We start from the raw sequence: 138,716 nt of genomic DNA, 5'->3' as shown, positions 1-138,716 counted from the left end.
TTGGAAGAACATTAATGAGCAGCCACAGGACAGGGGACAGAGTCCAACCTCAAAGGAAGAGGAAAGGAGGCAAGCAAGAGCTGGACAAGGAAAAAGTTGAGATACGCAGATTGGATCAACCCCTCCGAGGACAGGTATGTGGTCTCTTCTGATTCCAAAGGGCACCGCACCCCAGGCCACAAAAATGCCAGACCTGTCCATCATGGGTATCCAGCTCCTGCTCACCGAGTGCCCTCCGCGTGCCAGTGCCGTGGCCGACAGCAGCTTGGTGGGCTCAGCACTGCCCAGGAGATACGTACTTCAGCAGCCTCATTCTGTAGATGCGGACACAGCCTCAGGGCAGTGGCGGAGTTTGCTGGGGACCCAAAGCTGGGAAGTCAGGGAATCAGGAAGGGACCTCAGGTGTGTCTCCTTCCAGAATCCTCACCCCTCCCACCATAGCGTCTCACCTGGAGTCCCTGACACCTGTAACCCATTTTGGACACTCCAGGTGGGAAGCTCTGCCCCCCCAGACACCTACATGGGGCTACTTGTGGCTTTACCAATATCACAGCTTCATTTTGGTTCCCTTTTTCTGAGTCTTGTTGGGGACAGAATCCCAGAATGACCCGGCTTTATACTCTGACAGTTCCACTCTGTCAACTGGACAGTTAGAAACAGTGTCTGCCTCCTCCCCTCCCCCATGCCCATCCTCCCCTTTGAATCAGACCCTTTGATGCTTTATTGATGTAAAATATCTAGCATGTGTCTGGCACATGGTAGGCATTCAAAACATGTTAGCGGGGGAGGGTGTAGCTCAGTGGTAGAGCACGTGGTTAGCATGCATGAGGTCCTGGGTTCAATTCCCAGTACCTCCATTAAATAAATAAATAAATAAATAAATAAATAAATAAATAAATAAACAAACCTAATTACCCGCACCCCTAAAAAAAAAATTAAAAAAAACATGTTAGCTTAGTCCCCTCTGTCCCATCCTAGTGTACGTAGCAGGAAGATAACTTGATCACATGGCAGCAATATATCCTGGATTTTCCAGGTCAGTCCCAAATTTAAATCATTTTATCCTTTTCAGAGAGGTAACATTTTAAATTTGTAATTACATGAAATTTAAGTTTTAGAGAAGGGTTTATTCAGGTTTTACGCCGCACAGAATTCTGTGATGGCCCCCAGGAACCCCTCCTCCCGCCCCTACTGCTTTTTATATGCCCTTGGGAATTCCCGGGACTGTATCTAAGAAGTTCCAGTCTCTTAATCAGTCATGGTTGATCTTAAAAGAAGGAGATTATCCAGGTGGGCTTGTCCTTTTCAAATGAGCCTTTTAAAAGTGGAGAGTTTTCTCTGGCTGGTGACAGAAGAGAAAGTCGGAGATTCGACTCACCTCTGCTGGCTTGAAGATGGAGAGGTCATGTGGCAGGAAGAAGAGGTGGCCTCTAGGAATGGCGAGATGACCCGTCTGACAGCCAGCAAGAAGACGGGGACCTCATTCCTACAGCCACAAGAAATGAAATGACAAGAATGAATTTTGAACAGATTTTTCTCCAGAGCATCCAGGGAAGAACTCAGCTGGCTGACTGAGTTGTGATACCCTGGACTGGGAACTCAGCCAGAGAGCACTGGACTTCTGCCACACAGAGCTGTCAGCTCGACAGGTGAGTTTGCGGTGATTTGCTCCAGCAATAGAAAACTAATACATATAACTTGTGTAAAATTAATTCACTTTTAAGTGATCAGCTCAGTGAGTTCTGATAAATTTATGAAGTCATGCAGCCGCCGTCTCAATCAACATAGAGAACATTCCAATCACTCCAAAACCTCCCTCTGTATTCAGTTCTCGTCCTCCGTCTCCAGTCCTGAACTACATGTTTTTTGTTCCTATTGTTTTTTGCCTTTTCTGGAATGTCATATAAATAGAACATTAAATAGATAGCTTTTTGTGTTTGATTTATTTCACTTAGCACAATGCTTTTGAGATTCCTCTGCATTGTTGCATGTATCAGTTCATTCTTTTATTGCTGAGTAATACTCTACTGTATGTATGTATCGTAATGTATCACTTCACCTACTGATGTAGGTTTGGACTGTTTTCGATTGTTGGCAGTGATGAATAAAGCTGCTATGAATATTTTTTAAGTACAGTCAGTTACAATGTGTCAGTTGCTGATGTACAGCACAATGTCCCAGTCATGCATATACATACATACATTCATTTTCATAAGGCTGCTCTGAATGTTTGCATGAAAGTCTTTGGGTAGACATTTATTTTTATTTCTCTTGGTAAATATCCAAGTATGGACTGTGTCACATATTTGTGTTTCACTTTTGAGAAACTGCCAAACTGTTTTCCAAAGTGGCTGTTCCATTTTGCATTCTTATCAGAAAAGGATGATCATCAACACTTCATACTGCCAGACATTTAAATTTTAACCATTCATGTGAGTATGCAGTAATCTCTCATGAGATTTTATCTTGTATTTCCCTGATGACTAACGTGAAGTTTCTTTTCATGTGCTTATTTGCCATCTGTGTATCTTCCTTGGTAAAGCGTACATGCAGGTCACTTGCTCATTTTTTGTTTTTTGTTTTTTGTTATTTTTTTGGAATGTTCTAGGTACATGTCCTCTATCAGCTATGCATTTTGCAAATATTTTCTTTCAGTCTGTGGCTTGTCTTTTCATTTCCTTAACAGTGTCATTTGAAGGGCAGACATTTTTAATTTTCATGAAGCCCAATTTATCAACTTCTTTTATGGTTTCTGGTTTCTCTGTCATATCTAAAAAAAAAATCTTTGCCTTAATAAAGGTCACAAAACTTTTCTTCTAAAGGTTTTACCACAGTAGCTCTTTATATCTAAGTTCATGTTCAATTTAAAATTAATGTATTGTAAATGATGCAAGGTAATGGCAAGGGTTTGTTTTTTGCAAATGAATATCTAGTGTTCCAGGACCACTTAGTAAAGGAGTATCCTTTCGTCATTGAATTGCCTTTGTATCTTTGTAAAAAAAATCAACTGAGTGTGTATGTGTGAATCTATTCTGTTCTATTTACCTTTATGTCTATTTTTAAGCCATACTTATTGTATTAATTATTGTAATATTATAGTAAGTCTTGAAATTAAGTACTGTGAGTCTTTCAACTACTTTTTTTTTTAAATCATTTTGGCTACTCTAGATCCTTGCATTTCCATATAAATTTTAGAGTCAGCTTGTCAACTTCTATGAAAAGAACCTTCAGAGATTTTGATTGGGATTGCACTGAACCTAGGGATTAATTTGGAAAGAAATGATGCCCTAACATTATTGAGTTTTCCAATCCATGAACACAGTATATCTCTCTGTTTAAGTCTGCTTTAACTTCTGTCCACAGTGTAAAAATCTTAATTTTATGGTTCTACAGTTTTCAGTGTTCTGCATATATTTTGCATACATATTTATACCTTTCATCTTTCATCTTTCATCAGACATTCAACTATAAATATATGTTTATGGTTTAGTTTCAAACTTGCATCTTTTGATTTGCACCACCAAGTACATTCTACCACCCTATTGATTTCCTATCTGAGCAGATAGTAAGTGGAGAGAGATAATGACATCATGGAGCCATGGCTCCTGCTGTTGTTAGGGAGAGGTAGCAGAGGGCCCCCCAATAGTGAGGCAATGGCCCATTAGCATGGTGGTTTGGGTGAGAGCAAAGGGGAAGCTGAAGCTTAGCAGCCTGAAGAGGTCAAGCCATGGGTAGAAATCAGCATCCAGGAATGAAAGGAGCAAAACCAAAGAACAGCCAAGGCGAGAACCCAACAGAAATGAGAGCAGAAGTGTCCACTTACACAAAGTCATTACCTCCATTATTTGAATAGGCACATGGGTCAACCCAATCTTATCTTTCTGAGCTCTTGTCTGAACTCCTATCTCTTCTGAAAAGAAAATATCACAATATCATCAGGGTAGAGGGGTGTTTTGTGGAACCCAAGGGCAGGAGTATAGCTGGGTCTCAGAAAACACGCAAGCTTGTGGGACCCTCAGAAGGCCCTCTCCTTTTGCTGTCTCTGCATTCTGCTTCATCCTTCACTCCATTTCTACTGCTTTTTCTAGGACCACAACATCTCCTTAACTTGGGTGTTGGAGGCCCATCCAGATTCTTTGTCTGGATTTCAATTCTACATTTCGGGAAGAAAAGGTTCTGACTGGCCTCATCCGGTCAGGTGCTGCCCTTGGACTAAATTGTGCCTAGGTTTGGGGTCAAGTTGTATTAGCACAGCTGGTGAGAACCTACCATGTGGGCTGGGGTCCATCCTTCAGTTTTACCAACTCCTAGGCCAGTCTGTGTTGTTGTAAGGCTCAGAGTAGATGATACATATGAAAATGTGATGTGAAAATGGAAGGTACTATTACAATGTTCACAGCTGACATTTGTAACCATAGAGAAGTAGTTGAAGTCTAAATTGCTTTTGTGGTAATAATATGATTTTCCACGCATTATAAAGATACCGTGGGTATATAGAGTCCTGTAAACTGGAAACAATTTGCTTCATCTGAGATTTTATTTTAAACCCTTTTGCTTACAAAGGATGCAGTTACAGAAGGACAGGCTTCCCAAGACCAGGTCTCCTGATCTGCAGAGAAGAAGAGTCTCAGAATTAGTGGGGGACAGGGGCAGTCATTATTTGGCATTCCAAAAATTAAAGCAGAAAGCCGTTAAACACCAGTCAAGGAGGTTTGAAGGGGAAAGTGGCTGGATTTAAGTTTCCTCTATAGAATCTGTCTTCCAGAAAAGAAGCTGCCAATTGTTCACCCTGGAGAGGATGCTTTGTGTTGCTGGTGATAATTGTTCCTCATTAACGTTGCCATAAAGAAGCTTTGGTGTGCTGTGCACAGAGGTCGATGTGGCTGCTTTCTTCCAGTCACATGCAAATTATTTTAGACCATATGATTCCTGGGCTGCAGCTTTTTATTAAATTTCCTGAATCCTCCTACATTGTAAACAAACAAACAAACAAGCAAGAAAATGTAATTTAAAAAATACCATAAGCTTTCATTTAAAAATTTGTTTCAAGGATTCTCATGCTTGAGATTACAGCATCTATTTTTTTAGCTGATAAAGTTTTAAATTCCATTCTACTTTATACTTCAAAGTCAAAAGGCAAAGCAGATTAATTTGACTTGTAACTTGCTGCATTACCTAGAGTCAATTATTTAACTTCTTTGTGCTTTTAGGGGAGGAGAGGTAACAGCCTATGTCTTGAGTGTTTCTGGGACTTCAAGCATAAAAACCACGCTAGAGCACAAAGTCATTCACAGTAGAGTGTTTTTCTCCACCACAATGACAGTGCATTGTGGAGTTTTAATTATTAATGTGCTGTTCAGATGTGTCCAAATGCTTCTCCTTTAAAAGGAAAGTGGCCTTGGAAAACGGAGTAACTGGGATGACACTAGAGGGCCTTATGTTCATGGCCAGAAATTAAACATGGTGCCATCTTTCTGAGATCTATAAGAACAGAGATGGAGATGACCAAGGAAGAAAGAACCAAGTAGGAATAATCAGGTTAAACACTAAGAAGATCAAGAGTAAGTAAAAGATGTTAAGAGGAGACACACACACACACACACAAACACACACACACACACACACACAAAACAAAGAAAAAGAAAATGAGTAACCTATTTGGACCTCAGAATTAAAAGGAGAAAATTTCCCTGTGGATCTGTTGGTATATTCTACAGAAAAAAAGAATTAATCTCCACCAAAGGTATGCTTTTCTGGGAAAGTTATGGTGATGGATATTCTTGAAATGACAGCCAGTCCATTGGTCCACAAAAGATGATTTACTTAGTGGGAGCCAGGCAATGGCAGAGGAAACACACCTGGGGAACAAGATATACACCATCCTAATCCTTGAGGAGCTTCTTGTCTAGAGGAGAGAGAGATGTAAACAAAAATGACGGTGATGTTAAGGCTATAGAGAAATAATACAGGGTTCTTCCAAGAGCATATTAGAGGTGTACCTGCCTGCAGGGTGGAGTAGCTTGAGAAGGCACGTTCAGTGGCCCTGGATGAGGAAAGGTACATCTGCATTCCTGAGCGCCCCTTGACTATCCACCAGTAAGTCCAAGTTGCAAGGGAAGTCCTCATTGGCAATTGTGGTTTAAAAGAAAAGGCTTTGAACTTGAAGTCAGACCAGCTCAGGTCCACCGTTAAAAGTTGCGGCTCTTGGTGGGAAGGGAATAGCTCAGTGGTAGAGCGTGTGCCTAGCAAGCATGAGGTCCTGGGTTTAATCCCCAGTACCTCCATGTGTTTGACTAAGACATTATGCTGTACACCAGAAATTGACACATGGTAACTAACTGTACTTCAATAAATAAATAAATAAATACCCAAATACCTCTCCCCCAAAATAAAATAAATAAGTATTTTTTAAAGTTGTGGGCTCTTGCATTTCCTCATCTCAATTTCCTTTCCCATAAAATGGAAATCATAAAACATTTCCATGATTCTAAGTGATTGGAAGATGCACCATCGATTTAATAAGAAATTTGCAAGGTAAGTGTGGAGAGAGAAGTATGTGTCGATTGCAGTCTACCTCCTGATTTCAGCAACATTAAAATGTAAAAATATAGACATTGTAAAGTTGTTGAGGAAATGTGATTGTCCAAAGCTGTTGTGAAGATGAAATTAGATTGTATACAAGAATATAACTTCACACTGTGCTGTGGACTGAAGGTCTGTATCCCCCCAAAATCACTTATTGAAATCCTAATCATCAGTGTTATATATTAGGAGAGGGGCCTTTGGGAGGTAATTAGGCCATGAGGGTGGTGCCCTTGTGAGTGGGATTAGTGCCCTTGTAAGGAGAGACATGAGAGCTTGCTCTGCCCTCCCCCTCTCCATGTAAGGATACAAGAAGAAGACAGCTGTCTGTCATCAAGGAAGGGTGTTCTCACCAGATATCAGATCTGCCACTGCCTTGATCACAGACCTCCCAGCCCCTAGAACTGTGAGAAGGAAATTCTGTTGCTCACACCACCCAGTCTATGACACTTTTGTTATAGCAGCCTCAACAGACCAGGACACACTGTCAAGTGCAACAGTGCAAATATTGTTACTTGCCTCACTCTCTGCATGAGGCCCAGCCTTTAATAAAATACTAATGACTTAAAAAATTGGATGCGCCATTCAATCTTGGCATCAAATTTCTTCTTGAGAGTCATTTTTTATTAAGTAGTATTAATTCCTAACAACTAATTTTCAGAGACTTTTAGAACCAAAAGGAAATTTCAAGTTCAATGAATTCTGTCCTCAAATTTTATAACAGAATAAGACTGGGAATCAGAGAAATAAAATTACTTTTCTATCTACATGTGGTACATGACTCAGTTGGGACCGAAAGAGGACTTTTTATAGATGGTGTTGACAACTGTTAGTAATTATGGTTATATACAGTGAAATATTGGAACGAGCTGTGTAACCTCAGTTTCTACAAAGCAGCTGGGAGGCCAGTCCCCCAAGTGAGCAATGCCTTAGCAACAGCTCAGTAGCTGATTCAGGTCATGGAGCTGGCATGGTGGGGATGGGGGCACATGGGAAATGCATAGGTGTAGAATTCTAAAATACTAGATGAGCTTCCTCTCCCTGGGAAACAAAATCATACTCAGCCTGAGTGTCAGAGTTGCTGGAACTGTAGGTCCTTTTTACAGACATATTTACATACCCCTCCAGGAGCCCTCCTGCGCTCCCCCAAGCAGTTTACCTTGAGCTGAAAATGACAAAGCAGAGGAGGTCTCAGGTACAGGACCGCTCGTTGGGGTTGAGGGGTGGGAGGCAGACCTGTTCACAGTGGAACCATAAGAGGTTATGACTTTCTTTGTAGTCACCAGGAGGCTGGGCTAGGCTACCAATCTGCATGCATGCCTACCCCCACATCTCTGACCCAGCGCTATGGCAATACTACAGCACCTTTCCTGAAGGATTATCAAAGCATAGCAGGCAGGATTCAGCTCATTATGGCTTTATCTTTAGAAAGCACATTAGGACAGCATTGTCACCATCCCCCATCTGGGGATACTGATGCCAGCTTAAATCATTGTTCTAAGCTCTCTGTAGCTGAGGGGAAGTCAGGTCACGTCTTTTAACTCTGTGTTGCTCTGTCTGGCACGAGGTTGGCCCAGTCTTCAACTTTAAGACAAACTGGAAACTGGCTGCTCAGCTCTGGGCAAAACTGAACTGACGAGTGGCAGAATTTTAGAGCAGAAAGTAGGATACGCAATCTGTATTTACGGTGGCTTCATTTAGTTCTCACACAGAAGTATTATTATAATACTGGTTGGCAGATGCAGGATCGGAGACTGGGAAAGCATCAGCCAACTGTTAGGGTGGGGCTGGGGGGTGACTGGTCAGTAAAGGAGCCGAGATTCCCACTTGGGATCCTGACTCTCAGTGTACTGTCAGGAGCGCATCACCACGCCGCTTCCCCAGGGGTCTACCTGCGGCTGCCCGTTTCTGAGGCGCCAGGCACCGCCAGGGCTGCAACTCTCACCTGCGGGGCACCGCCAGCCAGCGCCGCTCCATCACCCAGTGACTGGCAGACGCCCAGGCTCCCCGCCTGGCGCTGCGGCGCCTCTCCTGTCTTTGTCTGGAGAGCGCTGGAGAACCCGAGAACCGGGCGGAGGGGAGCGGGGCCGGGGGCGGGGCTTCAATATTCATGTCATTTTTAAACAAACGATTTCCTAATTTGTGTCTGTTTCGTGCCAGCGTGAAACGTCCGTAGGCCGAGCCGGCTGCGCTGCGAGCGCTTCCTTCTGCCAATCCCCACCCACGGCGCCCGCGGCCTCCCCACCCATCCTTCTCGGAGCGGAGAGAGCAGCCGCGCAGACGGAGCAGCCAGGGCCGCGGGCGGGAGGCTTTTCCCGCAGCTCCGGGCTGGCCTGGCAGAATGTGGAGATTTTTTCATTCATGAAACTAGCATCCCTGCTCGCTGCTTTCCCGCTCGCCCCACACAGCCCCACCCGCGGCAGGGTAGGCCTGGGTCCCAGGGATCGGTTCCGAGGGCCAGCGGACCTAAAGCGGCTCGTTTTCGCGTTTCGCCAGGAAGTCCCATTTTATAAATCCCGTGCCGCGTCCTCTCTCTGTATAGACGACAGACGTCGATCGCTAAGGAGCACTGTTGATTGAAAGGAAGAGACAAAATGGCTTGCGGTTCAATCCATAAATAAAACCTCACCCTTTGACTTCAGGCTGTCCGACATTTTGTGACTTGCATTTTTTGTCCCATCAGAGATTTAGGAAGTGACTGTCAACCGTGTTACCTACCCATGTGTAAACAACTGGCTTTTTCGGTCCCTGTTTTTACCCTTATATGGTGGTGGGTGGGAGCACCGGAGTGGGCAGGGGAGATGATGGCAGGGGCGGGGCTGGGCAGGGCGTTGCACTAATAAAAGATGCAATCTGCATCCAAATAATAGATTGTTATTAACAATGATCCTCTCTGTGAAACCCTTCAAATTGCCCCTTGACTCCCCTAGCAGCAAGAGGCGAGCCCTCATTCGCCGAGCTGACTGCTCCTTGCTCCTCCTTCCCTCCTCCCCACCACTACTCTCTGCTCTGGAAATTACAACTCCTCGGCGCGCGGCGCCGGGAGGAGGCGGCGACGGGAGGGAGGCGGGAGGGGATTCCCGAGCCAGCCGGGCGCTCGCCCTCCGCCCGCCGGCTGCAGCGTCGCGCGGCCAAGGTCAGAGGCTCCGCAGGAGCAGCAGCTGAGAATCAGAACAGCGGGTCAACCCTGGCCGCGAGGAGAAAGCCCCAGGGCGCATTGGGCCCGCGTTAGCAGCCGAGGGAGAGGGAGCCGAGCGAAGGTCTCTGGGCCGGCGGGGCCCGCCGAGTAGTCGCAGTGACCGGGCAGGTGGCGCCCCTCTGTCCGCGCGCGAGGAGCTGGGGCTCCACCTTCGGCTCCTGGGCGCTGTCCGTCTCCTCGTGGTGCTGAACCCAGCCCCACGGCCAAGCGGCCTGCTCACCCGCCTTCTCACCTACAGATCGCCCCAACTGGGGGCGGGGCAAGGGCAAAAGAGGCCCGTGGGCAGCTGCCCACTGGAGCCGAGGGGCTGAAAGAGGAGAGCTAGCGAACCGCAGCCCGGCAGCTGGTCCTGATGTGGAGAGGAGACGCGCGCGGCCGCCGCCGGCGGCGCTAGTGCTGATTCATCACCTAGAGCGTCTCGCAGGCCACCGCGAGGGCAGGATTCCGGCCCCGGACTCTGGTAGCAGGTTGAAGCCGCTGGTGCAGGAGCCTCGCGGGAAGGAGGTGAGGATCCCCTCTCTTCTCTTGCCCCCAGTCGTCTTAGGGCGGTGGCCCCAGGACAGAGAAAGGGGCGTGCCCCCGGGCTGTAAAGTAGTCATGCTCCTGTGATGCCCCCGCCTCCCATCTTACTGGTGCTAACCACACTTGTTCTCCTCTGCCTGTCTCCGGAGCTTGGGCCATTCCACCCTCCGCCCTGAGCAGCTGGCCCTGCCCGCGCAGCGATGGAGGAGGAGCTGAAGTGCCCCGTGTGCGGTTCCCTGTTTCGGGAGCCCATCATCTTGCCCTGTTCCCACAACGTCTGCCTGCCTTGCGCTCGTACCATCGCGGTGCAGACCCCGGACAGTGAGCAGCACCTTCCTCAGCCGCTCCTGCACTCCCGGGGCTCGGGGCTGGCCGCAGGCGCCGCCGCCGCGCCCCCTCTGGACCACGAGGCGGCCGCTGGCCCGGCCTGCGGCGGCGGGGCTGGAAGCGCAGCTGGCGGCCTGGGCGGCGGTGCTGGAGGTGGCGGGGACCACGCGGACAAGCTGAGCTTGTACAGTGAGACAGACAGTGGTTATGGCTCCTACACCCCGAGCCTCAAGTCCCCCAACGGGGTTCGCGTGCTGCCCATGGTGCCCGCGCCGCCCGGCTCCTCCGCCGCGGCGGCCCGGGGTGCCGCCTGCTCCTCGCTGTCCTCGTCCTCCTCAAGCTCCATCACGTGCCCGCAGTGCCACCGCAGCGCCTCCCTGGACCACCGCGGCCTGCGCGGCTTCCAGCGTAACCGGCTGCTGGAGGCCATCGTGCAGCGGTACCAGCAGGGTCGCGGGGCCGTGCAGGGGGCGTCTGCAGCCGCTGCCGTGGCCATCTGCCAGCTGTGCGACCGCACCCCACCGGAGCCTGCCGCCACGCTCTGCGAGCAGTGCGACGTGCTCTACTGCGCTGCCTGCCAGCTCAAGTGCCATCCATCCCGGGGACCCTTTGCCAAGCATCGCCTGGTGCAGCCGCCGCCGCCACCGGCGCCGGCGGAGGCCGCCTCCGCATCCCCAGGCGCCGCCCAGGGCGCCCCCAGCGGAGGTGGCGGCTGCAAGAGTCCGGGCGGCACCGGGGCGGGAGCGGCTGCGAGCAGCGCCGCCCGCAAGTACCCTACGTGCCCTGAGCACGAAATGGAGAACTACAGCATGTACTGTGTGAGCTGCAGGACCCCGGTGTGCTACCTGTGCCTGGAGGAAGGCCGGCACTGCAAGCACGAGGTGAAGCCGCTGGGGGCCATGTGGAAACAGCACAAGGTGAGCGCCCCCTGGGCAGGGCACGGGGCGCGGGTGCAAAGCAGAAGGTGCGAGGAGCAGGGCTTTGTCCTCTTCCCTGGAGAGCTGGCAGAGGGTTGGCCAGAGGGTCAAGAAGGAATTGCCTCATTCATTCGTTCATTCGTGCATTCTCTCATTAGTCTTGTGATAGACACTTAAATGAACTCTAGGTGCTCCGAGCTGGGTGATGGAGATGGGAAGGGCGTGGAAAGATAACATGCTAGGTCCCTACCTAACAGAGATTTTATGATTCTTCACAAAAGTCACCCAGAATGCAGAAGCAGGCCTCTTTCACTCCCAAAGTTGACTAATATTAGTTACCTTCATGGTCCCTCTGGATTTATGGCACCCATTGCCTGTTTCTTTCCCTAAAAAGTTTTTTTTTTAAGTGCAAGTGTTGCCACCTGCCTGCAGGAAAATGTCCAATAGCCATCTGTGCTTGGTTAATCTGTTCTGAAGGCAGGAAGGATTCTATCCCAGGCCTCGGTGGACAGATACACTGTTTATTCTTCAGAGCAGAACTCCCACCAGCTTCTAGAGCAGAAAATTTCCTACTCTCTGGACTGGTCTTCAGCACTTTCTATCCCCAGAATACCTCTCAGCTTAGAGGGGAGATAGGATTCCTCATGGGCCTTATTTGAGAATTTAGGTTGTACCCTTTTAAGAAGGGAGCATCATTCTCCCCCAGAGACCGTCTCTCTTACTGGAACTCTGCCACTTGTGGTGGGAATGTGATGGAGGACAGGTTAAGCTCTTAGTGAGACAGCCAGGCACCCTCATCGTGGGCTGCTGCAAGCCATCTTCCCCAGGAACTTGCCTGGGGATGCCCCCTCCCGAGTTAGAATAGAACAGCCTCTGCAGGCAACTTGCACACCCTCCCGTCTGACAGGGAAGGAGAGAAACCTTCAAAATCAGGTCAGATCCTTGATCAGGCCCCAAGGCAAGAGTGGGGTCAGCTTTTCTAACAAACATTCACCTTAATTTCCTAACCAAAGGCCAGGCTGAGCAACTAACTGGACTCCGGGAGCCAGGACCTCAACTGCATTTGCAAATTTGGGTGCCTGTCATCCGGTGTCCTTTTCCCAGTAAACTCTCACCCAATAAAGAGACAGGAGGTCTCCAAATCATGCAATAGGAATATGTATTCTTATTGAGGAGGAAAATCACAGGAAAATAAGGCAACTTGTCATTGTTCTGTTGTATCAACCAACTGGTAATAAACAAAAAGGGGGAGCATAGATGGGAGAAGAAGACACTAACCATTCGTGCTATAGATTTATTAAATACAGCTACTATATAATTTCATCTGCTACAATGTACATGTTAGTACTGTAACTTAATGTTTTCCAATAAAAAAATCAGAAAAGAGAACAAACAAGGAACACTTTAGAGATCCACCTTGGAGGGGGAAATGTGCGCAGTAGTTCAGAAAATGGCAACTGAGAATCAAATCCCTAGTTCTAGAGCTGTGGTTCTCATTTAGTGACAATTTCACTTCCCCTCCAGGACATTGCCAATGTCTGGAAACCATTCTGGTTGGCACACTTTGGAGGTACTACTGGTATCTAGGGGATGGAGTTCAAGGTGGCTGCTAAACAGCCTACAGTGCCCAGGAAACCTCCCCCAAAACAATGATCCAGAAAAATGTCAATAGTGCCTCTGCAGAGAAATCCTGCTGTAAGTTACACAGACCTGGATCCGGATCTCAGGGATGGTAATTCACTTGCCGTAGACTGTAAGCATTTAGGCACAGTTTTAAACCCACTGAATAATAATATGTAACTCAAATAATTGTCATAAGGAGGAATAGAGTGCTGTATGTTTAGCCTCTGGCACAGTGCCTGACTCACAGTAACCAATCTATATTTTTAAAATTATTTTTGTAGTCCTAATACTTAACGTCACTAAACTTGGAGGAAACTATAGGGCAGCAGAAAAGAGTGCTTATTTGACCTCAGGGGCTTGGTTACCTGGAGAAAACATGAGCTGGTAACTTTTGGTATGATTTATGTTGAATCCTAAAATAACTCTGAGCTAAATGAGAATGTCTGCTTGGGTGAGTTATCATATATGACATTTGGTTGCATATCGCTTCATGGTAATTGTCACTGCCTTGCTTATTTCATCTTTCACGTGAGAAGACATCATTTTACAAATAAAGGAATCTTTTGTAAAGAGGCTGTGATCAATTACCAAGACAAGAAGTATATGTTCACATTCAGGTTTTACGAGCTGGTAGATTACGAGCAGCCTAGAAGCCTAAAACTAATGCTGGGTGTTGCCACCCAAATATTTAGACTTAGTGAAGTGTAGAAAGCCAAATGAGTTGAGAGTCTGCAATCTTACAGGAGATTAAACCTCTTATCTAGGACAGTGAGTTGAATAATGAGCTATGTTTTCAAGAACCAAGGAAAATCATTGGCCACCCTTGTCTTGGTGTCAACGGAAATTTTATGACATTTCTATCTGAGGAAATATGGAAAGAATATATGATGTTTGCTCAGTAGAGTGGGACAGTTATCTATGCGAAACAGACTAAGCAGAATTTAGTATCTCAATTTATTGCCTTTGCTTCAGGGATCTGAGACATCCTCCTAAGTCCAGAATTAAGAATGCTATGAGATACAGCAGGTGCTGTTTCTCTAAAGCAAGGAAAGTCATTGAGTGCTTCTTATGGGCATCTCAACTAGTGGCTGGAAATCAAAAGAAAAGACAAATGAGGGAGCCCTGGTGGAGCAGGGGTCTAGACCACCTCTGTGAGTTGAGCAGCTGGCTACTGTTGAAAGATAAACTTGAATACTCAATTTCACACCCCCACCGTGGAAGTTTAAGTTCTTTAGTAAAACTTCAAGTCTCTGAATTTTTTGTTGTTGCTGTCATCCAAAAATCCCAGAATCCATGACAAAGCTTGGTGCACTACGAGAACCAGAATTGGGACAGAAATATTTCCCTAACATCCTGTGACTGGAGAAGCCTTAATCAAAGCTTTAATGCCTCTTTAGCATGGCTGGAGCTTGCCAACTAATTCGTGATTCTTAGGGGAAAAGATATGTCAGTGACACTGACATCTATGTTAAAACAAGATTGATTATCACCTTTCAGAAACAGTGTTAACACTTTAAGTCACAGCCACACACGTTTTTAGATAATTCTTCTGGAAGAGGGTTAATAATTTCAAAGAACTTCTGATGTGAAGAAACAATACATTGTGAAAGACAGAACAGGGAAGGGAAGCTTTCTTTCCACAAGAGCTTTTGTCTTTTTGCCTGTTGACGATGGAATTTTAATTTCCCTGAAGCCAGAGGGAAAGGACCACTGTGGGACATCCCTGCTCCTAGTGTGGCATGTCACAGAATGTCAGCAACAATTGTAACTCCTGCTGGGAGCAGACAGTGGACCCTGAATCAAAACGGGTGGGAGCTGATTCTCTAACTGAGGTAGGAACTGCCAGACAGGCCCTTCTGCAGAAGCCTTTGGAGAACCATGGACTTCAGAAGAGAGTCAAAGCGAAATTTCCCTGATATGCCAAGGTTACTATTCCCAATGAGTCAGCACTTCACAAGCGCAAAGGAGATGGGGAGGCCTGGAAATTACAGGAAAAACAAGACTTCAGGCTACTCGCATGTCCTAAGGTCCTGCCAGAGGGCACTTGGCTTCTCTGTGGCCTGGTCCTACCTTATTTTATGAAAGAGAGAAGGAAAGGCTTTTAACCTTTAAAGCCTCAGAGGGAAAGACTGGCTTCCTGAAAAGAGAGAACGTAAATGACAAAGGCAGAGCATGTGATCATAACTACATAATCATAAGTATAATTATCTGAGTATTTGTAGTATGTTACAACACAGGAATTAAATGCTGTTTGTTAAGAATTAGAATTACAGGAGTCGAGATATAGAAATTAAATATCATCTCCAAATTCCAATTTGCAAAGGAAAACACTTCTAACATTTTAGAGTTTTTCCTATTGTATATTTGTTTTCTAACTGTCATTTTAAAAATAATACAATATGAATATCTTTCCAGTCAATGTACATCATTTTGGATGGCTGGGTGCCATTCCATTGTAAGGATTTATTATTTTATTCGATCCGTAACCTGATGCTGATTTTTATTTAGATCGTTTTCAGCCTTTTGCTGTTATAAACATTTTTCAAGAGTATTCTATGCCTATACTCTTAATTATTTCCTGAGGTTAAATTTCTAAATCCTGAATTACTATGTTGAAGAATATCTGGCTTTAAAACATCTGGTTAATGTTGCCAGGTTGCCTTCCATGAAGTTAATACCTATCTTTTCTCCCAACAGCAAAATTACGTAAACAATGAAAAATTCATGTAGAGAGGGATCATGAAGGAAAATAATAAGATGGATTGTCTTGTTTCTAGTACTTAATGTTTTCTATTTTCACTATATTATTGTTAGAACTGTTTTTAAGAAGAGGATCACAAGTACCTAGACTTCTATATTTTTAACGATGAATTAATGACCTTCCTTCTCTCAAAAACAGATTTGAAGGGAAGTGTAGAGCTCAGTGGTAGAGTGTATACTTAGCATGCACAAGGTCTTGGGTTCAATCCCCAGTATTTCTGCTACCTCGAAAGGGGGAGGGAAAAGACCCCAGTCCTTGTCTTACCCAAAAGATAAGAACTCAGACGGGAGACAGAAGATCATAAAGGTTTTATTAGCAAAGGGAAAGCACACCTCCAGGAACGGGAGGAGGCTGATCCCAGGGCAGAGAGCAATGGTCTTTGTTTGCCCCCTTCTCTTATGCCCTCGCTTAGAGGTGGTCTCTTGGTTGATGGAGTGCTCAGTCATGCTCCTCCCCTTTTGGGCATGTCCTTACCAGTGATGCACACAGAAATTACAATGCCAATTATATTACAGTGAGCACTAGGTCATGTCTGGTTAGGTCCTTGTAGCTACTGCACAGTTCCCACTGTCAGCTTCTAACTGGTTTCTTGCTGGCGCTCATTTTGAGGAGGTAAAGCCCCTTTATGCTAAAGGTGGGCATACAGCCATCTTCTCCATCTTATCTGCCCGGGGTCCCTGCTTATCTAATTACCTAAGACTTCCATTTAAGTACTACTAATAATAAATAAATAAACACAAAGACCTCCCCCTACCAAAAAAGAAATCTTTAAAAAAAATTAGTGTAACACGCACAGCTACTGCCGAATTATCCCCTCTTGGGTTTTAAGGCCCAAGAAAGACCAAGCCGCCAGGGCGCGTCTAAGGCACTTTTGAGTGGTTTGAACTGGGGGAAAAGTTAAGCAGAAAGAATTGCTTGGCAACAGAAATCCTTCAGGGCCCCCAGAGCAGATGGCCCAGAATTACACACAATCTGAGTGGAGATCTGGATTTTTGGAGAAGTTGAATCTTTCACCACCTCTGAAGCTCTGGGAAATGAAGTGCATAAGCTGGTGGCTTCTGTTCCATCTGCCTGCCCCTGACTGGCTAAGAACCAAAGGCAAATTTGCATGGACCCCTGGGAACAGGAGCTGATTCGCGATAAGTGGAGGCTGCTACGTCTTCTGAAACCACATTTTGCCTTAACAGCAGCACTGTCTTTAAAGCCACCTGGGCTGTAGCCTGCCCAGTGTTTAGATTTGATTCCAAGCGGGTCCGCAATTTGGGAACAACTATTAGAAAGAACTCCTAGATTACAAGCTATGATGTACGTGCTTTCCTCATCACTCCACCCATCTGGAGAACAAAAAGTGGGTTTGAGAGAAGAAAGCAAGGGTCCCCAAACTTGAATTGCTTTTCTCTTCTCTTTGAAGACTGTCATGGAGCGTAGAGTTTCAGAATTTAAGAGGATCTGTTACTACTGATGAACGTATTTCATAGCGTATGCTCTGGTGGTCACGCCGTGGCTAAGGTATTGCATTCTCAGCCTTCAATGGGAGGTCCTTTATCTGAGTCAACATTTGTGGTGATGAGACCTTATTTGTAATGTCAACAAGATGGACTGTCCTAGAGGGGAGAGATCTCTTAATCTCTAAGACAGACTAGAAGGGTTGATAAACTGGCACATTGCTTATTTCTGAAAATAAAGTTTTGCTGGAACACAGCCATGCTCATTTGGTTGCATGTTGTCTACAGCATCTTTTGGCTACAGTTGCTTTTGGAAGAGTAGAGTAGTTGTGACAGAGATCTGTACTCTGCAAAGCTGAAAATATTTACTTTCTGGTTCTTTATGGGAAAAAAAAATGCTGGCTTGTAGACTAGGAGGACCTTGTGGCTGAAAGCGTGGTCTGCAGAGGCAGGAGCTTGGCTCTCAAGACCCGCCATAGTCCTACTAACTCAGGATTTGAATTTAGCAAAATCCCTAGTTGATTTATATGTATGTTAAAATTTGAGAAACCCGGATAGGAATGCCCTGGGGGCTCCAGGATGCTGGGCCCATCAGTCTAACTGTGCAAGTCGCTCTGGGTGCTGAGAGGTAACACAGTGTTCAAAGAACACCCGGCCCAGAGGGCAGGAACCTCTGAGGGATGGCGATGCTGGCTGAGCTCTCTTGGGCCAGAGCGTAAGTGTCCCAGGAGAAGGCAATTCCGGACAAATGCTCTTTGCTGCTTTCCTGGCACTGAACAGAAACATGTTTACTTTTGTTTGTATCTCTGGGTTTCTTTTTAGTTTGTGTTTTAGTTGTTCTTTAAAGAAGCAAGGAGAGAGGGCAGGGTATAACTCGAGGGTAGAATGTGCGCTTAGCATACACGAGGTCCTGGGTTCAATTCCCAGTACCTCCGTTAGAAAAAATAAAAAGTTAAGATGGCAAATTAAACAAACAAACAAAAAGAACCCAAGAGAGTGCTATATGCACTCTTTAGCCAGTTTTAAAGGGCCTGCCCAGGGTTGGGGGAGGTTGGAACTATCAGAACCATGGAATTGAAAGGAGCAGGGGAGACTCCAGATAGACAAGGCAGAGGCTCTGGCAAATTCACCCTGCTTCTCAGAATTCCCTCTTCCTAGGGTAGGCTGTTTCCTAACAGAGAGCTTAAATTCCAGCTTCCTCCTTTTGCAGAGAGGACTGTGAGGCCAAGGGGCTCGCTGCAGTCACCTAGCAAGTTGTGAAATGATCGTGGCAAAAGATGATCAAGTGTCCTCTTTGTACATTCTGATTAACTAAACAACCCCTCTGTGTCTTACTGGCAAATTGCACCAAAGTTATGTAAGTCAGAAAGCCATTCAATCCATGAATGAAGACACATGGATGGGTAAATTTTATTAACTACAATAGTCTGGCAGTTCCTCTCATTCAACTGCAATAGGCAGCAGAAAATGGGGAGAAAAAGGTAAGGAGGAGACAAAGGATCCTGTTTAGAACAAATAGCATAAAGGAGTTTGAGGGATGGCGGGAAGCTACAAGATCAAATGGTACTGCCTCTTCATTTTCTTATGTGGCGAAGGTAGAGGAAATGGTGAAGGTAGAGAAGGGACCACAGGACAGGAACAGGAGAGGTGGGGCTGGTGGTAAAGCTCAGGGGTCAGAAGGGGTCCAAATGACAGATACAATGGACCAGAACATCGACCCCTCCGGCGCTCGCCCCAGCAGGAGGGGCTGGCCTTTGGTCGTATGTCATCTGAAAAATCCTTCCAGACAGCGCATAGTTCAGAAAAATAGGTCAAGGTTGTGTTAGGAAATGTAGGCAAATATTTGGACTTATGACTTGCCTATTCCCCCAGTTCTTGTTTCTAGTCTGATTCTGGGTGATATCTAAAAAATAAGGAGACCAATACAATATGAATGCTCAGAAATGGCAGTCCTCTTTAAAACGAAGAACTGTGGTTTACATCGCTCGACAAATTTATGTGTTGCCAAATGTCTGGCTTCACCTGTCAGCTGAGCTGCACACCCACATAACTAGGTAATCCCTAGCGCTTACTGTGGACAACTTTAAAGTCAATGATGGGGGGGAGGGGTAGCTCAGTGGTAGAGCGTGTGCTTAGCACGCATGAGGTCCTGTGTTCAATCCCCAGACCTGCCATAAAAAGATATATATAATAAATAAATAAACCTAATTACCTCCCAACCTGCCCCCCCACCAAAAAGAAAGTCAATGCTGTCTCTTGACCAGTAAGTCCTTTCTCTGAACTTACACCTTTAATGAGCATTTATTCTTCAATTCATCTATTCAGTCAACACTTAAATCTTCCATGTCGGCATCATACCAGGCACCACTGTAAACTGTGAGGCCATGGAAGTGCATTTTTTTTTCTTTCAAAAAGCAGAGATCTAGTCACAGGAAAGAGAAAATTAACACGTGCACAAACAAGTAAATAAATTGGATAACTTCTGATAATGACAACTACTAAAGTGGAAGTAAATCAATGTGATGAAAAGCACTTGGCAAGACTTCTACACGGGGAGGTTGGAAATGCAGGACTCGAAGACGGGAGGAGAAGTAACCAGCACAGTCCTCAAGGCAGAACTTAAGGATCCCTGGGGCTTTCGACTTGTGGTGGCTGTCATGTCTCTGCTTCAAGCCAACTTCTGGGGTGCCAGTGTTTCCCTTTTTCAATCTAATAGATGCTTTCGATTGTGCAAATAGTCAGGTTTGGCTTTTCTCGTTGCTGCTAAAATGCTTAAGAGCCAAATATTTGGTGAGGTCAAAATAGATATAATTATGTTATAAATTTTGAGCCTCATTTCTGGCTCCATTGTGTGCCCCCACTCTTCTTTGTCTTTCTTAAAAAAAAATTGAGGGGGATGGGGAGAATATAGCTCAGTGGTAGAGTGCATACTTAGCATGCACGAGGTCCTGGGTTCAATTCCCAAGTACTTCCATTAAAAAAAAATAGGGGGTGGTTAGGTTTATTTATTTATTTATTTATTTAATGGAGGGACTGGAGATTGAACCCAGGGCCTCGTGCATGCTAAGCACGCGCTCTACCATGAAGCTAAACCCTCCCCCTGTTTTTCATTCTTTTAAGCTATGCAATCTATAGACCCTTGCAAGCTGGCTTAAATCCTTTTTGAAATAAATAGATGAATGCATAAACAAACAAGTGGCCAGCTTGAATAAAACCAAAGGGAACAAGAAACCTTTGGAAAAATTTCATTAAGATAGCCCCTTATTTCTGAGCAGTGACTAGTCACCGTTAACAAAAACTAAATGCTGCTTGGAAAGGCTCAGATCAAGGAAGAGAGATCTTCCCAGTCATGGGGACACGTGACTTCTCCTTCCTCTCTCTTAGTCCCATACAATAAAGAGACTTTAAAATGACTGCGCTTGGTCTTGGCAATAAAATCATTCGTCCTGTTTCACATCTTTTGTGTGAACCTCACCACATACCTCAGCCTGTATGGAGGGTGTGATTAGCATCTCTCAAATTGGTTTCCTTTACAACTATTTGCAGCTCATCACTTCTGAATATTTGTCCTCCATATAGCCTAGCAGGGTTCTGCCCCTGTAGCTTGTTGGGAATATGAAGATGCACAGAGGAGAAAGTCATGGCACAATGAAGCCCAGAAGACCCTGTTGGGGTCAAGGGGGTAGTCTGGAGCCACAAGAGCTTTGAGATTTTAGCCTGTGTACAAGCCGACAACGTGCACTTGCCACGGTTCATAGATGTAGGCTAGAGACGTGAGACTCCTGGGTCAGAAACGGAGACCAGTTTATTACGTACAGCTGTAGCGGTGCTCAGAGCATCAGCACATTCATGCCAGTTCCCCAAGCCCTGATTCCCCTAGAGTGATGTGAAGACAGCCAGGTGACACCTGCACACACAGTAGGTTGCATTACAGGAGAGGAACCTGAGCTTAGGGAAGTGAAACCTTTCACAAAGGGCAGTGAGCACAGGCACTTTTCTCCAGAGGGAGACAGCTTGGAAGTCCATGGTCCAAGGTTGTGGTCTATGCAGACATCCTTGGAAAGACAGTCCAGAACAAAGAAGAATCAGGGCCTCACTGGCAGGACTTGCAGAAACACAAGAGAGTAAAATTATCTTCACAGGAAGATTAAATCAAAATTCAAATCACTCCTCAACTGATCTCAGCTTGCATACCTTATGGGTGACTTCTCCAGGCTTAGAATTTCTTGTTTCAGTTAGAATAACAAGTTTCAAGGCCACCTGAGGAAAAGACGTGGGATCCATGCTGTCATTGGTCAGGTTTCTTGCTCCTTTGGTGTTTCCTACATGGGATGTTGATGGTGGTGGTGATGGTGGTGGTGGTGGTGGTGGTGATAATGGTGGTGGTGATGATGGTGGTCATGGTGGTGGAAAAATGTCCATGATGTGGCCCACATGAAGTGTGAGTCACAGCTGTACAGTTAAGGTGGCTTTCATTCCTGAGTTTATGTGTGTCTCCTTTAGTACGTGAAGGACAAACAGCATCTCATGACCTCTGTATTATTCAATCAAAACATTCCACTAGATAAGCATTCATTGGGCACCCACTGTAACCCACAGGCCATGTTGAGGGCTGTAGACACACATGAAACAGGCCACAGAGAGCTCACAGCCAAGTGGAGGGGAGGGATAATTTTACATCCCACCCAACGGTTGTCCAACTCATATTAAAAAGTAGAATGAGTGCCATGCTTGTCCATTGAATAAACTGATGGGGAAAGAGAGAGGGGAAGGCAGCTAATTCCACGTGGAGATTTGGAAGGGGAAGGGAAGAAAGGAGTGAGGGGCAGGGGGAGGAGAAGATGATGTTTGATCTGGGGTTGTGAATAGTGAGTAGGAGTTTTATGCGTTAGGACAGAAAGAAGAAACTTAAATGAACAGCATTAGGTGAGGTGCTAAGAAAGATACTGAAAATCCAGTTCCTACTTTCAAACAGCTCATTAACTGCCAGTAGAGGATCAGGGATGAGCATATAAAGCAGAGGGACCCTGAGAACTATGACACCACTTTGATAAAAGTGACAGAACTTGAATTACCCATCCTTTAGCATCCTTTAACAGAAAACAGTACTAGATCTGGAGACAGTGGTGAAAGAGTGAAAGGATAAATGGATTCCAGAAGCCACATTTAAGGGGACATCTAGCTTGAGAGGCTAAGGAAGGTGAAACGTTAGCTTATTTGAATTTCAAAGGACAGGAATAGCCCGGCTATAATCCTTTTGCAGGTTCTTGTAAATTTTCATCATTCTCCCAGGTTGGTATGTTTATCTTGTTTGCCGGTAAAACCTAGCAGCAAAAACCTCGCAATTTGCTTTGCTAAGTTAAGGGGATAGAGATGAGGAGAGAAGGGGAAAAGAAGTGAGGACAATGGAGGAGAAAAGAGAGCTAGGAAAGGACTTGGGAAGAGGTAGATTCAAAAGCCCACCTCGCACTGGTCATTAGCTCTAGGCTTTTAGATGAACGGGAAGGCTTTTATGTTCCTTCTTCTTGCGAAAGAAAGAACAGCACCGGAGCACAAGTAAGGATGCTGAAAGTGTATGGGACCAACCGCAAGTGTAAACGGATGCAGAGCAGAGAGTCAGACCAACAGCAGACAGCGGGGGAGCCTGCACGGAGGAGACTGGAGCTGAGTTGGGTTTCAAAGTGTTGGAAGGAACTGGAGAGGTGAAAGGAAGGAGGTATCTTAACAAAAAGGCAAGTGTTCTTTGCTGTCACTTGACCGTGGAGAGAAAACTCTAAGACAAGTTCCCATCAGACATGATTGTCACAAGAAAACATTCTAGTATGATCCCCAGTGACTGGAGTCGGCTTGATCCCAGTGAAGAGGCAGTTCTGGTTGCCAGTGAGTAGAGAGTGTCACCTGGCTTTGTCTGTGAGTGGCCTTGGTACATGGGCAAAGTCAAGATTCTCCTCCAGGGGCTTCGTGCACCTGCCATCCCATCCTGGGCTGGTTTGCTGCCATCAGAACAGGACGGTAACTACTCTCTGGTCTCTGATCTTTCTTCAAGCACACGTGATCGCTCTGTGCCCAATTCTACTTTTCTGCCAAGTGGGTGTTCTCAGTCGCCATGACACTCACTCTCATACTCCAGACAGCTTGAAAAATAAAATCCCTCCTGATTAGACGTTCCTTATTTGCATCCATTGGTGGTATCTTGTAGCTAACGGAGACTTTCAGGTTCTCTTATTTTATTTAACCAACTTTTTACAACATGGCCATAAATAACACTGTACTTTGAAACGTCTTGGCAGCAAGGACTGTGTCTTAGGTCTCTTGGTGCTCCAGTACCCAGCAGGCTGTGAGAAACATCTGTTAATAAACAAATGGTGACTTAACACCAAACTGCATTTTAACATCAACACCATGAATGACTATTCCGGTGCGGCCCCTTTTAACTTCACAGTGACTCACAGAACAGAGTGATTCATGATGGAGGGAGCGTTCCAGGGGACAGTAATGGAAAATGAGGGAAGGAGGAATTATGCATTTTTCTGGGCCCCTTATTGAAAAGAGCCAATCATACTCATTAGGGGATCTTGTCTTTAAGATGCTATTCTCAACTGCTGCATGTCTCTCAGGGTGCCATCTTCCTCTCCTGCCCGGCTCTCAAACACTCTCCTGCCAAATCTGCTGTGGTGGCATCAGCAACAGAGGATGGAGAGAGAAGGTGATGGTAGGAAGAGGGGTTGGATGACCCAGAGGGAGGAAGAAAAATGTCACATGTTTTAATATATTATTTAATTTTAATTGTCACAACTCAGGAGGCAGTATAATCCCCAATGTGCAGATTCCATAGGAGAGTGAGGACTTGCCCTAGAGCACCTGGCTAGTAAGGGAAAACCAAATGGTCCAGAGACCATTTTGCTAGGTTTTCTTATTTGCTCAAAATAGTGTCTGCCCTCCCATGGGAGAGTTATACCTCTTGCCTCGCTGATATAAGACTGGGCCATGTAACTAGCTTGGGCAAATGAATTGAGGGTGGAAGTGATAATGTGCCACCTGCCAGGAGAAGCTTTAACACCCAGGGTGAGTTTCCAAAGTAGCTCCTTTTCCTCTGCTATGAGGTTAGGATGTCTCAAATAGGGGGTGCTCATTTAGCCTGGATTCTGCAGCAAAGAGGACATGAAACAGAGATGCAGGGACCTGCGATGGCCAAGCGATGTGAGCCGGAAGTAAACCTGTGTTGGTGGAAGCTTCTGAGTGGTGGGGGATGTTTGTTGCCTCACTTACCGAGTTTAGGCTGTCTGATACAAGCACACTCTTCATTTGACTGTGTTGCCTTTCCTGCCTGAGTCTTGCCCTGGTTATCGGTCAAAATATTTCTATCTTTTCATTTGGTTGCAGAAGAATGAGGAAACGTCCCTTAAATCTAGCAGTGTTTGCTACTAAATCCATACTTAGATTTTTTTTCAGACGTGATCCTTTTTTTTTTTTTGGAGGGGTGCCTTTTTCCATGATCCCTCAATCTTAGAGAGACAGGCATTCCCTGTCACACATACAACTCCTGGAATCAGGAGTGCTGTCCAGAAGTGACTAAAGACTGTCTTTTTGGATTACTTGAGTCTTCTTTGATCTTCTTTTCTTTATCTTGAACTTTTTTTCTGGATAGTTTTATTTGGCTTAAAATCCACGTGTTCTGTTATGGTAGAAACATAAATCTAGCACTTTCTGAGCAAGTTTAGAAGTGATAGTTCGACAACGTATTGAAAAAGTGGGCCGAAGACCTAAACAGACAGTTCTCCAAAGAAGACATACACATGGCCAATAGGCACATGAAAAGATGCTCAACATCGCTAATTATCAGAGAAATGCAAATCAAAACAACAATGAGGTATCACCTCACATCAGTCAGAATGGCCATCATTCAAAAATCCACAAATGACAAATGCTGAAGAGGGTGTGGAGAAAGGGGAACCCTCCTACTCTGTTGGTGGGAATGTAATTTGGTGCAGCCACTGTGGAAAACAGAACAGAGGTGCCTTAAAAATCTAAAAGTAGAGTTAATATATGATCCAGCAATCCCACTCCTGGGCTTATATCCAGAGAAAATGCTAATTCAAAAAGATCCATGCACCCCAATGTTCACAGCAGCACTGTTTACAATAACCAAAACATGGAAGCAACCTAAATGTTACTAGATAAACGACACTAATGGACCCCCTTATGAGAATGAGAAGCAACCCTGCACCCAGGGGTGTATGTAGTGATCAGAAGCCAGTTCCCGGTGATCTCACCCATCGGGCCTGCCTCTTCTTATTTTTGACCTCAGCATTAAGTCCCGGCCAAGGAAGTTCGGTTGGTGGCGCAGATAAATCAACACTGACAGCTTGAAGATGCCTGTTGACAGGTTGGACTGCTCGCCCTGCACGCCTGGGGCAGGAGCTCACCAAGAACTTCTAAGCCATCAGCCCTCGGGGAAGTGGGAGTCGGAAGCTGCGCTGTGCTTGGGAAGAGGAGGACTCTCTCCATCTCTGCCTCCAGAGGGACTAAATTCATCCAGAGGCAGCACAAATCCCTAATTACAACATAATCTCCTCCTGTTTGTTTAGCCTCCTAGCCAGTTAGAGTTTTCTGTGGCGAGCAAAAGAAACCAACTCTGATTAACTTGAAGAAAATTTATGGGAAAAAAGAATACCTTTTTCTAAGCGCTCACAGAATCCATGGGAGTCTTGAGAGCCGGGTCCATAATTAGAGCCGCAGCGACCACACACAGCCCTGCACATCTCCGAGCTTTCCTTCTCAGCACTTAATTTATCAACTCACTCAGTCCCACGATAACACTGCAAGGAACCTCCCGCCACCATCCCCCTTATTATGGTTGAGGAAAACAGAGACAGGAAGAGATTTAACAATTCGCCCAAGGTCACAGAGTGTCTAAGTCACATCCAAACTGGCACTTGGTGCGAAAGGCTTTCCCAAGCTCCAAGAAGCAGGAGCTGTGACAGTGGTCTGAGAGCAGGCGTCTGCTCAAGGAACTATGGAGCAAATGCCTCTGTGTCTACGCTTCTTTGTCCCTTTGCTCGGGTTTGAATTCCAAGGAGCTGGCATACCACTAGCTAGATCAGGTCTCCTGCTCGCCCCTTGCCAGGGCGAAGGCAGTGGTACTGTGTGACCCTGACTGCCGTCCTATCAAACTGCACCTCGTGGGGAGGAGGCAGTTTCTCTAAGCAAAGCGAGAGTAGTTGGGACAGATAATTGATGGTCGATGGCAGGGAAAAGGCGGTGCCTGCAATCGCCTGGAGAGGTCCCCTCTGGGGTCTCGTCATCCTGAGAACCACCCTCACTCAATCACCTGCCCCTGAACCCAGGGCTCTCCAGGCCACTCTCCCTTAAACCTCGAGATAACCCTCGGGGTGCGTACCACTACCCCTACTTCACCGTGAGGACGCAAAGGCTCACGAAGAATCTTAGTCTCATAAAATCAGGGTTTGAATTCAAGCCCTAACACCAAAATTCTGGGGTCCCTGTGTGTACATGCGGCAGGGCTTCTGGACACATGGCCGGCAGCTCCCGGGGGGTCAGCCGGATCTGCTCTCCAGGCTGGTTGGGGTGAGGCTGAGCTGTGAGCTGAGCCCCTGGGAAGCAGAGCCCCTTGCCTCCCATCCGCCAAAGCCTGAGTGGCTGGCTCAGGGGGAAATGTCCATCTGCGGGAAATTCCGGGTCAACCCAGCCACCGCGTAGTGACCCCACGTCCTCTCCTGGCCAGCCGCCACTGTTGTCAGGGTTCACATATCCGTTATCTGAAACCTTTGTGAGAAGGGGCCCTCCGTCCCTGCACCCCACCTGCCCACTTTGGAGGAAGGAAAAGGAAGGAAGGTCAGAGGGTAACAGGCTCTAAGTTTACTCAAGTGAAGTGGGGGGGGAGACTCTAAAAATGCCCAAAGGAATGGCACTTGGGAGACCCCACCAGGGCGGGACCTCAAGGAAGAAGCAGGAATGGGCCAGGAGGACCAGGTGGCGAGACGGGGCCACAACAGGCACAAGGCATCAGAGCCCCTGGGAGTGGAACTAGGTGCCGCCTATGGCTGCTCCCCAGGGACCCCACCCAAGGAAGCCAAGAGCCACCGCTGCTTCTGCTGGCCCGAATCCAGCCAGTTCAGAAAGCACTCCTGAGCACCGGTTGTGTGCAGGCCCCGTGCTAGGCACACAGATGATCAACCTCTCACTGGAAGAGTCTCGGTACAGTGAGGGCACGTGGACAAGTAACTGGGTACAGGACAGACGGCAGTAAGTCTGGCAAGTGGGGGTAAGCAAGGGGCCAAGGGGAACAGAGGAGAGGGGGTCTGGGAAGACTCCATGGAAAAGAGGACATAGCTGGACTCCGGCAAGCTGACCTGGGACTCAAGGTGGACATAACGAGTGGAAGTGACTGCAGGGACAAGGGTCACGATCGGGGGAGCAGCGAGGAGAGCGGATGTGTGGGAAGGTGGGTGCTGTGTGCAGAGTGCCCCAGGGAGGGAAGGGGTGCTGACCCCCCAGCTTCCGCCACCGCAGAAGCCAACAGACGTCTGCTGATGAATAAACCAGTGACCAGGGGAAGGTCTTGACAGCCAGGCTGAGGAGCTCCCCCCTTGTTCTGCAAGAGCCCCAGGGGCCGGGAGGAAAGACATTCCAGCAAAGACAGAATTCTTCACTGAAGGAGGAGTGCATTTCCAGGCAGGGCTGAACGGATCAGGAGACCCCCTGGTTTATGATGTAAACAGGATATCTGCGAACCTCCTACTTCAAACCCTTTGTGTCAGTCGCCGGGGCTGCGGTATCAAAGTACAGACGGCCCTCTGCATCTGAGAATTCAGCCAACCGTGGACGGAAAATAGGACAAAATTCCAGAAGGTTCCAAAAAGCAAAACGAATTTGTCACAGGTTGGCAACCATTTATGTAGCACTGACATTGTATTGGGTATTATAAGAAATCTGGAGATGACTTACGTGGGACGATGTGGGTTACGTGCAAATACTGCAGCATTTTATAGGAGGGACAGTGCTGGAGGCCGGAAGTCTGAGGTCAAGGTCAGAGGGTGCTGAAGTCTTTAGGGGAGGATGCATTCCAGGTCTCTCTCTCCCAGCCTGTGGTCCTCCTTGCCTTGTGGCAGTGTAACTCCAACCTTCATCTCTGTGTATGTCTGTCTCTGTGTCCCCATTTCCCCTTTATATAAGGATACCACTCACATTGGATTAGGGCCGACCCTACTGACCTCATTTTAACATGAGTATCTCTGTCAAGACCCTGTCTCCAACTAAGGACATATTCTCAGGTGCTAAGAGTTTGGGACTCCTACATTTTTTTTTAATTTATTGAAGTATTGTTGATTTACAATGTTTCAGGTGTACAGCAAAGTGATACCATTTATATATACACATACATATTATTCTTTTTCATATTCTTTTTCACTATAGGTTATTACAAGATATTGAATATAGTTCCCTGTGCAGTAGGTCCTTGTTTTTCTATTTTATATATAGTTGTGTGTATCTGTTAATCCCAAATTCCTAATTTATCCCCTCCCTTTCCCTCTTTGGTAACCATAAGTTTGTTTTCTTTGTCAGTGCATCTATTTCTGTTTTGTAAATAAGTTTATTTGTATCTTTTTTTAGATTCTCTATATAGGTGGTATCATATGATATTTGTCTTTCTCTGTCTGACTTAATTCACTTAGTATGACAGTCTCTAGGTCCATCCATGTTGCTGCAAATGGCATTATTTCATTCTTTTTTATGGCTGAGTAGTATTCCATTGTATAAATATACCACAACATCTTTATCCAGTCATCTGTTGATAGACATTTAGGTTACTTCCATGTCTTGACTATTGTAAATAGTGCTGCTATGAACATTGGGGTGCATGTGTCTTTTCAAATTAGAGTTTTTGCCCTTTCCAGGTATACGCCCAGGGGTGGGACTGCAGGGTCATATGGTAAATCTTTTCTTAGTTTTTAAGGAGTCTCCATACTGTTTTCCACGGTGGCTGCACCAAATTACACTCCCACCAACAGTGTAGGAGGGTTCCTTTTTCTCCACACCCTCTCCAGCATTTATTACTTGTAGACTTTTTGATGATGGCTATTCTGACCAGTGTGAGGTGATACCTCACTGTAGTTTTGATTTGCATTTCTCTTACAGTTTGTGATGTTAAGCATCTTTTCATGTGCCAGTTGGCCATCCATATATGTTCTTTAGAGAAATGTCTATTTAGGTCTTATGCCCATTTTTTATTTTTTTTAATATTAAGCTATATGAGCTGTTTGTATATTTTGGAAATTAAGCCCTTGTCAGTCTCATCGTTTGCAAATATTTTCTCCAATTCTGTAGGTTGTCTTTACCTTTTGTTGATTATCTTTTCTGTGCAAATCTTTTAAGTTTATTAGGTCCCATTAGTTTATTTTTGTTTTTATTTCCATTGCTTTAGGAGATGGATACAAAAAAAAACATTGCTGTGATTTATGTCAGAGTGTTCTGCCTGTGTTTTCTTCTAGTAGTTTTATAGTATCTGGTCTTATATTTAGGTCTGAATCCATTTTTAGTTTATTTTTGTATATGGTGTTAGAGAACGTCCTAATTTCGTTCTTTCACATGTAGCTGTCCAGTTTTCCCAGCACCACTTATTGAAGAGATTGTCTTTTCTCTATTGTATATTCTTGCCTCCTTTGTCATGGATTAATTGACCGCAAGTGCATGGGTTTATTTCTGGACTTTCTATCCTGTTCCATTGATCTATGTGTCTGTTTTTGTGCCAGTGCCATACTGCTTTCACTCCTGTAGCTTTGTAGTATAATCTGAAATCAAGGAGACTGATTCCTCTAGCTCCATTCTTCTTTCTCAAGATTGTTTTGGCTATTTGGGGTCTTTTGTGTTTCCATACAAATTTTAAAAGTTTTTGTTCTAGTTTTGTGAAAAATGCCATTCGTAATTTGATAGGAATTGCATTGAATCTGTAGATTGCCTTGGATAGTAAAGCCATTTTGACAATGTTGATTCTTCCAATCCAAGAACACAGTATATCTTTCCATCTGCTTGTGTCATCTTCAGTTTCTTTCATCAGCAGCTTATAGTTTTTGGAGTGCAGGTCTTTTGCCTCCTTGGGTAGGTTTAGTCCTGAGTATTTTATTCTTTTTGATGTGATAGTAAATGGGATTGTTTCCTTAATTTCTCTTTCTGAAATTTCATTGTTAGTGTATAGAAATCCAACAGATTTCTGCATTTTAGTTTTGTATCCTGCAACTTCACTGAATTCATTGACGAGCTCTAGCAGTTTTCTGGTGGCATTGTTAGGGTTTTCTATGTGTAGTATCATGTTATCTGCAAACAGTGACAGCTTTACTCTTCCTTTCCAATTTGGAGTCCTTTTATTTCTTTTTCGTCTCTGATTGCTATGGCTAGGACTTCCAAAACTATGTTGAATAAAAGTGGCAAGATTGGGCATCCTTGTCTTGATCCTGATCTTAGAGGAAATGCTTTCAGTTTTTCACCATTGAGTGTGATGTTAGCTGTGGGTTTGTTATATATGGCCTTTACTATGTTGAGGTATGTTCCGTCTATGCCCAATTTCTGGAGAGTTTTTTTTTTTATCATAAATGGATGTTGAATTTTATCAAAAGCTTTTTCTGCATCTATTTAGATTATTGTATTGTTTTATTCTCTAATTTGTTGATGTAGTGTATCCCATTGATTGATTTACAGATGCTGAAAAATTCTTGCATCCCTGGGATAAATCCCACTTGATCTTAGTGTATGATCTGTTTAATGTATTGTTGGAGTAAATTTGCTAGTATTTTGTTGAGGATTTTTGCATATATGTTCATCAGTGATATTAGCCTATAATTTTCTTTTTTTGTAATATCTTTGTCTGGTTTTGGTATCAGGGTGATGGTGGCCTCATAGAATAAGTTTGGAAGTGTTCTTTCCTCTGCAACTTTTTGGAATAGTTTCAGAAGGATTGGGGTCAACTCTTCTCTAAATGTTTGGTAGAATTCACCTGTGAAGCCATCTGGTCCTGGACTTTGTTCATTGGGAGATTTTTAATAACTGATTCAATTTCAGTACTGGTAATTGGTGTGTTCATACTTTCTGTTTCTTACTGGTTCAGTCCTAGGAGTTTGTACCTTTCTAAACGTGTCCATTTCTTCTAGGTTGTCCATTCTACTGGTGTACTGTTGTTCATGGTAGTCTCTTATGATCCTTTGTATTTCTGTGGTGTCGATTGTAACTTCTCCTTTTTCATTTCTGATTTTATTTTTAATGAGTCTGGCTAATGGTTTATCAATTCTGTTAATCTCTTCAAAGAACCAGCTTCTAGTTTGATTGATTTTTTTCTACCTACATATCTTTTTAGGCAGACATAATTCAACCCATAACACCTCGCCTTGAGGCTGATCCAGGGTGCAGCTGAGTTGAGCAGTAACTTGACTGTGTGAAACACCAAGCAGCCTTCCCCGGCTCAGTGCTCCCGAGACCAAGTGAAAGCTGGGGTTAGGAGAGGTGTTGCTTCTCTCCTCCTGCCAGAAGCCAGCTTTCCCATCGCGCTCCCACAGCATCCGTGTCTTCCTGATCAGTAAGCCCAATCAGGATGCTCATCTTAACAGGAGTATGAATCTTGAACAGAAGAGAAACCTAAGAAAGGGAACCTCAGAAGTTGTTCAGGCAAGTGACAAGGCTGGGTGATCACCATTGTGTTAGTTGCTTGTGTCCCAGTATCTGAGTCCTTACTTGGCAGGAGGGAGCATTTAAGAAGATGCAGGGAAAAGATCTATCTCCATCGATTCAAACTCCCTCCGCAGGGAGTAGGATTTGACCATAGGAAGGGGAGGCAGCCACCTGATTGGATGGAAAATGAGTGGTCTTCACGCTCAGGCCTCTCAAGACAGTGCTTAGAAGTTAGTTTCTCTGCTTTATCCAGAAACTGCTGGCTTTTGATTTTCTTAAACAAGTCCACCATATTTCTCTTGTATTACTGCTGTTCTGTCAAAGGATTAGGACATTTAAAATTCTTTTTAGGGCTTATCATCAGCCATGAATTTAAAAAATCGACACCTCTGGCTGAGTGGAGGAGGAAGGGGTGGGGAAATGCCCAGTGGCCCATGCAGCCCCGCTCCACAGCCTCCTCTTCTGTGCTCAGTGAGTGTGCCAGACGCTTGGTGAACGTTCCACTGCCCTTCCAACGTGTGCCCCACCTCTGCTGTCTCCCTAGGGGGTATCCAGCTGCAGAAGGCAATGTGGGAAAGGCAGGTCAGGAGGAGGCCAAGGGCCCCAGAAGCTCAGGAGCAAGAATGGTCAGCTCTCCCAGCAGGCTGTGTGCAGAGGCTCCTGGCGGTACTTCCCAAGGGAGCCCAGGAAGGTGCTCCAGCTGTTGGCAGGGTGTTCAGGAAAGGGGGAGTAGGACTGGGTGGAGGAACCCTCTGGTCTCCCAGCAGAGGCAGGGAGTGGGAGGATGTCACAAGTTCCATCTAGTATGACTAAATTGGGGCAGGATCCATGGTAGTGGTTAACCAGAAACAGTTAACACCCAGGAGTCGTGAAGAGAGTTTTGATCTGCAGGGTAGGGTTGGCCTGCCAGTGCCCAGTACCATCTGGGGGCTCTGTGCCCTAGAAACGCTGGGTTCAGAGTGGCCACATGGCCATTTTAATTAAGCCCAGTGTGAGAGAAGATTGAGACTCGAATAGCTCGGGGCAGCGAGTCAGACCAAATCTCGAGCAAAATCAGTCCATGGACGTGGGTCTCTGTGCGCAGTGTGAGGCTGACTGTCTCCCGTGGGCCGCGCATCTCAAAGAGTGAGATGCGCCCTAGAGAGGGTTCAAAGGGCACATCCCCTTTGGGGAGGGTAGCAAAAGCCTCCAGAGAGGGTGGCATTTGGGAGCCGTGTCTAAGGCCCTTGGTGTCTAACCTGCACTTCTGTCCGAGAACAAGGACCAAGTTTAAAAGGAGGAACTTGGCCTCTTCTCCACAGAGACTATGGCAAACATGACAATTATCTCTGGGGGTGTGTGACCTGAAAGTTTAAGTAGGTCCTAGTCGGATAATTTAGGTTAATCCATATCTTAGTCTATTTGGAATGCTCTAACAAAAGACCATAGACTGAATGGTTTAAACAGCAGAGATTTCTTTCTCACAGTTCTGGAGGCTAGAGGTCCAAGATCAAGCTGCTGGCCAACTTAGGTGGCCAGCGAGGCTCCCCCCTGCCTTGCGGATGGCCGCCTTCTCGCTGTATTCTCAGTGAGTGTGGGAGGAGAGAGTCAGGGCTCTCTCAGGTCTTTTCTTATAAGGGCACTAACCCCATCATGGGGGCTCCACCCTCATGACCTCATCACCTCCCAAAAGCCCCACCCCCCAGTACCACCATACTGGGCGGTTAAAGGCTTCAGCATACGGATTTGGGGAGGACACAGATATTCAGTCCATAATAATCCACATATGATAGACCCAAGTGGAGCAATTAAGAGGATTTCAGGAAACAGGCTATCTTTCTAAGCGTAATAGCATGAACTTTTATGAGGTAGGAATTATTGTCATTCCCATCTCACAGGGGACGACCCTCCAGGACAAAGAGATGAGGAATTTTCCCAAGACACACAGAGAACAAGTGACAAAGTCAGGATTTGAACTATGTGGGCCCAGGGTCCTCTATGCTCAATGCATAATGATGCACTGTGATGCTGCCCAGAATGGGAGGGTACCCTGGGTACCTGGAAGCTGCTCCTTTGGCTGCAGGCGAAGCTTTGATGCCAGGCCAGGAAGCAGGTGGTTTGGACCACTGTGGAAATACTTACATTTTTAAGCTGTCTGTCGAAATTCAGTGACCCTACCAGAATCTAATTCTCACCTCGAAGGGATAGGAAGACATAAAATACTATATTTAATTCAAGTTAAAATCCACACTATCATTAAAAAAAAAATCCATCTTCTGTCCATATTCCCTTCCTTTCCAAAGGTTTGGTATAGTCAACATCTACAGAGACAGAACAATCTATTCTCATTTCTCAGGCTGCAGGCTCTTCTCTGAGACCAGAAAGAGACCATTTTCAGTGTCCTCTGCCAGCCCCCTCGGTAGTCCTTGTGGGAGAAAGGAAAGCCAGATACAATGTGCTGTCAACCCTTATTACTTTGCCATAAATGAACCATGTATCCCTTGAGAAGTGGTTTCCACCTTGGCCACCCAAAGCCCTGGCCCTTTTCCACTACAATAACCAGGTCCAGTTTCCACAGGGCTGAGCCCTGGGCAGGGAGAAGTGACGTGTGGTCACGTCACACGGGAAGGAGGTGTGGTCAAGAAAAGGCCAAGTGTGTGCTTGTCAGGACATCCCTTAATGGCGATCAGCCATCCCACGGCCATCCCAGGCTCTTCTGCAGAGACCAGCAGACCAGGTGCTGGAGCCTTCGTGCAGATGAGCATGCTGCTGGCCTGGGGTCTGGAGAGGCGTTGAGAAGAAGCGGAGAGGTCACTGGAGGCCTACAGAATCACACTGTTCTGAGTTCCTTGCCAAGCAGGAAGCAGGTCAACAGGCCCTGGGGTGGGCTGGGCTGGAGGGACAGAGCAGCACTGGCCCCAGAGCCGGGTGGGTGGGTAAAGGACCCTCACTAGGACGGCTGCTCCCCTGTAACAGTGCTGGCCATGGTGATGGGTCTGCTGGGACCTGTCTCAGCATAGCATATGCTTCACTGGCGCAGTTCCTTTGGTTTACATTCAGCCAGTGAGCAGTTTTTGAGCCCCTGCTTCGTGCCAGCATCTGGCTACAAAGGCAGAGGCAAAAGACAAAGTGCCCACCATCCAGGACTGCACAGGTTCGTGGGAATCGGCCCCTCCTTGGGGAGGGAGCGGGTGCAGCCTCAGCAGGCTTTACACTTTGGGTGACTGTGGCGGAGAGGGAGATGGTACTCTCTTCTGGACCCTGACAAACTTCCATTTGAAAATCCGTGCTGTTAAGGATGCCCCTCGGCGCCTGTGAGCCATGCTGACCTCTCTGTCTCCTCCTGAGCACCGTTTTCCAGGGATGGGCTGAGTTGCCCTAGGTGCCCCTCTAAGGATGGGTGCAAAGCCCTGTGCTGTCCAGGACAGCAGCCACTGGCCACACGTGGTGGCTGAAAATTTAAACTAAGTAAAATTTAACTTCGGCCCCTCAGTTACCTTAGCCATCTTTCAAGGGCTCGGAGCCAGCAGTGCTGGTGGCTGCCATATTGGAGGGGGTGGACACAGAGCCCTTGGCTGCTCCTGGAAGTTCTATTGGATATTCTTCCTGCACAGATCATTGCAACAGAGAGTGGCACATGCTGGGTGAGTGTGGTGAGTGTGGTACATGTGGGTGAGTACACGAGGCCAGACCTCACCTTGACCTCACCTTAACCTCACCTTGACCTCACCTTGCCCAGGTCTGAGGACCCTTTCTTCTCTTTGCATGTATCTCCCCAGTGTCTTCTCATCCACTCTGTGGCTTCATTTGCCATCTTCTTCAGAGATGTTCAGCCTAGTCTGTGTTTGCACCACCCATTGGATCTCAAATTGCAGTAGAACCCCCTGGAGACCTTGTTAAAAGACAGATGCCTGGGTGAGGGGAGGGTATAGCTCAGTGATAGAGTGCATGCTTAATATGCACGAGGTCCTAGTTTCAATCCCCAGTCCCTTCATTAAAAAAATAAATAAGTAAGTAAAATAAATAAATAAATTTAATTACCCCCCCTCCAAAAAAAAAAAAGAAAAGAAAGATGCTTGCGTGGGGAGGGTATAAGCCAGTGGTAGAGTGCGTGCTTAGCATGCAAGAAGTCTTAGGTTCAATCCCCAGTACGTTCATTAAAACAAATAAATAAATAATCTAATTACCTCCCCCTAAAAAAAAATTATTAATAAAAAAAAGGCAAATGCCTGGCTTTCACCCCTAGTTTCTGATCAATAGGACTGGGGTAAGGCCAGAGAAGTTGCATTTCTAACAAATTTCAGGGTGACATTGATGCTTCTGGTCTGGGGACCACACTTCGAAAACCATTGATAGGGTCCAAAGAATCATATTCACGGATTCATTCATTCAACAAATATTCGTATAATGTCACCACATGCCAGGTGCTCTTTCTGATGTGAACAGCCAGGTCAGGTCCCGTTCAGGGAGGAGAGACAGATGGTAAAGAAACCCGTGCTGGGTGGTGATGAACGTTAGTAAGAAGGATAAAGCGGGGTAAGGGGAGAGGCCTCACAGACAGGTGACACTTGAGTGGAGACCTAAAGAAAGTGGAGAGAAAGTGTGACTCTGGCCTTTCTGACCCTCTTTTTGCTCTGTCCTAAGCTTTTTAATCTGAAAGATGAAGGGAGAGGGTATAGCTCAGTGGTAGAGGGTGCACTTAGCATGTGTGAGGTCCTGGGTTCAATCCCCAGTACCTTCATCAAAAAAAAAAAAATACTACAAAAAAAGTAAAAATTTTTCAGTTAAAAAAAGAATGAAAAATGAGAGTCATGTTAAAAATCAAGGGCTTCAGTCTACTCAATAGCAAGATTTTGAAGACAAATTTGATTGTCTTCATATGCATTTCATTACAAAAAAGCATGAGGCTAAAGGCCATAGATTTGACTCCAGCCTGCATTTCTACCTTTGAGTCCCAGCAACTGAGCAGTGTGAAGAGCCCCTAGGAATATACAAACAGCTCAACAACTCAGTAACATCAGCAACGACAAACCCCAACCCACTGAAAAAAATGAGCAGGAGACCTAAACAGACGTTTCTCCAATGAAGACATACAGGTGGTCAAAAGGCACATGAAAACATGCTCCACATTTGAAAAGATACACGCACTCCAGTGTTGACAGCAGCACTATTTACAATAGCCAAGACATGGAAGCAACCTAAATGTCCACTGACAAATGACTAGGTAAAGAAGATGTGGTATGTTTATACAACGGAATACTACTTAGCCATAAAAAAGAATGAAATAATGCCATTTGCAACATGGATGGACCTAGAGATTATCATGCTAAGTGAAGTAGGTCAGATAAAGACAAATATTATATGATATCCACTTCTATGTGGAATCTAAAAAAGTGACACTAATGATCTTATTTATAAAACAGAAACAGACTCACTGACAGAAAACAAACTTATGGTCACCAAAGGGGAACGGGGGAGGGATAAATTGGGAGTTTGAGATTTGCAGATACTAAGTACTATGCATAAAATAGGTAAACAACAAGGATCTACTATAGAGCACAGGGAACTATATTCAATATCCTGTAATAGCCTATAATGAAAAAGAATACAAAAAAGAATATATATGTATAACTGAATCCCTATGCTGTACACCAGAAACTAACACAACACTGTAAATTAATTATACGTCAATTAAAAAAAAAAAACAAGGAGTTCCTGGGACTAAGGAAAGGGCCACCAGGAGCCTGAATCCCCTTCCAGATGATGCCTTAAGACCCCCAGTCCATATGGCCCCTGCGCATTTCCAAGTCTCTTTCCTGCCCATCCCTCTCAGGCCAAAAGGCACCTGTGTAGGGGTGGGGTGGGGCCGGCAGAGCGTGCCTGGGACCTGGGACGTCCATGCATAAGCGTCTGAGTGTCCTACTGATGGGGGACAGAACTGCCATGGGAGGGAGGGGGCCGGACCCGGCCGAGGCTCTACTTGCCTTCCTGTCCTGGGTTCTGCAAAGACCAGGGGCAAGCCTGTCAGCCTGAACCAATTAGCCGAATGCTCCTTACCTCTACCAGCTTTGGGTCCAGGCAGAAGAGCATAGGTCACCAACGCTTATCGACCATCGCTGGAAAAGTAAGCACATGCCGAAGCGACCGTAAGTCAACAGCGGTCCCTTCGTAAGTAAGGACAGCTCCCGGGTGGGACTGGTTCTGTCCTCTTCTAAACGCAATCCTTTTGACCAAGTGCAAACCGAGTGGCTTTAACCCCTAATTTTCCTTTTCAACCTGTGATATCTTTTAGGCTCAACTGTCTCAGGCCTTAAATGGCGTTTCCGATAAGGCAAAAGAAGCCAAGGAGTTTCTAGTCCAGCTGAAAAACATCCTGCAGCAGATCCAGGTGAGCATGGCTCCAGCTGGGAGGGGAGTCTGTGCAGGACGCCTGTATACGAGATGTGCCGGAGGAGAGGAAAAGTCCCGCGGCAGGAATTTTTCAGGGTTAAAGATGAGAAGGCTTAATTGTCCCACTGCCTAGCCTCGGATGTTGCAGACAACACACACTCACTCCATGGACACTCACATGACATCTGAGAGGAAAGGGATTTCACGTGAACTCAGAGAGAACCATAGAATGAGAGCTGGACAGAAATAACGCAGCGTCCAGAATGTACACGGTATCTCCATACAGTGCTTTTGTTCCAGTATGTCAAAATTTCACAGCATCATTTATAAGTGTACGTATTCACCGAGCATCCATGCTGTATCGCATACTGAGCCCACGACAGGTCAGCAAGGCGCAGTCCCTGGCCCCAGGAGCTCCGCCTGTCAGGGAGAGAGCGCACACCATGTGCTCTGTCTGAACGCACGGATCTTTAACCCATAAACTGCTGCAGTGTCTGGATGGAGGAAAGGGACTGAGGGCACTGAATTCTTAATAAGCCAGTAAAAACCGTTCTTCTTGATAAGTCGAAGTGCAGAGTTCAGCCAGCAGGCATTTCCAGTCGTGTGGCTGATGTATCGGGGCGCCAGATGCATTCGTTCGCTGGGTGGGGCTGCTATAAGGAAGCACCATAGATTGAGTGGCTTCAACAAGAGGAACTTTTTATCTCCCGGCTCCAGGGGCTGGAAGTTCAGGATCAAGGTGTCGGCAGGTTGGACCCTCCTGAGGCCGCTCTCCTTGGCTTGTCGCCAGCCGTCTTCTCCCTGTGTCCTCACATGGTCCTCCCTCTGTGCCTGTCTGTGTCCTCATCTCCTCCTATAAGGACACGGTCATACTGGATGGGAGCCCAGCCTAGTGACCTCGTTAACTTATCTCTCTAAAAGCCCCGGCTCCCAGCACAGCCCCATTCCGAGGTCACGTGGGTTAGGGCTTCAGCTATGAACTTGGGGCAGGGTGGGGAAGGCCACACGAAGCCCATGACATGAGGTCTGAGTCCGTGCTGATCTTACAGACTTGGACGGAGTCTTTTTTTTTTTTTGGAACTGAAACAGGTCCTATAGCAAGAACACCATCTTTTGTTGGCCTTACTCTTTGCTGATGATAAAAAGCAAAAGTCTATGTTATAGGAATTTTGGAAGGTAGAGAAGAACAGGCAGTAAGGAAGGTTCACACATCTCACATCCCCTGAGGTGACCCCCTCATCATTTTGCCATGTTGTTCCATTACTTTTGACACACACACACGCGCGCATGCACACACACACAAACACACTGTGGATGGTGGGATTTTGCTTGCACACACTTTTAAAAAGTAGCTGCTTTTTTTTCTTAACAGTCTCTCATGAGCCTTCCCCATGACCTTGAAAACTCTCACAAATCGGGTTTGAATGACTCTGAATATTCCATCAAAGAGATGCACTGAGATTCACATTTTCACTGTTTCCAACTGGATATCGGGAGAGCCAACTCTGGGTGGAGACCCCTGTGTCTCCAGCCCTCGCCAGATTCCAGGCCATCTTCTCCCTAAAGTTCTCTGCTTCCCACAGGAGAACGGCCTAGATTATGAAGCTTGCCTGGTGGCTCAGTGTGACGCGCTGGTTGATGCTTTAACCCGGCAGAAAGCCAAACTGCTCACCAAGGTTACTAAAGAGAGGGAGCACAAGTTGAAGGTAGGTCCCTGGGTGACCGACACCCTCAGTCCCTTCACAGTCCCTGCCCAGTGTGGGGTGCAGCGTGCCGTGGGCCCTGGCCAGTAACAGTTGAGTGAATGAGCGAATAAACGATGGCAAGGGGGAGCTAAGCAAGCTGCCTGGGGCCTCCTTACACTGGAGTGACTCTCCCTGAAGCAGTCAGCACCCCTGCTCTCCCCTCAAAGTTGGAATCAGACACCTGAATCCTGACGTTTTCAAGTCAGAAGTCCACCCTCTCCCACCTTGTCCAGGCCCCTGCTTTCTGTTCTGGTTTTGCAGAGCAGAGGTGGCCACGGAGGGTGATGAAGCCTGCTCTGCTCAGGTCTCTGGCCTTGCCCCTTCTTCATGCCCTCTGACTTCTGGTGCCCTCCACGGTCCGTGGTAACAACCCAGCCTGTGGCCACCACAGGAAGAGGAGAGTTTGCCCCATGCCCATACTCCCCTGATGAAAATTATTGTGGGTAACGGGTCACCATGGTCCTCAGTGAAAAAATTCACAGGAGACTCTGGAGTCACAGCATACAGCAAATTTTCTTAGTTAAAGAAACAGCCCCAGGGGGAGGGCATAGCTCAAGCAGTAGAGCGCGAGCTTAGCATGCACGAGGTCCTGGGTTCAATCCCCAGTCCCTCCTCTAAGAACCAATCAATCAATCAATCTAATTACCTCCCATGCCAAAAAAATACATATATTTAAAAAAAGAAGAAGAAACAGCACCAGAGGGACCAGACCCCGGTGGACAGAGAAGGGCTTTTTACATCCCTAGAGGTGGAATTTTCCAGTCGGCGAGTGCGCATGCTCGCTCCACCCCATTTGCCCACGAGGAGAAGAGGGGGTGCTTAGTGATCTTTTTGCTGGTCTTTTGAGTTTATGTTTTGAATTCCTCATTCCCCTACCTGTCTTGCCCTGACTATTCAGTCCCTATCAAAAATGACCGACTTCATTGTCCGGCACTCCATCTATTTTATAGACATTTACCAACTGAATCAGAAAATGTTATTTTCAAGGAAAGAAGGAATGAGTGTTGGGGGTGATCCATGGTTTACACGTAAAGCGGCTGAGCCCATGAAGTCATCACCCAACGAACAAGAACTGGGGGGAGAACCGGTCCCAAGGAGAGTTTCAGACGGTGCACGTTCCCTGCTTTCTCTCCAGAGTTCAGGGAGTTTGCTCTCTCGGGTGTGGCGACCCTGCTTGTTGGGGAGTGGGTCCGTCTGCCCCCCAGTCAAGGGGGCACGTGGAGCTCAGTAATGGAGCAGCGGGAGGAGAGGGTGCCGGGCCATCCGGACCAGCGCCACCTCCCGCGGCGGCCCAGCTGCTCCTCCTCTGACGGGACGGTCACTGCGGATGCTTTTCACTGCAGATGGTTTGGGACCAGATCAATCACTGCACCCTGAAGCTGCGCCAGTCCACGGGGCTGATGGAGTACTGCTTGGAGGTGATGAAGGAGAACGACCCGTCCGGGTTCCTGCAGGTGAGCCGGCCCCGGAGGCCCCTGGGCGGGCGGCACGTCCCTTCTCCACGTCCAAATGCGCCCAGGTTCTAGGAAGGTCCCTGCCAGTGGCTTGGAGTACAGCAGATCCTCCTCTGCCCAGTGAGTCCAGAAAACTGAGATTCTCATCTCGGCTCTGCCTCTCACTAGCTGTGACCCTGACTCTGTGTCATCCTCAAACGAGGAGGTCAGACGACATGATCTCTAGGGCTGAAATGCCACGCTTCCGTGCTTCGACTTCCAGAAACCCCAACTCAACCTCTTCCCTACAAGTGGGAAAGGACGGTCTTGGCCAAACAAGCTGGAGAGATTGCACTGGAAGAAGTGAGTTAGCAGAATCCACGTGGCCCGTTCCTCTGGGGTGCAGAGTCCCACAGGCCTGGACAGATGGCCGCTGGCAGTGCAGGCTTGCCGGGCAGCCCTCCCTCAGCCAGGCTGACTCGGGGTCACAAGTGTCTCTCAGGACTGTGGCCATGATTCAGATGGGAGCTCAGTCCTCCGTCTGTGGGGAAAATGATGAATTCCCTTAATTGGTCCCCAGGAAGGGGACCCTGGATCATGGCTCTCAAGGGGAAAGTGTGAACGTCTGAATAAGCAGGACTTTCCAGCTGAGGAGGGCAGAGCTGTGGGTTTGAGGCAGTGAGAGTCTAGAGCAGAAGCTGCGGAACAACTTGGAGGAAACACACCAGGAGGGAGGGAGCTTCACAATCCTGGGGATGAAGGAGATGCTCTCAGACCCTGGGACAGACTCCTAGTATGGTTCACTTTGCAAAGCGCTCCATCTGGCCAAAGAGGTAGAGTGACTCATGCTTTTGTATATTTTTTAAAAGTATCATTTGTTTCCAAAAAGGTTTTGGCCTAAAACAGCAAATGCTTCTTTACCTGGAACATGAGGGTGCTGTTAAAAGATGATTTAAACGATACAGTGCATTTTTATTTGCCCCGGGTCATGCTGGCAGTGGTCGTGTCTCCTTCACCAGGGCTGGAGGACACGAGCTTAGCACAGCTCCTTCTGGCCCTGAGCCCACGGAAGCGAAACCTTTTCTCACGGCCTGCTGCGTGATTTTTACCCCTGGCACATCGAAGCCCTACACTATGTGCTTCCTTTCAGATCTCCGACGCCCTGATCAAGCGCGTCCAGGTGTCCCAGGAGCAGTGGGTCAAAGGCGCCCTGGAGCCCAAAGTGTCTGCGGAGTTTGAGCTGACCCTGGACAGCGAGCCACTCCTGCAGGCCATTCACCAGCTGGACTTCATTCAGATGAAATGTAGGGGTGAGCGGTGCTTGGCCCGGTTCAGTCGGTGCCTCTTCTGGGAGAGGCATCCACTCTGCGGGGCCACACAGGGCCGTCAGAGAACTTGGGACACTGGTGTGGGGCAGCGTGGGAGGGAGGGATGCCTGAGCCAGAGTCTTCCCACTTGTGAAAGAGGATCATCTGTTCCTTCAGAGATACCTAAGGCAGGTCTGCCCTGTGCCAGGCACCACCTTAAGGGCTCAGGACATAGGCACCCTCATAAGGCTGAGCAGATATTCTAGAGAAGGAAATAGACAATACACAAACACATCTATAATATAATAATATAATGCAACTTAAAAGTGGCAGGTGCTACGAACAAGGTGCTTTTTGAGAAGAGGGCAGACGTGGGGGGGCGGGGATTTTGAGGTGAAGAGAGAGATGCTATATAAGGGAAGAACATCCTGGGAGGCAGAGGGATGATAAGTGCAAAGGCCCTGAAGCAGGAATAAGTTCTCTGTGCTCCAAGAAGAGCAAGAAGGTCAGGGATGGGGGAGGGTAGAGCTCAGTGGTAGAGCGCCTGCTTAGCGTGCACAAGGTCCTGGGTTCAATCCCCAGTACCTCCATTAAAAATAATAATAGTAAGTAAGTAAATAAACCTAATTACCTCCCCCTTCAAAAAACAAAATAAAAGTAAGGCAAATAAATCTAGTTTAAATCCTGTTTTTAAAAAAGTAAGCATGCAAACTAATAAAAAGTAAAGTTGAAAACAATCACAGAAGATCAGGGGTAAGAACAGAGTCTAGAGAAGTGAGTTCAGAGAGCCACAGGGGTCACAGGCTAAAGGTTAAGTTTAGTTTGCACAACTCGCCCCAGGTTGCAAAATTAGTGAGTGAGGTCATCCTGCCCCTCCAGAGACATTAAGGATACATTCAGGAGACGGAATAAAGCTCTTTGGGGTTTTTTTTTTTTTTAACATTTTTTATTGATTTATAATCATTTTGCAATGTTGTGTAGTTCAGGATTCTTTTTTTTAAAACCAAAAATATCAAAAAGGTGAGTACCACATCTACAGAATCTGTAAACTCAAGAAAATCTTTATTTGCAAAACGTGGTCATTTTTATACTAAATACAGTGAGTCTCTTGTGCATCTTGGGGCTCACTCCCACACTGTTTGCACCTCCGGTGAGGTTTAGAAATGCCACCTGCCCTGAGTGTAAATGAGACGTAGTGCTGAGGAGAGGAAGGAACCTGGTGGAGGGGAGGGGCTACTGCAGGGGAGGGGCTACAGCAGAGGAGGGGGCTCTGGAAAGTGGGGGCGCTGACGGGGTGGCTTAGAGCTGCTCCAGATGCTGCTTTGGACAGGATGGGGGCGTGAAATGCACAGATGAAGTGGCATAGGGATGGAGCAAGGACTCCTCCGTGCTTGTAAACCGAGGTCTAGGGAGCCAGGTTGCACGGAGCCAGCCCTGAGACCACGAATGTCAGAGTGGACTATATTTATTTCTAAAATCGCCTGAACCTGAATACAGCTAAAGAAATAAAAAACATTCTCCCAATGTCATCTTAATAGAACTTATGATACATTTGACTCAAATCCCTAATTCCATGGATTTACTGCCCGATGCTCTCAGATTGCCTCTCCTTCCAGGATCTACTTTCCTAGTCCAACCAGAGGTGGAAATGTGTCTTTGCATCCCCTCAACCTGAACAGCGCCTTCCCAGCCCCTGGTGTGAGCTGCTCGCGGGCCCCTCGGAGAGGGTCCATAGAGGCGGTGCTGTGGGGGGAGGCACGTGGAATCTGGCTCTGCTGCAATTCCTCCTGAGCTCCACGTGGGGCCGAGAAACAAAACCAGTGATTCTCAGTGGGCAGGTGGGGAAGGGGGAAAGGACAGCTCTTCCTCAGGGCTACAGAGTGGAGGGGTGGAGGCGTCTATGCCTCTCCCTCATCCCAACCCCAGATTCCAGGACCCTCTCCAGGGTTGAGACGTGTGGTCACCCCAGCCCGCCTGGGGACTGAGGTTCGGGCTGAGGTTCGGGCTGAGCTGTGCCCACGTGCAGCTGGGAGTGACCCCAGGGTGGCCACCTTTCGTTCTGGGGTAGGGGCGGGGTCCACGCGCCAGGCGGGAGTTTGTGCACTAAAGTCAGCCTGTCCCCATCACAGTGCCGCCTGTCCCCCTGCTGCAGCTGGAGAAGTGCTGCACGCGGAACAACAGCGTCACGCTGGCCTGGAGGACGCCGCCCTTCACCCACAGCCCCGTAGACGGCTACATCCTGGAGCTGGACGACGGCGACGGGGGGCAGTACCGGGTGAGGCTCCGCTGCTTGTTTGGGGGCGGGAAGGGGCTAGCACTGCCCCTGCCTCGGGACCAGCCCTAGGGGCTGCCCTTACTTCTGATGCCACCAGCGAGGGCATCGGCCACAAGGACGTAAGTCTGGTTGGTGGGCGTGGACAGAGGGCTGGTGGGCATGGGCACAGGGCTGGTGGGTGTGGACAGGGGGTTGGTGGGCGTGGACAGAGGGCTGGTGGGTGTGGACAGGGGGTTGGTGGGCGTGGACGGGGGGGGCCAGTGGGCATGGACACAGGGCTGGTGGGCGTGGACAGAGGGCTAGTGGGCATGGGCACAGGGCTGTTGGGCATGGACACAGGGCTGGTGGGCGTGGACAGGGGGCTAGTGGGCATGGGCACAGGGCTGGTGGGCGTGGACAGAGGGCTCTTGGGCGTGGACACAGGACTGGTGGGCGTGGACTCTCTGAAGATGGGGCTTCTCTACCCAGGGCTGGGTCTAGGCAGGCAGGGGTGGCGGCCACAGAAAGTTCAGCTTGAGTTTTCTGTGAAGACCGACACAGGTCGGAGGCCGAGGTAGAGCTCGGAAAAGGTCACCTGCACATACCTACTTTCCAGTTGGCCCCAGAGGCACAGCCGTATCGAGTCAACGCTCTCCCACACACCCCTCCCCGCTCCCTCAAGGTTCTATCACACCTTGCCTTGCCCGGTTCAGTAATTAGCTTACCTGGCAAGGCGCTCCATGTGGGAAGACACTTCACAAGTGGCTGTTGGGTTGGGGTGACCTTCTACATTCATGTCCCAATTATGAAATACCTGGGGACAGTAAAGGCTCTTAGTGAGCCAGAAATGCATCTTCTAGTCTCACCAGGTGCTAACCACCCTGGACAGCTCCCCACCACAACCCAGAGCCCCTAATAGGACTCTACCTTGAGATCTCATGCAGTGAAATTCAGGTTCCTGCGAAGTTGTTTTGTTGACATGAACATCAGGGAGCACCAACTCTGGGTGCTCCGAGAGCTCCACCTGTCTGTCCCCAGGAAGACCAAATGAAGGCTCATTCTGACAAACCACTGCAAGCATATCAATTTGCAAATTTCTTCTCCCTGGGAGGTGGCACCCGGTCAGCGAATCTTGCCAAAGGTCTAAATTCCTTTTGTTTCTCTCAGAGGGATTTATGTCTATGTTGTTTCATTTTTTGTTTGAAAGACACCCCCACAAGAATGTCAGAGTTGGCAAAATAACTGCACCACTCCTTGGGGATTACTGAGTCCCTGGGAATATGGGCTCTATGGAGAAGTGAGAAGCTGGGGTCGCTTCGGCCAGGAATAGCAAGTGGGTCATGCACTGGTTCCAGAACTTCAGCCATCCTGGCCGTGCAAATGAGCTAGGAACTGAAAGAGCTCCTTGACCCACTGGGAAGAGAGCTGATGGTTTTGAAATGGAAAGAAAGAGGAGATGGTTTTGAGACATCAGAAGAAGCAGTCACCAAGCTCAAGTGAAGATGGTTTCTCTCTTTGAGCCATGTCTACTCACAAAAGCTAGATCCAAGGGCTAGAATGTATGAGGGTGGGAAAGGCATGGACTCTGAATGCAGACAGACCTAGATTTGAACCCCAACTTCTAAACAGATTAACTGTGATCTTTGGCAAGTTCCCTGCCTTCTCGGAGTCTCCTTATGAGTAAAATACCAAAAAAAAAAAATTGTGTCCCAGGGTTGTGTGAGAATTACGATGTCTTATACAATGCCTGGCACACAGATATTATTATTAATAACCTGGAAAAACAAATGAAGGGCAACTTCCCATAAGTAATCAGGCAGGAAAGATGTTTTAGACAAACTAAGCTGAGAACAAAGATGTAGGTGAGGGGGTGTCAACAGGACAAGGGTAAGTTTGAAGTAAACGGGAAACAAAGTAAATGTCTAGAAACAAATCTTGGAGTTTGATGCAGAAAAGTCACAGCCTCTGGGGAGGCCAGGAGGGAAAAAGCAGCTCAAGGGGCCCAAGGAGTAGGAAGATGCAGTGGGAGAAGACGGGGAGAGGGCGGAGCACCCCTCTCACCCCAGAAGGGGTTCCAGCCCAAATCAACTTGAACCACCTGTGCCTGGTCACTCCCCCTCCTCTGTTTTTTCCCATCATGTGTGATGATCTTTCCTTTAAAACACTTGTTTATTTTGTTTATTTAGATCCTTAACTCATATTTTCTAACCTAAATTCCCATGGGAAGCCAAGAATCTCTTGTTGCTCCAATTGAAAAGGAAGTGAGGTTTTCTGCACCCCTATCCCCATGGAGGGGTCAGCACCCCCGGCCTCTGGAGTCCTGTCCATTAGGGCTGCCCTCTGCGGAGGCAGGACATTCTCAGGTAGTGTCCCAGCTGCTGCACCGCACACCTTCCCAACAGCCAAGAGTAAGGGTTTGTGTCCAACTTGGACATGGCCTGTGAGCCAGCCACCACTCACCCCAAATCTCCTTGTTAATAACTGTTGGGGCAACAGCACTTTTGACGTCAACAGGTGGCTAAGAGAAATTTTCCAAGTAACCGAGGCGCCTGATGAGCCATCTGGGTCTCTTGCAGGAGGTGTACGTTGGCAAGGAGACCCTGTGCACCATCGACGGTCTGCATTTCAACAGCACCTACAATGCCAGGGTCAAGGCTTTCAACTCCTCCGGCGTCGGGCCCTATAGTAAAACGGTTGTCCTGCAGACGTCCGACGGTGAGTGCTGGGGTGTCTCCGGGGCAACGGATTCAGGTGCTGTGACTGAGTTCCACAGGCCCAACCCATATCCATCCCAGGGATGGACAGACGGACAGACGGGGGTGGGGAACTCGTGAGGTGTGAAGGAGTGGAAGAAAGAGGAAGTGAGACGTGTCCATCTTCTCCAGTCCTGGCCTGCTCCACTCACCTCGTTCCTTGCATACAAATCCCTCCCCACCAGCCACGAAGGAAAGAGAGAGTCCTTCACCCCATTTGCTGGACCTGGAAAGGGAGCCTAGGAGTTGAGAGGCTCTGGGAGTCTAAACTCCCACTTCCCAGGGGCCAAGAGCAGGTCGGCCAGTCCCAGAGAGGAGGTGCCCAGCTGCCAGGTGGGAACACCTTTCTCCGGATGGGAACCTACCCGTCAATTACCCAGCACCAGAGCTCAGATCTGAGGTTTACACGCCTTTCAGGTTTCAGGTAACAAGAGCACATGGACATTCCCTTGGATTTGGAGCATCTAACTCCTTTAGCATCCAAGGGAAATTTGATGAACACAGAGGAGGGAGTGTGTGTGTGAGAGAGAGAAAGAGGATCACACAGGGAAGAACATTTGATGCTGGGTACCCACTTCCTGATAGACGTCAGTGAGTCTATGTCTCTGAGCCGAGGTTACAGTCTGCCAGTGAACTCATCCCCTGATCCTGCTCCTCTTGCCCCCTTCCTCTCCAGTGGCCTGGTTCACGTTTGACCCCAACTCTGGGCACCGGGACATCATCTTATCCAACGACAACCAGACAGCCACCTGCAGCAGCTACGATGACCGGGTGGTGTTGGGCACGGCGGCCTTCTCCAAGGGCGTGCATTACTGGGAGCTGCACGTGGACCGCTACGACAACCACCCGGACCCTGCCTTCGGGGTGGCCAGGGCCAGCGTGGTCAAGGACATGATGCTGGGCAAGGACGACAAGGCCTGGGCCATGTACGTGGACAACAACCGCAGCTGGTTCATGCACTGCAACTCCCACACCAACAGGTGCGCACGCGCGGGCCCCGCTCCGCCCTCCTCCCGCGTGGGGACTTTGGGAATGCCTTGTGCGACGACCATAGTCTCTCCTGCTGGTCCCAAGTTCAGGCATCAGGGATGGGAGGGGCAGTGTCTTCAGCCACTTTGGTGTCCAGTTTCCAGGGAGAAGTGAGAGTATGCAACAGAGACTAGAGCAAAGCAGGTGGGCATCCTGCCGCCAGCAGGCGGCGCGGTGAGTCCACTGCTCCTCCCCTCTGGTTCTCTTCCGGTTCTGCTCCCCTTTCTTTCACACCCATCGGCGCAGGCAAGTCACTGCAGAGCTGCTCCCCCAGACCACGCCCACTGCCCAGGCCCCCCAACCCCGACCGGGGCCACGCCCACTGCCCAGACCCCTCCCTACCCCAACCAGGGCCACGCCCACCGCCCTGCCGCTCAGGCTCTGAGCAGAGCAGTGCCCACCGATAGGCGGGCCTGGTTGGAGCAGGCCCCGTCGTCCAGGGCACCCCCAGCACTGCCTCGCCCTGACGCTGGCCCTGGGAGTGCTGTCACCAGGGTGGACACCGGAAACTCCTCCTGGGGAAGACGGGCACTCTGGGGCTGCCTTGGGAAGATGCCCGCAGTACCTGGGCTCTTCCACGGACTTGTGGTGTCTTGGTCTCTCTCAGACACACAGAAGGCAGTGGCCTCACCCTCCCACCCTTGGTCAGTGCCCTCCCTCCCCTCCCCCCAGGGATGCGGTGCTCACACTTGGCCTCTGTGTGTGTGTGGAGGGGGGTGGGTTGGTGGACAGGGGGATGGACAATCAGGGCCGGCCTTTGCCAGGGAACCCAGAAATGGCGGGTTATGGCTATCGAAGCCACCTCCTCACTATGGAGTCTCCTGCCAAGGGCCATCTCCACAGCGAGGAGAGGCCAGGGGCCCCAAGGAACCAACCTCACTGGGCTCCAGCCCCAAGCAAGGTCAGCTCTGGAGGCTTTCCTGCCTGCTCTCCCACATCTCCTGCAAATGGCCCCAGGAGGCCTGGTCTGGGGCAGGGACTTGCCTGTGGATCCCGGGGGGAGCTGGAAGCAGTCTCCCTCCCACCTGCCTTTTTACCGGCAGTGACCCCGTCTCCAGAGGCCTGGGGGAAGCGTAGGCAGCTGTCTCTCTGCATCCTCCCCCGGAGCTCGGCAGGCGGAGTGGGCACTGGGCCTGCCCCAGGCCCCTGCTCACAGACCTCTCAGGGGCCGGGTCCAGGCCCACCAGCTCCATTCCTGCTTTCTTAGGCCAAAGCAGCCCCCAGATACCCTGTGATGGGAGTAACAGCAGGACAGGGAGCATTTATTGAGCACTTACTTTGTGCCCCATGCTGTCGGAAGCACCTGGCTTACATGATTTCATTCAGTCCTCACCAAAGTAAGAGCGTTATTGCCACTTTGCAGATTATGAAATTGGGGCTTAGAAAGGTTCATGGTGGCCCAGATCACAGGGCTAATTGGTGGAGATGTCAGGTTTAATTCAGGATCCCGGCTACCGTGTGTGGTGGGGGCTGAGAGGAGGGGAGGGCAGAGAGCTTGCTGAGCGGGGTTGGATTGGGTGAGACCAGGCTGGGCTTGAACAGGACTTAGTCCTGCGCCCCAGACTCATCGCTACCGCCACCCGGTGGTCAGTATCTGAATAGCACCAACAGGCCCGGCTCTAGTTCCCTTTCCCACCTGCAGGATTCCGCCCTGGGCCCCAGCCCACCCTCCGGGAAACCTGCCTTCTAGAAAACACCCTTCCGGTCAGCCCACCGACTCCTCCTCTTCACTTTCCCATGGTCTCTGCCCACCATCAGCTCTAGCTGACCACTCATTCTCAATCAGGAAAGGACAAAAATGGATTTTTTAAATCAGAGCAGAGCAGCCCTGGCCAAGGCTGACCTCAATGCCAGCTCAGGGAGGGGAGAGTCTGATGGACTCCCTGGAGGAGGCAGGTGACAGTGGGGCCGGCTTAAAGATTCGCCCTGCCTGGTGGCTACGAATCCCCACCACTGTGAAGTGTAACGTCCCAACATTTGTCAACAGCGTCCCCATTCACATCCTCAGGCTGCATGGCGGGTCACCGTGGGATGGCCAGCTGCCTGCACCCCTCTGGGGGCTGCGTTTTTAGATGAGGGTGTTCCCAGCATCCTTTCAGGGAGTCTCCTAAGCTCTCGCCTACATTCCCAGCAGGGCTTCCTGGTGACCTGGCTTCCCGGGGCGGGGGGCTTCTCTTCCCAGGACGGAAGGCGGAGTGTGCAAGGGGGCCACGGTGGGTGTGCTGCTGGATCTGAACAAGCACACGCTGACCTTCTTCATCAACGGGCAGCAGCAGGGCCCCACGGCCTTCAGCCACGTGGACGGCGTCTTCATGCCAGCCCTTAGCCTCAACCGCAACGTGCAGGTATCGCACATCCCCTGGGCCACAGCCCATCTGGCGGCCCCTGGCCCCCGCTGCCGATGCACTGGGCAAAGCCTGGACTCCGGCGGCCAGGTGTGTGCTGGGCTTCCAGGTGGGGGATGCTGAGTCTCCAGGCGGCTTTCTCCCGAGAGGAAAAAGAGAGTTGGGGAGAGACCACACCTAAGGATTCCCTCCCGTGCTCCCTGCCCCTCTCTGGCTCCCACGTGAAGCAGGCAGCCTCTCAGGGCTGGGCACAGACCTAGGGGGAGTGCTGGCGGCTCAGTCCTCCCCAGAGAGACGGAGATAAAGTGGGAGCCCAGTGAGGGTGTGATGGATGAAGAGAGAGCACCAGCCTTTGTGTCTAGCACCATGCTCCTCCCCTGAAAACTACAGGGGGGAAGGCAGAGCCCCACTGGCCCTAAATAGTATCACTTACTGATTGATCGGTACCTCCACTCGTTTGCCAAAGGGCTTTGAGGCAGCCTGAAGTATGGGCTGTTCTTCCCCAGGTTAGTAGAGCAGATGTAGGAAAGGAAAGAGGGCCGTGGAAAGAAAGCAGAAAGGAATCTAAACCATGAGCCCTGGTCCCACTGCTGCAGCCAAGCATCAGCCTGGCCCCAGCTCCTGGCGGCGGGGGCACCGTGGGGACCAGGCAGCTCTGCAGTTCTCAGGGCAGACTCCTCGGCCTGACATTAGTGACACTGATCCATGTGACAGACAGCAGACTGGCTGCTGCCCGTGGTGACCCAAGCAGAGGGTGGCGCATGGCTGCTGTGCTCTCTGCACGCTCACGGTTCTCAGGGCGGCCCCTCCCACCCTCGCTCACCCCATCTTCCTTTCCAGGTCACCCTGCACACCGGGTTGGAAGTGCCAACCAACCTGGGACGGCCAAAGCTATCGAGTAACTAGCCTCCCAGCTCCTGCTCCGCACGGCCACCCCTCACTGTGTTCACGTGACCCCCGAGGGCAGCATGCCCACCTCTCGGGTGCCATCCAGCATCCACTGAGCATCTCAGAGACACGTTTTCTTCGGGGGATGGAGGATGGTCTGCAGGCCGTGCTCACTGAGGCCACTGTCGGTAGCAAACACGGGTATGTGTTTCCCGTCATCCCACCCAGATGTTACAAAGATGAAGAAGGACCTTTTGCAAGGCAGTCAGGAGGCATTCGGGATTTCGTTTTGTTTCCTGCCGTCTGCTTTCAAGGCTTACCTTTTTGCGGGGTGCCGAGAGGAGAGCAGACTCTGAAACCAGCATCCTGAGAGCAGGAGGCAGAAGAACACTTGGGAAGCCCACATCCTCTGTACCGTGCCCCTGCTGGACGCCGTTCCTTCAGAGAACCACGGCTGCAGATTCCCATCTTTGCCAGGAAAAGTTATCCTTTGGCTTTTTGGTCCAGGAGTCTTCCGTATGTTTTGCCACTTGCAGACCTAATTCGGGATGGATAGAGAGGGAAATTAACCATTCGTCTTGATCTTTGCCTGTTGGGTTGAACTATTGAGAACTTTTTAAAATGGTTTCCTTCTGTCCTTCATCAATCAACCAACCTCTCCTTCTCTCTCTCTCTCACACACAAACATACCCCATCACACACACCAGTCTGCCACAACTCATTCACTCAGTTTTTCAACACAAAAGAAAACACTGGAATCTGAATAACTATGTGATGTCTCCACCTGGTAATGGCTTTTCCAGGAGCTGGCTCCCTGGGAAGTTAGCTGCAAACCTGAGCTGCTCCTCTAAGCTGCATGGCTCCCAGCCTCCTGCACATATAAGACAGGTGACCCTGGGGCAGCCTCTTACACTCAGTCCACCTTCACTTTGAGACCATCTACTGTCATCGTGAAAGCATCATGAGAGTGAGCAGGGACCCTGATGGCAGGGGAGGCTCTGGTGTGACAGGGCAGGCAGGACTCTGCAGAAGGCAGGAAACTTAACAATAACCGTGTTTCTGGTCTCCCAGCTTCCTGGTGTGCTGAGTCCACGTGGCCAGGGCAGAGCTCTGGGGTGAGCCCTCCCCTCCTTGCTGGGAACGCTAACCTTCTCCCTTGAGTCCCACCTTGAGTTGTTTCCACCTCTCAGAAGGAGACCCGGCTCCGGGTTCTGAGCCCAGAGCCTGCCCTCCCCGCAGAGCCTGTCCCCAGAGCGCCTCTCCCTGCTCCCCTGTCTTTTCTTCCTTGTCACTCGCCACCTCCATCTCCATCTGGTAGGAAGCCTTTCTCTCACCCTTTAAAAAAAATTATTTTATCAAGCATTTTATTTTTGAGGTTGAGGAGTAACTTGTCTCTTTGCTGGATTGGATTCTGATAAAAACTTGGCCCGTAAACCGGCACCAACTGTGTTGACTCGGTTCTACCTGCTCGTTTAGAAGCTGCACCTGCTTTCTGAGTCAGCTGTGCAGATCCTGTCCTCTATTCAGCAGATCCGACAGTCCTACCTCAAAGCCCGTGCTCCTGGACCCACGGCTGCCTGCCCAGCTGCGTCCACAGGTGTGGCCGGCGAGGCCAGCCGCCCGGCGTCTGCAGGAGCTGCCCGGTGCTGTGTTCGAGCCTCCACCGCCCAGGTCCTGGCAACCATCGGCTTCGTGGAGCTGAGGTCTTGCCTCCTCGTTCTCACCCCTCGGTGATTTCCAGGGCACATGGAGGCGCTCACGTCCTGTCTCGAAGCTCCAGCCAGAACCTGGCAGATGACGCTCACGACCTGGGCTGCCCGGGCTGCACACCCAGGTCCTCATCCACGCAGCTGCCTGTATCTTCTCTACTTCCACTTCCCTTTGGACTCACTCCTCGGCCACAGCCCTGGTGGACTCGGCTTGGAGGGTGGGAAAGGTTCCTAAAGGTTGAACGACACACAGGAGCCATGGCCTTCCTGGGGCTGGGGAAGTCATGGCCAGCAGGTCCTGATGCATCGACTTTAGGAACCGTCTTTTGGAAAAGATGAGGCCAGCCTTCCAAGAGTGAGAGTATGGCTGGGAACACGATGGGGAGGGGCCACCCGGCCGAAGTGGCTCTTATCCATGGAGTCTGCATGAAAGGCTGGGGAGCTCCCACAATCGTCACAACCGGGGTGACCCCGTGGCCCTGGCTCTGCATCTTTGGAGAAGAGCTGCTCAGGATCACCCGGGACCTGGGGACATCCTTGGGAGAGCAGCACCTGGGTCAGAGGGAGATGGAAAAGGAGAAGGGACGTTCCCATGATTCTGGGGCCTCTCTAGGAGGAACACGCCCTGTGGCTCAGAGAGAAGCCGCCAGGACTCCATCCCCACCTGCAGCTGGCAGCAGCCCAGAGGCACTGTGAGTGCCAGGAACAGGCAAGCATCTACCTTTCCAGCCTCCCCCAGGGGCCCAAAAGCAATATGGCTGATACCAGGGACCGCGCCAGGCTGTCCTGTGTACAGCCACCCCGCCTGTCCTCAGCACAAAACACCTTCCAGGAAGAAGAACGGACCTCAGGGAGAAGGCAGGTCTGTGCTGCACACCTGTGTTCTTGAGGGACCAGCAGACCAAAGACAGGCCTGGTCAACAACCCACGGCCTATGTCACCCTCCCAGGAAGCCCTAGGATTCCAAGTAGAAGCGACAGGCCATGGGCTTCTTGCCTGCCATCGATTTCCCTGCTCCTCTACCAGGCGGTGACATTTTTGTACATAAAAATGACGTCAAAATGATGCTTTGGTCAGGCTGGCTGAAGGATGACTTGGTGTTCATCTGTCAAGCAGTTTCAGTGAGACAGGAATTCGAAGTAATTTAAAATGTCAAGTTCCATTACATTGTAAATAATTCTACAGCTTGTTCTTCACTAGTGAGCAAGTTTGGTCAAAGTGTACAGCTTTCCTTTTAGACTTAATCTCTTTAAAAGAATATCCAGTAGCATCTCATTGCATAGCATCCTAGCTCCTAATTCGAAGCAAGATAAGACCTTACACACAGCCCAGCTTCCCTCTTGTCCTGTTTTGGAAAATAATGGTTCCAATCAAAGTGGGCATCACTAATCCTGACCCACAAAGTAGCTGATCTAAAGACTGTAAAACTGTAGAGAGTTTTAGGCTGAATCTTCAGCCCGATGTGTACTCTGCAGTTGCGACAGTGCCCTCCGGCATCCCATGGTCCGCCGAGACCGTGGAGGGTCGTGCTTGCAGAGTGAGCATGGGCAGAACGGGTTCCCCGAGAGTGATGGGAGCGGGGCCCAGCCCCCTGCTCCTGGTGCCCGAGGCTGCCCTGCCCTTCTGGCGCCCCAGCCCTCAGCCGACCAGAGCACTCTCAGGGAAGGACCTGGATGCAGGATTTATGTGTAGTTCTTCCAGGGGTATTTGCATTTAAGCCTTAATTCTAATTGCAAGGGAAAGGCTTGGTCCCCTAAGAAGGCGTGTTTCAGAGCAGGTGAGCAGGCAGCTCAGAGATGCGACAGCTGCTGATCCCATGGCCACTTCCCGGCTGTGAGGACGCGCGGGTGGGTCAAATCCTCGGGGGGACTTAAAATGCGAATGCTGAAGAACACTCTCACAAGGCCATGGACAATGCCAGGCATGGTCAGCCTCAGCACTAGGGACACTGGGGTGGGTAATTCTCTGTGTGGGGGCCTGTCCTGTGCACTGTCGGATGTTTGGCAGTGTCCTTGGCCTCCACGCGTTAGATGCCGGTAGTGTCCCCAAGTTAGTCTCGACCACTGAAAGTGTCTGCAGACATCACCAAGTGTCGCCCAGGGGCCTCCCTGGTTGAGAATCACTGGGTTACGCCAGCAGCTTGTCACATGTCAATATGCAGAGTGACGTGGGGGACGTCCACTCAGTGTTACCTGCAAAGCCTGCGTCACGAGGGCTGTGGTTCTTCATCTTAACACCCAAGACCAGGACTTTCCAGGTCTGCGTGTCCCACCAGATGGGGCTGGTCAGGAAAACGGGGTTGGTGGGGGAGCCTCTCACAGAAGCCAGCCTGTCAGGTCCCGCTTTGCATTCACGAAGATGCCTCCAACCCTAGCCCCTATTCCTTGAGTGAGAAGCTCGGTACCCACGTTTTCCCTGGCCACTTTTGACTGGAAGCTACAGGAACTTCTTAGTGGGTGTGTGGTCTTCAACTGGTTAAAAAGTCAAATCAGGTATCGCCGGAAGATGTTCAAGGTCTATGCAGATTCTGGGAAATCTCGGCTTCTGTTTTGTGAGTGAACCAGGAGCTGTTTTCATTGGTCACATTCCTCCACAGCTCCTCCTCGATCCATAGCTTAAATCTTCCGTGGATGTAAAACAAGCAAGAGCAGGTTTGGGGCAGGACACCAAGTTCAGCCCTCAGAACCTCTGCTCTTTTCACCTGGCTTTGATGCTGGTTCATGGTATGGTTGGGGCTAAATCTCTTCCATCTTTCTGTGCCTCAGTATCCCCGCCTGAGCGCGGGCCTGGTCCTCCTCACCTACCTCCTCTGCTGTGTCGCGAGGGCTATAGAATACACTTCTTCGAGAAAAAAAGTGGAGCCTTTCATCTACTGAGCCCAGGCTAATGGTTCATACTCAAAGGATCCAGCCAGCCTGAGTGGCGACTTTGCTGAGCGTTCTCTGCCGAAGTGTCTCCCATCTAAAGCCTCTTCTGACCAGAGCACAGCTTTATTACAGAGCTGCTGGGCCGTGAGGGGGTCAAGTTCACGTTTAAAGCTGGCTGTTTTAATGGCCCCCTTTGTGTGAAGTGCTGCACACAGGAGCCGTGTCTGCATCCTCAAAGGCGCCTGCAGTGTGTGGGAAGAGGGTGACCACCTTCCTGCTGCCTTGGTTACCTAGGTTCTAGTATCTAAGGGGTCCCCCAACCCACAGTGTGTCTCCTTTGTTTCCAAAGATCTCGGCAGAGGGAGCGGCTTTGGAAATTCATGGTAGAAGATGACATTTAACGGAAGTGCGGTCTGGAAGGCCGGTGGTGGTCCTCAGAGGCTGGGACCCGCTTGCACTGTTAAGGGTGGGGGCTCCTGGCTTTCACAATGAATGATGGTGACTCGAGTCAGAGAAGGACTTGGGAGCTGAGACTACAGGCAAGGCTCTAAGCCCAGAGGCATCGCTTTCTCCCGAAGAGTGCAGGCTGCCTGACCTGGTCCTGGGGAAAGACCTGGGGGGCTCTCGGGCCAGCGAACCCTCAGGAAGGCTCGGGGGAGAGTCCAAGACAGGCTTCAGGTTTGGAAAAGTGACTGCTTGCGACTGTGGGAGCAGGAGCATGGCGGGGGCTTCCCGGGTGAGACTCCAGCCTGGAGAAGGCTTTTCTGACTCTTCACGCCGGGTAACCGGACCTCCCAGGCCCCGGACGTTCTCAGCACCGAGAGGAAGTGCAGGGTGCCCCAAGCAGAAAACGTGAAATGCATGACGGAGCATCACTGCTTTTGCACTGAACCGTTGTATGAAGCATGAGCGATGTGTGTTTAACGTTGGCAAAGGAATTTTTAAAAGTCACAGAAAAGCTTTGTGTCTTTGTTTTGGCTGTCCACAGAACCTCCATCTTCCGGTCTTCCTCGACCCGCTTTCTCCCGTCCCCTGCCCCTCCCCCATCGCATCCACTTTCTGTCACTGGTTGTTGGTATTTGGCGGGAGCTCTTGGTCCCCTGGAAACACGGAGGAGGGAAGCGAGGGGTGGGGGGTTATGCAACTTTTTTCTAATTTTTGTATTGGTATCCCAAGCGTTTGTATTTTTTGAATTGCAAACACTGTGTTTTCTGGTCTCTGGGGGTTGGTTGAACTTTGTGTATTGCCTTTTGGAAAACCTGAGTTTTACCACGGTCTTAAGCAGATTTGAAATAAATTCTTTTGACACTGCCAACAAGTGAAAGATAAGCTGTGATCTGTGATTCCTCCTCAGAGCAGGGTCTGCCTTTCTCCAAAGCAGCCCTCAGTGCCAGCCGGACAGGGCAGAGGCCGCAGGACGGGGAGGCCCCAGGTCAAAGTGCTTCTGCCACGCATCTCCCAGGAGATCTTGAGGTGACTACGTATGACCTTCAATTATAAGGTAGCATCTCAAACAGTGGGGTTGGGGGTTGGTTCATGGAATTCACTTTTACAAGAGGTAATGAGGCTGGGAATTGATAATAGTTAACACGTGGTTTAGATAAACTCATGAACAAAAAACTGATCATGGGTTACAAGTGGAAACTAAGATTTGGGGAAAACATCTTAATTGACCTAGGAGCATCGAGGAGACTGGCCCCTCACACTGAGCCTGTGTCTGATGGAAAACTCTGTCCCTTGTCACCTTCTTTAAATTATCCCCAGGGCACCCATCTCACATGCCCCCAGCAGCCAGGGACCTGGTCTCAGCCTACGGTCACCTGCCAGGACACTGAGTGCTGGAGCCAGGAAGGGGCAGTGGAGGACGCAGAGAGCAGAATGTCTGCTGAAGGGCGCTCTTGGCATCAACACAAAGAGAAGGAAGCCGAATTGGGCCAAGGGAGACCCAGCAAAGGCCTCAGCAACTCAACTCTGGGGTCATTCCCAGGTGGGACGACAGGCGGGGGCTTTAACACCCTCCCGTCCATCACCCACTCCCTGTTGCCACCCCGGGGAGGGTGGGGCGGGCCCTGAAGAGCTGACGGCCATCTGCGCTCTCAGCAGCAGAGGGAGTAAGTCCTGTCCCTGAAGGGGATCTGGGAGGACGTCGCAGGGCCCACCAGTCGACCCTGTGCACAGACCGCGCTCCACTCAGCTGAGGAGAAGCTCTTCCAGGGTTTCGGCTTGGGAAGCTTAGTCGAGGATGGTTAGGGGGGCCGTTCTCGCTGGCCTGGGAGCCACCCACAATCACTGCCTCCGCTGCTCCTTCTAGACTCCCTTCCCCCTCACCTAGCACCTCAGATCCAGACCCACAGCCTCGGGGGTCTGAGCCTCAGGGCCCCAGGCCCTTCTCGGTCCAGGGGGTCTGCCTACCAGCGAAGTTGGGGAGAGGGAGTATCAGAGATGCCTGGGTGAGCACCGGGTGCAGACGGACTCCTCCCTGCTCCACCGGGGACAGCGGCCCTGCCTCTTCCTGACGGTCAGGGTCACCACCCCCTCCAGGGGGAAGCTCTTGCAGCCCAGGCAGCAGCCTTGGTTCGGTGGGACACAGCTGTGCTCTCTGCCAAGTAGGGCGTCTAGGTCCACGAGGCCAAGGTCCTGGGCGCCAGAACCACAGGTTCCCCATGTGGGTCACTGGGAGGAAGGCGGGGCGGGAGGGTTGTGTGGAGTGAGAACCAGTCCACGCAGAGGTGACCACAACTGGGAAGAAGCCCCTGCGAAGGGGACAGGGCGCACTGAAGCCAGGGCTTCTTCCCTTTGCAGCCAGAACCCTCGTCACAACCGTTGTCTTCCACTGGGGGACTGTCTGCCACTGTCACTCCCCTCTGCTGCTAAGCTGGCGGTGGGAACTTCATCACGGGGGAGAGTAAAAGCGTGGTCTTAGGTGTGACCTTCAGCACTCATGATGCAGGTTGCTTACAGCCCCAAACCTCCACAGCACCCGGTGGTCACAAAACTGCTCCGTAAATATTTACTCAGTCAGTTAAAAGGTGAGACGGGGGAGGGGGGCTATAGCTTACAGTAAGCACTTAGCAGGCACAAGGTCCTAGGTTCAATCTCCAGCACCTCTGTTTAAAATAAACAAATCAACCTAATTACTTGCTCCCAAAAGAGAAAAACACACAGGCCCCCAAAAGGGTGAAACAAAACCAAAGGGAGCAATTTATACTAGGAATCTGCATGCTTTTCCAGAATTGACTAGCCCAGGGCTCTGGTCCAGAGGCTAGCCAAGTGCTCGGTGATGTGAGCCACAAAGGCTCATGGGAGGTGGGGTGAGATGGAGCCGCCTGCATCTCCCGGCTCTCTGTCCCTAAAGGGAGTTAAGCCGATCAGGTACCCACTCCAGCAGGTCATTTCTGGCTCCTGAGACTTCTCCCGGGGCTGTGTGATGTTTGGGATCTTTCACATCTTTAAAAAAAATTACTCTTAAAAACTGCCAAAAAATATACCCTAATGAGTACTGCCTTTCAAAATCAACCTGGAAAATAAAACCCAAATTCCAATTTTGCTTCAATTCAAAACATATTCTGAACAATGGCAATGCCTTTTGAGTCAACTTACAAGTTTGGATCTGAGTTCTTTTGGCAAAAAAAAAAAAAAAAAAAAAGCCAACATTGATTAACCATCATTGAAGATTTTTTTTTTTCAAGCCACAAATTTCGGGAAGTTCCAGACACTCCTAGCCAGGGCAATAGTAAAAAATATATGTATGTCTGCCCAGGGTGATGACTCTGAAGGAGAGAACATGGCTTAAATGTAGGTACGAGAATGTGAGTAAAACTCAGCTGTGCTGTTATTCACTAGGGATCATCACAGTTACCACAAAAGTTGTATTTTATTTACACAACTTCTTACAAAGGAGCTTTTACATGCCTTAGGTAGGCTCAATGTTGAAACTGCTTTTCTTCCCGTGAAACAACTGACAAATTTCCACATTCTTGGTCCTCTCACGATTTAGTGACACTAAATCATTTTTTAGAAAATTAAAAAGCAATTTAAGCTAATGATTAGCATCTAAAAGTCAGTGAAAGTATGAAATACCTATAAGTAAATGCACAAAACACGAGTGCAAGGGCACCAGAGCGAGCCCCGCTGGAGAACTGCGCACATTCTCTGTGGCCGTTTTACTCTGTGTTTGCACTGTGCTCGGCCTGACGTGGCCGTCACCAAAAATCAGACACTTCAGCGGCTGGAAATCCTGCTGTTTCGATCTGCTGTTTTTCCCCCCAAAAATACAAAAGCAGTCCATGAAATGTAAAATAAACAGGAGTACTCGGGCAGGCACGTGGCGGGCCGGCTGCAGCGCGCTGGCACTTTCCCGTCTCTCTCTGTGTGTGGAGTGCTTCACCGAGCCACTCGGGAAGAATTTATCTTCTTGATATCGACTTGGCTCAGAATCAACGTCCCATTTTTGAATCTTCCAACCTGTCCAATCCGCCCACTTGACAAAATACTGGGAGCCGACTTCTTCTTTTTGGATTTCCTACATTTAAAGTGGGAGAAAGGTGTATAATTAAGCTTATAAAGAAGGATTTCAGCACCACCATCCAGGCCACCGAGGTCTGCTCCTGCACACCCCTGGTCCTCTGCCGCGCATGGCCGCCTGCCCCACCGCGGCCCCGCTGGCCTTCCCTGAAATGTGCCAACTGCCTTCCTGCCTCAGGGCCTTTGCACTGGTTTCTTCTATGTTGAATATTCTGGTACCAGATCTCTTCTGCAGGCTGTCGAAGAGAATCTTTACTCTTTGCTCACTCCTCAACTCAGATGTCACCTCCTTAGAACGTCATGCCAGCCCACCCAGTGATTTTTCTCTCACAATGCCTTGATTTCAACCTCTTCACAAAGCATACCACTACCTGACACCCCCTTCCGTATCTGTCTGTGTGTTTTGGTGTGTTTCCCTCACTGCAACCTAAGCTCCCCCAGGGCAGAAGGGAGCCTCAGTGTGATCACACCCTCTCAATGTCATCATGGCTGAACCCCCAACACCTAAGACACCTGTGTGCCCGGCACACAGCGGGCCCCCTACAGACACACACAGCCAGACCACATGAGCACACTCTGGCACGCGCACACTCGCGAGGGGTCCAAGAAAAGGCTTAAGACTAGGGGAGTTGATTCTGAAGCAGTAATTCGAGGACGGAGAAGAGGGTGCTTGAACAAAAGCTAAGAAACAGGCACAGAGCCGCAGAATCAATGTCCCATTATTCAAATGATGGTGCCCGATCTCACGTGGGATGTCAGAGCCCCACACCGTGCTGTCCCAGCAGCAGGCTCTCCCAGGAGGGGACAGAAGTCACGTCACTGGAAAATCGATGTGACTTCTCCTCTAGTCACCGCGCGCATCTGGTCTTTGACAATGGGCGACTGGAGCTTCCGGACTCAGTCCTCAGGGAGTTGTCTGACGTCGGGCAACTTGCTAAAGCCTGTCTTCCCTTCCAGGGCTTGATTAGGACTCAGGCTAATGCCACACACAGTCAAGGCCCAAAAATACAAAAGCAGGCCTGTCCCAGTCATCCCATCCCGGTACCTGACAGGATCACTCACCCGTCGTCGCGCCCTTTCCTCCTCTTTTTCTTGAAAATATCTGTCTCCCGGGCCTGATTGCAGAATTAAAGAAAACATACGTGTCAGTAATGGATAATGGAGATTAGGAAAAAAGGCAAGAGGGGTGACCGAAAGCCACAGAGATACCATTTATTTTCAGCATTTTTTCAAGGAGGCATGTTAAACACAGCAGACTCAGTTTCATCCTAAAACCCTTCGAGGAATGTGAAAGGCAATTCGGAGAAAGCGGACAGTAGAAATGTCAAATCTTCCATTTTAGGTGAAAGGGAGACTATAAAATCTACTGGCCTTGTGGTTTTTCATAAACCCTTGAGTCCTGTACAACGTAATAGGCCAAAAAATGACCAGATACCAGAAAAAGATCAGAGCAGCTCCCAGCAGCTGAACAGGAGTTTGCTATTTCAAAGCAAAACTTTCATGTAAATAAGCCAGACTACGTGGCTGGTATTACAAAACTGACTTAAAGAAGTGGTAAGCATGGTCATTTAACTCCAGATTTGTTGTCTACACAGCTTTCCAAGCACCGGGAATTCCGCTGTGGCAAACTGCAACCAGCTTTCTGTTCTGGTTAAACAGAGTACAGGAAAGGCCACCACACCCACCATTCTCTTTTCTTCTTCCTTTGCTGCCTTTTTTTCTTTGATCTGTTCCTGCAAAACCTTGTAATTCACGTAACTGTTTTTGGGAGGCTGAAATGCAAAAGGACACGTATTATCATTTTGTTATTTTGCGGAAACTCCCGGCGCCCCCTGCCCTGCCTTGCCCGGGGCTCCCCGCTGTCCTGCGCCCTGTCTTGCGGGAGGAGGCAGGAGCCCTCACCTTAGCGCCCAGCATGATGGCGCGTTCCTGCTCTAGGACTCTCTCCTTGCCTTTTCCGTAACCCGTGATCCCAAGCCGGTGCACTTCCAGACGAGCCTGCAGACACAAAGTGGAGTCACACAGGGGGCCCTCCGAAAGCTCCACAGAAGAAGCCCGGCCCCAGGAGAACCGCGCACCCAGCACTCTGATGTGTCCTCATGACCTGCAGCGGCTACGACTCGCAAGCATTCTGCCCTGGGCGGTTTCAGAGCTTTGCGGAGGCTTCCTACAAAGTTCCTTAACCTCACAACACCGTCCTCCCATGCTTGTGGACCACGTGGACAGCTGAAGCAAAGACTTATCTCTGCACAAATTAGTAAGAAAACTAGGATTACATGCAGAGCTGTGGAGTACTTTAGGATGCACCCTAAGACAAGCTATTATTCGTAAAGGCAATAATTAGAAGCACCTCTCCTGACATATCTACTCACACTTGGAGACCCATTTTCACAGCCGCTTCAAACACAGATCTAAGTTCCTTCTTTAAAATGTTATTGTAGGGGGAGGGTATAGCTCAACTGGTAGAGCATGTGCTTAGCATGCACAAGGTCCTGGGTTCAATCCCCAGTGCCTCCTCCAAACAGAAAAAAATAAATAAACCTAATTACCTCCCCTTCATCGAACAGACAAACAAAAACAAAACAAAAAACCCCACAATATTGTAGAAGAGAAAACAACACCCACTGCTGGCCGTTGAGTTACTTCCTGTCTTTTTTCGCACATGTTTTTAAGACCTAGTTACAACCACAGCACACACACATCCCTGCTTTTCTTATTGACATCGTATCACAGACGCTGTGGCCACAAACTGGCGAATTGTGAATGACTGCACAACACTCAGTCAGGTAAGCACAGTGTGATTTGCTTAACCTTTTCCCCGACCGCTGGACATGTGAACATACTCATTTTTGGCTTTATGAAGCGGAAAAGAATTAGTAATTTCAAAACACATACCTTTTCTAAGTTAAATTCTTGTACATCCACATCTTTCTCAAGGATACTAGTTTCGGTCTGAAAAGAAAAAAATTCTTGTTAAGGTCATCTGTTTCTGTTCCTACATCAACACAGGAACCAACAGAGGAATTATGTTTTTAAAAGCCTTCAAACTGGCCCAGGTGCCTAAACACCAAACAATAACACGTGCTCATCACTCAAAAGCCTGGGAAACAGCTAATGGAAGAAAAATAGAGAAGATAAGTTTAAGGTTTGAAAGCTTAAGAAGGGACTGATGAGAAACTAAGAGAAAAGAAAAGACAGTTAAGAGAGAGACCACTGTCTGTATCTCATGCACCGTGTGTGGAAAATTCTGTTTGGTGGGGGGTTTAGAAAAGGCTAACTATCTCAGCAGGGATTTTAGAGGGTAAAAAATCGTATTTAAATAATTCTTTCTCTTTTCTTTCCTCCCATCCAGCCATCAGAATAATGGCTAACAAACTCTTGAGCTGAAAATTTTTCAGGAACATCAGGTTTCTACAAATGGTGGCGTTTGGGTTTATAATTTCCAATAGAAAATAATGAAACTGCAAAGGTCTTCAAAATATGTGACTTTTTACATCAATATATCCCCCGGCTGTGGTTAGCAACACACACATTTAACCAGAAGTTTGGGATGTGAAGGAAAACTGTACTGTTAAATCCGGCCAAAGACAGCGGTCACTCAACAGCAGCCCCCAAATCTGGACGACAGGAAGCGGGCGGTCGGGCTGTGCAGGGTCCCACAAGCAGCCCCGGCCTCCGGCTCCGCAGGGCGGGGGCTGGGAGGGAGGGGGCGTGCACCTTGCGGTCCGCTGCTTCCGGGCTCCTCTCCACGCGGGAGCTCACGCTGGCTTCCCGCATCGCTGAGTCGTGGGTGTGTGGCTCAGCCACTGACTGTCCCCCAGACGATGGCTTCGGTCTCCAGGAGGAGCCTGCACTACCCTCTCGGGGCGGGGCTGCTACGATGAAAAGGGGTCAAGCGTGACAGGTCGACGCGGGACACTGGGGGGAACAGAGGCCGGGCTGCAGAGGCTGACTGTCCTGATACTGAAGGAGTGTAAAGCAAACCAACAGGCCGCCCTCCCCGATGCGGAAACTGTCGGTCGATTCATTCTTTACTGAGAATGACTTTAACCCAGAGGCTATGCTCCAAGAAGGAGAAAACAGGCTGACAATCTCAGAAGAAGGGACAGACCCTCAGAGTTCCTCCTGAAGATTCACTGAGGTCAAGAGGACTGTCGCCCTGTAAAATGCCCTGACTGTCAGCACCTTTGCTGTAAAACCTCAAGGCGGACCACGGTCTTTAAGGCACCTGCCTGCTGCGACTCCCTCTGTCTGGCAAAGCAGTAAAGCTGTTCTTTTCTTTGCTCCCAAAACTCTGTCTCCGACTCTCAATTTGGCTATCAGGGCACAGAGACCAGTTTTTTGGCAACATTACTTTATCGAGATCCCTGGCTTTTGTTATGCTTGTGATTTTCTTCAGACGACCACGAATTACACAGAATCAAACGCCTTCATTAAGACACGGAGCTTCAGTGAAAAATGAAAAATTAAAAAAAAAAAAGACATGGGGGACACTGTGTGAAGTACTTCCATATACCTACCTTAGAAAGTCTTATTTCCTTGTTAATGACCGGAAAAAATTCTACTCTATTTTGAAGTTAGGGTATTTTTCCCAATGGCAGGCGCATGGACCGACTGCACGTGATAAACAGTAATTATCACTTTTGCAGAACAAACGGATTAAGTCTTAATGATGTCAGGATCATATCCAAATCCTCCAATACAAGTTCTGTATTTAAAAAAACTATATGCCTTTCACAGATCTCCAAAATCCCATGGTAACACCGACTTCCTTTTCTAAATATTTAAAAAGTTCTTCCTCTCTTTTCTTCCCTCTCACCCATCTAGTGAAGTGATGGTAATTAAGCTCCTCTGAGTGGAAATTCTTTAGCTCTCTTGCAATACTGGTGATGCCCTAGGCAAACCTGTAGCTAGAATATCGACCAGCATGAGAAATAACAATCTAAAGAGGACTTACACACTGCAATTCTGGGCCAACTGGGTGAGGCCCAAAGTCCTGGGTCCTGGGGACAACTGGCACACAGAGGGGAGGCACGCGGCCTCTGATGCCCTGACCGCCCCGGCACAGGCCCCACAGAACAGCCAGTCCTTGGTCACAGGCCTCTGCTCAGCCTGGCTATGGGGACGCCCGGGCTGAGGGGCTGTGGAGGCCCCGGGGCACCTGGCTGGACACTGTATCTTGGTGTTCCCAAGCCCCTTGTGAACATCTCAGCAGAACCGTGTTAGCTCTGCAGCTGTTGATGTGGTTCTGAGAAAGGCCCTGGGTTCTGATCTGAAACCGTGCCCCCGGGGTGACCAGACGTGATGGCTAACAGGAATTCCTGAGCTCGTCCTGCAGAGCAACGACAGGGGACCGGCTTGTCAGAGCCCCTCCGCTGGCTCGGGACCTGCCTTTCCTGATGCAGCTCGCTCTAAGTTTTCTTGTTTTTCTTTCTCTTTTCCTCGCTTTAACTGCACCCCTGCCCAGCGTCCTGCAGCCCAGCTGTTTCACAGGAGCTGGGAGCCGCTCCTGCCCAGTGCAGCCCGCTCACGCGGGCCGGGATCAGCGACCCCAAAACTGGACCCGCACAGGCGGCCAGCGAACGGCCTGCGGGGGCCCGAGGGCTGGGACACCGCCCTCAGACCGCGCTCCGTGCCTCCACTTGTGAGCCTGCAGAAGCCTGCATCCCAGATGTGCCTGCGCAGAACACCGACGGCCTCACCTCGTCCCCCACCTACGATCAGCTTTCCCCATGCCTAAGACCACCCTGAGCATCCCAGAAAGACCCAACCCCCTTGCCTTCAGGGAGGCGGATCTGAGACTTGTTCCCCCGTCTCCTCGCTCGGCTGCCTTGTGAATAAACTTTCTCCGCTGTAAACCGCGGCGTCTTGGCGTCTGGCTTGCCGAGCATGGAGCAAGCAACCTGGTCCAGCAACAGAGCCTCCTTTACGATCAAAGCAAACACCTGGGAAAAACTCCTTGCTAGTTATTTCATGATCCTGAGTCTATTAGCATGACCCGATCACTATCTAACTTAATTTCTATTTTTAGCTTTATTTTTCTTTTTATTGAAAAATAGTCAGTTTACAATGTTGTGTTAGTTTCTGGTATACAGCATAATGTTTATTATACATATATATATATTCCCCATATTTTTTTCACTATAGTTTATTACAAGGTATTGAATGTAGTTCCCTGTGCTGTACAGTAGGACCTTGTTGTTTATTTTATATACAGTAGTGTGTATCTGCTAATCCCAAACTCCCAATTTATCCCTCCCTCCCACCCCTTCCCCTCCGGCAACATGTTTGTTTTCTCTGTCTGTGAGTCTGTTTCTGTTAATAAGTATTTTTAGCCCTAAAACCACTTCAGTACGTTACTCATAATGCATCCCCTGATTTAGAAACAATCGGTGGCCCCCTGTCTTCTTCCCTCGTCCTCGCTGGGGCAGCAGGCACTACTGCCTACAGGCCACGTGGGGTCCTCCTCTACTTCCAGGCACACGGAACTGGGCTTTGCTGCCCACCTGAAGTCAGGCATGGCCACGGGACTCTCTGGCCGAAGAAATGTGAGCAGAGGGAAGTATGGCCTTTGCACGTGGGACCTTTAGGAGACACTCATCAAGCCCCCTCCTTCCCCAAAGCAACTAAGAACCTTCTGAATGGTGGAGCCCTTATCACCCCGGGTCCCTAGATCAGGCTGGTGTGGACCACAGCACCCTGCCCCCGCCAGTCCCAACCAACACGTCACATGAAGGGAAGAGAGCTAACTTGCCTTTAAACCACTGAGGTATAGGGACCACTTGTCATGAAACTGCCGTCTCACCCCCCATGAAGCCTGACTGTCCCATACATCAGAGAGAGAAATGTCTGGAGATTTTGAGAACTTGTCTGTTAGGCAACAAGGAAGAAAGTAAGCCACAAAAAGAAGGAACAGTTGGGGAGAAAGGTGTGGGGTGAGGAGGCGCAGGTGGCCAGTCCACAGGCTCACGCAATGAACTTTGGGACGCGCTGACTTGCTGACCAGAAGTATTTTCTCCTGTGCTGATTAGAGTTTTGATAAGATTTTTATTCTATTCGTTACACCGTCCAATCTTAGTCTAATTAGAGAGAAGCTAAGTAAATAAACACCCTCTTTTGAAAATGCCAGCACTTATAGGAATAGAAAGAAATGTTTTCATGTCTTATCCAACTAGACCCCTGTCTCCCGAATACTTATCCGACACTGGATCTACTGAAGAGCAGAGGGTGCAGGACAATTAAAGGGCAACACCGAAGCCTGGAGGATTTCAGGGCAGCCCTGGGGAGCGATCTGGATCCTGCGGAGACTATGAAGGCAGTGAGAACCTGGGGCAATAACCCGAAACGATGTCTTTGTGTTGGGGAAGGTTCCTGCGCAGTGCACTTGTCCCTCCAAGGGCAAAGAGGCGACCTAGCCTACGCCCCCTCTTGCTAGTGCAGACGTAAGGCGCACGGCTTTGCAGCCAGAAAGCCTGGGGCGAGTTCCAGCACCCGAGTTCCAGCACTTACTCCACAACCACAATCCTTTATCTGGAATTCTGAGAAAATCCAGGAGCGTCTACATTTTGGAAAGGTAATACTGGGAATATACGGAATATACTGAGTAACGTGTGCCACTTCCAGCTGCGTCCAAGACCACAAGCCGTAATTAAGCACGCTCCTGTTTCTGCAGCAACACCTATGGATATTCACATCAAATTAACCAACAAAAATAACTCCGAAGCCTCCTATCAGTCCAGGTCAGGTTTTGCTGCCAAGTACATTTGCACCAAACTTAAAAAAAGCTAGCTGACTTGTGCTTTCCAAAGCTCTGGGGCTTTGGAATTGCAGGTATGGGACAGCGGGGTGACTATTTAAATGTAGGCAGATAGTTGAACCTCTCTAGGCATCAATCTTTGCAAAATGAAGACGGTACAGGCACTGTGAGGATTCAATAAGACACGGAATTCATTAATGAATGGAAATAATCACTTTTAGAACACAGGAAGCACCCAGGAGATACCGGTGAAGATTTATTTAGCAATTCGTTATCTGCTCAGAAGCGGTCAGTCTACGTGGCCGCAGACCCAGGTGTCTCCTCTGACCTACGGCACACTGTTCTGGGATTTCTACTCTGCCCTCCTCATCTCTTCTCTCTGTAGGCCACAGAAGAAGCTACGGTTCAAGAGGTGGACCATCGCTCACAGTGGACAAATCACACTGACAAGACATACTCTAAGGGCCAGATAATACTTAGATCATTTTAACCTGCACTTGACTCTCTTAAGAGCACAGGAATTTTCTTCCTCGTGGGCAGCCCTGCACTCATTCAAGAGTGGGTTCCTCCACTCAGTCCTCAAATCACAAGTCTGGGCCGCTCCACTTTGAACCCGGGCCCCTGCAGGAAACTCCTCACTCAGCTCACCGCTGATCCACTTCTTGCCCTTGCTTACAATTCTTTGGTGGTGTCCCATGAACTTTCAACTGAAGTCCAAAGGCCCCGCCTATTGTCCCCAGAAGCTGGTGGGGGCTGGCCTCCTCTCCTGACAGCTGTCACCAATCTCCCCTCTGCCCTTCGCCCACCGGCCTCCCAGCTCCTCCAACACCTCGGGCCTCTCGGGGCCTCCGGGCACCTGCAATGCACTCCTCCCTGCCAGCACGACTCCTCTCCCTCCTTTGACAGAGCACTACCCAAAGTCACTTCCCTGAGATTTCCCAACCACTGGCTCTGAAGGAGGCTCTCCCTGTTTCTCTTTCCTTCAGGGCGTTTTTAACTATACTAGTAATTCAGCCAGGCTCTGCCTGACTCCACTAGTGAAGGGTGCTGGGCCCACTGACGTCCTTCAAAGTCCACTGACCTCCATTCCTGGGCTCTCAGATGTCTCTGCCTGCGATCCCTCAGCAGATACAGTGCATTCTCTACCGGGCGTGCTTGCTCTAACAAACGAATACCCGAGGGCACGCCTGATCTCACAGTAGCTCGGGCTGGCTCCTTTCTGCCCACCTCTCCACCTTCACAGTCATCAACCCCACCACCCCTTCACGGGCCCTGAACTTCTTACCTCACCTACAACCAGTCAGACTTGCCCACAAGGCGATCAGGCACCTTGTGACCCCACCTTATAAAACACAACAACCAGCCCTTGGGGCTCACACAGGCACCCCTCACCTGTGTGGCCCCCTGGGGTCTATGGCAGCGTACCCCGAATAAACTCCTTTTCTACTCTCATACTTTATCTCTGGTAAATTCTTTTACCAACCTGACCCATGCACACCATGTCCCCATTCAGGCCACCTCTCTGTGTCCCACAACAGACGACACACTCCGTGAGGATTCTATCTTGTTTACTGTGGGATCTTGTGGGTCTGGCAAATAGCAGGCACCCAGTTATTCATGGGATAAACGAGTAAGTGGCCTCTTACCTACTATTTCTTGTCAAACTACTTCTCTGGTCACAGCTTTACAAATGGGACCTGATCAGGAAGTTTATGTATGGGTTAGATATTTGTAACGGGTAAAATATTATATAAATGGTGGCCAAGTCCCCAGACAAGTTCATTCAACGGGATTCTGGGCGCCGACTTCGGAGCAGCGAGGAGGGTTTCCCCACATATCCAGCAGGCAATGCTCCCACACCAGCTGGGTGTTCCATGATTCAATTCTGACACCGTCCACAGAGACCGCATCAGATTCCACAGGTTAGGGGCTCAGTCCTACAATGCTTCAGGGGCGAAGCAAGCACCGGCTGTTACCTGTTGTGCTTCTGACCGACCGCCTACAGACTGGAAGCGCCCATGACCCCCTCCTTGGGTTCAACAAATTTGCCAGAGTGGCTCACAGAACTCAAGAAACCCGTTTACTTCCTAGATCACCAGTTGATGATAAAAGGACGAGACTGGGATACAGCCAGATGGAAGAGAGGCAGAGGGTGAGGTGTGTGGGCAGGGGCGGCGGGCTTCCACGCCCCGTCTGCGCGCCACTCTCCTGGCAGCCGCACGTGCTCACCAGCCTGGAAGCTCCTAAAGAGCAGGAAACTAACTAACCAATGGCCTCCCCGATGCTAAAGCTCTTTGCTGATTCATTCTGATCTAAAAGTGTTGTAACTTGTTTTTCTCTTTTCTCTGACAAACCTCCATCTCTGCTTCACTTGCTTGAATATTTTTGTGCTAAACAGCCCCCAACCTTCCCACGACGCTCTCCCCTCCCTGTACATTATTTACCCAGAATAGTTTAGCCTTTAACCCAGAAGCTGTGCTCCAGGAAGGTGGTCACGGGCTGACAGCCTCCAAAGAATGAACAGACCCTCCAGAGTTTCTCTGGGACGCCAGGTGGATTCATCAAGATTACGAATACAGCGCCCCAGAAAAACGCCTTGATTATTGTAGCCTTTCTGTTCCATCTGGTTTTCCTATAAAATCCTAGGACGCCAACCCCAAGGTGGATTCACCATCTCTGAGTCATTAGCGTGCTGTGACTCCCCTTTGCTGGCAAAGCAATAAAGATGACCTTTTTTAATTCTCCCAAAACTCTGCCTCCGAGTCTCAATTTGGCTCTCGGGGTAGAAGCTGGTTTTTCAACAACACTCCCCAAACCAAACCCTGTCCTTTTAGGTTTTCAGAGGTTTCGGGACACAGGCATGTTGGTAAAATCACTGGCCACTGGTGATTGGTTTAACCTCTGGCCCTTTCCCCTCCTTAGAGGTCAGGGGGTAAGACCGCGAGTTCCAACCCTCTGATCACAAGGGTGGCTCTCCTAGTACCAGCCCTCATTGAAGGATACTTTCCAAGTCCCTCCACTAACACAACACCTTTACCGCGCTCTGTTTTGCAAGCCCAAAGGTTTTAGAAGCTCAGTGCCAGAAACAGAGACAAAGACCAAATACCTATTTCTTATTCTAAATCACCATAACACACCCCCGAAAATCTGTCTCAATACACAATGCAGTTTAATCATTATTTGCGGCACAAGCCTAAGTTCTGGGAAAAGAAGGTGATTTACTCAGCACCTCTTGTGTTCTCAAGAATACTTCGAAGATGACCGACCAGCTGATTCCAGAATTGATCAACGGAGACTATCACTATTTTATCACTTATTTCTTGCTGATTCCACGTCTGTTTGAAATGTCCTATGATGGCTTGCAAGCTCGCAGAGAGCAGGGGCCACAGCATGTATATTTCCCCATGTCACACAGAGTCTTCACACAGCATTGTACGCGGGGCCGACTGGCACCCTTCAGAGTCCAAGGACCCCTACTCCTGGGCTCGCAGATGTCTGCCTGCGATCCCTGAACAGATAAAGTACATTCCTTTCTGGGCGTGTTCGCCCTAACAAATTAATACCCTAGGCCATGCCTGATCTCACGATAGCTCGGGCTGGTTTGTTTCAACTCACGTCTCCACCTTATCACAGTCATACATCCTTCCACCCCTTCACGGACCTTAAACCTCTTACCTCACCTACAACTAAGCAGAGACTTGTGTACAAGCCGATCAGGCACCCTGTGACCCCACCTTATAGAAGACCCCAACAACCGGCCTGCGGGGCTCACACGGGCACCTCTCGTCTGGTGGCCTGCTGCTGCCTATGGCAGCGTCATCTAATGAACTCCTTTACTGTTCTCCTCCTCCATCTCTGCTAAATTCTTTTACCACCCCTGTCACCATGTCACCAGCCCACGTGTGTCCCACAACACTAAGTGTCCTAGTTGCTCCCCGCTGATTAGTCTTTGTCCAGCATACCTGCCATTAATAACTAGCTTTATATTCATTTGTAGTTACTTATATGTTGCAATGTCCACATTCTAAAGTCTCTTTATGGGCGAATGGGTTTTTATTGTGTCTGCATTCTGTCTCCTTAGCCAGACACATTCACATTTTCAAAAGACACATCTGAAAAGGGGAAGAGGGGGTATAGCTCAGGGGTAGAGCACGTGCTTAGCATGCACGAGGTCCTGGGTTCAATCAACAGTCCCCCCATTAAAAAATTATAATAATCTTAAATAAATAAATAAACCTAATTGCCTCCTCCCTCCCTCGGCCAAAAGACACACTGTAAAAAGGAGAAAAGGGCAGAATGCCTAGGAGAGCTAATAACTTTCGTTAAGGTGAGGAAGTCCAGACTGGAGAAAGAGCTGAAGGTCCTGAGAAAAGCCAACTACAACAGAAAAGGGGGCCTTTGGAGCAGGAAGAAAAGGAATTCAACAGCCTGCTGCGCGTGTTCTGTTATTAAGGGGCGGGGAGATGCGGGCTCACTCAATGCCAACTGTTTTGTCCTTTCTACTAGGAAGACGTTCCATTCTAGAAAGAGCGGCACGAGCGAGTCTAAGAGGAAACTGAAGACAGAGACCTTTGAGGAAACAAGGGAGGGTGCCGAGATGCTTCATGTCAGTTCAGGTCTCCCGATGCAGAACTGTATTGCAGAGCAGTGCTTTCCAACCTTCCTCATCACGGCCCACACAGAAAACAGGGACATCTGTCTAGCTCGCTGTGGCTCACCACAGCTCCCTAGCCGGCCAGCTTGCGGGCTCTGGCTACAAGGGCCGAGGAAATCCAGGTCTGCTGTAATAGCTCCCAGTGCTCAGTATTTGCAGTACTGTAAGAGCTGGAAATCTGATCTAGAATCCTAAAATAAAGGTAGATAAGACATGCTGGAGAGCTTGACAGGAAGTGGTACTTAATTCATAGAAAAGATGTGGTAAACACTGGGTACTAGCCTGGGTTCACCTGCTCATAAAGAACCTGCAAGCCTGTCTTTGTGGTGGGTTGAACTGTGGACTCCAAAAAGATATGTCTGTGCTCTCACTCCAGGAATCCGTGAATGTGATCTTATTTGGAAAAAGTGTCCTTTTAGTGTAAGTAAGTGGAGGATCTCATGATGAAACCCATCTGAGGTTTGGGGTGGCTCTAAATCCAGGGACAGGTATCCTTGTAAGAGAAAGGCGGGAGATGTGAGACTCAGACACACAGGGGACAAGGCCATGCAAAGACAGAGGAAGAGTTCAGACTTATGCAGCCACCAGAAGCTGGGAGAAGCAAGGAGGAATTCTTCCCTTTCAGAGGGGAGCGTGGTCCGGACAACATCACGGTTTTGGACTTCTGGCCTTCAGAACTGGAAAAGAAAAACTTTCCGTACAGGAGCCCAGGGAACTAACACAATCCACTTTTCTTTTTACGAGACAAAAACTTTATAGGGCATGGGGAATTCAACAGAGATGCAGTATCTGGATTTTTGCAATGAATTTGACAAAAACTTGTGAAAAAAGCCTGAATGAGCCTCCACACCTCTCTTGTGGACGGAATTTTGAGTGAGACTTACAAATTCAGTCTGAGATTGCTGCTCAGCAAAATCAAGCTGCTTTCCAACAGAATGGAAAGCACTTTTTGCCTGCTTTGTTCCACACTATATCCCAGTGTCTAGAACAGTGGCAGGAAGTAGTTGAATGATGGGGTTTTCTTGCTCTGGGCGTGAAAAGGTTAACTCTGCAGGCCTGGGTTGATCAAACCCCACACATCCCCCAGAAAGTCTTGTTCCCGTGACTGGCCCTTGGCTGGCTCCTGGGAACTGAACACTTAGAATGCAGCCTGGTAAGAGTGTTTCTGCACAGCTAAGGCCTGAGCTATGCTCCACCAAGTGTGTCCAGATTGTTTATACTAATGGTGGGGGGGCTGGATTTATGGTGAACATCTACTTTTTCTCTGGGGGTCTAGTGCTCAAGTGACTAAGGTCAGTCTGCATGCTTACAGGTTGGACTCTCTGTGAAAATTCGGACACACAGGCTGGAGCGAGCTTCCCTGGCTGGTAACACTTCACCTGTGCCGCATACATCACTGCTGGGGAAATATACTCTACTACTGGGAGGGGACAGCTGGCTCCCTTCAGACATTGTCCCATGCACTTCTTCCCTTTGAGGATGGATTTTACTCCGTATCCTGTGGCTGTAATGAATCGTCACGGTAGATATTCACCTAATACCACAATATCAGGGATTACACACCGATTTCTTACCTTTGGGTTCTCATCTTGATCTGGCTTCTGTTTTCTTTTTTTATTTCTGCTATGAAATTCCACCACTTCTACTTGCCCCCCGTTGTTCTTCAGGGGCGAGGGAGCTACCACAGCCCAAGAGGCTCCAGGTCCCGGAGGGACACCGCCGGGGGTCATGGCGGGAGCACACTGCAGCTCTTCCCTGAGCTCCTGGAAGAAGCTGGAAGCGCTCCTCCTCTGGCCTCTCACCGCGGATCCAGGTGGCAGAGCTGGCTCTGCAGCCGAGGCCGCCAGGGCCCCCATGTCACTCTTCTTATTTTCTCTTTTCTTCCGGACCCTTCTCTGTTTGGCCTCATCTTCTGTCTCTCCTGGGTGTTCAAACACAAAAAGGAAAAACAAATATTTTGCATTTTGGGTATCGAGGATATCAAATCACAGGAATGCATGTGTACCTAATGTCCCAGCCATAAACACCCAGAAATACAGAGGAAGAAAAAAAACATTTTTTTTCTTCAAATATGGGTGTATTTGCACAATGTGCAGAATCCAAAATGCATCTTTTCCTGGGTAACTATATTTATATCTTGGACTCTTAGCACAATTCCTTTAGTCCTCACCTTGGTCCTACTAAAAGTATCATCATGGCAATATCCCAGGAACTGGGAATCCGGACACTGCAGCCAGTGTTTCTTTTGAACACTTCCTAGGGTTACAGGAAGGTACCACAGTCTTCCTATTTCCTTTCAGTTATGAATTAAGATGAACCTAAGACAAGTGGCTTAATTTGAATGTCTTTATTTTCTACTAAACCTCTGTCCCTCTCTTTAGCTGTTCAAACTCTGACCAGTCACCTGAAAAGGTTCTGAAGACAAGAATTCTAGGCTTCATCACTCAGTGTGAATATCACAGAGCTTTCTAAATATTAGCTGATCATTTCTGTTTGTTTCTATTTGCTTAGTCTTTTATTCAATAAATACGTACAACAGTCGACTGAACTTTGACTTTAGGGATACAAAAAGGAGCAGATACAGCCCATGCCCTCAGAGGTCCCGGCATAATTTCCAGCCTGTGCTAACATAAACTCTATTGAGGATTTTGCAGGATAGCCCCTTTCCTTAGGACTTTTTGACATGAGAGACTAAGTCTTCTCTGTCTTCCAATATTCCCAAAGGCACAGAGATGCTTTGTCCACAGTACAAGTCAATACAAGTGCAGGGAATGCAGCTAGCCAAGTCTGGGGCTTTGAACCCACAAACTGTAAATTACTAGCTGGGTGAACTCCAGCAAGTTTTTTAACCTCTAGTGCATATTTTTACAGTAATGGGATTTGTCTTGTAATAATGGTATTAATGACCATCTATTTCATAGAACTGTTGTGAACACTGAATGAGTAAGTACATGAAAAGCATGCATTATATGATAAATTCTCAATTTTTTTTTTGCCTACTACTTTTATTCTTCAATAAGCTTAGAATTTTGTGCAGTTGTCTCCAAAATAAACTAGCAACATCATGCTACAAATTTAAGAAATATGTTTGGCCTTTAAAGGCACTAATGCCTACTGACATCTTTGGTGCATGAACAAGGGATGTCACCTTCCTGAAGCAAGTTCATCAGAGTGCGTAGGGCTGCCGCCCTACTGAAGTGCCAGGTGGCTGCCAATTTTATGGGGGGAGAGGGACAGGAGGATTAGGGGTTTTTTTTAAGTAAGGTACTGGGAACCCAGGACCTCATGCATGCTAAGTATGAACTCTACCACTGAGACATACCACCCCCGCCATCAATATTAAAGGTTAAGATTTCTTAATTCTCCTCTTCCCCAATCAAGATTAAGGGCGTAAGGCATATTAAGTTGGTCAACCTATGGATAAAAGGTCGTGGAAAGCTTCATGTAAAAACGTTCTCTGGAGTCCTTGGCAGGGGACACACTGAAGGATGAGGCCCCAACGAGACAAGGTAGCCCCAATGCCACAGGGTCGGATGGGTCTGGGGACTGGCGTGGGGAAAGGGAACTTTTCAAAGGTTCGGAATGAGTGAAAAGGGGTTGCTGTACCTTTCGAGAGCCCGAGGCCCCGCGGACACCTCCCCATTAAGTCTGAAAGCCTTGGTGCTTCTGACAAGGAAGCAGGCTGGTTTCCACATTCAGGGACGAGTTGAGAGGTTTGATTCATAAAGAGAAACATAACAGAGCCCAGTCGTGGGAAAGAGAAGGGTGATCTCAGACGGGGGTGTGTGCCGGACCCAGTGTCGGAACCAGGTTGGACGAGCGGAGGGGTGCTCGACGTTCAAGAACCTTTAGCCTGAGGGCGGAGGCCGGCCCAGTTTGGGGCGCAGAGCGGACCCTCGGTTCCTCACGTCCGCTCTGCACGTGGGCTCCGAGGCCCTGCACTCACCAAAGTCGTAGAGGTTCTGGAGCAGATCGTCCAGAAGGGTCTGAGAAGCGGGCAGCGCGGAGGAGGCGGGCCCCGGCTCCTGCGCCATCGTGGGGCCGGCCGCGAGCCTGGCGGGACGGCGGCCGCGCGGCGCCCCGCTTCCGGGTCCCGACGGGCTGCGCGTGCGCCGCAGGTCCCCGCGCGGCTTCCGTCCCGGGCAAGATGGCGGCGCCCGAGGTCCGGCGGAGCGGCCGCAGAGGGTGCTGCCGCCCTAGGCTAGGTCGGGCCGCCCCGCGCGGAGGAACCGCCCCCAGCAGCAGCACCACCGCCACCGCTTAGCGAAGAATGCCAGGCCACGCCCGGGGCCGCAGCCGCAGCCGCAGCATGGATTCTTCCAGTTCATCCAACTCTTGTTTTTCCGTCGGCTCCACCAGTCCCGGCTCCGTCGTGCTCCTCTACTCGGTAGGCGCCCAGGGGAGCGAGGCCCGCGAGAGAGGACCCCCTTCTCCCGGTCCCGGCTTCCTTCAAGCTACGACCCCTGGCCCGACAGAGTGGGTCCCGAGGCCCCCCAGGAGGGGTTGGGTGGTTGACTTGGTTTCCAAGGCAACGGTGTATCGCCGTGTGCGTGAATGAATGTCTGGATGCTTTTAGAAGTTTCCGCTGATGACGGTTTCCCCGCTTCCTTTCGGCTCGTCCCTTCCCTTTCCCACCACCAGACCCTGGGCCTTTAGAAAGCCCCTGACATTGAAACGAGAAGGGAGAGTGGGGCTCTCCGTCTTTAGCGACGGCGAGTCGGGCTACGTTTTGGACAAACCTGAGAACCTGCGGGTCTGAATCAGCCTGAAATATCCTGTGGCTCTTCACCCCGCTCTTTTGCCCCCGTGATATTCCCGGGAGTGTATTTGGCTTGTATGTGAGCATAGAGTTTCTAAGACGTTATGTTTTTCATCTAGGAAGATTTGGGACTTCTGGAAATTTTTATTGTACGTTTTGTCTTTCATCCACCGTTGTACTTTTTTCCACAAGTCATTTTGGAAGACAACCAATGCCACCCAGCCTCTACAATTTGCCTTTTCAACCCACACCCCAATCCGCTCTCCGGGTTTTAATTGGTCTGTTTTTGCCGACGGAATACTAGTTACAATTTTCATGAAGATATTATGAAGTGGAAGTCTTGTAGCTCTCAGGGTTGCACAACCCTGGGGCAGCAGACTTTTTTTTAAACCACTTAATTAATTTTTATCTACCTTAGGAGGAAATAAGAGAATGCATGTTACCATGGCCTGGCTTAAATATAATGTCAATTTGTGGAGAAAGATCGTAACACGGAAACACAAAAGAACGAGATAAACCAAAAACCCAGTTTCAAAAGAGTATATATATGTATATATGGCCACCTTCGAATGGGGAAAGTAGTATTCTTTGAAACATGGAAACTTCTGTTCCCTTGCTGTCAAGAGCTGTGAGCTTCTAATTGCTAATTGTCCACTTCCCTGTGGTTTATCACTTGAACCTTTTTCTTCATTGACCTTGCACATATAGTGGTGAAATATTTCAACCTCATTTTCTGCCTGCTACTCCAGAGCAGGAATGTAGGGAAGAGGATTACCGGGTAGCTCTGACTCCCCATCAGGAGCTTTTTCAGCCCTAAATGGGTTTGTGAATTGACTGACATCTTCCACATGTGTATTAAAAAAAAGAGTTGATTTTGTATTTTTCCATTCACCAGCGCTAAGGCTGGTCAGCTTTTTCACGTGGAAGACTAAAGCAATTGCATGTAAGCAGTGACCCTCTTCTGAAGCTGGGCAGTGACCCTTGCTACTCTTTTTTTTTTTTTTTTTGAGATTTTTCGGGGGTTAGGTAATTTGGTTTATTAATTTATTTATGGAGGCAGTCCTGAGGATTGAACCCTGGACACCGTGCATGCTAGGCATCTGCTCTGCCACTTGAGCTACACCCTCCCCCCAACCCTCACTACCCTTGTGACTGCAATCTTTACTTTCCTATGAACCTGTACTTTTTCTGACTGTTTCAGTCCTTATTTATTTCCTCTGCCACACTCTTAATTGTGCAATACTCTAATCTAATATTAGAGATATTTGAGATATTTAAGGTACTGCTGATTGCAGAAAAACTGCAGCAATGGGAACCTTAAGTGTCCTAGTCAGTATTCTTAATGTCCGAGATACAGAAGTTAAAAAGCCCAACCCTGGCCTTTAAGGATTTCAAAGGAAGTCTTGAAAATAAACAAATAATGACAATTAAGTAAAAGCCTTGGTGGAAGCCCGCGCAGCATCTTGTGAGAGTGCTAAGGTGGAGCACCTGGCCTCTCTGGAGCCTTGGAAAAGGTTTCTTAGAGAATGTGACACCTGAGCTAAGTTTTTGAGGAATAAATGGGAGGTTGGGGGTGGGGAGGCAGTCCTGGGCATCCACATAAGGAAACCACATGTTAGGGCATGTTTGGGGGAACAAGTCAGGGGAGGGTGGAATAAGGGAACACGAGAAGTGAAACTAAAGGAAGTAGGCAGAATATGTTTCCTAAAGGAATTTCACACATTATGTTTAAGGATAAAATCTCAGCTTTACCGGGCACCATTTGAGGATGATCAAATTTGTATTTTAGAAAGTCTAAGAAGTCTTTCTAGGTTTCGGGCATGATTGTGTGGATAACCTTTGCTTGAGTAGGGTCTGTACAAAGGGAATCTGGTTGGAGAAGGAATCTGATAGCAGAAGCATGGAGCTCAGTTAGGACACTTGTTCCAGGGAAGGAGTGGAAGCCTGAAGTCAGACAGTGGCCGTGAGTCTGGGGAGAAGGGAGGTGGCCGAGTTTATGTCATGATCAGGACAGTTGAGTGTGGTGACTAAGATAGAGGCCGCAGTCTGAAGTTGACCCCTGGTTTCTGTGATTTGGCAATTGGGTGAACCATGATGCCTTTCACTGATAAGACAGAGGAAAAGGAGCAGGTTTAGTCCGGTTAATACAATAATTTTAGTCTGGGATGTGTTGAGCTTGAGCTGTGAGAGGCACCATGAATGATTTTTAACTTGTAGACTATCATGTTATTGACCAGCGACATCACAAAGTGTAGGGGAAACATCCAAGTAGAGTTACAAATATGGTACCAGGGCAAGAGAGGAAGGACTGGCCTAAATATGTAGATGTGGCAGCCATCAACAGGTAGGTTGTATCTGAAGCCATAGGTCTGCTGGAAATCTTTCAGTGAGACCACAGATGAAGACTGGGGCTGGGTAATCACCAGGGTACCCATTACCCAAACTACAGCTTCCTGTTAGAGTCAAGATGGAAATTCTAGACTCTTTACAGTGTCCTGCAAGACTCTGTAATTGAGCAAGTGCTCCCTCTTTCATTTCTGGCTCTTGCTCGCTGGGCTTCAGCCACACTGGCCTTCTGTTTCTCAGACAGTGAGCACGCTTTCTCTTCAGGGAGCTTGTAGTCCCCTCCATGGGGCAGGCTGTGTCTTCCCAGACTTTGCATGCTGGCTTTTTAAATCATTGGGTTCTCAGCTCAGTCATCGGCTTCTCTGAGCGGTCTTTCGCAACCACTCGATCTAGAGCAGCTCTCCAATCACTCTTCCCCACGAGTTACTCTCTTTTCCTCAGATTCTCTTTCCAGTGCTGGGCTCCAGCAGTCTTATACTGGTGCTCAAAGCTGACCATTAGATTTTTATGAAGTTTGCAAGCCTGTTGTTAAAACACAGCTGTTATTAAAAATTAATTATTAATGATTAAAAATTAAGTTATACAAACAGGCAACTAGATAAATTATGGTGAAAGTAACAAATATTCAAAACAGCACTTCCTAATTTTTTTTTTTTTACTAAATTTTACTGTTTTCTACACCATTCGTGTTATTTACGTCTGTCACACTGTCAGGTGGAAATCCTCTAGAACAGTGGCTACTTACAGCTCTGCCCGACTCCATGGTCGGTGAGGTCATACTGGCAGCTTGAAGTCTGCCATGGTGGGAGTACGTATACCACAGAAACTGGCAAATGCTATAAATCAGAGCTCTCCCATAGGCAAACATTTACCAGCGTGCTCTTGGCGGGATCCCTAAGTGAACTTACCTGGTTCGTGTGTTGTCTGTCTTTCCTTAAGGGAGCATAAGCTCCCTCGGCGCACGCTCCTGGTCCACCTCGTCCATGCTGTATGCTTAGCCTGTAGACCAGTGCCTGGTACGTCTGGGGCTCTCAGTAACTGTCTGTTGAATGAGTGCGTCCACCAGAGCAGTTGAAAGGGAGGCTGCAGGAGAGGCCTGTGTAACTAGCAATAAGAAGAGGCCTGCTGTGCAAAGTCAGACAGGGAGAACTAGCAGCGGGGGAAGAGCTCTTCCCTGAATCTTCTTCCTGGGACTTCTCTTTGTATTGTGCCTGGCTGAGTAGCCGTGTACATACATTTACTTTATGCTGGTGAATACGCCGGCATGGCCTAGGAAACGCCACTTACGAGCAGTAACACTCCACCCTGGCTGCGTGCAGGCATCACTTAGAGTACTTCCCATAACACTTCTGATACCAGGTACCACTCACAGACCAAATTAATTAAGAATCTTTAGAGGGGGCCTGGGCATCAGTTTTTTTTTAAACAGTGCAACCTAGGTTAAAACCCACTGGATTAGATGTTGGGTTAGACCAGATTGGGAGAAATTTGAGCTCTTGCCTGTGAATGTTGGAGAGCTGTTACCAGCAGGGCTCTGCAAGTGGCTTCCTTCTGTCATTTATTTTTCCTTCTACAAACAATGATGAATACAAAATGAAAACACAAAAATGTGTGAGACACCTTACCGACCCAGGCAAGAAGCTCACAGTTTTGTAGGGGAGACACCAAATGCAAGTTTAATGACGTATTTTAGATGAAAATGTATTGAGGGTTCCCTAAAGACTCACAGGAGATGGCCAGTTCCCTCCGGTTCTGGGGAGACCCTGGAAAGGGTCCACGGGGGAGTGAACAGCAGCTGTGGTCGATGGCTAAGTGTTTTCCACGGCAGCCGTGGGGAAGGGCCATTTGTAAGTGCCCTGTCTCAGTAACTGGTACCACTGTGCACCTGGTTTCTCGCACATATCCCCTCCCGCACCACAGTGCCAAGTGTATAAGAGATGCTCAGACGTTTGGTAATGCAAGCTGTTCTTAGAGGCAACCTGAACGAAGATGTGGGAGCCGTGCGATGCCATGGCTTGTTCGGGGAACTGCAGGCCTCCATAGAGCTGAGCCATACGCTAAAAAGTGTGCACTTGATCCTACAGTTAACAGAGAACCGTGGAAGGGCGGACGATGATCGTGTCTGGCAGGCTTTTCAAAATTTATGTACCTGCTGCTCTCCTTTACAGCTTCTTGTTCCTAGGAGTCCCTCTCCCCTCCCTTTCTTCTTTTCTCCCCTTCCTGTCTTTCTCTCCCCACCACAGCCCTCCACACAACTCCCCCAACTGGTTCTCATCCTTTTCTCTTCCCACAAATCAGAAGCCTCTAACAGCTCTTTTGTCCCTAAAATTACATCACTTATAATGGCAGTTTGTGGCATTCTGCCAAGTCTGAGCCTGTATATCTTACGCTGTCACTTTATTATTGAGAAATGTGGAATTCAAGGTTCTTCAGCCTTAAAAGCAAGAGTATGTGATACGTTACAATGACTGCAGTTTTACACCAGAATTCCACCAGTTGGAGGATTTTTTCCCGTTCTACTTATGTGTGTGTGTGCCTAAAAATGTTCATTTTGCAGATTTCCCATGTTTTACATGTTACCCTTTTAAACTCTTCGTAAGTGCTCTTTGCTTCTGTTTCTGTTTTATTTGCCTAATGGTCTCAGTTTAACATCCTGTATTTTAATACCTGAACGTTCATTCATTCAGTTACTGATCAATTATGCTATATTCCAAACACAGCTAGATGTTGGAAATACAAAGAGGACACGAACTGTCCTATCCCCAAGGTAACTGCATTTTAGTAGGGAGACAGGCATGCAAACGATTTCGTGTTACAGGATACACGTGGTAACGGACGTAGAAGGTCAAGGAATCCTAATGAGGAAGGCAGAGTAATTCCATCCAGGGACTCGCAGCACTTTCACAGAAGAGTAATGCCTAAGCAAGGATGATAGAGGGACAGAAGGGCTTCCAGGCAGAGACAGCATGTGCAAAGGCCCAGTGGACTGTGTTGGGGAAATGCAGATCACTGTGGAGTGGACCGTGAATATGGTGGGAAGGAAAGGCCAGGTCATAGAGGTTCTCACAGGACGCTGGAAGTCACTGAAGTCTTATTCTTAAGCAGAGAACAATTTGGTCAGAATTGTTTTGGAAAGAGCACGTGGTGGCATGGAAGACTGATTCAAAGGGGCAAAGCATAGGCAGGGAGACGGGTGACAGACTGCTGTGACAAAGAGCAGAGGCTGGAAGTGTGCATGGAGAGTAGGCGGGGTGAATTCTCAGCTGCCGTATTAGCAGTCTTGAATCGACTGCGTGTGCAGGGTGAGGGCTGGAAGTCTAGAATGATGTAAATACATAGGGATGTAGATGGCATGGAGGTTATGGGTTGAGATTTCAGGAAGATAATCAGGTTGTAGGATTGTGCAGAGGGGAAGTGAGTTCAGTTTTGGAAGGGGCCAAATGGGAGAGGAGAACAGGGCAAGAGATTCAGAAGCGTATGTATTTGAAACCAGTTGAGTAGGTGAGCGTGGATTAAAAACAAAGTAGGAAACTGTCAGATAGTTGTAGGCGGGGAGAGGAGGCGTGCCTGACAATGGTGTCACACTGCGGGAGGCCTGGGAGGATGAGGACCAGAAAGAGGCGGGGTTAATGATTAAATTTGAAAAAAATAGTAGTGTTTGTTCTGCTTTGTTATGATATCAATGAGAAAAATAGCCCAAACGTCCAACATGAAAAATAATATCGTGGTGGAAACTTAAATAACAGGGAGTGTTTATAACATCGGGTGAAGAAAGCCAGCTGGCAAATCAGAATGTACCGGTGGTGGGGGAGGGCACGTGGCCACGGGCCAAGAAAAAGACAGTCCCTGACATGGGCTCTGGCTCACGGAGTGACAGGTGGTTTTAATTTTGTTCTTTGTGCTTTACTGCATCTTCTGAACTTTTATAATGAACATGTATCACTTTGGTAATTTGAAAAAAATTATATTAAGAAATTAGGGAACATACAGGTGATTGTATGCAGTCCCTAAAATATTTTAAAACAATATTAAATATAGGGAAGTACTCATAATACAATTGAAAAAGCAAGATAAACTATATTTGGTATGGTCCATGTTTTAAATTTTAAAATATGTATTTTTATATCTATGAAGCAAAAAAAATAAGGAAGCTAGTAAGTGTTAAGAGGAGTTAATCATGGGATGTAAAATTGTGGGCAGTTTATCTTTGCTTGTACGTTTCCACGTTTCCAGATCTTCCATAACTGACACGCTGGGTCCTATAGATAGGGTGGTGGTTGCAACAAGGTCTGTGAAACGAGAAGTCTTGAGCTTGAGCCATGTCTCTGCCCTTTGCGAGCCGTGGGACCTTGGCTGAGTCATTTCACTTCTCTGTGCCTGGGTTTCCCCAGTGTGGAACAGGGTAGCGAGGACAACTACTTCATTGGCTTGTTGCGAGGACTGTCCTTTTAAGAAGTAACAATTCAGAGGTCATTGGTAGCCTGATGACTAGCAGTGCCAGGGCCTCACCGGGGAGAAGCTGAGGGCTGGAAGGAGGTGAGAAAGTAATAGGGCAAATGCAGACTGCTCCTGGTGGCTTACACGGGAGCCCTTCTGTTTGAGTTGGCACCCGCGTACTTTTATCTGATTTGACGTAATTTTGAGTTTCTAGTATATGCTTTGGTTTAATTTTTCAAGCTAAGCAAAAGAGGCAGAAGAAACAAGTTTATCAGTATGATAGATGAGACCTGTAAAATTGGTCAGATTACCCTAGAGCTTAATGTCGCGCTTCTGCTGTCTCTGTTAACTTTCCCAAAGCGGCCCTGGTTTTATAAAGATAACAATCAAATATAATAATCAAATATTATGATAATTAAGTATCAATTCACTGATCCTAATAAGAGCTACATTTCTTTTTCTTACTGTGTGAAAATCTAACATCTGAACACCCTGCTCCTGTTCATGTCATAGAGTAACAATTTTGGCCCAGATGAAAACCTTACCAGTGTAGTCCCTGATCTGTCCTAATTTATTTTACAGCGTGTGCATGACTTTCTCTCATTTGTCTTATCCACAGAAGGAGCTCAAAAAGTGGGATGAGTTTGAAGATATTTTGGAGGAGAGGAGGCATGTCAGTGACTTGAAATTTGCGATGAAATGCTACACGCCTCTTGTCTATAAGGGCATTACTCCCTGCAAGCCGAGTGATATTAAATGTAGTGTTCTCAATTCTGAAGAGGTTCGTTATGTCATTAAACAGGTAAGTGGCTCCCTCTTCATTTGTTCAATGTCAGCGAGTTGTCTTCTTGATTCTGTGAACTTGTTTTGCCATTTTTAATGTATCTTCTTAGATTTTGCTGTATGTGCACATTCATCAAATGTTTACTGTTCCCGTAATGTGTGTCAGCCTCTTTGCTAGACATTGTGTCTCACAGTGAGCGAGCTGAACCGAGCTCTTGACCTCTTAAGTATATAGTCTAATAGAGAATGGCAGGTGTGAAGTTACGGTGAAACCTGATACAAGATGTGCTAGTGGGAGGCCAGTGTACAAGGGGCACTAATTAGTTACAAGGGTGACTGTTTTGTCAGAGAAGTGCTTTTTAAAATAAGGCCTGAAAGATGTGTAGGGCTGTTCCAGGGGAAGTGGGTGAAGAAGAGTGTTCCCAGCAGAGCAAATAACTTCTTCCCTGTGGTTTTCAAACCTCAGTGCACATTAAAATTATTCAGGGAGCTTTACAGAAGCCCTGTGCCTGGGTCTCACCCTCATACCAATTCAATCAGAGCGTCGGGGAGGAGCCAGGGATCAGGAGTTTTTTTAAAAGCCCAGGCAGTTCCAAAGTATAGCTTGGGAAGCACCAGCTCACTTTTTGAGGAGTAGAGAGCGTGTATGTTCACGGTACTGAAGGTGGTTCAGTGGGACCAGACCGCAGAGAGCAAACAAGGGGTGATGACAAGAACTGAGACCGGAGGTCGGCAGGGGCCGCATCGTGAAGGGCCTTGTGAACCATGTAAAGGAGGGAGTTCATCCTGCGTGCAGTGCAGAGCCACTGAAAGGTTCAAGTTGAAGTGCGGCATGATCAGTTTATGTTTTAGAAACGCTGTTCTGCTCTAAGTGGGGCAGGAAACCTGTGTCTGACGCTCTTGCAGTTAATCCCTTTGTGGGCTCATAGCTGCCAGGACTGGTAAGTGGTTACAGCAACAGAAATAGACAGATGTAAGAAATAACCAGTTGTGGGAATGAAGCGAAGGGGAGAGAGAGTCAAGGCTGGTAGAGCCAGTCACTGAGATAGGGACTGGGAAGAGGCTTGGGGAGAAGCTGGGCTCTGTTGTGGACGTGTCATTTGAAGCCATCAGCATAGAAGTGTTTGCTGGGCATAATCAGAGCTTTCTTTCCCGATGGCGGGCTCTCCGTGTCGCATAGTCCAGGTGCTCCCAGGCCGTGAGGGTTACCTGTGGAGGTTCTGCTGCTTTGACTTTTACCTGGAGATCAGGTTCATGGCCTTGAGGAAATTCTTTATTATTTGCTGCCTGTTTGCTTCTGATTCAGAATATGACCTATGCTCTTAACCCTTCTGTTTTGATCTCCCTTAGAGAAACTATTTGTCTTCTCTTATTGGGCCTATTGCGTAAGTGAATCTTCCTTATCAGTAAGAAGCTAAAAACGGTGGTCCTCAGTCCTGGCTCCTTGTTCGAATCACCTGGAGAACTTTTGCAAAACGTTGACTGTTGTTATTGTTATTATTATTATGACAATGTAAACGCTGTGAAGGCGAGAATTTTTACCGGCTTATATTCCTGGTGCACATAGTATGTATTCAATAAATAGTTCTTAAATTAATGAACGAAAAAAGATACTTTGGTCCTATCCACGGAGATTCTGATTTAATTGGTCTGCATTAGGACCCAGGCATTTCTCTCTCTTTTTTTTTTTCTAAGTTCCCCAGGTAATTCTAATGCACTCCCAGGTTAAGAATGACTGACTTAAGCCGGTGTTTTTCAAACTTAGCTGTGCTGCTGAGGAAAATTAAACAATCTAGGCAGATTGGAATTGTTATAAATTCTTGATTATACAACATAATCGGGCCCTGTGTGTGACCCAGTAATCCTTTGTTTCCCTGCTGAACGCTCTCCTTTTCTCCAGAACAGCAGTTTTAGTTGCCCCATTCTCCTTGAACCTCCTCCCCTTTCTCTCAACAGATGGCTTTCCGTCCTGCTCCAAGGAGCAGATTCAAACCATCATGTGAGAGCTCTCTCAGCCTCCGGTGGTCAGGCCCCTAATTTACCTGCATCCACTAGCCCTCATTTTCTTCCACCCTCCTGTTAAAGTGGGAGAGGGATCCTCTTCTGTCCTGGCTTAATCCCACCCTGCTCCTTTGCCCTGAGTTCCGCCTCCTTCCTCCTCCTCAGGGACTTGGCTCTGTTGTCCGTCCCCTCAGAGGTCTCGGCGTCTTCCTCTCCACTGGCTCTCTGCCCTCGGCATTTAACACGCTTACTTCTCTTCCAGCTTAAGTAGACGTGGACCACATTCCTTCCGTACTTACGACCCATCTCTTCCTTTCCCGCTTGTACTCTGCCCTTTGAAGAAGCTGGCCGTGTTCTCTGTTCTCTAAGTAGGCTTGTCGCCCTACTTTCTCACCCTCCGTGGACCACTCAGCTCGCCGGAATCAAATTTCCAACCCGCTGGAACAGTGCTTCCGAAGGTTGTGAACGACTTCCTTCCTTCCGGCTGAATCGCCCTCGTTCAGACCCTGGACAGTTTGGGGCGCTCTCTCTCCTTTCTTTCCGTGACCCCGCGCGCCCGCTGACCCACCGCACCTTTCTGATTATTCCTCAGTTGTCTCAGTGGGCTTCTCCTCCTCAGCCTGTCTCTTTAGATGCTGCCGCTCCTCAAGGTTTTGTTCCAGCCCCTTCCTCCGCCCACTCACTGGGCAGTTTTGTTTATTGCCAGGATTTTAGGTACCTTCCTTATGCTGGTAACTCTGCCTTATAATATTATTCTATAATAATGATGTATTATTATAAATTAATAATTGGTAATAGTGTAGTAAATAATACAGATGATTAGTATCCATGGCTTCAGCCCAGGTCTCTTCTGAGTTTCACACATATATTTTTTATATGTCTACCTGAATATCCACTTGGAAATTCCAAAAGCACCTCATATTCAGGATGTCTAAGTCCAGCTCTTTAATCCTTCCACCCCAGCCTGTACCGTGTGCACCCCGCACCCAGATTTCCGTGTCTCCAGGAATGCTCCCCCATAGAATCCGGATCCCATCTTCAACTTCTTGCTTCCCTTTCATGCGCCGTCTGTCACCCAGAGTGCTCATCTGTTCTCCTAAAATAGCTCTGGTCTGTTTCTTTCCATCCCTGCTGCCACTTCTCTGACTCAGGCTGTCTTTATCTCACAGAATGGGACAGCAGCCGTCCAAGTGGCCCAGGAAAGATATGATTACTTCTGTATTTAAGACACCACTCAGGTTTGTAATGTGGAGACTAGACTGAAGGGGGACCAGACTGGGGACAAGGAGTTAGAACACCATCGCTTATCTGAGGTTTCCAGGAGGACGGGTCTGCGGGGACACACATATCTGCTGGACAAATGAGAAGCCCAGTTGCACAGAATAAGCGGTCAGGTCACTCTCCGCCTCCCTGCTTTCCTCCAGCGCCTTGGAGAAGGCCTGGCTTCTGATCAGAGCCCCCTTCTCACCGGTGTTCTTCCTCTGTCCCGTTCCCTCCAGGCCCCAGGGGTCTCGTCTTTCCTGCTCCTCCACTTTTGCCCCCAGCTCACGTTGGCACAGACACTTCCTACCTGGAGGAAGGTCCCCTCTTGGCCGCGTTTCTTTCTTTGTAACACCCCCCTTCTCTCTTCCCCTCCTGATCCCGGCTCCTCAGAAGCCTAGGCTGCCCTCTTCACATCCCAGTTTCAGGAGACTGCTGAAGCCCACCCAGTCAGGGTCCCTGCGGCCCTGCAAGTGAGCCAGCCCCAGGGAGCCTTGATCAGCTGTTGCTGTGCCACTGCTGCTGGACACACTCCTTCTTCAGGCTCCCTCTTACCTTGACGTCTGTGGCGTCGCACACACACTTCTCCTCTGCAGCTTCCTGTCAGTCTCTGTTACAGGTTCCTCCATCTGCCGTGTGAGTGTTTCTCACGACAGACTCTGCAGCCTTTTCATCTTCCTCTCCACGCTCCCCTGGCCGCTGTGTCTGGTCTCATCGTTCCCATTTTCATCTCCAAACAGTGTCTCTCGCCGTGGCCAGATTGTTGGGGTTCAGACTTTCACCTCCAGCAGTCCTGCTCCTTGCTGGACATCTGTTTTATGTGTCTCACAAACACGTGAACATCAGTGTATCTGCCTTCTCAGCCCCTGCACTGTACCGCCTTCTGTCCCTGGTCTGAATTCCCTGTCTCAGAGGATGGCCCCACCAGCCATTGTCTCCTAAAACAAAACTGATCATCACTGCACATCACTCAGCCCTTTCCCTTCTCTTCAGCACCTGTGACTCCCTTTGTTTGGGTCTTTTCCATCTCTGGCCTGAACTTTTTTTCCCCCAGATAATAAATAATGTTTTTTTTAATTGAAGTATAGTTGATTTACAATATTGTGTTAGTTTCAGGTGTTCAGCACAGTGATTATACATACATACATAGACACACATATATATACATATATATGTTTGTGTGTGCAAAGTGGTCATACATACGTATGTGTCTCTCTATATCCTTTTTTTTTCTATTCTTTTCCATTATGGGTTCTTACAATAAATAATGTTTTGTTTGAATTCTCCAATTTCCCTACAAGATATATGTATTACTTTTATTTTTTATTACTTTCATAATCGGGAAAAAATCAATTTTTTAAAAAATTGAAGTATAATTAATTTACAGTGTTGTGTTAGTTTTTGGTGCACAGCACAGTGATTCTGTTTATTATTCTATATGTGTGTGTGTGTGTGTGTGTGTGTGTGTGTGTGTGTGTATGATTTTAAAGGTAGTTCCCTGTATTGTACAGTAGGACTTTGTTTGGCCTGAACTATTTTGATAGTTTTCAAATAGCAGCCCCTTTCCTAGCCCTGTTTCCTGAATCCGGCCTCCCACCAGTCCCTTGACTCCTCCGTTTTCCCTTTGTCTGCTCCTGCCCTGTCTTCCTACCTCATCTTTGTTTAGATTATCTGCGTGACTGTCTCACCAGCATCCTTAGTTCTCTTGCCCCCTAGTCTGCCTTCCAGACAGCCCAGAGGAAAAAGCCCAGGATCTGTGCCAGGGCGCCTCTGTATTCTCATCTCCAGGGTCCCAACAGCTCCTGGGAGGACGGGCAGAGGTGTGCAGACCGGTGATCTCCAGGCTCAGGGTCCCTCCTTACGTCAGTCCCTTCCCTTCCCCTCAGCTCTGCCAGACCTTCATGCTTCCTGAGTACTTACTAGACTCTACCCCTCTTGCCACTAGCAAAGCATCATTTATCTTCCAATGGGATAATGAAAAATATTAGAAATTATCTTCCTCAAATTCCCGTTCCGTATCTTCAGATGTACCTGTATCTATACCCATCTCCACGTGGGCTTTTTCGTCCAGGCTCAGGGAGGAGGCGTCTGTTCTGTTGGTCAAGACGAACCACACGGCTGTGACTTGACGCCAGCCACCCTTCCCAGCCTCTCCTGAGACCTCTGGCAGGAATCCTCTCCCTGCCTCTGTCGCCAGCCTTTCTTTCTCTGGCTGCTTCTTCCCTTTAGTCTATAAACAGGTCCAAGGCCACTGAACTGCACACTTGAAAATTGTTAAAATGGTAGATTTTATTTTATGCATATTTATCTTAATTTTAAAAAACAAGACGAGGATAAAGACAAAAAACAGGCCCAAGGCTTTTCCAACTTGAAAAAGCATTTTTGCTTTTACTGTTGTATCCTCCCTCTTCTCAAACTGTTCAGGTATCCATTCTACAGCTGCGGTCTTTACCTCCACGTCTCCTGTTCATTCCATCTTCAGTCTGTTTATATTCAAATGGGCCTTCTTCTGACCGTATCACTGACCTTTCTTGCAACATCACTGTTTCAGATGACCTCTGAGTGAGGTAAGGGAGCACAGGTGAAGAGGAAGTTCTTAATCCTAGTCCCACACTCTGGGGCCTGTGGAACGGACCCTCAAAAGATAAGATGCAGAGTTAGGAGAGGACGATCACGCAGCCTGTGTGAAGGAGCCAAATGCCACTGGATTGTTTACTTTGAAGTGTCAGTTTTCATGTTACTAGAAAAGAGAAGATACTTCTTCACTACCTGTAACTGGGGAGGTTGGGGCTGCAGCGTCCATCCTCACCCCAAAGCAGAGGTCCCTCCTTTGGGGAGGAGTGTTGTTTGTCACTCGATGCCACTCTTTCTTAGGGTGCTTGTTTGGGGGAAGTTACAAGGGTCAAATTTGGCTTCCTTGCAGACAGAAGCTGTGCCTTGTTCACCTCCAGGCGCTGGGCGGTCCTGGCACGCAGCCCGCAGTCTGTTCACTGTACAGAGAGACATGCCATGTGAATAAAGACCGTTCCGTTGTGAGATCACTGATTTGATAGCTGGGGGATTTCTGTACCGGCGTCTTGTATGTTTGTTGGCGTCTCAATGGCTATTTCAGGAGAACCTTGTATTTTTACCTTGTATGTTACCGTGCGATAGCACTGAGCAAGCAGGCAAAGTGCTGGAAGAACCCAGTGAAAGGGAGCCCTGAATACACAGCTTCGGACCCTAGGTTGTGAGCAGCAGCTTACTTTGGGGAATTTGGATGTTAATGTACCAGCACGTCACACGGGAAGGTGAGGTGGTTTCTTTCGTTTCAGCTGCCATCCAGGAAAGCAAATTCTCTTTGAATTTCTAGTCTTTCAACTTGTCTAAATAGGATCATTGATCCACTTTTGTTATTTTTGAAAATAAATCATACCAATTTAAATTTAGAAAGATCATTTTTGAGCTACATAATTTGGAACTGGTCATACTGGCTCGGGTAGAAAGAATCCTGACTTCTTTTTTTCAGACATTCATCCCTGCTCTCCCTCTTCCTTTTAGCTTTCCAGGGAATCCCTTCAGTCTGTCGACGTCCTCCGAGAGGAAGCCTGTGAGCTCTTGGATGAAATGAGCCACAAACTGCGTCTGGGAGCCATTCGGTTTTTCGCCTTTGCACTGAGCAAAATATTTAAACAGATTTTCTCGAAAGTGTGCGTAAATGAGGAAGGTATTCAGAAAGTGAGTATTGCTTGTCAAAAAGCAACGTCTTCTTCAGTCCCTCCCAGTTCAGTCAACGCACTTTGCCCTGGGGGAGCAGCCCTCACCGTCAGGCGTGGCTGGCCCCTCTGCATGGGTTTCTTTCACCCTCAGACCCGCAGACTTCCGCCGAACTCGCGTCGTCACTGATTTACAGACTGTATAGACTTCACAGACTAGCTGATGTCAGACGTCACAGAGTTACAGAAGCAACGCAGAGAGTTTCTGCATATGCTTCCCTGAGATTCCCCTACATTTTCTTTTTCCTCTCCTCACACATCTTTTGGGAGTGTTTTTAAACAAGGACATTCTCTTATGGTGTAACTGTCAGAATAAGCAACTTAACACTGCTCCAGTGCTGGTGATACAGATCTCACCCACGTCTCACCAGGGGCCCAGCTGCGGCCGGTGCGTTCCATTCAGCATCCCTCTCTCTCCAGACCGTCTTAATCTAAAACAATTCCTTAGTCTTGGCTTGTATTTCCTGATACGACTTTTGAAGAAAGCAGACCAGTTATTTTCCAGTGCCCCCTGATTGGCATTTGAGGGATGCTTTCTCAGTTAGGCTCAGGGTGTGTCCTTCTCTGTGCATCAGACCAGGAGCACGTGGCGTCTGTCTGTCCGTTCGGTGACGGTGCTGTTTGCCAGGTGTCTCCGCTGTAGAGTTCCTCTCTGTCCCTTTGTGATGAATAAGGACCTGGGAAGAGGGGATTTAGGAATGCTCAGTGTCTTGTTTTTCATCATTCCTTCTCGCACTAGTTTTTACACCCACTGATGATTTTCGCTTGAAGCTGTTATCACTCTGATGATTGCCAAGTGGTGATTTTTCTTATTCCATCCCTCCTGTCATCTAATAGTTTACTTTCTTCTGAAAGGAGGCGCTTTCCCTGTGGAGGTTATTTTTATTCATTTATGGTTTTTATACCTTTTTCTCTTCTTAGGAAGGGCTTTCCTTCATTGGCCTTCCTCCTCCTGCTTTTTAATGCTTTGGGGTTTGGGGTTTGTTTCTTTTTAATTTTTTTGGAGTGGGGAGTAATTAGGTTTGTTTGTTAATTTATTTATTCAATGTTTTTTGATGGAGGTGCCGAGAACTGAACCCAGGACCTTGGGCTTGCTAGGCCCACAGCCTACCACTGGGCCATACCCTCCCCTCTCACTGCTTTGTGTCCAGTCAGCCATTTACTTTACTCGCAAGGCCGCCTTCTTTGTCCTCCTGTGACTGCCTTCTGGATCGCTGACCCCCTGTCTGGATCCCTGTCAGAGAACGTGTGGCACCGTGCGGAGGCCAGGCAGTGTTGCTGGCCGTGTCTTCGCGGGTCACAGACTGCTGCCTCAGCTGGTTACCTATTTAGATTTCAGAAAAACAGAGCACGTCGATACAGGGAGCACTCGTGAGGCTGAGAGCCTGAGAAACGCATCGGGAAGCTCAGACGCATCTTCCCAGCTCCATGGCGCCCGCTGCCCGGCAGTCAGTCCAGGGCATCAGCAGCGAAATAGCGCACCTTTCATTCGTCCTCACAGTTCCTAGCTTCTCTCTGCAGAAGTTTTGTTCTCTCTTCCTACAAACAGCTAGTCCAGGGCAGCAGTTAACAGTTGACCTTTTAACTCAGACTGACTTGAGATCCATGCCCAGCTCCACCATTTATTAGAGACATGCCCTCGTCACAGACGAGGGAGCCAAGGCCTCGGCCTTCTATACAGATACGTGGCATTAAACAGCACATGTGAGGTGTTTAACAGGGGGCTTGGTGATCACCGCCATTATTACTGTGGCCTGTAGAGCTGATGGTTTTGCTGTCCTTGCACAGTGGGAGACTGTTTAACTAGAACTCTGAAATAAGTTCTGCGTACGGGTTGGGGGGGGCAGAAACATTAGTGTTCCCTCTAAGTGTACACATGCTTCTGTTTTCTGATGTAAGACACAATGTTAATAATATGAAAGCTAAAGTTGCTCGATGTGTAATGTCTGTTTTAAAGCTACAGCGAGCCATCCAGGAGCACCCCGTGGTTCTGCTGCCCAGTCATCGAAGTTACATTGACTTTCTGATGCTGTCTTTCCTGTTATACAACTATGACTTACCAGTGCCGGTCATAGCAGCGGGAATGGGTATGTATTGGTTTTCTTTCCTTTTTTTTTTTTTTTAATTATAAAAATTAAAGTGTTCACTGGAATGATTTTAACAATACCAAGTATTGGAAGAAAGTGATGAAAATGGCCTCCCCCTTCGTCCTTGCCATAGCAGTGATTAGTAGTTTGGGTTAAGTCCCCCCGTAACGTGCCTTACCGTGCACGCCAGACACAGGCGAGCGTGGATGCACAGAGGTATTTGGTTTAGGCTGAAAATGAGATTATTCGACCTATACATATTGCTTGTTTTTTTTTAATTTGATAGTATGTTGGTGGCTATCTATAGATAACAAATAGATAATAAATAGACCTAACATTCTTTTTACGTTATTTTTTAATTACAGTAAAATACACAAACATAAAATTTATCATCTCAACCATTTTAAGTGCACAGTTTAGTGGCAGTTCCATCTGTGTAGACTGTGAGGAAGTTATTTGAAAGTTAGGGGAAATGAGAAGGGGGACTGTTTGAAGCTGACGGCGGAGCTGTGGAGGTGCACAAGGCTGCCCACAGAGCCCCTTCTGTTCCATAATTCCGTTCGATGTCTCTTCTCAAGATCAGGGGTGTCTCACAGATGTGAACTCGGTCTTAATAGAATTTGAGTTGAGATATTCACGGAAAGTTTCAAGATCTGCAAATAAATGTTAACCGTTCTTTCCCGCGTAGACTTCCTGGGGATGAAGATGGTGGGCGAGCTGCTGCGGATGTCGGGCGCCTTTTTCATGCGGCGCACGTTTGGCGGCAACAAACTCTACTGGGCTGTGTTCTCCGAATATGTAAAAACTATGTTACGGGTAAATGCCAATAATTACCAAGTACTTTCAAACTGTGTTTTCTTTCCATTGAGGTTTGCTCTGAGATCTCGTTCAAATCCTTGACTTCTGCACGGACGGCCTCGCCGTTTCCCTCCCCCTCCAGGAATGTGCGTCCCCTCAGCCATCTGCTGACTCCGTGTGGCTCTCTTGTTCAAGTCCCCCGGGAGCAGTGTTTGTGCCGAGGGCTGGGAGGGGGCTCGGGAAGAGGAACCAGAAGAAGCGACTCTCACTCTGAGAGTAGGCAACGGGTTTTGTGTTTTGTTTGTCTGTGTTTTCTCTTTGAAGAATGGTTATGCTCCTGTTGAATTTTTCCTCGAAGGGACAAGAAGCCGCTCTGCCAAGACACTGACTCCTAAATTCGGTAGGTGCCTCACGGGCTGAAGGGAAACTGCAAACCCAGAGGCTCCGAGTGTGGTGTCATCCTAGCTGCTGAGTAGAACTTGACACCCTTTTTTGCAAGACACTCTTTTCCTTCTAAGCGTAACTGTTTACTGAAGTTTATGGGTTTAGTATATAACGTGTATGTTTAGGATCTTCCCATTTATGCCTTGTTTGCCCTACTTCTCAATATGTATGAAAACCCATTTCTCTCTATGTCTACAGGCCTTCTGAATATTGTGATGGAACCGTTTTTTAAAAGAGAAGTTTTTGATACCTACCTGGTCCCAATCAGCATCAGTTACGATAGGATACTGGAAGAAACTCTGTATGCGTACGAGCTTCTCGGGGTTCCTAAGCCAAAGGAATCCACAACTGTACGTAAAGGAGAGCCAAACTTGATTTTATTGAAATTTAGAGAAAATGCTAGCTTATACATCAGCTGATGTAAGAATTCATTCCTCTTTTCTCTTCCCTTGTTGCGATGCTGTCAGGGATTGTTGAAAGCCAGGAGGATTCTCTCTGAAAAGTTTGGAAACATCCACGTATACTTTGGAGACCCTGTGTCACTTCGCTCGCTGGCGGCTGGCAGGATGGGCCGGAGCCCATACAACTTGGTTCCCAGGTGCAAGGCCCGTGTTTTCCTAACTGCCAGAGAACCAGGGATGAAAATCTGAAAGTCTAAACTGGGATTCTTGAATTGACCACTTCTAGAACTGAGCCTGGTTATGTGAGCTCAGAGGAGAAAGCTTCGATTAAATAATGTTGGCCAAAAAGGCAGCTAGCCGTGGGAATGTATGGGTCAGACATGCAGAGTCAGATGGTGCTCAAACAAACAGAACAAAACACAGAGCCCCTGGTCTGCCCTCAAAGTCACAAGTGCTGTTTTCGATTCCCTTTCCCAAGTAATTCCCCAGTACCCTGCCACTTAAAAGCAAGGAGAAGCAAGCCCTTGTTAACAGGCACGTGTGGGATGGCTGAGCACTGATGGTGGGCCAGCCAGAGTATGTCCTAAGTGTTATTTTTGATCCTAGAAAGGACTGTGTAATCATAATGAATGGGAGTGAGTCCTCTTCTCAGGCAGGTTATAGTTTTATGGTCTAGGAACTGTGTTAGGTTCTTTCAGGATGCAGGTACAGATACACATTTTTAAATTTTTTTTTTCATTTAGAGAAAGACCTGGGGAGGTAAGGGAGACAGACCATCTTGCCCGGCCAGGCATCACATGACCGCAGCATCATTCATAGCCATCTGGAGCGCCAGTGGTCCCATGGCAGTCTGCTGCCTCCCTCACGGCTTTGTTAGCTAGCAGAGCAGGTGTTGCCTTTAGCTGCCACAGGCTCTCACTCTGTAGATCACAAATTGGGTTGACCAGTCGCTACCTGTCACGGGAATCCTCACTGGCTAACGCTTTCACGTTAAGCCACCTTATTATCTGGCCGTTATTAGGTCATATGTATATCCCTGCTCCAGCCAGCTCTGTGTAGGCCCCTGACATCGTCCGGCTCAATGTTCTGTGACCCGGGCCTGAGGAATGCGTCAGGCGAGGACCGTGGCAGGACTTGGCTGGTGCCCTGAAGCTTCTCGGAAGGACAGTGTAGCCGTCAGGGAACTGAGCAGCCTGTCCAGGACGGACATGAGCGGTTGTCACACGGAACATAGCATCACAAGCCGATGTGTGTGCTCTGCAGGACACGGTCAAAGTGCTGTGGATTCCGAGCAGACAGAGTCCTTCCGTCTCCTAGGAGAGGCGTTGGTTTTCACAGAAGAAGTGATATATCCCATTTACCAAGCAGGAAAAGTTGTTTTGGGGGGTTTTTTGTTTTGTTTTGTTTTGGGGTTTTTTTGGCCCAGAACCAGAAATGATAGAACCCTGCTACCCTGCACATTTTTAATCACCTCTCGAGCGTCCTAGAGATGAATGGACCGATCCTCTAGTAAAATGAAGGCACATCCTTGCAGTGTGACCCGGGAGAGCGCAGTCGGCAGAGCATATGAGCCTCCCCCGTCCCTCTCTCCACTCACGTGTCAGAGTAGCAGGGCTGTAATCTGTTGCCATATCCTTCCTTTTAGATATATTCCTCAGAAGCAGTCCGAGGACATGCACGCCTTTGTCACTGAAGTTGCCTACAAAATACAGCTTCTGCAAATTCAAAACCTGGTTCTGAACGCGTGGTCGCTCATCGTTGCCGTCCTGCTGCAGAACCGGCCATCCATGGACTTCGACGCCCTGGTGGAGAAGACTTTATGGCTGAGAGGCTTAGCCCAGGCCTTCGGGGGCTTCCTCGCCTGGCCCGGTAGGTACCGAGGACGTATGTGATGAGAGCACCTGCTGTTTTTATTTTTCAGTTTGGAAAAGTTGTCGCCTCTGAAGAACCTATGTAGGACTTTGAGCAGAGCGTTGCTCAGAGAAGGAAAGCCTAGTCTGTTTTTATCATAATAGGACATTGAACACAACATGTTTATCAGTTGAGAGTAATTGTTTATATGTCACTTCCCCCTGGGAGGCTCTGAATAAACAGAGGACTGGAGTGGCCTCCCCTTGGTACCTGGCAGAGTGGAGAATAAATAATGAATCTTTTTGTACCCCACATGGTCTTCCCTCTACACCCACCTCTTTTTACCACCTTATATTGCAAGCCGTTTGCCTCACTGGATGATAAGGATTTAAGGGCTGGGCTTTAGAATGGTGTACAATTCCCTGATAACAGCTTTGTAAAAACCTCATGGGAGTTGTGAATACTATGCCGGGAGTTTGGGATGTACGTGACAATAGTTAGCTTAAGTTGTTTTCCATTTCTGGTTTATAATTGTAGAGACTGTAGTTGGAAAAGCAGTCTTTCTAAGACTGGGTAATTATTTATAGTCAGGTGCCTCCTGTCAACTCATTAACCTAACACTGAGGCCCTTAGCTGTGCTGGGAACTGCCCGGGACAGAAAGATGAACAAGATGCAGCCCCTGCTCTGGGGGTCCCACTGGTCTGCAGGGGGTAGAGGTGGAGGGGGACGTGGAAACTTGCAGAGAGAGTTCATTTGAAGTAAAGACAGAGAGCTGTGGACAGACCGCAGAGGGTTCCTGAGGCTGCTGTGTGGGAAGGTGCCTGCGCGCAGGGGAGTCTTCATGGAAGTGACTTCGGAGTCGATCTTAATGGGAAAATGGAAGCTCTTTAGGAGACAGCTGGAGAGGAGGCTGCTGCTGGAGGGATTAGGAGCTGTGAGGTGGTGTGACAGCACCAGGCAGCCCTCGCCCTGCCGGTGGTTGTCGGCTGTGGGTGAGGGAGCGATGAAAGACAGAGACGCGGGCAGCGGCGGGGTCATGGGGCCTGCTGCCCTGGGGAGCCGGGCTGCAGTCTAGCTCACGGGGAGCAGTCGCTGATTTTCAGCAGGGACGCGTGATGGATTGGCCTGTAGAAAGCAGCTTGCTGTCCATTTAAGAGGTGGACCACAGCGGGGAGAGACTGGAGGCAGGGAGACGAGCTGGAATGAAGCTGGGCCAGGCAATGGCAGAGGAAGAATCACTAACGGGAGTGCCCGCCAGCTGAGCATGGTCACCAACAGGGCCATTAGATGAATCAGACGTCTGTTTCCAGTGTTGAAATGGTCCGACACGATGCAAAGGCGGAAAGTCACAAAAGAGGAATAGGCAAAGGGTGGACTCATAACCATTTGTCCCAGGAACGTATGAACGCATAGGCGCCTGTCTTTCGAAGATGTTTTGCTTTTTCAAGATGGGATAAATATGTGGCCAGTCCAGAGTCAAAAGTGTCTGTGCAGCCACTAGACAACTCCAGTTACAGAGTGACTCAGTCCCAGGGGTGCTGTATCGTGATTAAACACAGTTCCTAATTTGGAAGGTGTTGTATGTATTCAGTTCCTTTTTTCTTTTTTCCCCGGATTATCCCATATTCCTAAGCATTCTCGTATCCAGGCCTTTTTATGGTATACGTATCATTATATTATATATGTGAAGTAAACCCTACTGTGTCACATACATAGTATCACCATACACGCCATCTTGACCTTGAGCCTTGAGCAGGCTGAGACAGGCAGGTCAGTCCAGGGCGAGCGCAATGAGTCCTGGAGGAGGCCCACACCTCCCCCACCCCGCCATGGAGCACGCACAGACCTGTCGCCCAGCTGGCCCTGTGTGCCTGCTTTGCACACCATCAACCAGCTCTTTGGCTCAGGGTAACAGTAAAATGATTTCCCTTGCCAAGAGTGTTAAGTCTCACCATCTCTTTATTGTGCTTCTGTAATTCTAACTCCTCGGCCATCTCCAGGCCAGTGTGGTGTCAGGTGATGACTTACCAGGAGCTGTCAGGGGCCCACTGCTGCAGTCACCTGTGATGGAAGAGCACCAGGAAGTCTCCCCTCATCCCTCTGTGCTCAGGGAGACCTGGCGCTGAGTGTGCGTCTTTGGACTGCCCTTTGGTTTAGCTGCAAAGTTGCAGAGCAATACACTTGGCATCTTGGAATTGGTCTCAGCAAGTGTGTGTGTGTGTGTGTGTGTGTGAGAGAGAGAGAGAAGCATGCCTTCTTGCTTAGTATTGTTAGATTTGCATAGATGTGATTTTTTTGTCATGTGACTTGCTGTTACAAAACTGTGGATGCCCTTGGTTCCTGAGGGAGTGTTGGCTTTCAGAGTGGAAACGGGTGTGCATTTCAGGATGGCTGACAGATTTGGGGTGGATAAGAAAAGGATGCTTGTTACATGTCCATACAGAGAGTCAATTCATGAAATAGCACTTTTAAAATATCCTTCACGTGTGACATCATTACCTCAGTTGGCGGAGCCTAAAAGCAGTCCCTGGCACTTGAAGATAAACGTGTCAGGTCACTCGCGTTGAGGCCCGCTGGGCCCCAGTCCCCCAGCGGTGGCCCACCCGGGTCTTTGCCGTCGGCCCGATCGCGCTGTCTGTGTGTGTAGATGGTGAAGCTGCCGAGGACGTCATCCAGTCCAGCCTCCTCCTGCACTCCAACATCGTCAGCCTCGCCACGGACCGGGTGGCTCTGAAGGTGGACGCCGGGGACTCGGACGTGGTGGATGGACTCGTCTTCCAGCACATCACTCTGCTCATGTGCTCAGCGTACAGGAACCAGCTGCTCAACACCTTTGTCCGCCCTTCCTTCGTGGCCTTGGCGTTGCAGAGGACGCCTGGGGTCAGGAAAGGTAACTCTCTGGAATGTGGTCCTGAATTTCGGGAGAGAGCTGGCTGTTCAGTTCCGCAGAAGGCGCAGCGTTTGAAGCCTGACAGCGCAGCCCGCCCACCAGCAAGGGATGGGGCCTGCCCTCAGAAGTAGTTAGGTTTTTTTCCCCCTAAATACATGGCTGTCCGCTTAGAATTTAGGAATTGAAAGGGACCTAAGACATCGTCTCATCGAAGCCTCTCCCTTTATAAATACAGAAGAGACAGCCTAGAGCCTCTTGCCTCCCCCAGGAGGGGTCGGGGCTGGAGCTCAGTTCTCCTTCCCGGTCCGATGCTCTTCGCGCTCGGACAGCACCCGCCTCCGGCAGCAGCAGGCAGGGAGGGCGACCGGCCCGGCGGGGCGCCAGGGCTCAGACACAGGAGCTCCCTCGTTACAGTGAGCAGACCAGTCTTCTCAGGACGCTGTAGGCAAGGCCGGGGGTTTTCTACCCGGCTGTCCTTAGAATTATTGGAGGCCCACCCCAAAGGTTTCTGATTCAGTCGGCCTGGGGTGTGGGCCAGAAATTGGCGTTTCTGTTTTTGTTATTCAAAGCTCTGTAGGTAATTCTAAGAAGCCCGAGCTAAGAAACACTGGGCTCAGCCACCAACCTTAGCTTCGGAAGGAACCTCCAGGATCCCACGTTCGTGCTCTCATTTTGTGAATGAGGAAACAGGCCCAGCGAGGTCCGCCAGCCTGGGTCAGGGCACGGAAAACTCGATTGTTGACCGTGGTTCTGTCTGAGGCGTCTCACCCTGAGAGTCGTCCACAGCCCAGGGGCGTGTGCGTGCTCTTCGGGAGCACGGTGCACACCCTGCAACTGCAGGCGGTCGTTTGTGCCCACGTGTAGGTATGTCTTCCTACTGAGAAGACTCATAGCATCCATCAGAAAGATGGAGGGCTCTAACTGATGGGCGGGTAGACCCACATGTCCGAGGGCTAAGCCAGTACTTTCCGTTACTGTGAGCCCGTGTGTTCCAGCGCTGTGGGTGTGCTAAAGACGTCAGCAGGTGAGCGTGGAAGGGACTGACACTCCGTTCCTTCCCTTTGCTGCTGGGGATTGGCTATAGCTTCCTCTGGGGCCTCAGTTCTTGCCTCTGGTATGTAAATAATATGCCTTTAAAATACTACGGTTTGGAGTGCCATGGACTTCTTGGTACTACCTAAACGTTGCAAAAGCAGTGTTGTAATTGTATGTAATGAATTTATTTCCAGAGGATGTCTACAGTTGCTTTCGCTTCCTGTGCAGTGTATTTTCAGATGAGTTCATCTTCCTTCCAGGAAATGCACTAAAGGTAAAGCCTTACTGCCGAAGCAGGTGTGTTTGCAGTGTGAGTTCCGGAAATGTTAGGCTTGGCTTCACAGTGTCTCCCCTTCCTCCAGGGCTCCGTGCAGCAGAGCTAAAGAGAAACATGGGCACTCACAGTTCAGCAATTGTTTTAATTCTTGGTCAAATTTAGTAATTTAGGGATTATTCGGTGAGAGGAACCACACCTTTTAACCAGTAGTGCAAATGTTGTAAACCAACTCTATTTTGTTAAAAATTTACCAGCCAGCACGCTTTTTCCAACACAACCTTGTGGAGTGAGCAGGGCCTTCTGCTTTGAGGTTAGCGAACAGAGGCCTCGCCTGCTCGTGTAGGCCGCTGGTGAAGGACTGGGCTCCCGGAGCTGGGCTGCTGCCTTGGGGTGAGGGGCAGTGCCAGGACCAACAGCAGGGGGCTGGGTTTCTGTCCGTCACGCCGAGGGCACAGGTTCTGTTTGGTAGGAAGTAAGGATGGCGGTTTTTAAGCACAGCGTGATTCTCAGGGTGTTTCCGACTTGCTGCGCGCACTTCTGCTTACACATGAGGAATGCGGCTGTGCAGAGATTGTGATCACCGAGGCTCGTCAGCTTTTTGTGTTTGCTGTGTTCAAGGTTCAACATTTTCTAACAACCAGAACCATCTGGGAAGGGTTGTGGAATCAGCTGGTGCTTTTCTCATCCTGGGGGCACAGAACGGGGCCCCGCGGCGGATCGTTGACCTGAATTAGTGGACACATTCTGTCTTCTCCCCTCCCCTTCCAGGACTTCGAAGAAGGCTGTTACCTGCTTTGTAAAAGTGAGGCCGTACAAGTGACGACAAGGGACATCCTCGTTACGGAAAAAGGAAACACCGTGTTAGAATTTTTAGTAGGACTCTTTAAACCTTTCGTGGAATCTTACCAGGTGTGTGAGTCTTTCTCAAGTTCTTCATCCTCCCATGTCAGGCATAACTGAGACTTTCCCAGTCTGTACTTACTGCTGGTCTGAAGGGCCAGTGTCTTCCCCAGGTGAATGGCAGAACTAGAGAGATTAGCAGGATGAGTGAGCTCGCCTCTCAGGTGAGACCTTGCTCCCTCACAGTGGACCTTGGTCCATTTCAGCCCGAGAGGATAACAGCTTCCTGACACCACGAGCAGTTACACCCCAGCAGTGTCCCGCTGTGTCTGTGGCTTTTGTTCGTAGCAGGTAGCAGGGCGTGTGATCCATAGTAGGCCCCTAATAAACGAAGGATTTGAATGATAAAGTCAGTTATTATTCATATTACTAAATGCTAAGGTTGGAAAGGAAGGAAGAAGTTCAAGGATCTGAAACAGTTTGAGCTTGAAGGAGTGGTTACAGAGAGGGGATGGTATTTGTGCCCAGCGGGAATTGTGCTGCGATTCAGGGGGACTCGGCACATGAGAGGGGAGCGAGCCTTGAGGGGGCCCCATGCACTTTCAGCAAGAAGAGGACCCTGTGGCTCTCAGCTCTGTGTGATGGTTAGAGGCACCCTGGACCACCTTCCCGGCAGAGGATGCTGTGGTCAGGGAGAGAACCCAGCGTCAGCCTCCGGGCATGAAGTCTGACCCCTGGGGCTGGATAAGTGCTCCTTCTGCCTCTAAGCACCTGTCTGCAGTACAGATCGTCAAGAATTTGGGGGCCTAGCATGTTACTGGGTATTTTTAGAGAAGAAAAAGTTACAAAACATCTGGCCCCTCTCTTCCTAGGCAGCATTAGATATAATGAGACGAGACTAATTTACTTAACTTGCAATCCCTTAAAGTGGGAAATTATATTTTAATAAATGTCAATGTTATTTCAAACTCTTTTTTTTCTTAATTCCTCAAAGTGATGTAAGCTCAAGAAAGACCTACAACTCGGGCAGGTTTTCTGTACCCACACCTTCGGTGGGGGTGGCCCGTCTTCTGCTCTAATGTGATGTATCTGTCATTTGGATAAGAGGGGGCAGTGAGAGGTTATTTACTGTCCTATCGTATTTGGCTGCGCCTCTCACTTTCTCTTCCTCTCACCCTCCTTCCTAAAATCAGATAATTTGCAAATACCTCTTGAACGAAGAGGAAGACCACTTCACTGAGAAGCAGTACTTGGTGAGAGTTAGAAAGTTCACGAGCCAGCTTCTCGATCAAGGTCAGTTGCGGCTCCGTGGGCATAGGTCTCTTAGCCGAGGAGGAGGAGCCGCCCAGGAACGCTCCCTCTCCCTCTGCCCCAGGTGCCTCGCAGTGTTACGATGTGTTATCTTCCGACGTACAGAAGAATGCCTTGGCCGCCTTCGTGAGGCTGGGCGTGGTGGAGAAGAGGAAGGCGTAAGTACCCGCACGCCCGGCGGCTGCTCGAGGGGCCGCCGCGGCTGGTAGTGGTGCGCGCGGGACCCAGGGAGGGGCTGACGGGGGATCCGCGGTGATCTAGCAAACACACGTGTGTGCCACCCGTCCGTGTCCTGACGAGCTGAGTCACCATGCACATTTCATGTGGTTATGAATAGAAATGTGGAAGCAAAGAAAGAAGGTGCTTCAGGCCAGCATTTTGGCTTTGACCTAATATTGAAATTCATAGATTAATTGTAAGAAACGTCTCGGGGCACGCAGTGTGCATGCGTGTGTATTCTTACATGTATAAACACACCTTTCAGCTATTTAAGACCAGCCTTGAGGAAGACTATTTCAGAGTAGTCCTCTGTATAAAAACGCGACAGCTGTCTTTTCCTCCTAGCTTATACAATAAGGAAGCTTGTTACTTTTTCTCCTAGAAATAATGACTATGTATTTAATGTGAATGAGCCTGCTACAACAAGGTTAGAAGAAATGCTTGGTAAGTACAATTTAATAAAATATAGTGGGTTTTCACATTGTATTTATCAACACACCAGAAAGGGTGGCACCAAATAATTTAACAACAGCAGCAGAGTTTTAATATACACAGAGAACTGTTTCTATCATCTATAATTTTCTCAGGGAAACTAAGGAGAAAATTAACAGGGAAAAGACAACAAGCGTAAGACAGGCAGCAGTAAATACAGCATAAATTATCAGCCAGCACAGCTAATCCGGGTCCAGGGTCTCAGCCCTTTACATCTAGTCGCGGTGAACATCAAGAGAACACCTCTCGGCTTAGTCCTTGGGTTCACTCAGTCCCTGTCCACTCTCAGTGCTCTTCTTTCCCAGGTGCGGGGCTGGGTCAGTGTCCACATCAGATAGACTTTCTGAACTCAGAATTGGGGGCTGGTAGCACACCCTTGGGTGTTAATCCAGCCAACTCTCTTCCCTAGATCCTGTCAGCTGATAAAGAAATGGTCCAGCCCCAAAAGACAGGGCCACGTGTGTGTGGTATACAGTAAGAGTCAAGACTGGGTATAAACAGACACAGGAGGTCAGGGGAGGTAGAGAACCCTTCTTGTCAGAGTGATGGGGTGACTTTAGAAGGGGAGGGCGCCAGCATTTGAGAAGAACAGTTGCCTGCTGACCACATGGAGTAAGCGCTCGATCACCGAGTGGCGTCTCCGCGGCTTTGCGCCTCGGCCTAACCCAGCGCATCGTGAAGGCTGCAGAGACGAGCTGTAGACAGACGTCTGTTGGGACCAGGGGAAAACCAGCTCAGGTCAAAGGAGAATCACTGAAGAAAAAGGACAGAAGGGCAAAGGTAAAGCTGACACGGAAGGTGAAACACTCATTTCTTGTGGAAGAAAATACATAGATTGAAATCCCGGTCTCCTGTTTATTCTGAATATGTCACCTGGAAACTGGATTTTGAATTTGGTAAGAGAGTCATGAGGCTGAAACAAACCCCCGAACCCTCAACTCTGAGGACGATGGGGTTGACTGCTTAACCTCGGAAGGCAAATACATGGGTGTGAACGTACTCAAACATACTGGGCCTGAAGTTCAGAAAACACGACTGGGTTTGACTCCCGGCTCCGCCCCCGGCTGGGGGGCGCTGGCCCTGCCTGTCGCCCCTTTGAGACACTGCTGCTCCTGCGAAGGGGGCTGGTGTCTCCACTGGTGCTTTGTCAGCCTGTAGAACTCTGCGCAGGTGTCCAGGCTTCTCTTTGGCCAGTGCCTAAACAGCTGTACCAGGAAGGGCAGCCTCAGTGTCATCTCAAGAGCCGTCTCTCTCTCTCTATTTTTACCTTAGGTTGTAAGACACCAGTAGGAAAACCAGTAACTGCAAAGCTTTAACGATTGCCAAACAGTTAGGGGAAAACTGGTCACACAGTTACCGTCACGCAAGGACTCGTGTTACAACAAACCGGATCTGAAGGAGCAGCCCACCTCCTCGTACGTCATGAGGCTTCGAGCACGCGGGCCCTGGAGAGGAAGAAATGATCAGTTCAAGCAACCAGTGACGTCTTCTCCACCCTGTTTAGAAAGGCATTTGTATCTAGCTCTGTGTGTGTTGTAAAATAAACAGCTTTTTGGAAACACGTTTGGAAAAACAGCCCAGCTCCTGTTTGACTAGCACTTTCCAGCTGATTACATGCATGAAACCTTCACGTTGACATCTGAATTAAAAGAGCAGCATCTCTAAAGGCTCCTGCTGTCAGAACTCCCTGGAAGGGTGTGGCTTACGTTTCTCGTGGCTTTTTTTAATTAAAGCGGCCTCACGTCTGACAGATGTATGGTAACACAGCAGCTAGCTTATGTTACATTTCTCCACCCAAGGGCCTTAATCAGTGTAACTGAATTAGAGAAAGTCCGTGCAACCAAGCGAAGTGAGGAGGGAGATAGGTCATGAAAAAGCTCAGCAATTCAAGGGAAGGAGAGTTTGCAATAAGATGGGTGAACAGACAGCACCTTCACAGCTCGCCACCTCTGACAGTGACATTCAAGCCAAGAATTAAGAAGAGCCAGCCCTCGAAGTGTGGGGGTTGAGGTGATAGAGGAGGGAACAGAGGGGTGGAGCGTGCAGAGAGAATAGTGATCAAAATGTCCTAGGGCTGGTTCTCAAGGACCTGAAAGACCAGTGGTGGCTGAGACGCGTCATGGCAAGTGAAATTAGAAGGAAGGCAGGTGTATTCGTCTGCTTGGGCTGCAATAATGAAATACCACAGAGCGGGCGGAGTAAACAAATTTGTTCTCTCGCAGTTCTGGAGGCTGGGAGTCCAAGATCAAGGTGCCAACAAGGTAGATTTCATTCCGAAGCCCCTTCTGGGCTTGTACGAGGCCACCACCTTGCCACGCGCTTATTACCTCTTTTTGGTGCACGTGGAGAGCGCTCCATCTCTCTGCGGTCTCTTCCTGTAAGGACCCTAATCCTATCAGATAGGGCCCCACCCCGTTACCCCAACTAGCCCTAAGTGCTTCCCAAAGGCTCCATCTCCAGATACAGCCACACTGGGGCTTAGGGCTTCCATATCTGAATTTGGGGGCCACAATTCAGTCCATAACAGCACGGCTCAACACGTACTGTGGCTTACAGACCTTTGTAAAGCACTTGAGTTGGAGTATGAGTGCCACGAGCAGTGCTGACATTTCTCAACATGTGGTTGTAGGACTTCTTGGGTCCAAGTTCCCGAATGTGCGTTTGTTCCCCAGAGGCCAGGCTGTTCCCGCTGCGCGCCCAGGTTGGAGAGCCGCTGCACTAGTCCGCGCGCCGCCAGCGGGCGGGCCCTCCATGTGGCTGTGCTTGTCTGGGAAGCCAGAGAGGATGCACCCAGAGCTGGTGGAGGTCGGCCCAGAGCTGAGGAGTCAGGTGAACGGTTCCTGCCTGAGGACTGGATGGCATGCCAGCTAAACAGGGCACGAGGCTGCTGCCCCCGGGAGAGGCGGGGCGAGTCCCAAGCAACGGGGAGGCAGGGACCGTGGCCAGTGCCTGCTGGGTGGGTGCGCCTTGGGAGGAATCCCCCAACACCCAGGTGGGGCGCTTGTCCTCTCGTGCTCTGCGCGTGTGTCGGAGACGGAGCAAGGTGGCTTCTGTTTACTTCCAGGCCTGTGGTAACACTTTTCAGGTTTGAGGACAGACACTTTGGAGTTTGGGGTGCAAGTGGCTGTAGACTTGTCTCCTGGCCAGCCCTGACATGAGAGCCAGGCAGGGAGGCAGATGGAGGGACAGGGAAATGGGTGCAGCCCAAACCAATGAGGCCTTGCAGCAGAGGCGCTGTGGGAAGGGGCGGGGCTTTCCCCTCAGTCTCCCCAAGGCCTCCCACGTTACACAGGTAACCAGAGCGCATGTTCTGCCCGACATGCGCCCCCATCCAAACCCAAGCTAATGTAGCAGCTAAGGACGCAGGGTCTGGAGCCCGACTGGGCATGTGATCCAGCTCTACCTTCCACTAGCCTTGTGTTCATGTGTGATTTGCTTAAACTCTCAAAGCCTCAGTTACCTTATCCATAAAATGGGGATGATGATCATACCTCCTGGGTTGTGAGAAATAGAAACGCCAGTAAAATGTTTGAAAGTCTTTGGCAATAAGTGTCACCTGTCATTACTACTTCTGCTGACAGGGACAAACCCGACTCGGCCTCTCAGAGAAAACAAGCTTGGATGCTGCTTCCAGAGTGGCCAGTCCAGCCGCGGGCGCTTGCATCCCCGACCAACAACCTTAAGAGCCGGCCTCCGCCCAGCTGTTAAGCCCCTCTCTGTCTCTCTCTCACAGACACCTGCTGTCTTCCACGGTCAGCTGAGCTTTTCCCAGCAACTCTTCTTCCCATCAATAGGATGGAATCATTCATTGTGGGGTGGAAAACAGATTTTGATGCCTTCTTTGACTTTGTTCATAGCCTTACTCTTTTTTTTCTGGGTGAAAATTGTCAACTATGACAGTATGAATCTCCCAGCAGTGGATTCAAACACGTCACTTTTCTAGAGCCCACTCTGGGCTGGTTGCTCCCCAGGCCTGCTGTAAGCTATCAGCCTGGGGCTTCCCTTCACTGTTACCTTGACAATTCCCTCACTGTCCTGTGTGGGATCCTCTTCTTGCTTGGATCCCATGTCTTTGTTTGTTTGTTTGTTTATTCATTTTGGTGAAGCCCATCTTGCAGGGGTGTGAGGGGATAATGTTTTAGACCTCGCCTGTTTTAAAGTGTCTTTGCCCACTCAGAGAGTTGTCTGACGGTTTAGCTGTATAGAACTCCAGGTTAGAAACCATTTCCCTTCAGAATTTTGAAAAGCATTTCTTCATTATCTTCCGTTTTCTAAAGTTGATTAGAATCATTCTGATTCCTGAACATAAACTCTTTGCTTTCTCAGAAAGGCTTTAGAATCACTTTTCTGAAGTTTATGAAGTTTCAGGTGTCTGTGGCTTCAACAAATTTAGTATTTTACTGCTTAGGAGGTCGGAAGTCTGAAAGGAAACTCAGTGGGCAGAAATCAGGGCACAAGCCTTCTGGAGACTCCGATGGGTGTATTTTTATTTTGCCTTTTCCAGCCTCTGGAGGCCACTCAGTTTCCGTGGCTCCTGGTTCCCTCAAAGCCACAATGTTGTGCTGAGTCCTTCTCACGCTGCCTCTTCCTCATTCTCCTTCTGGCTCCCTCTTCCACTTTTTTCTTACTTGAGGTATAAATAACATACACATCCTTACTAAAAATTATTCACTGTGAAGTTCAAATGTAACGGTGTACTTTATCTGGTAAGCCTGTCTGTCACAGCGGGCCACCTGCATCACTGGGGGAGGCAAGGGGAGGGGGCAGGTAGGTGGTGGAGGACTCAGGACACAGCCTGGAAGATGAGCTGAGATCCCAGAAATAAGCAATGGGGTCCCGGGTGAGGGCGGCAGGCGGGGTAGGGTTGGGTGCACTGGCATGGAGAACACAGCCCTGGGGCGAGCCCCAGGGACACCTTCATAGTCACAACAAAACTGGACATTCTTAACATCCTTAGAAGATACAAGATCCTCTGTAAAAGAGATAGTCAGACAAAAAGACTCAATTGAAGGTTGGGAGATGACATTTCTCACAAATTAGGGCAAAAAGAAAAAGATGAAAACAGGAAAATAATACTCTTTTCCTTCTGAGGGTCTAACTGTCTGCATTCCAGATGCCTTTGATGCTCTTTTTAGGTTTCCTTTGTGTCTTAGTCTGAATGTTTTCTTTCTTTCCTTCCTTTTCTTTTCCTTTCTTTTCTTTCGTTCTGATTCTTTTCTTTCTTTTGGGAGCAAGTTTACTTAGAGCACTACACATTCCACAGGCAGACTTCAGACCATCTCAGAAGGCACGTATGACCTGGATGTTTACTTTTAACCCCTCCTCTGGGTCATTAATGCCAGGTCTGCCTGACGCTTAAATCAATCTATTGAATTCTCAGCTTCCACTGTTGAATTTTACAGCTCTGGTTTCCCCTTTTCATTATTCTGTTCACTTTTTAGTTTCCGGTTCCCCAAGAAATTCTCAAAATTCGCCATTTATTCCTGTGAACATATGAAAGTCTGTGCCCGACAACTCTTTTATCTGGGTCTCCTGTTAGTCTGTTTCTATTGTCTATTGTTTCTCTTGGGTTTTCATCAAATGGTCTCTTTTCCTCAAAGATCTCAGTATTTTCACTTGAGTGCTGAACACTGTCCATAAAAGAAAAAGAAACAAGCAAACAAACAAAACTAGGCTATTTGAGGCCTAGGAGAGTTTTCCCATCCTCAGTCTAAGTTTTTGTATTTGCCCTGGCAGACCACTGGAGAACTCAGCAACCTCAAGTCCCCTTCATCCAATTAGGGTAAATTTAAGATGGGTCCACCTTTGGCTTCAGTTCCCTTGATGGCCTCTTTTTTTCTGGTTGTCTTTACACATAGGGAACAGATTTTAAGGATTTCAACCCAAAGCTTAGAAGGGATTTTACCAGGGTCACCCCTCCTGGTACACCCTGAAGTCCAATTTTCGCCCCCCTACACCTGTGAATCTGCTGACAGCCCGTTTCAACTTCTCAGCCACTTCTTGTGACGCAGCAGGCGGCCAGGGAAACTTACTTTCAGGCTCTGGGCCCACCTCACTGGGTTTCCTTCTGGATTTCTGCCCCGTGGTCTTTCACTCCCTCGTTAGCACTAAGATGCCGGCATGTTCCCACACCGGTTCTCTGGCCCCAGCTGAGCATTCTACCATTCAGCCTGCTCTTGACACTGACCATCCTGACTTAGTGGAGACCCCGAAGTCCAAGGCACTCAGACCCCCAGGACCACCTGCACTTCAGATGAGCTGCGAGTCTTGGGTGTCCCCACGTGACTCTCACGTCTGCCATCTGGCTGTAAACTTGGGGTGTCCCAGGCCCCCCCGCCCCAAGATTTGATAACTGAACAACTCACAGAGCTCAGGAAAGTTTACAATTTACAATTACAGTTCTATTATAAAAGATGCAACTCAGTAACAGCCAAATGGAAGGCACACATAGAGCAAGGTCTGGAGAGGGACAGAGGGACACAGAACCGCTGTCCCTGTGGGGTCCGGTGCATTGCCTCCCAGCACCTCCTTGTGTTCACCACCCAGGAAGCTCCACGCACCACCTGTTGAGTTTTATCCAGGTTTCATCACATGGGCACTACTGATCTCAATCTCCAGCTTCCCCCACCTCCCCAGAGGATGAAAGTTCCAGTCCTCTGACCATGCAGTTGGTTTTTCTGGTGACCAGTCCCCATCCTGAAGCTCTCTAGGGTCCCCACTAAGAGTAACCTTAGTAACATAACAAAGACACTCCTGTCACTCAGGAAACTCCAAAGGTTGTGACGCTTTGCACCAGGAACCAGGGAGAAACACCAGAAAGATATTTTTACTATTCTACAGCCTTCTAATGTATTCTTTGCATATACATTTCTTATACAGTAGTTCCAATTGTTCAGGGAAGGATTGGCTAGAAATACCTAGTCCATTATAACTGGAAGTAAAATTTTCTTGAGAGTCAAATAATTAGTTTTAAAAAAACAAGCAAGAGAAAGGAGAGAACCAGGGCATAGAAGGCTGGAATAATATCGAGTGAATAAGCAGTAGGTAAAAAGGAAGTAAAGATGAAGAGAGAAATGATTCTTTAAAAGGAGAACATGGCGATGGAAGGAAGGTATATTTGAGGTAAAGATTAAAACTTTCAAGTTTTTATTTTTTTAGTTCTGCATCTTACAGACTTGACTTTCCACTTCCCTGATGTCCTGTCCTTCCCACTTCCACCCCCTAGATCAGACCTGTCCAGAATTTTCTGGAATGATGGAAATGTTCCATAGCCCAGCATGGTAGCCACTAGCTCTCTGTGGCTACTTAGCACTTGAGGTGTGGCCAGTGTCACTGAGGAACTGAAGTTTTATTTTAATTGATAATGAATTTAAACAGCCACATGTGGTTAAGTGACGACCATATTTGACAGTCCAACCTTCTGTTTCATTTCTTGGAGAAAGATTAGCATCATTGCTCCACTCAAATTCCCCCAGCCTCCTTCCCCACTTAACCCAGCATTGCTAGAACAGTGGTACACACATCACCACCTGGAGAGATGAAAATGTGCCAGAGTTTTATTGGGCTGTTGCTAATCTGAGTAGATGTACTCTTCAAAAAGTTAAAGCTAAAATTTACGCATCTCAGTGGATGTAGTTTATTTCCAGAAAAACGAAGAAAAAAAAAAAAACAGTGGAAACAGTGGGGAGGGGGTGATTCATTAGAATCAGGCAGTATATTAAAAGATGTTGCAACCAAATAGAATTAATTCATGGAGTGTTGGTGTGGTTCGGTATTAGGAAATCTATCTTTTAAAAACTTAGCAAATTCATATGATAAAGGAGAAAAATCAGCTCGATAGGTGCTGAGATTCATTTGGTAATTCAACATGCATTCCTGACCTAAAAAGATAAAAACCATAACTCTTGTGGGGAGGGTACAGCTCAAGGGATAGGGCACATGCTTAGCATGCTTGAGGTCCTGGGTTCAATCCCCAGTACCTCCTCTTAAAAAAATAAATAAAACCGAATTACCTCCTCCTGCCAATTAAAAGATTTTTATAATGATACAGTAAAAAATAAATTTTAAAAAATTTTTAGGGAGGGTATAGCTCAACTGGTAGAGTGCATGCTTTGCATGCACAAGGTCCTAGGTTCAATTCCCAATACCTCCTCTAAAAAAAAAAAAAAAAAAAAGAAGGATACTAAATTAGCTCCCCTCCCTGCCAAAATAAATAAATAAATAATATTAAAAAAAGTTTTTAAACCACAACTCTTAGTTAGCTGGAACAGACGATCACTTCCTTAATGCAATGACCAAAAGCCAACATTAGGCTTCAAAGAAAAAATAGGAAAAACATTTCCACTAGATAAATATCTAATATAATTCCTAATTCCTTGATATTAATATCCAGCAAAAAATATGATTTGACAAAGTTTTGGATCTTCAACTTAATACAGACTATTAAGAGAATTACATAAGATGTATAAAAACGTATGAGGCAAAATTATCTTTATTTGGGTGATATGATTATACACTTGAAAGCTCTAAAAAACCCCAGAAAATTATTAAAATTCACAAAATAATTAAATAAGGCATCGGTTACAATGTCTGAAATTAAAAATCAGTACATTCCTACATATAGTCAGAAGCCATAGTGGAAGTTAAGAGATTGTTCACAACAGCAATAACATGAAGTACCTGTGAATAAATGCACCAGGAAACGTACAAGGTCTCCCTGCAGAAAACTGGGAACTGCTACTGAAATATGAGAGAACACTTACAAAAACAAATAGGAAGATTCAAAATTATAAAGATGTTGATTTTCCCCAAATTAACCTATATTCGATCTGATGCCACTCAAAACGTCAGCTCTCTTGGGGGATGGTAGGAATGTCACAAAATTATTCAAAATGCAACTTGAATAATAAATATGTAAGAATACTCAGGAAAATCTGAAATAGCAGAAGAAGGAGACGAGTCCTACCAGTTATTAAATTAGTAATCTACAATTAAGACAACTTGATAATGGCAGAAAAATAGAAATATCAGTGAAATAGAACACAGAGCCTTAAAATGTACCCAGACACACATCTAGTATAAATGTAATATATTAGTAAAATGGCAATTCAAGTCAGTGGGGGTAAAGAAGGATAATTCAAGGTTACTGCAACAACTTGCTAATTATTGGTGGGAAAATGGGATTCTCATATTCTTCTTTAAAAGAAGTTACAAGAGGAGAGAGTATAGCTCAGTGGTAGAGCACATGCCTGGCATGCATGAGGTCCCGGCTTCAATCCCCAGTACCTCCACCTAAAGATAAATAAATAAACCTAACTTCCTCCCCTCCCCAAATAATAAAATAATAAAAAAATAAAACAAATTACAGATGGAGTACAAATATTAAAATGTAATAAAGTACTAGAAGAAAAAAATGTTTTTGGAGTCTGAAAGTGGGTAAGAAGTTTCTAAGAAAAATACTCATATCTGTCCTCGTAACAGATTAACATTTACTGTCCTACAAAAAATAAATAAATGAATAAACAGATAAAGAAAATGAATGACACACTAGGGGGGGTAAAGTGTAACATTACTACATACAAAGAATTAATTTCCCAGATATACTATAAACTCCTACAAAATCATAATACAAAGATCATCTAAGAAAAGAATGGCCAATGACATAATAGGTAGCCTAATTAAAAAAAAAAAAAAAGAAATACAGAGTTGCTCAACCTCACTCATAAAAATTGCAAACAAAACTAAGTATTTTCACAGATGAGTAAAAGTGAATAAATTTTATCCCTAATAAGAATAATTTTATTATTAAAAAGTGAGTGAATAAATGTTGACGAGCATTTGGGGAAACAGGAGGTATTCTCCTATGCCCTTGGGGAGAAGGGAAAATGGTGCAGCCTGGCTGGTGAGCAATGTGACAACGTTTCCCTAAGCAATTTCTAGAAATGTGTCCTAGATATAAGTCACATATATATGAATAAAGACACCTGCAAAGATACAGGCACCGGGAACTTTTTTCAGGATTTTTGGTAATCACAAAAAGCGGAAGACAACAGAGTAACTGGAAAATGCCCACTCCTGACACAGCCATATGTTGTGACTTGACGACTATGTGATTGCAGGAGAAAACCAAGCCAGCGACAAACAGCTGCAGGGACTGATGTGAGTGAGGGACTGATGTGAGTGAGGAGAGTTTGAAAAGTACTTAATTGGCAATATTTCAATAAATCCAAGATACTCAACAGCACGTATAGTATGATCCGATTTTGGTGGGGGAGGAATGTACAAGAAATTTACTAGTGGTCACCTCTACTGAGGAGGGCGGTCACAGGGGCTCAGGCGGGATGGCTTTGACTTTTTGCTTCATAGCCTCTGCATGACTGAAGCTTTCTCATAAGGACGAGTTAAACATGGCTGTCCTTTCCTCTAACCTTTACCCGTCTGCAAATGGCCCCATGACAGTGACATTGCTTCACAAAACCATCTGTTGCGGTGTTACAGCTCAGCTGTGATATCAACCTAGACCAGAGCGAGAGACTAAGCGGCACTCGGAAAGCTGGAGAACTCAGGCTTATTACACCAGCAAGCCCAGAAGAGTCTCTGGACCCCGTCTGTAGGTTTACACAGGCCTTTATAGGCTGCCAATTTACACTTTGCAACATCATATGCAAATAAAGTATAACAAAAGTTGACCAACTAGGAACAAGCTTTGTAGAAATAGACCAATCAGGAGGGAGAAAATAACCAATCAGGAGTGAGGGAAAAGGACCAATCAGGAGTGAGAGAAATAACCAATCAGGAGTGAGCTCCATGCAAATGAAGTACTACAAATGAACCAATCAGAAGTGAGAGTAATAACCAATCAGGAATGAAGGAAATAACCAATCAGAAGTGAGCTCAGGGAACCAATAGAATTTTAGGGGTAAGTAAGCTGTTACAGAGGCAAAAAGTGAGATAGAGCTTCTGGGCCAGGGAACCAGACGGTGCTGGCAGGAGAGTGGTGGCCCTGCTTGTGTGTCCTGCTGGTCTTTTTATGGGGCTTCCCGCCTCACATCTACCAGGAGCAGGTCTCCACCAGTGCCTCCATGTCTCTGCTCACGCTCCCTGTCCCACCTTCCTAGCACATCTAACTCTTGCACATCTAGCCTCCATCCAGGACCAGCTCCAAGACCAACAATTCCACAAAGACGTTGAGAACTCAAAATAACACCATCTGTCCCTGCTCAGCACCCCCCACAGCACTCAAACTGCAACACACACGTTTTTGGGGTTTTGCTTTTTTGCTTTTTGCAGAGTTTACAATTACTCAATTATTTAAATTTTGTTTAATTTGCAACACATTGTTTTGCCTTTAATTTGTTAATTTACTTTTCCTAAGTTTTTAGTCTCTTCTTTCTCCAATCTTTAGGCATATTGAGAGAGCATGCTTAACTTTATTTTGTCCTCCCCACCCCACATTTTAGTTAATGTGAGAAACAGCATTTGATAAACACTGTTTAATCAATTTTATGTAACAGTTCCCTCAATATCCACGTATTATTTTTTTTCTAAGAAGAAATCCCATTATTTATGGTCCTAGTTCCTAGGTCATATGGCCACATGGTATTTTCTTCATTTAAAGATGACATAAAACCCACTTTTTAGAGTAAATTCACACTTTGTGTACCTGGAATTTCCCATTCGGGGCAATCCTAAAAAGTTGTGATCTGACTTAATTCACAATTCTGACAGTAGCAGAACACTTATCTAAAATAGTTTCATACTTATCCTCATATAAAAAAACAAAAAACCAACATAATCTCTGAAAACAATTCAGTAGCATGAACATAAGAATATTAAATCCTGATTAAAGAAGAGAAATAGATATAATGCTGTAATACCAATCAGTTTTATCCAGTGTAAGAAAAAATTTAAGCTTTATTTTGGTAAAACATCTCAGATTCCCTCAGATCACAGCATGTCAATAAGCAAAATGTACACAAACTGAATTTACACTACGTGTCAAGTCCCGAATTCAGTCTTACGTAAGCATATTGCAAAATACAAGTGCCAACGACTTAACTATAGGTAGTATTTTAAACAAAAATAAGTGAGTTTTCAGCACTTAAGTGAAATGAGGCTTTAATCAAAAAAGACTTAATTCCACAGGGTGTATTTTTTCAGAACAGCAATTAATTCAATCAAGTCTGTGATTCCACGTTCAAGTGACAGTGTTATGTTGGAAGCAACCGAGAAAAGGCAATCAACGTGTAAGTGGTCGGATACAGTATGTACCATATTTGGGGACGATCTCTAACCGCATCCAACTTTCAGACCTTGTTTTGGAGTCTAATGCAACACAAAACTAGAGAGAAGAACTCTGACCCCACTTGGAGGAATGCAGCAAAATTGCTGTCTGGGCACACACATACTTCGTAACTTTGAAGGTCTAATCCATTCCCCACACTAACTGATTCACCCAGAGCATACTTCTTCAGCCACAACTTTAAGGAACACGCAGCTTTTGACAGAAGAGAATTCTGTACTTCCAGTTTTAAAGCAGACAGTTCTACGAAGAGGCAACCGTTTAAGCATCCGAGTACACACACTGAGGTTTTTACAACTTCATGCCTTAAGAGAAGTTTTGATTTCAGAAGTATCATTTCAGGCGCCCCACATCAAATATTTACACACTACGGGTTTCATACAATATAATTATAGAAACTGTAAGTGGCACAAAATAATCACAAAATTTTCAAATTCAAGTTTCCAGCGATCCTTAAAAAAAAAAAAAGGCAGATTATAACTGTTTTGTCCAACTGAGATATCCAAGTTTGGTTATTATCTAGAAAATGCTAAAGCTGTGTGAAAAAAAAATCAAAGAGAATCTGTAACTTTGATCATTTTCAACCTTTTAAATATGCACACCGAGAAAGAAAAGAAAAGGTTCGTCTGGTATATGAGTAATGAAGTCAAGGAGCTTTTATAACCCTAAGCTGCAAATGGAAGCTGTTTTAGGTTTTACATAATTTCCACAGTCTTACTACCCGTGTTTATTTTCAGATAAAAGAAGTGACCTTTTGCAGTCATCCGGCATCAGAAATAGCACTTATGGACAAGAGTCACAACTAGAAGCCTGGGGAAAGGCGGGTCTCCAAGTATGAGGAATGCTATATAATCGATTTACAATGAAAGTTACAGTTTAGAAACCTTGGGAAGCTCAAATTTCTTTAGTTATTTTTGTTTTACTAAACAATCCGAAGTAAGCATTATACTCATTTTGAAACACAAATTAAATTAAAAAAAGAAGAAGAAAAAGGCAGCATGGAGCATTTTAGTAGGAATCACCAAAGGTTTTTCTTTCCCCCTTCTTTGGGCACACTGTCTCACTTTTCTGTTCTCCAGTTGGCTGCCAAAAAGAAAACAAATCTCAAAAAAATTTTTTTTAAAAGAAAAAGAAAACAAATCTCTGCTCAAAGCAGTCATACTTGAGAACATGACAGGCTTTGCACATGATTTTTCCTAACTTCCCGCCCACCCAGGCCCTGAAATCTAAATAAAAGTGTCAGTGAAGACTTTTCTCCCATTTGCAAGACGTCTGAGCCGCTATATGTGACCCACACTGAAAGTGGGCGAGGACAGCTAACATCACTGGCTGCTGCCAGGTTCCCGGATGTGTCCTGTTAGCTATGTTTATTTCTTTAAGACGATAAAGACAAAAGCTCCAGCTGGAACTTCAGACTCAGAAATCTGTAAAAAAAAAAAAAATACATACTTATCATAGTCCTTAAGATTTCCCAGTAAATGCTCTGAAATCAAGTACTATAAGCTGCTAATCAGCAGCTGAAACTAATTAGCCATTTAAATTACACCGGCAACGTGGGCCAAACCGTCTGACAGCTTCCTCTTGTATTCAACCAGAATCGGAGTATTCGAGTCCACACGCCAGCTACACCAACTAGAAGGCATTCTTCTGACCAAAATTTACCCTAAGATCAATTTTCTCAACTCCTTTCTTTTCCCCAAATCGTTCAATCACATTTTAAGGTGCAGAAGTATGTGAAACGGCGTGCTTTACTGTGCTCTTTAAGAAACCTAACATCTTAGCGAGCTGGGAACCTTTCACAGCATATTTAAACTCTAGGCATGTATAGATATTGTTTATCTGTGCTGCATAATATATACTGTGAGAAAGTGTGTTTTGACTCAAAGGGTAAGCTGAAATGCTACAGTGTGGCAATATACTCGTTAGAGAGTTAGCATCATTGAAAAGGAAAGCATATATTTTAATAATTCCAATGTTTTTTGTTACATGGGCTTAATTTAACATTTTTTCCTTCCCCCTTTGACTTTGCATTTCTATATGAGAAAGCATCTTTTACTTTTAGGCTGTGTTTGAGACTACAAAGAATATGCTAGTACACCTTAATATAAATATAAATAATATATAAGCAATATGTAGACACGGAAACAGGTCCAGACATCAGACCACTGATGTTGTGCTTTCTGGATTCACACGGATCAGTCTCGATGCGTTTCTTAGGTCCTGGAGCTGCTTGGCGGGTTTCCCCACACCTTCTTCAAACCTCTTCTCCACCACAGGGAGGACAGTTTCATACAGAAAGGATGCATTCTGTCTGATAAAGGCCTTCTTCTCTGGATCTTGCTCACACCGAAGACTGTAATCCACGTGCTGGACAGCGACCAAAATGATCTCCACCAGGCTCTCCAAGAGGACCATGTGCAGCTCGGGGAAATACAGCTTCAGTGCCTCTTCCAGGAAGCCCATGGTCTGTTTCGTGAAAGCAACCACCGTGTAACTCAGATTCACCCAGCAGTCATCCCCGGTGTACTGCTCAAAGTTACTCACCCCGCAACTCTTCATCTCCTCTTTGAGCTTCCCCAGGGCCTCCGGAGTCATCAGGTTCATCCTCCTCCACATCTCCTCGGAGTTGCGATGCTTGGTGGCTTCGATGATGATTTCTTTGTAACTGTGCAAGGCCCCTTGGATGTCTTTCACCAGAAGGGCGTGGATGATGAAGGTGAGGTCCAGTCCGATGTCACCCAGTTGCTGACAGTGCTCCTTCGCCACTTTGACACACTCGGCTGCTGTGGAGAGGCTCTCCTTACTGTCAAACACCTGTTTGCTAAAAGCATCCACAAACATGCCCATGGCTGACCTCGCCCAGACCACAAAGGCAGAGTAGCAGCCACTGTCAGTGCCTGCAAAGTCTGTCTCAAATTCCCTTGCCGTCTCAAGAAGGCTGGTGAAGAAAACATGGCACAGCTTATGGATGTAGAGTAAAGTGGCGCCTTCAATGCGAAGCTGGCGGATGGCCGTGTGCACCGCCGCTGCTCTGTTTCTCAAAAACAGCTCACAAGCCTTCGTGCACTGGCCCAGCCGGATGAGCTGGGAGACCGCCCTCCGGGTAGCCTTGGGACCACCTCTCAGGGACCGATCCGGGGAGAGTTCAAAAACCAGCACCTCGGTGAGCTGGCGGACCCGCTCATCCACCTTGGCCCGCAGTTCTTTTACCGGAGGCGGACTGGGCTTATCTTCTAGGTAATGGTTCAATTTATCCAGCAGGTCCACGGCCCCTTCGAAGTCCCTCTGGGCGATACAGACGTCCAGGTCTTCAGGCAACTCCTGGATCCATTCCATCGAGAGGTCTACCTTATCTTCTTCTACCTCTGGAGCAGCTGGTTCGTCGTCGTCCTCATCCTCAAATGGGTTGCTGGCCTTGGATGTCACCTGCGGTGGCCCTCGAGGGGCCGCTGCCTCCTCCTGCTCCCTGCGTCTTTTTTCACTGAGGGCCCTCTTGGTTTCCTCCAGCACTTCCAGCCACTCTCGTTTGATTTTTGCGTTTTCTGCCTGAAAAATGCGACTCTCGGGAAACATGAGCAGCTTGAACATGTCCTTCATGGGGGGGTTGTCCTTGACATTGACCACGGCCAAACCATCCAGGGGATAGAGGGCGTTGTAGCGATACATGCCCCGCCGCTGAGGCAGCCAGGTGGCCACCAGCAAACAGTCGTTCATGAGAAAGCCGTGTACCCGCTGCAGCTGGGCCATGTGGTCCGCTTCGTACTCCACCAGGTCCCCATTGTACACCAGGTATTGTCCCGGCGTCTCCAGCAGGTGCCTGCAGCCTTCCACCTTCTCGAGCAGGGTGGTGAGAGTGCGTTGCTTTCCCTCCTCGCCTGGACCGGAACTGTCGCGGGAGGCGCCCCCAGGGCTGGGGAAAAAGCCAGCCTGGCCCCGGAGGTGGTCGCGGCCCCCGGCGCCACCTCCCCCCTCCTCCCCTCCGGAAGCGGCGGCGGCCCCCGCGGCGGCGGCGGCGGCGGCCGGCAGCAGGGTTAGAGGGATGCTCTCCAGGCTGCTCTTCTGCTCGGTCAGCAGGTGGCTGAGCTGATACATCTCGCTCTCCAGGTAGGAGATCTCGCGGGCCGTCTCTATGAACTGCCGGTAGTTCTGGTAGACGTTGCGCTTCAGGTTCTGCGCCGTCTCCTCCGCCAGCGCCTGGATGCGCTGCCGGTGCTCCTGCAGGTCTCGGTCCCCGTCCGACTGTTGGGAGAGCTGCTTCACGTACAGCCGCGGATCGAAGCCGCCCGACTCCAGCTGTCGCCTCAGGCGGCTCGCCGCGCTATCTGACATCGCCATCACCATTTCCGTCCGGCTCTCACGCAGTCGCTGTCACTATTGCCGCCCCCGGTACCGCTGCTGTCGAGGCCCACCCGAGCCGGGCCGAGCTCCAAGGGCTCAGGAAGCAGGATGGAAGAGAGACGAGTACGCCTGCGCCCAGGTCTGAGCCTCAGACACTGCGCCTGCGCAAGGGACCGAGCGCAGACAGTGCGGCTGCGCGAGAACGCCAGCCGCCTAGAGCGCATGCGTCGAGAGCTATCGCGGAAGCGAGCGCAGGGCGAGGCAGAGAGACGTGAGTAGTGCGCATGGGCCGAGCGTGACGTCGGTGTTTGACGTTACCCGCGAAGCGTAGAGACGGTTACTAGCTTCCAGAAAACTTCCTCAGGCTCAGACGCTGAGAACCCAAGTTTCGAGCCCGCTTGGACGTGTCGGGCTGAGTTCTATATTTTAAACCCCAGAATCTTGAGTTCGGCGTTCGGAGAAAGGCTCATTCTTCTTGTCGAGCCAGTTTTCCTAGAGTCTCGCGAGACCGGCGGGCTGACCCGAGAGTAGCCGGAGAGCCGGTATCGCCTAGGAGCTCGACCCGGCCCTGCGAGGCTCGGGGACCCGGAGTCGCGGCCGCGCCCGGCAGCGAGCCTGGCTGCGATGGATGAGGACCTGGTGTTGGCGCTGCAGCTTCAGGAGGAGTGGGACCTGCAGGTCTCGAGGCACGACCAGGCCCGGGAGCCGCTGTCGCTGGTGGACGCGACCTGGGAGTTGGTGGACCCCACCCCGGATTTGCGGGCCCTGTTTGTGCAGTTCAACGATCGTTTCTTCTGGGGCAAGCTGGAGGCCGTCGAGGTGAAGTGGAGCATGCGAATGACGCTGTGAGTCCCGAGCGCCGCTGGGGAAGGAGGCGGCCGGCGGCCCTTCCGCAGCCCCGGCTCCGGGGGCGTTAAGCCGGGGGTGTGGTTTGGGGGCAGGCAGCTCCTCTTGGTGTCTCTCTCCCTCCCCACCCTTCTCTCTCCCGCTCAGACAACTTGAAGAAAGCTGTGTGGCCTACCCCGCGACGGTTTGACTTATATAAGGGACAAAATGGGAGAAAAGGATGTTTCTTTGAATCTCCCCCCTTCACTAGGAGACAAATTAATACATTTCCGATTTGTCTGATGGTAGTACTTTAGGACCCAGGAGGGGGAAATAGCCAGCGTCTGCCCATAAGAAAGAACGCCGACACGCGGTGAATCCTCCCAAGGAAGCCTGCCATCCTGGTCTCTGCTCATTAGGCTGTCACGACCTAGCAGTGAGCTCTCGCGTTAGAGTGGGGAAAGGGTGATGTTTCCCTATTTCTGGGCCCAAGGGATCATCATCAGGGATGCCCCGAAAGGATCCCTTTCCGACCGCCAAGCGTGAGAACCACAGACTGATTATAGCTGGTAGGAGGAGAGGGAGCAGCAGAATGGGATAATATTTAAGCAGCTGCAGCCTGGCTCGGGTAAGGGAAGCCACGACTGTTCACGTGTCTGTCTCCCTAAGTGGGGTGAAACGCAAGCATCTCCTAACAGAGAGGGGGAACTTTCGAGAAAGCCATCTGCCATTGCGTCCTCTCAGTCTGAACTGCCCAGGAGTGTATATAGATCTCTCTCTTTCCTGTTTCCCTTTTGTATATGTTTGGTAAATGACAGTTTTGTGCTGGTTGTTTTCCAGGTGTGCTGGGATATGCAGCTATGAAGGGAGAGGTGGCATGTGCTCCATCCGACTCAGTGAACCCCTCTTAAAGTTGAGACCAAGAAAGGATCTCGTTGAGGTACTCTGCATAACCCTGATTAGCGCAGTCATTTAAAATGCTTACAGATTTAGGCTGCTGTCAATTACCCGGTACACGTAAAAAAAATTTTCAGTTTTCAGTCATTGCAAACTTTTATTGTGGGGCAAATAATAATGGTTACCTAATATTTTTATAGTGTTTCAAAGCTAGGATCTTTCAGGTATATTATCAGATTTGATCTTTACAACAGTTCTGTTCAGTGTGTGTTATAAACGAGGAAATTAAGGTTCCGGTAGGTTGAGTCATGGATTTAGAAGCAGAGGAAAACTTAGGCTCCAACTGGGACACGTGAATTTTGATTCTCTGTTCAGCCACCAAGGTGCCCTCCCAGGACATTGAGCTGAGTTGGCAGAACAAACCAGCATGAGGGCACACTTCAGATCTAGAGCTGATGGTCACTCCTACTAGCAAAAACTCTTGAGACTGCATCTAGTTGAGTCTAGTATATGCTTGTAAGTACCCAAGATGCACCCAGTGTGACTTGTATTGCCCCAGTTGTATCACTTGAAATGTATGGACAAAACAACGTAGGTGGCAGAGGTTGGATGGGAAGTAAGTTAAAACATGCTTAGAAATATGAAGGATGCTGGTTTTAAGGATAATAAAAGGTAATGGATTCCACAACAGTGTGAATGTACTTAGCGCTACTGAACTGTACACTTAAAAACAGTTAAGATGGTAAATTTTGGAGGGGTAGGTATAGCTCAGTGGCAGAGTGCATCCTTAGCGTGCATGAAGTCCTGGGTTCAATCCCTGGTATCTTCATTGGGAAAAAAAGAGGAAAAAAAAAAGATGGTAAATTTTATATTACAAAAAAAAGGAAATAGCAACTAGATGTAAACTGTTACACCAGAAATACTTGATTACTAAAGAAGAAAGGAAAAAAGGAACAGAGCCCAGATAAAATAAAGAGAAAGGTAGACATAAACACAATATCAGTTATTATATTAAATGTAAATGGACTAAACCCTCCAGTTAAAGACATGCCAAAACTTAACAGAAAGCTGCTGGGGCTACATTAATGTTAGACTAAAGATTTTAAGGGAAGAGGTTTTCCTAGGAGAAAAGGGGGACATTTTATAATGATAAAACAATCTATTAAATAAAAACACATAAAACCCTAAAAGTAATAACATAGCTTTAAAGGACATGAAGCGTAAATTAGCAGAAGCAAAAAAGAGAAATAATCAATCCACAGTCGTAGTCGCAAATATTAACACAACTCTCTTGGCAACTCAGTGAATAAGCAGAAAAAAAAATAGACAAAACAAGTTGAACATGATTAACCAGAGCAACCTTACTAGGAGCCCTAATTGGAATAGTAGTTGCTTAATGAATGTTTACTGTGTAAGTGATTAAATAAACATGAACCATTTTTTAAAGCAGCTACCTAATTTATAATGTATAGGATTCGGAGTAGGAAAAGACTAACTTAACTAACTTAATTCCTTCTTGAGGAGTTCAGAAAGGGTTTCAGAGATGTAGATTTGATGACTGCTAACATCACCACCCCCAGCACTCACTGAGCGCCTGCTGTGTCCCGGACTAAGCTAGTTACTCTCCTGTGTGCCGTTACCCCAGCCCTGTGAATTAGGACAGCTCCACTGTAAGGACAGAGAGCCAGCCATAACTTGTCCAGGGTCTCGTGTATAATGAATAGCAGCTCCTTGGTTTAGGCTGTAGCTTCCCTGGCTCTAAAGCTGCACCGCTTGGCCTCATCACGGCTGCCTTAGAGCTATTACTTCCGCGAATGGAAACATGGAGGCAAGTCCGACAAGACAGATGGAATTCTGACAGGTAGTCAGCAGCGGGGGCGCTCCCGGCAGAAGGAATGGAAGGGCCGGGAACAAAAGGGAGGCCGCTAACCCTCTGGCATATTTAGGAGCGGAGGCAGTGGTTTTGGGCCAGATACAGAACAGTGGTGGGAAATAGAGGTGTTTGGGCACTGTTGTGTCAGGCCTTGCTTGAATCTAGCCCAAATGTGGAGAATGGTAAGACACATAAAAACAGATGTTCAGTAGGCTACCTGGCACCATTTTCAGGATGTGTTTAAATTGAACCAAACATCAGGAAGGTAAATTGCTTCTCTTTTATAATAGTTATTTATCATTATTTAAGAATGTTGAGAAACATCTGAAATATAGAATGGCCTTTGAATTTGAGTCTCGTAGAGTGACATTTATTTGAAAAGATAAAGTTCATTTTTAGAGATGGAGTTGATTACTCTAAAAGGGAAGTCTTCAAAATGACCGAGTTAAAATGTTTGATTCCATTTTTTTGTTCAGCATAATTTCATAAGCCTGTAGTTCATTATTGCCAGTCTAGTTCTTCCGATGGAAATTCTTTTTTAAAAAAATTATGGAGGATTATGAAAAAGGTATGATTTTGAAGACCTTTATGATTTTCATTTTTTTGTTTGTTTGTTTATTTTGGCGGGGGGGAGGTAACTAGGTTTATTTATTTATTTTTAGAGGGGGGACTGGGGATTAAACCCAGGACCTCGTGCATGCTAAGCAGGCACTCAACCAATTGAGCTATACCCTCCCCCCATAATATTCGTTTCTTAAAAAAAGTATTAATATTTTTTAGAACTAATTATGAAATAACAGCCTTAAATGCTTTTGTTAACTTTGTACCTAAACTAACGCTTCCTTGGTATGGAACGAGCAGTCGGTTTTATCATTTGTGTTAAAAGTTTACGTGATTCAGAAATCCCCAATGTACAGAAAGCTCGGCCCAGAGAAATTTCCGTCTCCCCCAGCCCTCTGTCCTCACCTGTCTGCCTGCTAAAGGACACTGTCATCACCGGTCTTTTTTCTTTCCTTGCTCTGTTTTGCCCGTGTTTACAGCCACTCTTAGCCCCTCTCCGCCACAGAGCACACGTCTTACAAATACCATAGACACTCTTATTTTGCCTTTTTCATTAAAAGAATGCTCTCTGTAGCTTTCTCCTGATCATTTCGTAGAGATGGGTTTTATTCTTTTTTATGGCTGCATAGAATCCATTATGCAGATGTGCCGTTGCTCACTTAACCAGGCGCCTGCTGCCAGTGTCGCCATTGTAGGCAGTGCCACAGTGAAAACCCCGTGTACGTGCAACCGTTCCCATTAGTGTAGTAAACTGCCGGGTCCCAGGATGAGCGTGGTTGGAGTTTTGGCTAAGTGTTACCAGATTCTCCTCCACAGGGGCTGTGCCGTTCTGTGCCCCTCCCAGTGACAGACAGGCACGCTTCCTTTCCTGTAGCTTTACTGACGGTGTCAAACCTTAGGAATTTCACCCATCTTGATAAGCAAAAGGTGGTACACCAGTGTAGTGTTAATTTGCATTTCTGTTCTTAGAAATGAAGTTGAACATTTTTTCCTACGTTTATGTGTCTATGGGTCCTTTATGTTTCATTTTCTGTGAACTGTCCGTGACCTTTGTGCATTTTAAAACTGGATTGTTGGTCATTTTCCTGTTGACTGTAGGAGCCCTTTATATTTGAGGAATTAATAGCCATGGGATAGTTGCACATACATTTTTCTGAGTTGGCCTTTGCCCTTGACTCAGGGAATTTCTTCCCTGTACAGAATTTTAAAGTTTTTTTGTGGGTGAATTCATTGACCTTTTCTAAATTTTTATTAATATTCAAAAAGGCTTTCCTGGAAGAGGTTGTTCTTCATTTTTTTTGCCATTTTATCTTATTTTATTTAGGAAGAGGTGGTTCTTGACCTGGGTTCTACAGATCTTTGGATATTATATGCAGTTTTGTGAACGTTTGCTTATATAAATTTTTCTACAAAGACAGTTCATGACTTTGATCCATTCCTGAAATGAGCCTGTGATCTAAAGAAGGTTAAGACCTGGGTAGAGTAAGAAAACGCATTTTTATTTTCAAAAGCGTCCTAACAAATTAATTTGATTGTTTTCTGTTTCAGACCCTCTTGCATGAAATGATACATGCCTATTTATTTGTCACTAATAATGATAAAGACCGGGAGGGACATGGTCCAGAGTTCTGTAAACACATGCATCGCATCAATCGCCTGACTGGAGCCAACATAACGGTAGGGAATGCCACACGTGGGTGTGACATTTCGTTATTTATTTGGGGTTTTCTGGGACTTAATTAATAGTTGAGAACTGGGTAGAAACAGAGGCTGTCTCTGAGGATTTTGCACAGCAAGCGAGAGGCCCAGAGCAGCGAACTGGCTTGTCCGGGACCACACGTAGGAGGAAGCAAGAGTCAGCGATGCCCCCGAGACCTCTGACCACGTCCGGGGTGACACGTTGTCTGTGGTCACCCCCAGCCTCCACAAGCTCCCTCCTGGACCGTTCCAGTTACCTGTTAATTTCCTCTCAGGGCCCACGCTCCGCCTTCGCCCATCCTGTGTTCTGCTCCCGTGTCACGTGCCCCTCCCTTCACCAGAGCCTCTGACTCCTGTGTCCGCATGTCACAGTGGAGGTGACAGCACCTGCCGTCAGTAAAGCAGTAGGAGCCAGGCCCTGGCGTCCACGTGCCAGCCCGCTGGGCGTGCACCATAGGGCTACTTCGTCCCCCACGGCTCCGTTCCCTGGCGGGTGAAATGAGGATGGAAACCATCCCAACTCTTGCATCCTCGCGAGGATGAAAGGAGAAAATGCATGCAGAACATTTGAGCACAGTCTAAGTACTAATGAAACGTTCATTTTTTTTTGTTATTACTGATTCATTTTATCAAATAGCCTCCCTATTCCTTTACTCCTCACTTCCACAGCTCCCCTGCCCGTGGCTGTGTTTCTGCCTAAACTTTTCACCTCCTGCCTTCCGCATACGTCCCCTCCCTAAAATATGCCGCCTCTTCTACTTTTTCTCAAAATGCTCCTCGTCCTTCCAGTGTGATTATAACTTCTCCCTCCCTGGAACCTCTCAGCAGACACGTAACCTGTCAGAGTATTCCGTCCCACGCCTCTGAACACAGGGTGGCTCCATCCGCTCTGTATCCATCTGTGTGCGACGCACAGTGCAGGGCCCCTGCAGGGGCTTAGCAAGAGTGAACTGCATCCAGCAAGAGACTGTCCCTACGGAGATTCAATTCTTTGGTCTGTTTGGGTATTTCCTTCTTTTAAAAGGCAGGAAAGGCCAGTGTGGTGGAAAATGAAAAGTGCTCACCCCCGCTTATTTTGTAGCTGTCAAGTCGTACTTTTCTAAGCTCATTTAATTATCAGATAGAGTTACTTCAACATCAGGAAAGTGGCTCGCATTAAACTCCATCACATAAAATCCAGATTGGCAGGAGACTATGGAGTTGCCAGGATAAAAAGCTTTTAATTTCTTCACTAGCATTTACACTTGAAGTGAAGTCCTAGTGTACTTCCTGTTGTTCAGCCAGAAGAGGAAGCACTCTTTTATCTTGGATGTCTGTGTGTTTTTGTTGAGGCTTTACCGCCTGGACACCCCTTGCTGGTACAGGTTACGCCCTGTTACAGCGGGACGCCACAGGGCGCCCGGCTTCACGGCGTGGGACAGTTAGTGACCACGCTGTTCACAAGCCACATCCCCAGACTGCAGGAATTGCAGACGTTGGAAGCGAAACAGATCCAGTTTGCTGTCTTTGTTGCCACTGAGTTGCTAAGTGAGCCGTTCTCAACGAGAGAGAAGGCAGGGTCTTCCACACCGCCTCACCCCTGGACCTCGGTCCTCGGGGCCCCCCGCACCTAATGTAGCTTGCGTTGTCTGTGGGCTTGCTGAGTTACAGAATTTGTTCCCTTACGATGGGAAGTTAGTGAGTGTAAATCTGTTTATCCACAGAGTTATAGAAAGCTTAGCATTCTTTCCCACAAGGGGAATTTATTAGAGTTGAATGCCTTGGTTTAAAACAAAGAAAATCTCTACTTCAATGAAAATATATTTTAAAAAATTGACACAACATTGTGAACTGACTATACGTCAACAAAAATATATATTAAGGAAAGAAAAAGAGAATCTCATGTACCGATGCCCCTTATCTTACACAGTAGTCCTGTTCCACTGAGAGGTCAGAGGGGCACCCGCGTCGCTCAGGAGCCTCAGTTTCCCGGTGGTGCCCCTCCCCGCGCCGCCCAGGCGGGAGGGCTGGCCTTCCCGTCAGTCAGAGCCCCCGTCTGCCCGTCTTCTGCTTACGTTCTAAGTGAGATCCATCTGGAGGGTGAAGCCTAAAGAATCCTGTTTAAGGACTGAAGCACATTAACTGCGGATTTTCTTTGACTCAGTGAGTGAAGCTCTTGGCTCCCTCAGTTGGCGGACACTCCTGAGCGCCTTCACTAGGCCACCTGGAACAGCCCCGAGGAACGCAAGGGTGCGAACCTCCGGCCCCTGGAGCGCTCTTCGCCCGGGAGCGGAAATGAGAGCCCAGCAGGCTCACCGCGAGGCAGGGCGTGCGGCCAGGAGACAGCCCGTCAGCCCTCCCTCCGGGCCTGGGCCTCCTGGGGAAGTGCCAGCTCAGCAGTGGGACAGTTCTTACGCATCGGAGCTTTCTTGTCTTTATCCTAATTTTGGATCATTTGAAAATCTGGCTTCTAAAACATGTAGCATTTACAGAGGCTTTTTGTTTTAATTTTTTTTGCCTTCTAATCTCAAATTTTGCACTCTCTGCACAGTTTAGGAAGTACTAAATTAACTGCCCATATTTTAAAATGAACTTTTGAACAGAAGCTAAGTATGGTTGCTGTCTTTCCCCAAACATAATAATAACTTCAGACAGCTCCGGGAAAGGGAAAGTTTTAAAAACAGAAAAAAAAAAGGCTGCTTATATATTTTCTTAAAATCAGTCATTGACTTGCCCGTTTGACGCTGAAACGTCGTCTCACCCCAGGTGTACCACACTTTCCACGACGAGGTGGACGAGTACCGGCGACACTGGTGGCGCTGTGACGGGCCGTGCCAGCACCGGGGGCCCTACTACGGCTTCGTCAGGCGCGCCACCAACAGGGCGCCGTCCGCCCACGACTACTGGTGGGCCGAGCACCAGCAGACCTGCGGGGGCATGTTTGTGAAGATCAAGGAGCCGGAGAACTACTCCAAGAAAGGCCAAGGGAGAGCACGGCTCGGCAGGCAGCCAGCCCCCACGGCGGAGGAGACAGGTCTGGTGGCTCGCATTCCCCCGGCTTGCCCGCGCCCGCGGCCGCCACGGAGAGGCAGGCCCGTCCGTTGGCCCCAGGCCTGAGTCGGGCTTCAGGGTTGTTTGTGGTGGATGGGTTTTCAGGCATGGGCTTAAGCAAACACGTCCCATTGTCCGTGAGATGGTGGTAGAAAAATACACTTTATATAGACGTGAGTAAAAGTAGCAACAGTTTCCACTGCTCACATTTGAGGGCGAAGTCCCCTTCCCTATCCTGAGTCATTAGGAAACAGAAGGCAAAAAGATTGTCAAAATAAAAACAGTAATTCAAGTAACAATGCCCGGAACGTCAGTCCGCGCTACACCCCTTCCTATCAGTTGGAGTCCATCCAGCTGACTTCTGTACGTATGTATCTGCCCTGGGAGAAGCTTGGGGAAAGGACGTGACATGACTATGCCAGCACTTCATCTTCCTGTGAAGTTCAGAGCTGCTGCCCTTTGCAGAGGTACCTAGGTAACTGAAGTCAATGCTTCCTCCCTGGGGAAGCAGGGTCCTGGGTGTGAGGGGCCCGCGAGCATCAGCTGTAGTTCTCAGATCTGAAACACCCAGTACGTTGAGAAGCTATAGAAGGATTTATGTGGGGAGATTGCATCCTCAGTTTTGTGAGTTGGAGGGAAGAATGCAGGGTCAGATTTTTCCCTTCTGGAACTGAACTGAATACTAAGTAGTTTTCAAGGTCAAGTACTTTGTTGGTGGTCTTTGCACGGTAGCACTCCTCGTCTAAACGTGAGAGGAGGGTTTCTGTCCTTTGTGTTCTCAGTACCAGAGCGCCCTGGCTACTGGAGACGGCCCTTCTCCCATTAATAGATTATTATTACAGGGGTCTAAGGTAGATAAAAGAGTACTTCTTCGTTTTGAAAAAACTGTCTGGTAGCTTAATATTTGCTACAGTATTCATTTTGAGTCAGGGAAAAATATTTGTTTCTTTTGCAGATAAACCCAACAGAGGTGAGAGACAGCTGTTCATCCCTTTTAGTGGAAAAGGCTATGTTTTAGGAGAAACGAGCAACTTGCCTTCATCTGGAAAATTTGTCACCTCCCATGCTGTTAATAAAACCCAAGATCTTTTAAGTCAGGACCGTTCTGCACGTGCTGTAAGACCTAATTCTAAAATTGAGGTGAAATCTGAACAGAATGGTTCAAGTGAAAAAACTTCTCTGGTCGTCCCTGTTCTCAGCACCAGTCACCAAACTGTTGTAAGCAACTACTTCCCTAGAGTACCAGCTGCCAGCCGGAAGGCTTCCCGAAGTGCGCGTGGGTCTCCAGCAGAAGGCGCAACAGCCCGTGACGTCGCCAAGAGCCCGGCCCCTTCCGGTGCTCAGAGAAGGGTTGCGGCTCCTACGAAAGCCCTAAGAAAGTCCGTACGAGCCGTGGAGGCAACACCGGTGACTGCACCCCGGGGTGCAAGCAGGCCTGGAGATAAATTCCCAAGTAAACGGCCCAGGCTAGAAGACAAGACTGTTTTTGACAACTTTTTTATCAGGAAAGAGCAAATACAGAGCGGTGGTGACGACGCACAGTGCAGCCCACACCCGCCAGCTGCAGCGCCGAGCCCCGGCGGCGCGGGGCTCGGCAGGCCGGTCCCCTGCCCCGTGTGTCAGAGTGCCGTTCCGGAGGCTCAGATTAACGAGCACTTGGACTGGTGCCTTGAAGGCGACAGCATCAAAGGCAGAAGCTCAACAAATCTTTGAAAACCGAATTGAGTCTCAACGTGCCACCTGAATTACCTCACGGGCACAGTGTCCGCTGCTCAGGCGTTTCCGGTTAATACCGAGACTTGCAGGTTGTAATAGTTCACCGGTATTGAGTGTTTTACATACACATAAATGAGATGGTAATTTAAAATGTTTTATGTCTGAGGTGCTGTAATTCACTCTTGCCTTGTGTATACTGTGGCCCAGAGTTTGTTCTGGACGTATACATGTCTAGTTTTCAGATACTTTTTAATACTTTTAAAAGCAAAGGAGAACACATCTATTAATCTTTTTCTCTATTTTCCTTAAAATACTCAGTGAGGAATCCTGTCAGGTATTTTGTTAGATTGAATCTTTTTTAATATTAAAACTTATTCCCAGAAGTGATGTTAATATTCATAGTGTCAGACATACCGACCAAAAATACAGTCTAGAGTATAAAGTATATAATTGTTTTAGGGTACTCAGAAGCTTTTGGGGTTTTCTTCAAAATCTTAACCAAAAATACATTTCCTATATTATAAAGATTTTTATGTATCTGTTAGGCTAAAAGGTGGCAGTAGATTTTAAGTTAAAGTAGATAAATATGGGGAGGAGGGTGTAGCTTAGTGGTAGAGCACATGCTTTAGCATGCACGAGGTCTTGGGTTCAATCCCCAGTACCTCCAGTAAATAAATAAACCTAATTGTCTTCCCACCCCCAAAAAAATTTTAAAAATATTAAAGGAGATTAAATATAGTAAAATAAGTTTCTTTCAGAATATTATAGTAATTCTGTAGGCCAGAGTTTAGCTGTTTTCTCAATTTAGCAAAATGAGTGGTTTTGTGCAAGTGGAACATTATCTAGATACAGTATTACGAACCTTAAGCCAAAGTTGAAACCACTTAGGAATACCATTTGTGCATTTTAAAAAGTGTTTCTTTTAAAAATCATTATTTTCCACGTGACAGCAAAAGGACAAAGATGGTTTGATCACTTGACTTTTTGTCTCATGGCTGTACCACCAGCGTGTGGGCATACTTCCAAGGCCTTAGCTTACAGATTTCCTTTTTCCTCAGCTTTACTGCAGAATGACGTGTCCACACATGCCCCGCAGCTGGGTGTTCCTGGGGCCCACCACCGGGTGAAGGTGGAGGGTGTTTCGGTTACCGTCGTCCTGGGCGCCTCTTCTCAGGCAATACGCGCAGCCCCCCGAGTAACCCGTTTTCATCTGTCACCGCAGGTTCGCCTAGCTTGGCTTTGAACTTCATAAAGTAGCAGCTTCATTGCTCTGGGCAGCGGGAGTTCATTGTTTCCATTGCTGTGTAGTATTTGAATATGCCACTCTGCTCGTCATCCCAGTACTAATGGGCACGGGAATTACCTCCAGTTGGAGGCTGGCTGTTGTGAATAATGCTGCTGAGAACATCCGGACTCATTCCTGTTGGGCGCACACCCAGGCCCGGAAGGCCGCGCCCCCCACGTCCTGATGTTTAGCTTTGGTGAACAGCGCCAGCCTGCACGTGCACCAGAACAGCCTCGCTTGTTCCACAGCCTTAACACTGGTACTGGTCCTTTCCATTTTAGCCTGCCTGGTTGTTCGTTCACAAATTTTGGTATTTCTTAAGCATGAAGTTGGACCATAGTATTTAATAAATGTTTATAGATAAAAGACTTAAAATGTGTATTATGTTGAATATATGCATATATAATTTCATAGAAGATCATTTTCTCTGATTCAGTTTAACAAACTGTGCAGTTAAACATTTGTTGGTGCCCAAACCATGCCGGGTTCCAAGGCCATGCGGTAAGACAGCCCGTGACCTCACAGAGCTTTGCAGCCTGGCTGGGGAGCGGGCCGAATGTGGATTCCGGGCAGCATGGTACGTGCTGTGATGGGTTCCTCCCGGTCACTGGGGGAGCTTAAAGGACAAGCAACACAGCCTGGGGCTTCAGGTGATGGAGGTGATGGAGGAGAAAACCCTACATCTGAGCTGAGTCTTCCAGGGCGGGTCGGGTGAGCCTGGGGGTGGCAGAGAGAAGGGGCCTTGCAAAGAGAAGGAACACAAAAAGACATGGACACAGACCAGTGCATTCTGGGAGAAGTCGGCTGTTCCAGGTGAACAGAGTGTGCAAAGCTTGGGGGAAACGGCAGGAGAAAGACGCAGAACGTCAGACCTAGAACCTGAGGGCCAGGCCCCTCTGCTGTGTCCCCTCCCCTTGATGTCCGGTTTGGGTAGTCCCTGGTAACACCTGATCAGGCCGGGGCGCTGCAGTGGGGGCTAGAAAGCTTTGTAAGGCAGCCAGGAACATGTGAGAAGTGTTCCACTGGATTCTCTGGGGACAACAGATGGGAGGAAGAAGGGCTGTGGCAGGGATGGAGAGACAGGGTGGGTTTGAGAAGTATTTAGGGGGTAAAATCAAGATCTGGTCAGTTTTCAGGGATGATGGACATACTGTAGCTGGCAAGGAAATTGGAGTTAATTTTAAAATTGGAATTAAATAAGCACTCCCTTCAATCTATAAGAATTCTGTTACACCCAAACCTGAGTCATTTACATTGTAAAAAGGATTCTGTTCTAGTGGCTTCAGTTTTTCCCTTTTAAAAGAGAATTTCATATCCTAATAACAACTGGCAGTTTTAGGTCAATCTTTAAATGCCCATTTTGGGGAGACAGGATAGAAAAAGGGGATAGACTTTATTTCTAAGATTATACAATTGTCTAGCAAATACAACTTTCAATTGATAAAGCTTCGTTTTGCTTTTGTAGATTACAAATGTGTGCCCTACTTGGAAATTCTAAGATGGGTGGCAAAATACAACGAAAAAGCTTCCATACAATCCCACCGTCCTGAGCTGAGACTGTGGTTTGTTGTTTTGGTTCTTCCCCAAAGCTTACAGGACCTTTAAGGAAACTAGAAGGTCAGAGCGCAGCCGCTGGAGGACGAAGCTGAGCTCTTCACAGTCCGTTAGTCCTCACCAAGGACGATGCTTTCCTGTTGTTCATTTGAGTTTTGTCCTCGAGGCTGTGGTAGCCTTTTTAGCGACCTGTATTTGTGTTGACTCGCAGCACATCCACCAGATGAAGTGAAACTCGAAGACAATTACTACAGTTCAGTCGCCCTGGGAGTTGAAGTGAATGGATGCTCTGTGGAGCTGAGCTCCGGCTCTTTTAGTTTCTCACACTCCACTAGAAAGTCTCATGTTACATGATTACATGCTTCAGCATCACATCTTTTGAAACGAAAAGTAAAAGACTTGAGCTTCTTAAGTGACTCAGGGATCGTGCCATTAGTAAAGTTTATGATGATGTCTGCTGTATTCAGATACAAGCTGGTGTTGAACCTACCGAAAGATCTACCCCCGTTCACTGAACACCAGGTGGCGCTCTTGGTCAGTGAAATTTCTCTGAAAAACTGAAGGCAAAGCAAATCCACAAAGGTCAGAGAGAAACTTGCCAACAGCAGGAACCGTAATTGCCAGCTCTGAGTCGCCCGTCTCACCTACCTGTGGTCCCGGGAGGGGCCGCAGCAGGCCAGGAGCGTGTGCTTGTTCACACAAACAAGGACTAACCCACGGGCCACACCGTCGTCTCCCTTTCTCTCTGAACACCAACATGACACTCGGTCTTCTGGAAGAAACCAGTGCCTGCATACGGCCAAGCCGGGTACACGCCGGCAGGGGGTCTCCCAGACAAGGCGAGCCCTGTGCCTGTCTACTGTTTCTAAACGCACAGCACTCTTCCTTTGCAGGAGTCCAGCGCCCACCATCTCGCTCTGCATCACCCTCCTAGGACACAGGCTTCTCTCCCTACATTGTTCCTGGTGTTGAGTGAATGAAACGACCAGGCATTTCTCAAGTTCCATGCTACCTGCTTCCGCAAAGGCATCTTAACGAACACTGACTTCTCCCTATTTCTCTGAAGAATCAAAGTCTGTGTATTTTCAAGACAGGATATTCTTAAGACCCAAATCATTCCAGGTTATAAGCATTCCTTGCAAACTAAATATATGAAAACCTCCATCTACATTTAAGAAACTGGGAGGAGGTAAATGTATTTTTTACGAGATTCCTCACAGGGTTCTTGTGTGTATCTGTATACATTTAAAATAATAAATATAAATGTGTGCATATACACACACACAGACATAAATGGCCAGTAACGTTTATAAGGTAAAAGCAGCCAGGCTTAACTTTTTCAGTTGCGTGCTTAGCACCAGATACTCCAACAGCCACGTCCAGGGCGAGCGTGGGGTCCGGCGTCCCACCGCGCTGAGGGTCACGCATCTTGTTCCTTGGAGACCGCTCCCACCACTGTGTTTCGTCACGTAAGCACACAACAGTGTGTGTGTGTGTGTCCGTCCTGCTGGCTAACTGTGTGGCTCTTTTGTCCTCCTGGCTGCTTTCCTGCTTTTTTTTAACGACCTTCATTATATTTTCCGTGGAGTCTGTTCTTCTTGGAGTACCTTATAATTTAACCTTGATAGGAGCTAGTTGTGTCGTTTTCAACGTCTTTGCTGATTTACACCAGCTTTTGTTTCACTTTTTCCTTCGCTCCATTTTTGGTCCGGGATTTTGAATTTCTCATTTCAGGTGTTAACTTTTACTCCTGCAATGTCCTGTTTAAGAATGTTGAGTTCGCACGGGATACTGTTACAGTTTCCTTCTGCTTCATGGTCAAGGAATTCTCATCAGCTGTCTGTAATTCTTGCTTTCTTCTTACAGTGGTGTAAGAGATGTCGTCTCCCCTTTTCTGCTCATTTTGAAAGGTATTCCTTTCCTTGACTTGCAAGAACAGTTGGTTCCGTGCAGGCAGGGATGGGGGCTTCACGCTGGAGTGCCCTCTTCCGCTGGGCCAGAGAAACGCAGCAGTCCGCAGACGTGGCGCTGTTCTTTGTGAGGTGGGAAGGGTTGGAGTCTTGTTTGAGTCCATCATTTTTTTTTTAAAAGACCCTTGCTTCCTTCTTTCACTTTCCCAGCAGGCCTCCGGGAGACATCTCCCCTCTCCTGACCCGGTCCCTTGCCCAAACAGCCTCCTTCGGTCTCCTCTACTGGGGACAAGGAATTATTCCATGAGCTTCCACAGAGAAAAAGCAGGTTACGGACAGAGAATTAGGAACAGGAATGGCCTCAGGTTTCCCAGCATTCACACTGGGACCGGATCCAGTGAGGCCATGCCTTCAAAAGCCGGAAGGATGCTGATTTCCAAGCTGTTTCTCCGCCCAGCAAGGTACCAGGGGAGACACTGGTCTCAGAAAATCTACCCCCCAGCAGGCGCTTTCCCCAGAAGTGCTGGCGGACAGACGGCGCCACCAGACTGGGGGGGTAAATGAGGACAGAGGAGGGACCTGCAGAACCACAGGGGCGGATGGAGGGTGGCCGCTCCAGGCGCCGCAGGTTAGACGCCACAGGGAAAGAATGAAAAATCAAGGCATTAAGGCAGAAAGGAAGTTGTGGAAGAAAAGTCATCGTGGTTTATTCTATGTCTCAGCTTTGAACAGCACAGTCTAACCAAGAACCAGATCTAAGTTACAACGTAGTCACGCAGGAGATGGGGTGTGGACGTGTGCTTGTACGTGCGTGGTGGGGACAGGGGGGCGGGAGAGCCGCGGACGCTGGCCTTCCGCGCGGGGACGCCGAACACTGAGGAATCACGATGTAGCCACGTAGCTGCGTTGTTTGGAACCAGTCGGGCACATACTTTTAAGAATCACTTAAAAGAATTAAAATCTTTCCTCGAGGGAAGGCCACGAAGGGCTTACAGAAAAAGCTGATTTAGCCACATGTGCGTGTGTAACTTGGACTTCAAAAAGTGCAGAGGC

At 48.0% G+C, this 138,716-nt stretch overlaps 5 protein-coding genes across 17 annotated transcripts; 3 read left to right on the top strand and 2 right to left on the bottom strand.

Annotated features, from left to right (window-relative positions):
• The first annotated feature begins 10,464 nt into the window (after positions 1–10,464).
• Positions 10,465–52,218, top strand: TRIM67 (tripartite motif containing 67). Of its 11 annotated transcripts, none has more exons than XM_072972275.1 (13): positions 10,504–10,643; positions 10,752–11,258; positions 11,352–11,547; positions 38,327–38,422; positions 40,011–40,130; positions 41,513–41,623; positions 42,753–42,912; positions 44,600–44,605; positions 45,039–45,184; positions 47,740–47,878; positions 48,593–48,896; positions 51,128–51,290; positions 52,131–52,218. In XM_072972275.1, exons 1-13 carry the CDS (start codon positions 10,504–10,506, stop codon positions 52,194–52,196), a joined length of 2,154 nt encoding a protein of 717 aa, XP_072828376.1. In that variant the 3' UTR covers positions 52,197–52,218. The 11 variants fall into 11 exon arrangements, with proteins under 11 accessions (XP_072828372.1, XP_072828376.1, XP_072828377.1 ...); XM_072972276.1 differs by having other exon boundaries at positions 40,008–40,130; positions 48,593–48,842; XM_072972274.1 differs by having other exon boundaries at positions 40,008–40,130.
• An 8,391-nt stretch (positions 52,219–60,609) lies between these two features.
• On the bottom strand, positions 60,610–77,798 carry FSAF1 (40S small subunit processome assembly factor 1). Its single transcript, XM_006212361.4, has 7 exons — positions 77,635–77,798; positions 75,263–75,609; positions 64,174–64,230; positions 63,181–63,276; positions 62,964–63,050; positions 62,341–62,393; positions 60,610–61,276 (listed from the first exon to the last, which is right to left on the bottom strand). The coding sequence occupies exons 1-7, from the start codon at positions 77,720–77,722 to the stop codon at positions 61,138–61,140; spliced, it is 867 nt and encodes a 288-aa protein (XP_006212423.2). The 5' UTR covers positions 77,723–77,798; the 3' UTR covers positions 60,610–61,137.
• On the top strand, positions 77,162–107,236 carry GNPAT (glyceronephosphate O-acyltransferase). 2 transcript variants are annotated; one of them, XM_072970962.1, is made up of 16 exons: positions 77,162–77,197; positions 85,850–86,032; positions 92,815–92,991; positions 94,987–95,116; positions 95,805–95,932; positions 96,239–96,314; positions 96,557–96,708; positions 96,826–96,956; positions 98,405–98,628; positions 101,259–101,501; positions 102,731–102,810; positions 103,582–103,722; positions 104,847–104,946; positions 105,029–105,122; positions 105,566–105,627; positions 106,948–107,236. In XM_072970962.1, the coding sequence occupies exons 1-16, from the start codon at positions 77,177–77,179 to the stop codon at positions 106,989–106,991; spliced, it is 1,986 nt and encodes a 661-aa protein (XP_072827063.1). In that variant the 5' UTR covers positions 77,162–77,176; the 3' UTR covers positions 106,992–107,236. The 2 variants fall into 2 exon arrangements, with proteins under 2 accessions (XP_072827063.1, XP_006212422.1); XM_006212360.4 differs by lacking the exon at positions 77,162–77,197 and adding an exon at positions 77,821–78,075.
• Positions 107,237–117,558: 10,322 nt separating this feature from the next.
• On the bottom strand, positions 117,559–122,454 carry EXOC8 (exocyst complex component 8). Of its 2 annotated transcripts, XM_072970961.1 has the most exons (2): positions 120,521–122,454; positions 117,559–119,400 (listed from the first exon to the last, which is right to left on the bottom strand). In XM_072970961.1, the coding sequence occupies exons 1-2, from the start codon at positions 122,315–122,317 to the stop codon at positions 119,344–119,346; spliced, it is 1,854 nt and encodes a 617-aa protein (XP_072827062.1). In that variant the 5' UTR covers positions 122,318–122,454; the 3' UTR covers positions 117,559–119,343. The 2 variants fall into 2 exon arrangements, with proteins under 2 accessions (XP_072827062.1, XP_072827061.1); XM_072970960.1 differs by having other exon boundaries at positions 117,559–122,454.
• A 115-nt stretch (positions 122,455–122,569) lies between these two features.
• On the top strand, positions 122,570–133,069 carry SPRTN (SprT-like N-terminal domain). The gene is made up of 5 exons (XM_006212379.4): positions 122,570–123,159; positions 123,980–124,079; positions 128,019–128,147; positions 130,914–131,181; positions 132,154–133,069. The coding sequence occupies exons 1-5, from the start codon at positions 122,939–122,941 to the stop codon at positions 132,909–132,911; spliced, it is 1,476 nt and encodes a 491-aa protein (XP_006212441.2). The 5' UTR covers positions 122,570–122,938; the 3' UTR covers positions 132,912–133,069.
• Positions 133,070–138,716: the final 5,647 nt, after the last annotated feature.

Source organism: Vicugna pacos, chromosome 11 (genome assembly GCF_048564905.1).
Source record: "Vicugna pacos chromosome 11, VicPac4, whole genome shotgun sequence".
NCBI classification, from domain to species: domain Eukaryota; kingdom Metazoa; phylum Chordata; class Mammalia; order Artiodactyla; family Camelidae; genus Vicugna; species Vicugna pacos.
Note: the sequence above shows the minus strand (reverse complement) of the source record. Positions and strands in the feature narration are given on the sequence as shown.

What these genes read in the sequence shown, in the direction of transcription:
- SPRTN (XM_006212379.4), top strand. Translation starts at nt 122,939, where the DNA reads ATGGATGAGGACCTGGTGTTGGCGCTGCAGCTTCAGGAGGAGTGGGAC. An exon ending in TGGAGCATGCGAATGACGCT is followed by an intron (nt 123,160 to 123,979) that starts GTGAGTCCCGAG and finishes GTTGTTTTCCAG; the next exon opens with GTGTGCTGGGATATGCAGCT. An exon ending in TGACTGGAGCCAACATAACG is followed by an intron (nt 128,148 to 130,913) that starts GTAGGGAATGCC and finishes GTCTCACCCCAG; the next exon opens with GTGTACCACACTTTCCACGA.
- FSAF1 (XM_006212361.4), bottom strand. Translation starts at nt 77,722, where the DNA reads ATGGCGCAGGAGCCGGGGCCCGCCTCCTCCGCGCTGCCCGCTTCTCAG. An exon ending in AGGAAGAAGAAAAGAGAATG is followed by an intron (nt 62,394 to 62,963) that starts GTGGGTGTGGTG and finishes TTCTGCAATCAG; the next exon opens with GCCCGGGAGACAGATATTTT. An exon ending in AGGAAAGGGCGCGACGACGG is followed by an intron (nt 61,277 to 62,340) that starts GTGAGTGATCCT and finishes CTTTAAATGTAG; the next exon opens with GAAATCCAAAAAGAAGAAGT.
- EXOC8 (XM_072970960.1), bottom strand. Translation starts at nt 122,317, where the DNA reads ATGGTGATGGCGATGTCAGATAGCGCGGCGAGCCGCCTGAGGCGACAG.
- GNPAT (XM_006212360.4), top strand. Translation starts at nt 77,959, where the DNA reads ATGCCAGGCCACGCCCGGGGCCGCAGCCGCAGCCGCAGCATGGATTCT. An exon ending in AGCCAAAGGAATCCACAACT is followed by an intron (nt 96,709 to 96,825) that starts GTACGTAAAGGA and finishes CGATGCTGTCAG; the next exon opens with GGATTGTTGAAAGCCAGGAG. An exon ending in CCATACAACTTGGTTCCCAG is followed by an intron (nt 96,957 to 98,404) that starts GTGCAAGGCCCG and finishes CCTTCCTTTTAG; the next exon opens with ATATATTCCTCAGAAGCAGT.
- TRIM67 (XM_072972271.1), top strand. Translation starts at nt 10,504, where the DNA reads ATGGAGGAGGAGCTGAAGTGCCCCGTGTGCGGTTCCCTGTTTCGGGAG. An exon ending in GCGACGGGGGGCAGTACCGG is followed by an intron (nt 45,185 to 47,739) that starts GTGAGGCTCCGC and finishes GGTCTCTTGCAG; the next exon opens with GAGGTGTACGTTGGCAAGGA. An exon ending in GCCTCAACCGCAACGTGCAG is followed by an intron (nt 51,291 to 52,130) that starts GTATCGCACATC and finishes CTTCCTTTCCAG; the next exon opens with GTCACCCTGCACACCGGGTT.